Below are 133,932 nucleotides of genomic sequence, written 5' to 3'. Positions count from 1 at the left end.
GGCACACTCCATATGCATAAGCAGAGTCTGTATAAATATTTACAATTCGTCCCTTTGCTAATTCACAAGCTGTGGTTAAGGCTTTCAATTCAGCCAGTTGTGCTGAGCAAGGCTGCTCACAATGTTGAGAATTCACAGGTACAAATCCATCTTTCTTTCACTTAACCACAGAAAAACCAGCATGATTTCCCAGATGGTCTCTGAAACAAGAACCATCCACAAAATAATCAGCTTCAGCATGCAGTATTGGTGTAGACTCTAAGTCTGGTCTGAGACGGGTAAAAGCTAATGATTCAGCAACACAATCATGTGGAGTACCCTCATCGTCCAAAGGTATGCAATTTGCTGGATTTACAGTAGCACAATGTTTTATCGTCACATCTGGATATGTTAAAAGAGTTGAATATGCCAAGCTTCTGGCCTGTGTCAAAACAAATCTGCCTTGTTCCAACATTTCAACCACCTTGTGGTGTGCATATATAGTCACTGAGTATCCCATAGTCAAAGTAGAAGCTTTCTCATAAGCATAATATACAGCAGCAAGTCCTTGATAACAAGGGGGATATCCCTGTGCTACACTATCCAGTTTTGTGCTATAAAAGGCAATAGGCTGTTTTCCTCTTCCCTTACAAGTTTCCTGCATCAACACTGCAGAAGCATATCCTTCTTTTCTATTGGCCACATACAGGTGAAAGGGTTTCGTATAATCGGGGCTCGTCAAAGCTGTAGCACTTTGCAGTTCTCTTTTAATTGACTCAAATGCTATTGTTGCATCACTATTCCATGTAAGTGTGGCTCTCAAATTTTGCTGTCCTGCCTGCTTCATTAGGGCTCTCAACGGGGCAGTTTTTATTGCATAATCCTCTATCCAATCTGAGCTGAACCCAGTCATGCCCAGGAATGTCATGATATGACCAACAGTCTGTGGAAGTGGAACCTTGCTTATTCACTCTAATTGGCTTTGTGATATTGCTTTGGTTTTATAAGCAATTATTCTTCCCAAGTACTCTACTTGGGGAAGGCAATACTGTAACTTTGCCTTCGAGGCTTTGTGTCCTCCTTCAGCTAATTTTGTTAGAACCTTAATAGAATCTCTGTGACATTGTTAAAGGGTAGGGGCACAAAATAACAAGTCATCAACATACTGCAAAAGAGTGCTATCCAATACCAGATCTTCCAAGTCAGCTTTTAACAGCTGATTGAATATATGAGGGCTATGGCGGAACCCTTGAGGGACCCTAGTGTATGATATCTGAGTCCCTTCATAAGTGAAGGCAAACAAGTGCCTGCTGCTCTCAGCCAATGGAATGCTGAAAAAGGCAGAACAAAGATCAATTACTGTAAAATACTTTGCATCAGGTGGCACATTTGTGAGCAGGGTGTGAGGATTTGGAATTTCTACTGGCCAATCTTCTACTATTTCATTAATTGCTCTTAAGTCATGTACCAACCGCCATTTTGCCTTGTCTGCTTTGATAACAGGCAGTATAGGTGTGTTACAAGGACTAGATGTTTTAAATAGCACTCCTGCTGTGATTAGTCCATCTATGGTTTCCCTGATGCCATTTATTGCTTCAGGTTTCAATGGGTATTGGTACTTGTTAGGCAATCTAGTTCCTGGTTTTGCTTTGATATCTATAGGGCTAGCAGATTTTATCAGCCCTACATCTGTGTCATGTTTTGACCATAATTGATCAGGAACCAATTGCTCCATTTCCTTGAGAAGCTCTGTTTGTTTTATCTCTTTTTCTAGGATGGTTTCCAAATTCATTTTTCCTTGGCCATTGACTTCCACCTCTTTAGGAGTTCCCTGCATAATTGTGGCACATGCAATCTTCATAAATTGTTTATCTTCTGATATAAAAAATAAGGGGTTGTCTGTGTTTTTCCATTGCATTCCTTTGGCTTTCTTCATCATTGGGCCTATTTCTTTAGAATCACTATTCTCTTCTAAATATAATGTAATATGGGGAACTGAGTTTGGGATCTGGAACCATTTCTTAATAAAATCATTGTCATCAACTTGCAATGCTGCTCCTTGTGGTCCTATAATTATATGCTGTGAAATGGGGGGAACTTCCTTGCCTTTGGTTTCTTGTAACCATTTTCTTTCTATGTCTACTCTGCGCAATGGGTCATAGATCATAGTACAGTGAAATTCTAATTCGGGTAATTTGGGCTCTTCGATCTGTTCCTTGATATACTTTTCCCATGTTTGTAATGTCTTCCCTACCTCTTCCTCTAAATTTCCTAACCAGTAAGCATTAGCTTGGGGTGTTGTGATTACCATTTGTCTGACTCCCTTGCTCTCAATGTAAATACCTTCCGGGGAACAGAGTATTTGTACCTTTAGCTTGCAGAGGGCATCTCTCCCTAACAGGTTAACGGATGTTTGGTCTGATACTAAAATGGGCAATGTTACTTCTTTGTCTTTGGTCCTTAGACAAACTGGAGCAGTTATTGGAATCAGCTGCGTTTGTCCCGAAAAGCCTACTGTCTTTGTGAACTTTCCAGACATGGGGAGGTGTGAGGCATAGGTTGAATTTATCCATGTGTAGGTTGCTCCAGTGTCTATCATCATTGGTGTGATCTTGCCTTCAATATTAACTTGCAGCATAGGTTCTGTATCAGCATTCTCAGTTATCAATGGATGCTGACCTCTCCCGGTAGGATCCTCTGGGCAGCCCTAGTAGCCGACATCTGGATCTCGCCATGGGTTGACTGGTCCCTGCTGTGGGTTGATTGGTCCCTGTTGCTGTTGATTTTGCCATGGTTGTTGGTGTTGGTCACTGAATTAGGATAATCGGTAATCTCAATAAATGTATATTTGTTTTGTCTCATGAAATACCAATAAAAGTAAATAAAAAGTATGTCACTGAAAGTCAAATAACAGATTTGATTGGCCAGTTGGAATATTGCCATACTTTCACAAGGAGTAAAAACGTTGTGAAGTAGAATGTTTGAACTTAGTTTCAATACTCTCCTAAATGCATAATAAAAACCTAAAAAGCTGCATTCTTTGAATCGACATATGCCAATATATATGCGCAGTGCGGCAAACACCCCAAACTATATCAAATTCAGGATCAGCGCCTGTCACGTGAGAGCTCTGTCATGTTACCTTGACGTCAGCTGACTGTAGGGGGTGATTAACTTAATAGAGAGAGTGTACAAATGTGAAACAAATAGGCTACCTACAAATTTCTCCATTTGATGCGGGTAACATCTGTACCTTTCATTGCACATTATATGACAGTTGAGTTTGCATGAACAGCATTTTGCATGAAATACTTATTTGTAAGACTTGGAAAATATTTTCAATAAATTATATTCGCTTCCACTCTGATGACAGCTTTTAAAATTAATTACATTTAACTCTAATTATGATGTAGAAATGTGTATATAGGCATAAACTCAGTCTAATATATTGTAATCATCTTTGGGTAGGATATTAATTCTCTACATATCTAATCATCGTCATATCTAAGCCCAAAATGTACACTGCTTGGACTATTTCAAGATAATGAAAAATAAAAACATCCAATAATTTCTACATCGTAATAAGTGTTTATTCTTGTAAGAAGATTGTATTGTTTTCATTTGCCTAATTATGAACACAAATTATTAATGACAAACCTTGTATTATACCTCTGATGGAAGCACACACATTTAGGCCTATAAACTTACACACAATTACACACCTAAGTGAGGTGAATATAAACAGCTTTTTAGGATTTTATTATGCATTTAGGAGAGTATTGAAACTAAGTTCAAACATTCTACTTCACAACGTTTTTACTCCTTGTGAAAGTATGGTAATATTCCAACTGGCCAATCAAATCTGTTATTTGACTTTCAGTGACATGCTTTTTATTTATTTTTATTGGTATTTCACGAGACAAAACAAATATACATTTATTGAGATTACCGATTAAACTAATTTCATCTCGCTCACCTGTCCATTCATCTTCCCGCTTGTCTCCCTTAATGTTAAATCTTGTCACCTGTCCTTCACCGTCCCTTTATTATTATCCCTTGTTAGTGGTTCCCCTTAAATAGTCGTGTGCTTTCCCCAGTCTTTGTCAGTTCATTGCTTATGTCATTGTATGTGAATGTGCTTGTGTGATATTGTAGACTCCAGTGAGCTTCCCCGTTCGTATCGTGTGGATTACGTGGTTTCCCTGGACTCCTTTCGTGTTTGGACTTGTGATTTGAATTATTCTTTGTGTTTACTTTATTCCCCGTTCGGGAAGTATTTTAGTTTGAATTCTTGTTTTGTTTCGTACTGTTTTCCCCATCATGGGTTTTTATTTTTTATTAAAGTCTTATTAAAGTCTTCCTTGTTTAACCCGTCAAGCTGCCTGCGTTTGGTTTCTGTCTCCACCATATCGTGACATGATAAAGTATATAATGGTAATGTTAATTATTTACTTCCAACAACTTGCCACAAAAAAAACAACTATTGGATCATTTCAAAGAAACTTTCAAATATCATTTAAAATTTATACTCTACTTACTTGGAAATACTTTTATGTGAAGGTGTTGATTTTAGCCCTATATGTGACCCTGGACAACAAAACCAGTCTTATGGTTAAATTTTTCAAAATTGAAAGTTTACATCACCTGAATGCTGAATAATTAAGCTTTCTATTGATGTATGGGTTGTTAGGATAGGACAATATCAGGTGGAGATATGACAGTTTAAAACTCTGGAATCTGAGGATGCAAAAACAATCAAAAGTGTGCGCTGTGTCAAGATGGGCTGCGCTGCAGCTACACAGCAAAATCGCCAGTGTTATAAAAGGTCAAATTAACACTCACAGTGTATATATAATCCACACTATCGAAGTGTGGATTATGTATATACTGTGAGAGTTCATTTGACCTTTTTTAACACTGGCGATTTTGCTGTGTAGTTCCTCTTGCGATAGTGAAGTTTAGGTGTGTCTGTTTGTTCACGGCATTTCAGTGATGGATGTTATATACACGGTACATATAACGCTGGATTTAGAGATCCTTTGAAACTGATAGATGGCGCGGTCCCAGTGCTAAAACATGCCGGACATGAACTGCACGCGGTAAATAAAACTAAATCTGTGTTTTCTTGGCAATTGGCGTGTACGTGCATAATCACAAAACACGAAGGGATTAATGTGATGATTAGGGCTGCAGTTATCGATTATTTTACTAATCGAGTATTCTACTGAATTTTCCATCAATTAAATGGGTTATTCGGATAATAAGTAACTCAACTCAACTTTATTTATATAGCGCTTTTACAATTTTCATTGTTACAAAGCAGCTGTAAATGAGACATATGGACTATAAGCAAAATAATTAAAGTTGTACCTGCAGAAACAAGAAAAGGTTGAAAACACAGAAGACAGACATACCCACATACAAAACACTCCACACACACAATATGCACACGTACTAACACACATAGACATAGAGACACACACACACACACGGATGCGCACGCACACACACACAACACACACACACANAGGATCTTCTGGGCAGCCCTAGTAGCCGACATCTGGACCTCGCCATGGGTTGACTGGTCCCTGCTGTGGGTTGATTGGTCCCTGTTGCTGGTTGACTGGTCCCTGTTGCTGTTGACTTTGCCATGGTTGTTGTTGTTGGTCTTGCCAACTAGGTCCTTGTTGTCTTTGATCTTGCCATTGGCCTCGCTGTTGGCGGCCTGCTTGCCATCGAGAACCTTGTCGCTGGTCCATGTTCCATGGGTTAATTGGACAGTCCCTTCTGTTATGTCCTAGTTGCCCACATCCCCAGCATGGGTTTCTTCCTTGGTTTTGTCTTCCTTGTTGTGCTTGCATAGGTCCTTGTCCTCCTTGCATAGGCCTTGGCCCAAATCTGTTTTGCTGTTCAGGCTTTACATAAATGACAATAGGCGCTGGTTGTTGTGGTCCACTTCCAGGTGTTGGCTGTACAGTGTTTCCTGTTCCTGGTTGTTGCATCATTGGTGTTGGAGCGTTCACTGGAGCCATCATTGCTGCATGATCTTCTTCTTTGTCTTTGTCTTTGACCACGGCTTGCGTCTTTTTCTTTCTGGCCAGTTCTTCAAGCTGCAGTTGTACCAATTTTCTTTGAAGTTCCTTCTCTTGATTTTTCAGTTTCTGTTCGTTCTTTCTGTATTGTTCTACAGCATGGGTCACATGATCGCAGAATTCTTTATGTGACTTAGAGTTCAGACCCACTACGTCTTCCAGTCGGGCCTTTACCACAGGTGGCATAGAGTCAACAATGGCATTTCTGAACAGCGCTGCCATCACCATGTCTTCCTCGGGATCTCTTTCCAGTTCTTCCTTCCATTTTCTTAGCTGTGATCGCACATAGGTAGCAGGATTCTCTTCCTCTCCCAGATGTTCCCCTTTGAGTGTTCTAGGGTCAATGCGGTTGGGTATTCATTCCTTAGCTCCTGCCACATCCGTGCTCTATCTCCATTAAATGGATTTCCGTCCATGAATGGTGAGTTTATTGCATTTTGGAGGCCTGCTGCTCTTAAAAGTTCATTCATCTTAGAACTTCCCACACATTTGGCTAGGAGTGCTTTTATATCTCCCAGTGCAAGCAGTTTTCCAGTGGTCTCATCCTCCACCATTTTGATCCATTTGCCCGCCCCTTCATGTAGATCCGGCAGGCGTGCAACTAGTCCATCCAAGTCTTGGGAGCCCCATGGCACATATTGGCTTGTCTCCCTTTTATCAGGATAGGGCATTGCCCTGCAGCTCACTTTGTTTCTCTCAGGAAGTGCTTATGTCTCAGTGCTTTCTCAGTCTCCCTCCTTCCTTTCGTGTCCAAACTAATTGGTCTAGTTGGTTTGGTTCAATCTCTGATCTTGGAGATAGATTTTGCCTGCTACGAACTTATATTCTCCTTCCTTGGGATTTCTTGAGGTCTCCCTGATGAGGTCTCTCGGTTAGTTGGAGAACGTCTTGCTTGATGACTGCTTTCACTGCCAGCTTCAGATTGGGCTTCTTCCTCTTCTTCTTCCTCGCTTGCTTCAGAGTTGGCTTTTGAAGTCACTCCTAAACCACGAGCAGAGTCTGTTGTATTTTTCTCAAAAATTCTGTTGTGTCTTTATATGCTCATTCTTTCTTTAATTAATTCTGACAATGCCTCTCCGCTTCTGCATAAGGGCTTCACTATCTTCATCTTGTTCTTCATCATTTCGATTTGATGACAGCCTGAGGCTTTCTTTTTGGCTTTGCTGTTGCTGTCCCTACTCTTTTCTACTCTCTGGGGGATTGGTTCCTTATTACCTTCCTCTGGGTAGGGTGTTATCTCTACCTGCCCTTCTATTGTGACATCTCCTGTCATGGTTACTACTGGCATTTGTCTTATCATTTGGCTTTTGAAGGGTTCATAGGGAGGTGGCTGAGTCATTTTCTCAAGTTTTTCCTCTTCATCATCCTTTTTTATCATTTCTCTAATTATTTTCATATTTTTCAGGAAATTAATTCCTTCATTTTTGAACAGGTTCAATACTTCCTGTTCTACCTTTCTTTTTTCACTACGTTTCTTGTTTTTGTCCTTTGGTTTATAATTCTTTATTAAGCCTTCCATTTCCTCACACACTGTCACATCAAAGGTACCACTTTCTGGCCATATCGTTCTTAAGTTTTTGGTTCTTGCAGCCCACTTTTTGGATATTTTTTCTATTGAGTCTTTACATACTGGGTATTTGGATCCCAACAGATCTACAGGAGTGACTGACATTTTTAAACAATTTCTTGCAATAGTTTTCACACAATAAAACACTTCTTTCTTTTAATTAATTTCTTTTATTAAATCATTATTGGTATTCAAATCAACTTTATTTCTTTAACAAATCATTTTAATCTTTATTTAATTCTTTCATTAAATCATTATTTGATTTTCAAATCAACTTTGTTTCTTTATTTAATCATTTGCTTTACTGGAATTCAAACCAAGATCTGGAGTTTTCTGGGGCAATTTCCATTACCAATTTTCTCAAAGTCACCGCCACAAACTGTTGAGGGATTACTTCTCCCAGATTATTGGTACGCAATTCTCTGTTTGACCAATTTACATATCGGATATCTGCAGAGACTCTCAGCTCAGGATGGGTAATGAGCCGCCCAGTGCGTCCCTTTCCCAATGGATATCCCTCAGCTGTCCTACACCAAAGTACCTGCCTGCCAATAGGTCAATGGGATTCTTTGAATAAGAATGTCTTGCTGATATGCCTAAGGGTTGGTTAGCCTTTTTTCAAATTGGTATTCACAGACTTCGTTCAAAAAAGATCTCAACACTTCAACTGTGCAGCACTCTTGTGCTATCTTTTTCCACTGAATGTAAGGCCACTCCTTTTGGGCAGAATCTAAGTTTCGAATTTCTGTTAGTTGTCTCAAGTACCAATCTTTTCTTTCAGCAGTCAGATTCTGCTCTCTCCCCTCTTCGTCAATGAATGTTGGTTCTTCCCAAAAGTGATTACTAATTCCCTTAGTTTCAACCAGCACTTTTGCTAGGGTCTGTATTCTAGCCTGAAAGGCTTCACATCGTTCATATTTGAGACCCGGCCCCTCTTCAGCCATGCAAATGGTAACTCAGTGAACTGAAACAAAACAAAATAAGGCAAAAATCACTAATGGGGAAATAAATCTCAATCTTGAAATTCAAATATTAATTCATAATCACAAATTGACAATGAGAACAGTTTCAAAATTGTCAATCCCAAATAACCAATCTTCCATCATCAATAGATGAAATGAAATCTCAAAACTTCTAAATAAATAATTAAATGAATTGAAACAAAAAAGGAAAGTAATAAAAATCTCAGATCTTCGAACTTGTAAACAGTTTTTCAATAACTTGAGACAGAGCCAAACAAAAATCAAAACTTCAAAGTTAAAATCAGTAGCTTCAAAAAATTGAAACAATAAGATATTAAAAAAGCTTCAAGGCCAAAAGCCAAAAACCAATAACTCAATAAGTAAAACAATAATTAAATCAAATGAGATTCTTGACTTCAAGCTTGAAAAGTCAATATATCTCAAAAAATAAAAACTCCAAAAGTTCATTATACTGAAATAATAAAACAATAAAATAAAATCTCTAAAACTCCAAAGTTAAAATCAATGATTCAATCTAAAATAGTAAAAGAAAGAAAAATGTCTCAACCTTCAATTGTAAAAATCAACAAACTAAAAATAAACCAAAAGTGAAACAATAAAGTAAAGGTTTACTATTGGGGAAGGGAGGTTTCAAAGCATGGGTCTGAATAGTTTATTTATGTAAATCAGTTGTAAAAAAAAAAGTCTTAAAAACAAAAAACTCAACCAATAAAGAAAAAGTTTCAAAATAAACTCTAAACTAGTCTCATATAAAAATAAAATCTACTAACATATCCTCATAGGCCACATGACACTTATTTTTTGTTATGATCTCAATAAGATCAGTCTTCTGTACTTATTTTCATAATATAATCTTTTATTGAAAGCCAGCTTTCTCAAAAAGTCTTATAACAGTATTTAAACTCATTTTTTAAACTAAAATATTATTTCAGAGAATGAGTAATAGATATTTGTATATTATTCATTTTAGTTTCCTACTGTCTCCCTAGATCTTCAGTTTTTCATGCATGATTTCTCACAGACACACAATTGCTACTTTTTTCTGGGCGTATGGCCAATAAGCCCCCACCTTCTCCTCTCTCAGTTCCTTTTCAGCTTTTCTGATACACAGACACTTCACAGACAATTTAGACAGACAAGACACAGATTTGACTTCTTATGCGCATCTATAGGCCTCACATCTTATAGAATAAATATCTCACTGCACACTGCAGGCAGTCTCTCCGCACACTTGCAGGCGGTCTCCGCACACATGCAGGCGGAATAAATATCATACTACACACATGCAGGTAGTTCACCGCACACATGCAGGCGGTCTCCGCACACATGCAGGCGGAATAAATATCTTACTGCACACATGCAGGCAGTTTCACAGTCCCCTCTTGGGACAAACTAAATCTACAGGCAGTATCTTTACTGCATATCCATACATTCATCCATTCATACCTATTTCGTTGAAACCTGATACCCTCCTGCAATTTCACATTAAATTGTTCTTTTTGACTGGAGAAGCTTTTTATAGACATCAACCACACCCAGAACTCACCTCCAGCAGACCACACAGATGTTAAATTTAAACTATAAGCAAAAGTATGCTCACCTAGAATGCGCGCTTGATCTGTGTAGTCAGCCGGGTGGCGTGCCCTCAGGTGTAGTCAGATGTCTTCAGCCTCTTTCCAGCCCCACATTGGGCGCCAAAATATGATGTGGTAAAAGTCGATCTTGAAGTTCAAAAAATCTCTCAGACAAAGAAGGTTCAGGTGTCAAGGAGTTAACTTTATTTGATCAGGCCAAACAAAGTGAGATGTCCCCAGTCATCTGAAAACCAAGTGTTTTCCAGCCTATAGTTATAGTGAAACTTAGGAAAGGAGGTGCTTTCCTAAACCAATCAGGAAATTCCCTTTACCTTTTATTTTTTATTATCCAATCATTCTCGTCTGCCACTATTATTTTCTAGGCAACAAGGTTTGTATCTAATAGTGGAATGTCGACCTTTACTTGGTTTTTAAAAATAAGTTTTCCAGTTGGTACCAGTTTTCAGGCCACAAAGTGAACAACATGTTCAACCTTCTGAACTTTATCTAGGTCAGGCCTTAAACAGATCTCAAAGACATCACTGAATTTTGTATTGCTGAAATCTGTTCTATACTTGGTTAAAATGATTAAAAATATACTTATAGTTCAAACAACACTCAATCATTGCTTAAGTATGCTGATTATATCATTAAATCATTAAATCATCTTCATATATTCAGTTGTAACACTCAATCATTGGTCTGATTATTAACACATCTATGGTAATATCGTTCCTATGAATACTTCTTATAAGTGGGGTGTACAACAGAGCCCAAAAGTGCTTATATGCACAAAATGATCAGAATTATGCACAATAGTCTTCTGTGCTGCGACTCACAGCCTGTGAGACCGGTAAAGAGAAGCAGCACATTCTGCACGCCCCCGCAGATGACTCGCAAATGAATGTGTACACTGTTTCCAAACATTTGTCACATACTGAATGTTTGGGCATATAAATATGAATTAACACTTGTCATGAAACTGACAGGAAACAGAACCCAAGTGCAGACAGCTCTCAAAAGAAAAAAAGGGTATTTGACATAGACAAAACATAACTCAAACTTGATCAAAACTTAACTTAAAGACAGACCGGGGCAACAGGACAAGACGGGATGAAGACAAACGATCCAGCACAGTACAGCAAACACAAGGGCATTAAATAGGAGAGGAACAAAAGAGGCATAACGAAGGCAACAGGTGAAGGGCGTGAACTGATAACGGGATAATGAATAAGGAAACAAGGGGGCGGGGCTAAGACTCAAGACAGGAGAGCTCATGGCACAAAGATACAAACAATGACCATGTGCTTCCAAACACAGACACAAGACATGGGACTGTCATGATCCCTTCAGCCAGAACAAGATAAACAGCTACTCGGGGGGCAGGATCATGACATGTCTGTAAATGCACGTAGTTCGTTACTTAGACTGAACTTTGCGTTGCATGATACAAAAAATAATAAAGTAATATAATCAAAATCACACCATATAGCAAGCACGGCGCAGACTTTCGCAACTCTGAAAGCCAACCAAATCAATACAATGGTGCAGTGATACTTATGTAATGCTGTTGTTTTTAAACTGTGCCTAGAAGAACAATAAACCCTCTTGCCTGAATGACTACCGTCCAGTTGCCCTCACGTCACAGTCATGAAGGTCTTTTAGAGACTTTTGCTCCTCCATTCCCGATACGTTGGACCCTCTTCAGTTTGCCTATCATCCCAATAGATCTACTGAGGATGCCATCTCTCATGTCCTGCTGATGATACGGTGATTCTCAGCTTTATTAAAGACCAAACTATGCATCAATTGATGAAGTAAATTGAATCAAATTCATGTAAATGCATGAAGTAAATTACTAAGCCTGCCATTCGCTGGCCGACTGTGAACAGCAACAGAATGATCCTTGGGTGCAGCAGTCATAGCTGTGTTTTATAATGAATCAAGGACTGGAACTAATCGTTCTATAATTTGAAGTAACATTGATGACAACAAAGTAGCACGTTTGTTTTTGCCTTGTTTTTTTATTGCTTGGCTTCTTCCTTTAGCTGTTCTTTTCCGCTGAGGTTTTTGATGCTGAGGAGTTGATAAAATCTCATAGCCTTGCTGTTCTGCAATATACAGAAAACAAATAATAATACATTATTTTAGGGAGCTATTCCTTTATTTGACTTCAGTAAAATTATTTTACATGACAATTACTATGGTATCATTAACTGTATGTATTGTAGCTAACCTGTTGGCTGGTAGCGTTTTTAAAGAAGAGTTTTGATTCTGATGTCATTCTCTAGCTTGCTGATCCTCCGCGCTTCACTTACAGTTCAATTCCGTTATGCAGTGTTATCCTCTTTATTTAACAAAGCGATTTCACCTCGTATCAATAGCTACACTTGCAGTGCATACAGCCAGGGCCAGATTAACATAAGGGCTAGGTGGGGCTGAAGCCCCAGGGCCTGCGGAAGGAGGGGGCCGGAGGAAATGGGAGCTGTCCTTACATCATTGATTGACAATTCATATAGGCGGTTGATTATAAAATAACAAGAAACTATTGGAAAATGTTCCTGACTGATATAATTCACCGTCCAATCAAAATCATTTTACAGTTTACACCATTATGTCAGGAAACGCCTCTTTGCGTTATGCTTTGGCATGTCAAGAATATGAAGTATTCGGCTTGGCTCCCTGGTGTTCAAAAAAGTGATAGTGGTGCCCAAAAAGGAGAAATAAAGATGAAAGGGGAAAACGTGAGGCTAATCTTACAGCTAAAACTCCAAAACTAACTAACTACTTGAGTTCCCTTTTGGACAAAACATCCATGCCTGAGGAAATTCCCGGGTCGCATATCAATGTGCTTTACATGTTGAAGGTGAGTTAGCAGCAGCAGTAAGTTATTGCTCTTATAACCAACCAGTTAGAAAGCAAGGGTTTTATGAATGTTTACTTTACCCCTTTAGATGAAAACGACAGTAATAGTCCGGTGAACGGTGAAATATTGGCGACGGCTCTTACATCAGACAGCACATCTGACAGCATGGCTTTTAACGATATCTTTAGGGTTTTTTGCTCAGCTAAAGTTCTAAAGAAGACTTTTTATCATTAAGTAAATAATAGAAAATTTGTCGGGCTGTCAACATTAACGCGTTAACCCATGCAATATTTTTTTTCATAAAAAATATTTGCCGCAATTAAAGCAGCATCCGTTTGTTTTGTCATCCTTTGTCTAGCGTTACATTATATAATCACGCTCTTATTCATGTAGGCTTTTAAACCACTTAAGCGCGATTTGAAACAGTTGCTTTTACACGTTCAGTGTAGATAGACAGCTTCTAGCAGTGGTACGTGGCAAAACGCAACGGGACAGCTCTTAAAGGGGCCACATTCTTAAATCTGCTGCTCTGACTCCTGTCTCTAATGTTAAAGACCCCGTGAATCGGAAGTTGCAATCGTTTTTACTTCCGTATTTTGACGCATTTCCGAGTGAAAGGGAATTTCATGGCTTTCGTCCTTCTCTGCAATTTGATTGGATGTGTAAAAACAGCCTTTGCATTTTTAAATGGAACTGGTAGCCGACTTGACAGTTGAAGGGGAGGAGTTAACAGATGCTCCGCCCAAGCCATTCTAACGTACGTCATTTAAGATGGAAAGCATTATAGGAAGGAAGTGCATTTTCAAATTTTAGCTAAAGATTATGAGGGCACACAAATTTTAAAAAGAGAATGGCCCACATTGATAAACTATTTACAATAAACGCTGCAATATTTCATGAAAAAATAGGCATTGTAATTTTTTATTTCACTGGGATCTTAATGAAAGGACAAAAGAAAAAATGAATTCAATGTGTTTTGTAGCTTTAATGAGAATTCTTCTATATTTAATTTAGAATTTAGCATTAAAGACTGTAAAGTGTTTGAGAACTTCATTCAATTTCTGTATATTCCCTACCTGTTAGACATGATAGCTCTCAGTTATACTGTTGAATGGCTATAATTAATGTAATTAGATCAAATAATTAGAAAAGTAAATATAAGAAATAAATATAAAATGAAATTAAAATAGTAGAAAATTAGATAAAATAATTAGATAATTAAATATGATAATAATAATAGCAATAAAATGTAATAAACACTGTAGGAGACACTGTGGCCTGGCAATAAAATGAAGGGGGCCCTTGGGTTTGCTATAGCCCCAGGGCCCAATGTGTTCTTAATCCGGCCCTGCATACAGCAGTACAGCAACTTCCTGTTGTCATCGGTCTGCCAGCAACACTGCTCCGTACTCCGTCGCATGCTCTCAATTGTCAGTTCCGCTGTTTCACATTGGGTCATTTCTTTGCAGGTTTAGCATATTGCATAAATTACGGTCATTTCAATATCAATGTCAATGACATACATTTTTAAACCAGCACATTAAAATAAAAATAAACATTTTTCCAGAAAGCTTAAAATGGACTTATTTAAGAATAGCTATCTTGAGAAATTAAATCATTTTATTTTAGCTCAAATGTTGCATGCGTTTTCTTCATGCCAGTAGCAGACACAGAAATGACAGGCAAGGTTTTGGAGTTTTTATATAAATGCCGGCAAAACATTATATTTTCAAATTCTTCAAAGTTTATTTAAATTAAAGGGGTCATATGGCGGAAGTACGTGTTTTTCTGTGTTTTTGGTGTGTTATAAGTTGCCCATGCATGTATTAGACACGTAAAATTGCACAAATGAGAGTGTGAGAACAAAAGATGCATTCTATCTAAAAGCGAATGCTCAACCAGACTTGCCTGAAAAGCCTCGTGTAACCACACCCCGGCAAATCTACGTAACTTCGTAACATGATTTGACTGAGACCGCCCAAATCTACACGTAGTTAATGTGGGCGTAATTGTAAATCTCATTGTATCGCCTGTCAGTACAATTGCTTTGGAACCTGATGTTCCAAATATGGTAAGAGGCGTTACATTTCCGTGAAATGCTTGCAGTATTTGACCAATCACTACGCACTGGTGAAATGGCCAATCATAGCATACCTCGCTTTTTTACTCGCATGATTTTTTGTTACCAAAAATCCTAAAATCAATCAAATAAAAATGTATCCTAATCAAAACTAAAAAAAAATGCTAATGCTAACTTTCTCCCATTGTTGTCTAGCATACTGTAGGTCATGCATACCACGTAATATTAAAATAGTTACCCCTTAGTTTTAAAATACTTGCAGTATAAATATATATTTTTTAATTTCTTGACTCTTACCCCTTTTATTACACGCACTTGGGTCTCCCGTGGTTCTGTCATGACACCTTTATTCCCCAAACTTTGCATATTGTTTCACTTTACCTACTGATATGTAGCCGACTGTAGAGGTACATTATTGTTACAATAAGTTAATTATAAGGTACATTGCGGGTTGTTTTTAAATAAAGGTTTCAGAGTCAAGGATATCAGATTGTGTGTATATGTATTGTTCTTACCCTGTAACTTCGTGGAACAGAAACAGTCCTGTGGTATCATTAACTGTATGTATTGTAGCTAACCTGTTGGCTGGTAGTGTTTTAAAGAAGGGTTTTGATTCTGATGTCCTTCTCTAGCTTGCTGATCTTCCGCGCTTCACATACAGTTCGATGGGGCGTGGGGCTCTTGCTGTCCTCTGGGGTGAGCGGAGATTCATTGTTCACCAGCACCCACTCCACTAAAGCAGCAAAATCCTCTCGGGGACCATTCACTGGTAGGCGTGCCTTACACCACTTGCAAAGGCCGTGGTGGTAAAAGACACAGAGCGAGCGATCAGGGAAGTGTGTAAGGCACACCAGATCTAAAAAGTGGTTCTACAGTCTCTCTGCTCCAGGCAGCGCAGCTGGGCTGCTGGTAGTGTCATACCGGGAGAGGGGACTAAAAATCTACAGTATACCAAAAAAAAAGGAATTAACGCTGCAAAACTTCTTGTATGGTCCGGTATTCTGTCACGGGTTACAGAGTAATAATAATCGCACGACGAAAGAGTATCACGAAACAGGCTTTTAAATATAAATCCACACGTAGCTTGAAGAACACAGGAACACACCACGATAACATAAATAATACCGGTGCTTAAATCAGGGGTGCAAACTCGTCAGGGGTGAAAAACGTGACAAACTTAACCCCGCCCCGCTAGTTAAATGCCAACGTAGGTAAAGGCAAGTTAAATCACATAGCACATTTCACACGCAAAGGCAAGTCAAACTAGTTTATAGGGAGAAAATGTAACACATGTTTTGCAAAAAATGCTTTTCTTACATTTTGGTTTTATTTCCAGTCCAAATATTTAATAATTCTTAAATCAAATCTTTTTTTTTTTCAGAAAAAAATAAACCAAACGTCAAAATCTTGTTTAAGATTATTTTGCTTACCCCATTGGCAGATTGTTTTGCTTGTTTTAAGGTAAAACTCACTTAATTGTGACTTTTTTCCTGAAAACAAGACAATAATTTTTACTTGGCTAGAAAATGCTTCTTGATTTAAGAATTTGCAGATATTTGGACTAGAAAACAAGACAAAAACTCTAAGTAGGAAAGCATTGTTTGCAGTGCACCGTTCAAGGATAAACACCTTTATATGATTTAAAAACGTTTGAGCGACAACTACGGTCTAAAATCAACAAGGATTGTTGTTAAGATGTTATATGAACTTAGTCAGGGCAAATAAACCACTGTAAATCTTCATTTCAGCACTCAAATTTTTGAAGCGGCTGATGGGCTAAACGTGAGGTGTTGCTCTGTCATGAAACAGGCTGTTACAGGCTGACACTTGAGCTGAGTGATACTAATATTACTGCACATTACACGATGTGCTTTACTTGTAGGTCGAACAGTTCTCAAATCGACTTAGGGCGTTTTCACACATAAAGGTTTGTTTTGGAACCTGGTGCGTTTTCTCTCTTGGTTCGATTCGTTTAGGCATATGTGAACACGGCAATCGCGCTAGGATCCGCCCCAAAACAATCGCTCCGAGACCGCCTGAACAAGGTGGTCTCGACCCGGTTGCAAACGAACTCTGGAGCGGTTCGGTAGACGAGTGAAAGCCATCCGACCCAACTGACCAACGAACCAGACTGTATCACAATGTATGATGGGTAATTATGTAAAGTTGCGTGACACAAAAGGGATTGTTTTGCTAATGGCTCCCTGTAACAATGTTCAAAGGAAGGAGGCGGGAACCGGCGAACGTTAAACCAAACTTTTAATAAAATAAATAAACAACAAAACGAAAGTAAAGTGCTGACAGCTCCCTCACAGTCGACTGCCGGCCACACAAACACAATAAAACATAACATAAAATCCAGGCCTGGTTCTCTCTCGTCCTTCTCCTCCTTTTATGCTTCCCGAGCTCTGCTGTGAGATACGCGAGACAACGCGCAGCTGACACTCATTATCACTCGCGTTACTGGCCGGAAAATAAACAGATGCACTCTGACCAATCGAATGAGAGTTTACTCGCCCGTGACTTTTATTAACAAAGTTTGGTCCGATTGGAAATATTGCCTTGTGAATGCGAACCGAACTAAAATAAATTTAAATATTGTAGTGATTTAACCCCCCGGTTTCGGAACAAAGCAATCGATACACAGGTGTGAAAACGCCCTTAATGTCAGAGTAATAGCTTACTGATATGTGAGACAAATGTTAAGGTCGAGACTGAGAAGCATTTTTGCAAAGGGTAACGAACTACTGTAGCGATAACGTATTTTACAATCTTCATAGCTATCACAACAGCAGCCTCGCGCCAAAATAAATAAATAAATAAACCCAGCCTCACGCGGTAATCACCATTTAAACTGGAACACCATAATTTACAGCAGACACAAATGCATTCAGTCCAGCTCTCCAGCGAACTTAATTTAGCTGGCTACAAACAGGTTAATCTAACCATCATTTACTTCAAAAATAAGTTGCTTGCCGTTAGCTTGTTCCTTCATGTTTTACGCAGTGTTGCCAACTCTTTTCAATGGAAAGTAGCTAAAGCCTACCCGAAAAGTCGCTAAATGTCGCCAGATGACGTCACGCACTAGTTTGCATATCAGTGACGTCATCACGTAGTATCTGACAAGCTAAGCGCTTCAGGTCTGCTTCATATCTCTATTCTCTGAGCGGTTGTATACAGTATTATATTAAAACAATACACCCAAATGCACAATAAATAGGCTCTTAATGACTTATTTTTCTGTTTCTGTTGGGAGACATCAAAAAACTATGTAATAGTGAGTGAACTCAACCACTAGCAGTCACTTTCGTTGAACAGCTAAAGTCCGTTTGTGTTCATGTGTCCATGCAGTCATCGCGTTTTAAATCATAAATGCTCAAACAAGATCAGTAAGTGATTAGTTCTTTGAAACACTGTTTGTACATGCCTCTCTCATTCACGCCTCAGTGCGGTCTGAACTGAATCTGCTGCTTCTCCCTGCCGCTCACTGAATAGAGGCGGTGCTGCGCTGGGAAGCAAAAACTCGCTCTCGCGGGCAATAGACGTGAAGCAGAATGTTTCGCTAAGTCGCCAAGGCTCATTCAGAAAGTAGCTAGATTTGTCGCTAGTCGCTTTTTAAAAAATAAGTCGCTAAAGGGGTCTGAAAAGTCGCTAAATCTAGTCACAAAGTCGCCAAGTTGGCAACGCTGGTTTTACGTAGCCTCTGGAAATATGGACAGTTGCCTGCAGCGTCTGAAAGTGAGGCTTCAGGAGTGAGATTGGTTGGATGATGAGGGAAAGAAGTACATTAAGGAGAGCCAATCAGAGGCAGAGTAGGACGGGTCCATCACTTTGCCAACAGGGGAAAAAAACGCTACAGGTGACATGAGACAGATGACTCGCAGATACGACGACCCCCCCACGATTTTTTTTTACAGATCTACATGATTCACGTGAATGATTTTCAAGGTGAAAACTGCGAATTTTGCCGAAAGTTGACAAGTTTGCACCCCTGTTAAATAATGGAACTAATGAGGGGCAACAGGTGAAAACAATACATAACCATGACTACCAATGAGTGACTGAACAGGGCGAGATCAGGGCTGCGTTAATTCAGCCCCGACAAAACGTTTTTTAAACGGAAACAGTGGTGCGGTTGAACACCTTGTTGTGATGACGCAAGAGTTTAACTATGGCAGCTGAGAAGGCCATTCTTTGTGTTCTTTTGGAAGAATTTTCGGAGCCTGATGAAATCGGTATAAATACGTGTTGAATACTGCAAAATACATCTCTTCTAATATCTTCAATTGTTGCGTGTACCGAGCTGCAGCGGACACATTTAAACGACTTTACTTGGACCCATTGTGCGAGCTGTCTCTTTAATACGGCGTGGGTTATACACATGTTGCTGCTGATTGGGCTGACATTCTTGACACACCCACCAAACAAGAGAAAACGTATTTCAAACCCTGTTTCACACAGTTGCAACCCGTTTCCAGGAAACGTGTCGTTCAACCCGGAAACCGTAGCAAAACGTTGCGCACAGGTTTGAGCTTGAACATGCCGCAGCTATAATAGCAATTAAAAATTTAGCTGCAATTACTGGGTCGAGCTTCTATGCTGATTTTTACCACTATAACGTTTATTTTACAAATGTGGTTAACCTTTTAACTTTTTGTAATTTGGTGTGGTCAGCTATAATAGCAATTAAAGATGTAGCTGCAATCAGCAATTACGAGGTCGAGCATAATTTTCTGTGGTCATTTCTGATAATGAGTTTTTGAAAAGCAGATCTAAAAACGTGATTAAAAGCACAACATTTATAAAATATATATTTAAACAAAAAAAAAGATTTTTTGATGCATAGATAAAGGTATTGCTAAACAGTTGCTAGGGTACTCTGTTTGGTTGCTAGGGTGTGGCTTGGCAGCTGACAGTGATGATACTCCAAGCCACGAGTAAAATGAGCACACCCATATGTTTCTATGACACTTCTATCCAAAGATATCCCTTTTGAGAGAGTCTATGGAACTTGTTGCTATGATGCTTTAAATGGTTGCTACAGCGTGGATAGACAGTTGCCAATAGTTGTAATATGTAAAGACTTCTTGCCAGTCTGATTCAGTAGAACCAGACTCTTGTCTCTACAATGTTCGGATCCAGTGATATTCCCCTCATACTTTTTCAATGAAAGTATGCACTGGGCAGTTGCTAAAGTGCTCGAGATAGCCTACCCCCATATCTCTTGAATGTTCTGATGCAGAGATAGACAGTTGCAGTCAAAAGTTTACATACCCACTGCAGAATCTGGAAAGTGTTGCAAATGTAAGAACATTTTTGAAAATGAAGGTTTGTTTTTAATTAGATACTGCCCTGAACAAGTTATTTCACACAACAGTGATATTCCCCTCATACTTTTTCAATGAAAGTATGCACTGGGTAGTTTGTCACGGCTTTGAGCCGGTTGTGACACAACCCTGAACACCTTGATTAGATGATCCAGGTTGGAGGTTGGAGCTGAGACCTCCAGGAGCAGGGTTGGTAACCACTGATATAAGCCAACCTCCATGCCCCTATGACATTCTGATGTGAAGATAGCCCTTCTGGTTTGGGGTTGCTACGGTGCTCTAAATGGTTGCGAGGGCGTGGCTTGATAGCTTCATGAAGATCCTGGGAGACTGATTGGTTCCCTGAGTGAAATGAGCCCACCCCCTTGACCCTATGACATGGTGCTGCAAATATATTCATTTGGGCCTTTTATAATGGTACTGTATTGCATCGGTTGCTACGATGCTCTAAATGGCGTGGCCTGATAGTTTCACAATGATCCTGAAAGACTGATTAGTTTCCTTAGTAAAATGAGTCGCCCCCTTGTCTTTATGACACTTTAATGTGTTGTGGAGAATCAGTCTTCTCAGTGCAGGTAGAATCTCGCAGACAAAGGTTCCAGGTGTCAAAAGGTCAATCTTTATTCGCACGAGCAAACAAAGTGATACACCAATGACTATGTTTTATGCATATCACCTTATTTTATTAGCCAATCCTTCTCCAGTGTTGCCAACTTGGCGTCTTTTCAGACCCCTTTAGCGATTTATTTTTCAAAAAGCGACTAGCGACAAATCTAGCTACTTACTGAATAAACCTTGGCGACTTAGGGAAGCATTCTGCTTCACTTCTACTGCCCCGCGAGAGTGAGTTTTTGCTTTCCCAGCACATCACCGCCCCTCTCTGTGTCTACTCTTGTTCAGTGAGCAGCAGGGAGAATCAGAACATTCAGTTCAGAAAGCACTGACGCATGAATGAGATACACATGTACAAACAGTGTTTCGAAGAACTAATCACTTATTGACCTTGTTTGAGAATTTATGATTTAAAACGCAAGACTGTATGGACGCATAAACATGAACACAGACGGAATCTAGCTGTTCAACGAAAGTGACTGCTGGTGTGTAGTTTTAACTGGTCGAGTTCACTCACTATTACATATTTTTCTGCTTCTGTTGGCTGACAACAAAAAACTAAGTAATTAAGAACCTATTTATTGTGCAGTTGGGTGTATTGTTTTAACATAATACTGTATACAACAGCTCAGAGAGTAGAGATATGAAGCAGACCTGAAGCGCTTAGCTTGTCAGATAATACGTGATGATGTCACTGATATGCAAATTAGTGCATGACGTCATCTGGCGACACTTAGCGACTTTTCGGGCAGGCTTTAATGTCAATTTCACTTTTATTTATATAGCACTATTAAACACAACCATGGGTTGACCAATGTGCTGCACAATAAAAACATTTCAATAAAAAAAACAGTACAAAGCAATTACTAAAAGAAACAATACAGTAGAAAGTTCTCATTGACAAAACGCCAAATTAAAAGGGAATGTTTTCATTATTGATTTAAAAACAGATAGTGAAGATGCAGATCTGATACATAGGGACAGAGCATTCCACAATCTAGGGGTGGCAACTGAGAATGTGCGGTCACCCCTGCATTTTACCTTCGACTTTGGGATGCATAATAATCTCTGGTTTGAAGACCGGAGAGACAAGAGGGGCCGATGTTCAGTCAATAAATCTGCTAAATAAACAGATTATACTTTCCGGCTGCACCTGAAAGTTAACATGACTCCATATATCAGCCTTGCAGTTTCTGCGGTTATTGTCAGATCGTTGTTTGCTTATGCCTTGTCCTGGGGCCCGTTCAGCGTACCTCGCTAACTCAGTTAGCTGGTTTGATTGTTGATGATTTCGCATGATCTTGAATTATTCGGTTCTTCGACGCTCATCCTGGACTTGTTGTCTTCACAACAGGTCCGTTAGCTTAAACCTGCTCGGGAGCAAGCTTATTTCATGTAAACAGGACTAGATCGCAGCCATGCAGTCAAATCGGCTTCATTCATACAAACTGTACGGTACAGGATTAATAGAAAGAGCTTTGCGAATTTAACATGTAATTAACTCAACTCAACTCAACTTTATTTATATAGCGCTTTTACAATTTTCATTGTTACAAAGCAGCTGTACAGGAGACACATTGACTACAAGCAAAACAATCAAAGTTGTACCTGCAAAAACAAGAAAAGGTTGAAAACACAGAAGACAGACACACCCACACACAAAACACTCCACACACACAACACGCACCNNGTACAACACGGACAAGTACGCACACACACACACGCTCAGTGAGAGCACACATTTAGGATAAAGGAGAGAGAAGCACAGGTCAAATATAACAGATTATAAATTCCTATATGCAATATTAATTAAGTAAAACTTTAAGATTCTAAAGCAGCCCCCCCGGTCAGGCAGATAGTGCAAAAACAGTATGCAAACGGTGGCGAGGAACCCAAAACTCTAATCGAGAAAAAAAACCTCAGGAGAACCCAGGCCCAACCAGGGGATTCCAGTTCCCCTCTGGCAAAAGCTGCTGCCTCTGCACAAGCTCCAGAGAACTTGCACAACAAGGCTAAATAAAATAAATAAACTTAATAATAAAATAAATCATAGTTTAAGATTATCATTAATAATCTAATAGCATTTGAATAATTAACGCTATGCTTTGCTTTTAGAGCAATATTTATTGTAATATAATATATTTAGAAAAAACAAATTACTGTGAAAAGTCTTCAGTGAGGACTGAAATAAATGAATGAATGAATAACTAAAAATAAATAAAATATTGTTTTTTATCTTGTGAAGGAGATATTTGTTCATATTAATTTGTTGGACCTTCATATTAAATATATATTAAAGCACAGTGCATAAAAATGCATATGTATATATGATGCAGGGAATGTATAAAAATGCAGTCTGTCCTGCTATTTGCTAATTTGTGGTATTTCATTCTCTTAAGACCCCAGCTTAATAAATATTATTTAAGGGAACTAAAGATTCTGCAGTCATGATCATGTCAAGGAGCATTTTATGTGTCTTGATTAATGCCACAGACTGCATCATACGCCTCTGAGGCTTCAGGTTATTTTCTGAAAATAAACTATAATATTTGCAGGTAATATTCATTTTAATATTAGTAATAGTATTAAGCAAAAAGGAACTGAATCAATAAGGAAGCTGACTGATTAAATTTCTAAGATGGTGCGTGACTTAATGTGCACCTACAGTATCAACAGCACTGAATCAAAATGACCTGAATCTGCATCTGTCAAGAATCTTCAGTCACATTTATGATGGGACTGTGGTTGAAGACACCATTCCCTGTCCAAACCTGTTACACTGCAGTTCTAGCCAGGACAGGATCATGAAATGACCTTTGGGCAACTGATAGGAATTAAGGATTTCAGTGAATAAAAGTCTAAGGAATGAACCTGACAAAGCCTGTACTGTTGCATGTGCTACACTACACACATCATCAAAAATGAGAGGAGACCTGTGATGGAGGTGCAGCCTGGTGATGATCTCCAAACCACTACACTTAGACTGAGCGTCATGAGATTTAACTTTTGGAATACCATTTCTTTCATTATTCTTAAATAAAAACAACTAAAACATGCTTTGGCCGCATGCATTTTATTTTTAATCTCCATGGATAATAGGCAGGTATCAGAGTCATAAGGGGCGCATTAAGATGCTCTTTGGGTGAGGTCCCCCTTAGGTGGCTTTCAGGTGCCTTTCACGCTTGCAGTTTAGTTTGGAACGGAGCACGGTTTGCATGAAAAACAGTGGTGTAAAGTATTGGAGTAAATGTAATTAGTTACTGTACTTAAGTATCTTTTTGGCTACTTTGTAGTTGTACTGAGTATTAAAGATATTAGCAACTTTTACTCTCTACTTGACTACATTTTTGAACAAGTATATGTACTCTTTACTCAACTACATTTGTAATGACTAATGCAATTACACATTACATTTTGCATGGCACCTATCTTTTTTTTGCAGCAGTTTATTTTTGCTACAGAAGAATTAATATTGCCATTTAAAGGGCATTGAAGGTACATGTACTTCTTGTGAATTTTGCACTAAAGTGAAAAATCACTAAAATCACTTATTTTTTTAAGAAACCTTTGTTTGTGAAAATGGAATTGTGCCACAAGGATAAGAAAGTTAACTGTAGATTCTAAAGATTTGTTCTGGTTTTCAAAAAAGCAAATAAGATCCTTAATGTGTAAATTACAGTCCATATTAACTTTAGAAAAACAAAAGAAACTCAACTCTTTCCAGAAAAGCGATGAAACATTACATGAGAAAAATAAATGACAAATATCTTCACTTTCCATTTTACAGAAGGTGCATATATCAGCTACATCACGAAATTTCGAAACAACAGCATTGCAAGGGTATATATTATGCAAAATTTTATAATGTACTTCTTTCACTTTATTGCAAATACAGTATTTATATGGTAATAGCCATGTTCCCTTTCTGTCGGTCTCTCGACATTGTGTCGAACCGACAGATGGGGTTCGTCCTTGAGAACCAATCGCTTCCGACTACTTAGAAAAGGCCAATGAAAATTGGCGAATGAAATTTGCATGCCGGACTCCGCCACCTGGATATCCGGGTATAAAAACGGAGACGGCGTGCTTCATTCATTCACCTTTTGTTCTTCGGAGCCTTTGCTTATGAAGTACAAAGACTCGCTACTACTTAGCAACTACAGACTGCCGGTTCTACGACGTGGTGCAGCGGACTGTCCCTTCCTGTGGCGACTTCCCCTGGGTGTCTCGGCGGTTCCAGAGGTGTTCAAGCATTCTAAAAGAGCAAATTTATCCAGCGTGGCATGTCCCGCTGTTCTCGTGGGTGCGGTGTCCTCATCGAGGAGGCGGACGGACACGATGTCTGCCTCAAGTGTTTGGGTCTCCAGCACGCTGAGGCAGCCTTCGTTGACTCATCTTGCCCGCACTGCGGGCGGATGGTCATTGAGACGTTGCGGTCACGGGTGGCTGTCTTCTCTTGAGAACCAGCCACCACCTCGCATGCTTCCCGGGCCGTGACGAGAATGGCTAAGGCCATACCGTCCGCCAAGGCGAGCGGCGAGGGTGATATGGGGGCCACTGCGAGCGTAAATCCGTCAGCCAAGCGCTCGCGTACCGCTCGCACCTCGTCTCGCTCGCCTCACCGTTCCCTAGCAGATGGTACCACACCGTCTGCATCCTCATTCACGCATTCGGACACGATGCGTGAAGAAGATGAGATGTCTGTCGAAGCATTGGAGAGCGATTTGCTGGCATCTGATCGTGACGATTCCTTGCAGCTCTCTCCCATGGGGGGTCGAGCTCAGGAAGAGGTGGATTTCAAGATGTCGGCCATGCTTTCCCGGGCCGCCGTGAGCATTGGGTTAGAGTGCACTCCGGTGCCTCTACCCCAGCGCTTGTGGCTGGATACATGGTTCTTGGGCTCTGAACGCGACTCTAAGCCGCGCCCAACCCAGGTTCTGTTCTTCCCGGAGGTGCATGAGGAACTGACGAAGACGTGGAATGCCCCTTTTTCGGCTCGTACACGTCAAACCAGTTCCGTCGCTCTTTCTTCCTTCGATGGTGGGGCAGCTAGGGGTTACGTCGACGTGCCCCAGGTGGAGCGTGCAGTCTGGGTGCACATGTGCCTGCAGGCGGCGTCCACCTGGAGAGGTCGACCGAAACTACCATCCAAAGCGTGTAGGACTTCGGCATCTCTTGTGTGGAAGGCCTACGCTGCTGCGGGCCAAGCTGCCTCCTCTCTCCACGCCATGGCCATCCTGCAGGTCCACCAGGCCAAGGCGTTGAAGGAGATCCACAAGGGTAAAACTGACCCAGGGTTAACGCAGGAACTCCGCACCGCCACCGACCTCGCCCTACGGGCGACCAAGGTGACCGTGCTGGCCCTGTGTCGAGCGATGTCCACTCTTGTGGTCCAGGAGAGGCATCTCTGGCTTAACCTTGCGCAGATGAGCGATGCCGAGAAAGTCCGCTTTCTCGACGCGCCCATTGCGCAGGGTGGGCTGTTTGGTGACACTGTCGAGGACTTCAACCCCGTCCGTGTTGTGTATATCACGCGCACTGCGCCTTTACTTAGACCGCACACAGAGCTTCAGGAGCTCAGATCAGCTCTTTGTCTCTTTCGGAGGTCAGCAGAAGGGGAGAGCTGTCTCCAAGCAGAGGTTGGCGCACTGGTTGTGGACGCTGTCACGACGGCCTGCCAATCCCAAAATCGCCCGTGCCCACTCGCAGTGAGAGCTCACTCCACCCAGGGTATAGCCTCCTTGTGGGCACTGGCACGCGGCGCCTCTCTCACAGACATAAGCAGAGCTGCGGGTTGGGCTACTCCCAACACCTTCGCGAGGTTCTACAACCTCCACGTAGAACCGGTGTCAGCCCGCGTCCTGCATGGCAACATGTAGGACCGGCAACCGGTAGGGTGTACGCCTATGATGGTACCTTCCCCCCTCTCTCGAGTGGCGTACTAATTCAGCCTCCATTCTTTCCCCACTGGGCGAAGAACAGGCACTCCATCCATCACTAAGCAAGCACCTCCTGCAGGCAGGCTGGGCAGAGCAGCCCTGCCCCTTAGGCCAGGTACCACCTGAGTTATTTGCTACATAGCTATAACCGGACCTAGTGCTACTAGACGTTGCAACCCCCAACAGGGCGGTTCCGTCTGATGTATCCTCATGCTGGTCCCACCTTGGTAACCCATGACCTTCCCTAGGTGGACCTCCACCTCACGGTTAACTCCTTCAGTCCACACATTCTTCCCATGAGCTCTCCCCTAACGGTGAGACCATGTTGGTATCTCCACTAAACTCCTCCCTACGGTAGGAAGTGGTCTCTGTAGCGCATCCCCCGCTTGAGGAAGTAGCGCTTACCCAGTGGCCTTATGGTACCAGGTGGCTTCTCGCTGTTAGAGAAACAAGGCCGCCGCCTGTGAGGCCGAAGGCAGGGTTCGACACAACGTCAAGAGACCGACAGAAAGGGAACATCTTGGTTACGGATGTAACCTCAGTTCCCTGATGGAGGGAACGAGACGTTGTGTCCTTCTTGCCACAAACACATGCTGCCCACTGCAGCAGTCGTGAGAGGTCTCAGGCTCCTCAGAACAAAGGTGAATGAATGAAGCACGCCGTCTCCCTTTTATACCCAGATATCCGGGGGCGGAGTCTGGCATCCAATTTTCATTGGCCTTTTCTAAGTAGTCGGAAGCAATTGGTTCTCAAGGACGAACCCCATCTGTCGGTTCGACACAACGTCTCGTTCCCTCCATCAGGGAACTGAGGTTACATCCGTAACCGAGACGTTTTTCTCCATTGAATGTTATCTATTTTAGAAGCCCCAAAAAAATTCCCTCTTGGAGAAATTGAATTTCGAGATTGAGATAGTTGACGAATAAATGTATTATTACTAGTGCTGTCAATCGATTAAAAAAATTAATCGGATTAATCACACATTTTTTTCTGTGATTAATCACGATTAATCGCACACAACAATTTTATTTTAAAATATACTTTTACATTTTAATAATTTCACATTTAATCTTCAAATTGATGTAGAAACAACATATTTATTTAACAGCATCATTTTATGAAAGCTAACATTTTGATATTAGTATTGTAACTGATGTCTCTATTAAATTGATTATTTTAACATTAATTATAGCCATTCAACAGTATAACTGAGAGCTCATGTAGGAAATTGAAGGACACTTTACAGTTTTAAATGCTAAATTATAAATTAAATGCAGAAGAATTCTCATTAAAATCACATTGATTTCTTCTTTTATTTTGTTCTTTGATTAACATTAGTGACAGGAGTCACAGCAGCACGTTTAAGAACGTGGCCCCTTTAAGAGCTGTCTTAGTACGCAGATCTGACCGTCACCGCACTCCCATTTTCACAACTCTTTGCATTCATTTAAGATTTTATTTTACAACTTGAAGTCTGTGCTTAAGAAAATGCTAGACAAAACGGGCTTTCTGGCATAATCTTGTGTGGTTTTATCCATTCAAGCACGAAAGAGAACTTAACACGGATGCGCTGTCTGACAGAGATTCACCGACGCAGCCGTTACTGTACACACCAGACTGGACCTCGCGTTGCGTTTTGCCGCGTCCCACAGTTTAGAAGCTGTCTATCTTCATTGAACGCCTCAAAGCAACTGTTTCAAATCGCGCTTAAGTGGTTTAAAAGCCTGTACACGAATAAGAGCGTGATTACATAATATAACGCTAGACAAAGGATGTCAAAACAAACGGATGCTGCGTTAATTGCGATAAATATTTTCTCACGCGTTAATTTGAAAAAAATAATCGGATGCGTTAACGCGTTAACGTTGACAGCCCTAATTATTACATTCTTTATTTAAAAGCGAAACACATGTCTCAATTTCTCAAAAAACACTGATCTGTTTCTAATTTTAATATCCAAATTATTCCATAAAATTGATTTGTGGGGGGAAAGTTGTGGTTGTAAACCAGGTTCCAGGCAATAAAGCTTGTTGATGAAATCTTGCCAGTTTAATAGATAATTTACCAGTGGAGTAATTGCATTTCATCAAAAAATAAAGGCCACCTACCCTATTAAATATATTATTAGGAATAAAATATCACAATGAATCTGACCCTATCAAACATCTTTTTAACCAATTAATTTTAAATGTATTGTTAGTATCATCAAAATTCAGGACTTCAAGACCCCCATCACTCCTAAAACATATTTCTTCAATTTGTGAGGTTTATTACTCCAAATATAATCAAGAAAAGTCTTATCTATATTTTTGGAGGTGTAATTATCAACAGCTAAAGACAGGGAAGGGTACACAAATCTGGATAATCCTTCTGCTTTGGATAAAAAAAACTCTGCCTAAAATTGATAAATCTCTTGGAGCCAACTATTAAAGATATATTTTGTTTTCACTAATCGTTGAGAAAAATTCAGATACTGTCTACTTATTACATTTTTTGTTATATGAATCCCCAAATATTTCACTTCATTTTTAATGGGAATATTTTCAATTTCAGTTTCTAGAGTGTCAAATAAGCAAATAATCTCACACTTGGATAAATTAAGTTTGAGCCCAGAAGCATTAGAGAAGGCATTAATTGTAGTTAAGACTGGAGAAACTTACTCTTTATCCTTTAAGAATAAAGTGGTATAATCTGCTAATTGTGAGATTCGAATCTCCCTGTCAAAGACATCAAGGCCAGCAAAGTTATTATTGTGCAAAATATTTATGGATAACTTTCTACAACAAATACAAATAAAAAGGGGCTCAAAGGGCAACCTTGACGTATTCCTCGAAGAATAGGAAACCTTGGAGATGTATGTGAATTTAAAATTATACAACTATCTATTTCTTTGTACAACATTTGAACAATATTTATGAGTTTCGAGGGAAATCCAAAAGCCTCTAAAGAATTTATAAGGAACTGGTGCTTTACAGTGTCGAAGGCCTTATAAAAATCGAGGAATAAAATAATTGCATCAGACTTGATATCATCTCTATAATCAATAAGATCCAGAACAAGAGTAATACAACTAATATGATGACCTTTCATAAATCCGGTCTGTGTTTCGTTGATGATATGATGTAAATGTTGTTTTAATCTCTTGGCGAATATAGAAGCGATTAATTTATAATCAAAATTAAGAAGACTTACAGGGAGCCAATTATCAATTATAGTTACATCTTTGTCTGGTTTGGGAATGAGAGATATTACCCCTTGTTTCATAGTAGGGGTCATTGTTCCAATTTTTATACATTCTTGAAGCATTAAGAAAAAAGGTTGTTCTAAAAACTCTGAAAACTGTATGAAAAATTCTAAAGTAAGGCCATCGGAGCCAGGCGACTTTCCTCTTTTCATTGATTTCATTGCATCTCTAATTTCTTTTAAGGAAACAGGGGCCTCACATGATGACTTAAATTCATCACTTATTTGAGGTATATAGTTCTTAATCTGTTGTAGGTATGACTTACTTTGGTTTGCCTGGAAATCAGGGGAGTACAGGTTCCTATAAAAATTAGTAACAAATTTCTCAATTTCTTCAGGGTGCTTAGAAACGGAATTGTTAATTTGTAATGCAGCGATGCTTTTCCTTTTAAAATTCCTTTTCTCAAGTGAGAAAAAGAAGCTCGTGTTTTTCTCTCCTTCCTCAATCCATCTCGCTCTAGATCTAACAAAGGCACCTTTAACTATTTCTAAATATACAGTATATGGTCTAATTCCAATTGCAAAGTTTTTAACAGACTCATTTCTGTAACAGAGAGACTCTCTTTTTTGATTAAGGAATTTATTTTAATTAGCAAGTCGGCTTCTCTGTCAGCATTAACCACTTTCAAGGCTTTAGATCTCTTTTTCTCGATTTAGAGGACAACAAATTATTACTCCAAGTATATTCCTTTAAAGAAGGATGATAATAGCGCCATGCATCTGCAATATGAAAATAATCACACAAAGTACAGATAATATTGTTTGTGAGGCCCATTTTAGAAGAAAATCTATCCGCTGAATTATCCAACACATCATTAAAATCCCCAGCAATAATAATAAAAGCTTGTTGATATTTAGTTTTCAAAGCTTCAATATTCCTCTGTAGTAAGAGAATAAGAGACTTGTTGGCAGATCTTAAGTGGCCATATATATTACATATTATAAAAGTAGCATTATAAAGTTTAGTGACAAGAATAATCCATCTCCCTTCTGTAGAAATCAACGATTCAACAATATCTCCTTTAAATTTGTTAATCAAAGTGAGAACCCCAGCGGAGTGGTTAGATCCATGACTAAAGTAGACCTTGTCTCCCCACTGTGATTTCCAAAAACGAACATCACTCTCACAGGAGTGAGTTTCTTGTAACAGTATTAAGTCAGCGTTCATTCTTCTATAGTATAAAAATAAAGCTTTTCTTTTAGTGAGATCTCTCAAGCCACGAGTGTTTAACGAGATAATACTCAAGGAGTTAAACTCAAAGTCTTGCATTTGCATAGGAGAGGGAAAAAAATAAATAAATAAAAATAAAATAGGAAAAGTAACTTGGATAAGAACACTAACAAGAACACAGAAGATTTTAAAGCTTACCGCTGTAAAACTGCGTTCACAAACGAGGTAGTTAAAGCTAACATATATAGGGCATAACTTACTTGCGATGAAGGAACCACAACAAAGTATAAACTTTCACGTTACTCCATAGAGCAGTCTGCAATTATAGAGTATGTTTGTCCATGCACATCTCAGAAGGCAAATCCGACTACAGACGCTCCATGACGATAGTCTGCAAATAAAAAATTAGTCTGTCCGATCACAAATGAAACGTTCAAATAGAATGCTCTTGAAGGTTGTTTGTAACAGAAAAAACTGAACAAATGCCACTCATGAAAAGATGAACTCGGTGGCAGTCAGCAAAAAGTGAAAAAACTGTCCACGCGCAATTCTCAAGTTAAATTCAAATTAATTATTTCCATGAAGGTAAATTGCGAATATAAAACAGTACGTTGTACATCTCAAGGGCAAAGTTCAAGTTTTTTTCCCAGCGACAAAAGCATGGGGACCCTTCTATGGGATTCCTTTTGTGCCAATAAAAATGAACGCAAACTTTTAAAAAACGAACAAGTTTCGTTTTTTGCAAATAATAGTTTTGAATTCGCTGCTAGATTTTTCATTTGGCTTTCCGAGTTTTCGTTTACGCTTCTCAATTTTTCGTTCGCCTTTCTGGCACAAATCTCACGTGTGGGCGGGATTTATGGCCACTTTACTCTCATTGGTTAGTGAGATTTGGATTGACAGCTCCCTGACCAGGAAGACGATACTGAAGACAGTGCAGCGGATTAGAGAGCAATCTGTTTGCGGTTTTCTGTATTGTATTGTTTTAGTGTTTGTACTTAAATTACTTTCTTATTTTGTAAGTGTATTAGCAGGGTTGCCAACTTTCACGCACTTAAAAGTGGGACACGCTTCCAGGCTCTATGACGCCGTAACAACAAGTCAACGTCGAGCAAATACAGGATAGATGGCCATATTCACATGCAACTTTACGTGGGTTTAGAGGCCGTCAAGACAGCAGTCTATAATTTATCATTTCAATGATATCAGGAAAACGAGATGCCTAGTGAGTTTTGAGGAGATATACAATAAAGTGTTATGCTTCCAGTTCATATTTCTAATTTATAGATTATAATCGTGGTGGCATTTTATGTATCGTTTCTATCTTTAAATGTTTGTTTATAGTTTAAGAAGTCTCTCTTCTGCTTTTCTTTAACCTGTTTTATGTAGGTGTGTAAATACATAATGAAATTGTTGTTTGCAAGAGGCAGACTAAATTAATAAAACATTCTGAAGGCCTCTAATTGTGTCACCTTATTACCTACTTACCTACTTCAAATACCAATTACTAATATACTAACTAAATAAGAAAGTAGTTTTAAGTACAAACAATAAAGATAACAGCATGCAGATCGTTCTCTAGGATTCATTGCACTGTACTGTCTTCAGTATCGACTTCCTTGTCAGGGAGCTATCAATCAAAAACTCACTAGCCAATCAGCGTAAAGCGGCCATAAGTCCTGCCTACACGTGAGATTTGTGCCAGAAAGGCGAACGAAAAGTTGAGAAGCGTAAACGAAAACTCGGAAAGCGCAAATGGAAACTCTAGCAGCGAATTCAAAACTATTATTTGCAAAAACGAAACTTAGAAAATTGTTAAGAAAAAATAGTACTTTATTTGAAAATCAAGTCACATTCTTGCAATTGAGTTTATTGTTTTCATTATCAAAGTGTTTTTTTTCTTTCTCATTGTATAATTTTGTTCGTTCGTTCATTTTTATTTGCACAAAAGGAATCCCACACCCTTCCATGAAACCTTCCCCTCCTCACGAGCCTTCTTGACCAACAGCCATAATTTGGCTCTGGCCTCAACATCTTGTTTGATCAGCGCCTCCTTGATCCAAAGCTTGTTTTCTTTTAGATAACGAGAGTCTTTCACAGCCCACCAAATCACGTCCCTGTAGGTTCGCATGGTAAAACGCATGATGATGTTACGCGGTGCTCCGTCGGATCTCCTTAGCCCCAGGCGGCGTACAACATCAACTACATCATCCAACTTGTTCTGGATACTAGGCAGGGGCGGAGCCAGGGGGCCCCCACCACCCCGGCAACTTTTTTGCGGAACCATTTTTGTACACAGTTGTTCCCATATGGACGCATTTCAACAGCGCACCTCAAACAAGTACTTCTCCACCCAAAATGAAAGGTGGCTGTAATACACTCAACTTGAATTTCAACCACCAACCAGTGTTGCCAACTTGGCGACTTTGTCGCTAGATTTAGCGACTTATTTTCTAGCTACTAGAAATACAAATCTAGCTACTTTCTGAATAAGCCTTGGCGGCTTAGCGAAACATTCTGCTTAACGTCTATTGCTCCGCGAGAGCGAGCTTTTGCCTTACCAGTGCAGCACCGCCTCTCTGTGTCTACTCTGTTCAGTGCGCGGTAGGAGAAGCAGCACATTCAGTTCAGACCGCACTGACGCGTGAATGAGAGAGGCATGTACAAACAGTGTTTCCAAGAACTAATCACTTTTTGACCTTGTTTGAGCATTTATGATTTAAAACGCGTTGACTGTATAGACGCATAAACAAGAACACAGACGGATTTTAGCTGTTCAACGAAAGTGACTGCTGGTGTGTAGTTTTAATTGGTTGAGTTCACTCACTATTACATGCGTTTTTGTTGTCTGCCAACAGAAACAGAAAAATAAGTCATTAAGAACCTATTTATTGTGCATTTGGGTGTATTGTTGTAATATAATACTGTATACAACCGCTCAGAGAGTAGAGATATGAAGCAGACCTGAAGCACTTAGCTGTCAGATTCTACGTGATGACGTCACTGATATGCGCGTGACGTCGTCTGGCGACATTTAGCGACTTTTCGGGCAGGCTTTAGCTACTTTCCATTGAAAAGAGTTGGCAACACTGCCACCAACACAATTACAGAAGAAGAATAAGTAGTGTTGTTGTTGTTCGCGTGTGCTCCAACGGACTTTGCGCATGCAGTAGGAGGACTGTCTGTTTCCCCGCCGCGAGAGAAGAGGTCACAGGTAAGTTAACAAGAAGAATTAAGTTTATTCACTATGTTTGAAATGTTTCTTGTCCTAATTTATGTATATTATGGCTGGCGTGCTGAAGTTGAAACAGACATGGTAAAGTTTGCTAAATTAATTTAGGCTGTTAATTTAGCAGTATGAAAGTCGCAAGCTATAAACAGTTTCACTGTGTCAGTGTCATTTAAAAGAGCGTTGTAGAAGGCCATTAAAAGTAAAGTCAACTTTCAGTGCTGATTTAGCTTAATGGTGGTGGTCTGTCTGTGTCATATCCTTGAAAGGGAATTAAAATGTTTTGTTGGCAGTTGGCAGCCAAGTGATAATATGCAAAGTATTGCAAAGGAATATTTTTTAAATGCTTTCCCATAATGTTAAGGTTACTATATTTTGGTTTCTCTGTGATATTGTAATATTTGTTTGATAAAAGTGCATTCTGGTATATTCTTATGTCGTGTAAATTGTCATTATTGTGTGAGCTTTATCACCAATTAAAAAGACACCACCTTCTGCAATGCCACACTGTTTCAGATCTTTTTTAAATCAACGGTCGCGGGCCGCGCCCGCCCCCAGTGCCGTGTTTTCTGCAAGTGCATGAGGAACTTAGTAAGACCTGGAACGCCCCCTTTCCGGCACGTGCATGTCAAACAAAGTTCTGTCACCATCTCTTCCCTCGAGGGTGAGACAGCTAGAGGATACGTCGATGTCCCCCAGCTGGAGTGTGCCGCCACGGTGCACTTGTGCCCGCAGGCGGCGGCCACCTGGGGGACTCGACCTAGACTCCCATCCAAAGCATGTGGGGTCTTGGCATCTCTGGTGTCGAGAGCTTACATTGCGGCAGACCAAGCTGCCTCCTCTCTCCACGCTATGGCTACTGCCAGGAGGGTAAGACCGAGGGTAAGACCGACCCAGCGCTTATGCAGGAACTCTGCGCCACCACCGACCTTGCTCTACGGGCGACCAAGGTGACCGCGCGGGCCCTGGGTCGAGTGATGTCCACACTTGTGGTCCATGAGAGACACCTCTGGCCGAACCTTGCACAGATGAGTAACGCCGAGAAGGTCCGCTTTCTCGATGCACCCATCTCGCAAGGGGGCCCTCGGCCGTCGAGTCCCGTGCACCGTCTGCTTCCCAGCAGCCCTGGTCCTCTTCGACGCCCTCCAGCTCTGGCGCCCCCACTCAGGCGGCCCCCCGGAAGAGACATCGAAGAGGAGACCATCGCCGCGGCTGCTGATGGGGAAAGCAGAAGCGGCCCTCATGGGAAGACCCCAGGGAGATCGAGAATACCATCGGGCCCGACCCCAGCCATTCCATCACTGGGTGGTCGATCCGGGACGGTTCCTGCCCCGTCCCAAAAGCCCACTCTCTTAAGAGTTTCCTCTCTCTCTGGGTGTTTATCACAGCCGCTCTCACCCTCTACACGACGGTGTTCGGCAACTCGATGTTGCGTCACAGAGAGACCCAATGTCGAGGATAATCAGCAGCCCTCAGCACTCTCAGTCGACAGTGCGTTGTGCTGCATTATCGCCAGGCAGGTAAGTCAGCAGAGCCAATCTCCTCTCTGGGGGCTTCCCCACGGCAAGGAATCCGCACTGCAAGCCATCGAACCACCCCCTGGGAGGTCGATGAAGCAGATCGTACCCCTAGCCCCGGTCTCGGTCCCTGGGAGCCTGACTAGAGCCCCCAAACCGTCATGGTGGCTACGGGATACGATCCGTCTCGGCTACGCGATCTAACTCGTCAGACGCTCGCTCAAATTCGGGGCATCCTCTCAACCTCAGTCTGAGCCTAGGATGCTCCCGTGCTTTGGGCCAGGGTCGCCACCCCTCTGGCAAGCGATCGTGCTCGTCCCTCTAGCCGAGATGTTCAACGGGTTTTGCAGCCCGTACTTCATCATCCCCCCAAAAAAGGGGGGGGGGGTTGCTAGATCTGCGTACCTTGAACAGGCACCTACTCAAGCTGCCGTTCAGGATGCTCACGCAGAAGCGCATCCTGGCGTCTACCAGATGTCAAGATTGGTTCATGGCAATCGACCTGAAGGACGCTTACTTTTATGTCTCGTTTTCGAGGGCGAGCATATCAGTACAGAGTCCTCCCTTTCGGTCTATCCCTGTCCCCACGAGTCTTCACAAAGATAGTGGAAGCCGCCATCACTCCCCTCGGGGAGAGAGGTGTGCGGGGTACTAACTATCTCGATGACTGGCTCATCTGGGCACACACGCAAGATCTGTTGTGTACACACAGGGACCTAGTGCTCCGGCACCTAGATCAGTTGGGACCACAGGTCAACCGAGAAAAGAGCAAGCTCTCCCCTGTGCAGGGCATCCTCTTTCTCGGTATGGAACTCGACTCTGTCTCCATGACAGCGTGACTGACTCACAGCACGCTCAGTCAGCGGTCCCCCTGAAACTTTCAGAGGCTACTGGGCACATGGCATCCTCGGTGGGGGTGGTCACATGCGACCGCTCCAACACTGGCTACAGAGTCGGGTTCCCTGGAGAGCGTGGCACACCTGCAGCAGGCGTATGGTCATCATGCCTTTCTGCCGACGCACCCTGACCCCCTGGTCTTCAATGACCTTCTTGCGTACAGGGTCCCCTTAGGGCAGGTGTCAAGGCACGTCGTGGTGACGACGGATGTCTCCCTTCAGGGTTGGGGTGCCGTGTGCAACGGGCACGCAGTGTTGGGGCGGTGGACGGGCCCCCGCCTGCGCTGGCATATCAACTGCCTAGAGTTGTTGGCTGTGCTACTTGCACTGAAGAGGTTGCATCCTCTCGTGCAGGGCAAGCACGTGCTGGTCCGGTCAGGACAGCACAGCTGCCGTTGCGTATATCAATCGTCAGGGTGGCATTCGCTCACGGCAGCTAACACTACTCGCCCGATGCCTCCTCCTCTGGAGTCAGCAGGTGATCAGCTCCCTGCGAGCCACACACATCCCAGGCTGCCTGAACCAGACAGCCAATGCGTTCTCTCGTCAGTCGACGCCTCGCGGAGAGTGGCGACTCCATCCCCGCGCAGTCCAGCTCATATGGGAGAAGTTCGGCCAGGCGCAGGTGGACCTGTTTGCCTCCCCGGACTCCTCCCATTGCCCGCTTTGGTACTCCCTGACCGAGGGACCCCTCGGCATGGATACCCTAGCGCACAGCTGGCCGCGGGGTAAGCGGAAGTACGCCTTCCCCCCCAGTGAGCGTCATTGCACAGGTCTTGTGCAAGGCCAGGGAAGAGGAGCATCAAGTGGTACTAGTTGCGCCCTATTGGCCCAACTGGACTTGGTTCACGGAGCTAAGGCTCTTGACAACAACTCCCCCCTGGCCGATCCCCCTGGTGAAGGACCTGCTTTCCCAGGGGAAGGGGCACGTTACGGCATCCCAGGCAGACCCCTGGAACTTCCATGTCTGGACGGGACAAGGAGATCCTGAGTGGCCCACTCCCAGGGGTTGGGACTTCACTCAGGCTAGAGCCTCGGCCACTAGGCGGCTATACGCCCATAAGTGGCGCCTCTTCTCGTCCTGGTGCTCTTCTCGAAGAGAAGACCCGCGGAGTTGCTCGATCGGGAACGTGCTGTCCCTTCCTCAAGAGAGACTGGAGAGTAACCTCTCCCCCCTCCACACTGGGAGTGTATGTAGCCGCTACGGCCGCTCATCACGACCTAGTTGCCGGGAAGCCTCTGGGACAGAACGACCTGGTCGTTAGGTTCCTAAGGGGCGCGAGAAGGCTACCGCCACATCCGCGCTCCGTACCCTCTTGCGACCTAGGTGGCGGGCCTCAAGAGGCCCCCCCCCTTCGAGCCCCTCGGATCTGCCGCTCTTTCTCACCTCACGATAAAGATGGCTCTCCTGATGGCACTCACCTTCAAGAGGGTAGGGGACCTACAAGCACCCTCCATGTCCACGGATTGCCTAGAACTCGGGCCTGGTGATTCTCACGTTATCCTGAGACCCCGGCCCGGCTACGTGCCCAAAGTTCCCACCACTCCCCCTAGAGACCAGGTGGTGAACCTGCAGGCGCTCCCCACCGGGGAGGAAGACCCAACCCCATTCGTGTTGTGTCCAGTAAGCGCGTGCACTGCGCCTCTACTTGGACCGCACGCAGAGCTTCAGAAGCTCTGAGCCGCTTTTTGTCTGTTTTGGAGGTCAGCAGAAGGGGAGGGCTGTCTCCAAACAGAGGCTGGCGCACTGGATGCCATCGCTACGGCATACCGATCTCAAGATCGCCCCTGCCCGTTAGGAGTGATGCACACTCCTCATGGGCACTGGCTCAGGGCGCCTCTCTGGCAGACATCTGCAGAGCTGCGGGTTGGGCTACGCCCAACACCTTCTCGAGGTTCTAATATCTACGCGTGGAACCGGTGTCAGCCCGCGTCCTGCAGGGCAACGTGTAGGACCGGCAGCCGGTAGAGCGTACACCTGCGAAAGCCCTCCCCATTCCTCTAGGGGGATCAGCGGCTATTTACACCTCCCTTCTTTCCCCACTGGGTAAAGAACAGGCATTCCATCCATCACTAAGCACCTTCCTGGGGGCAGGCTGGGCAGAGCAGCCCTGCCCCCTTAGGCCGGGGACCACATAGCCCCCCCCCCCGTGGGCGGTTCCGTCTGATGTATCCTCATGAATGGTTCCCACCTCGGCAACCCATGACCTCCCTAGGTGGACCTCCACCTTGCGGTTAACTGCTTCTATCCGCACGTTTTCCCATGAGTTCTCCCCTGATGGTGAGACCATGTGGTGTCTCCACTAATTCCTCCCTATGGTAGATAGTGGTCTCTGTAGCGTTTTTCCCTCAGGGGGAATAATGCTTACCCAGTGGCCCTTACGGTGCCGGGCGGCTTCTCGCTGTTGGAGAATCAAGGCCTCTGCCCGTGACGGCCGGTGGCAGGGGCTTCCCACCTTTTCTTCAAAAGCATTGGGACCCCCTACCTCTCCACTGGACGGTTACAATTTCGCGCTAGTGCTCACGTCTGACTCGCCCAGGCCAGTCAGCTTCACTCCGCTAGAGATTGTGACGCGGCACAGCACTGTGGCGTTTTCCATAGGAACCCCATCTGTCGGCTCGACACAACGTCGAGAGACCGACAGAAAGGGAACTGAGGTTACAAACGTAACCAAGACGTTTCCTCTACATTCCTGGTTACTTTGCAACGGCAAACACCACGAGAGCGCAAGCTCCAGTTTTATACAAGTATACACGAAATATGAACGACCCCTAAATACGCCTCGATGGATCCTTACTGAGACACAAACCACTGTGCTGTTTACCACATAAACTGTGTATAAAACAAAGCCATAATTAGAAACCAACCTGTATAGTATGCGTGTCATTGTGGAATAACTCCCAGAAAATATTCCCGATGACATGATGAGTTAACTGCTGCAACAGCTAAGGGTCCCGCTGCAGTTGTTTCAGCGCAGCACCGATGTTAGCCATTGCGAGCTGCCAGTCCTCCTGCTGCTATCTTAGTCACGTTGTTCATTTAACCTTTATATTTTCTGTTTTTGTGCTCCACTATTGTACTTTTTTTCGGACATTTTGCCGCTATGCCATCTAGCAATGGCAGTGAGGTAAATGAAAATGATTGACATGATTTCACCTGCAGCTGATTGCAGATGTGACCCAAACGTCACATCTATACAATCACCGGCTTACCTTTTGCCAATGAGGGTCTATTTTTTGTTCCAGCTGAAGTAAATTTAAAATAAAAAATCTTGCCAATCAGAGGCCCCTAAACAGGTAGGCTCGCCTGTGCGTTAATCCGCGCCTGAGTGTCATCTTTTACCTGCAATAAGAGATGTTAGGTCATTAAACAATATTGAAATATTTTCTAAATCTCCAATCTTTTTAAAACTACATCTGCAGTTTTAGGTTTGTGTTCTTTATATTGTCAAGGTCAACCTTTAAAGACTTTTAAAAGTTTATACATGGATGCGTGTTGTGCCTTTTGTGGAGAGAAATCAATAATTCACAATACATTAAAAGCAATAAAATAGCTTAATATAATAATATAATAGTAATATTTTTCTCATCTCTGTACCACGTTTCTTTGCAGACTCAGCAGATGTATGCCTTTCAGATGATGTGGACTCCTGCAACTGCTAATGAGTTTATCCAATTTAAGAAATGTTATTGAAATGGACAGTCCTCCAGACACTTTCCTCAGTATCCTATGCAGTGAACACTACCAAACGTCAAAAGCGCAGCTGTTCAGGGTGTTTTTCTAAATCCCATGCAATTATCATAAAATATAACATACATTGTCAAAAACATATCATGCATATTATAAAATGATAAAAATTCCTACAATAAATGTAGTTATGTTCAAGACAAAATCCCTAGGCATTTTACCATAGTAGAATAAGCAATCCCTGTTTCATTGGCATTCCTATCACCATAGTATCCCTATGGGGGAAACCATGGGCAGCTCTTATGCCCCCAGGGGTACAACTTACACCCAATCTTGAGGTATGTTCCTACAGAGCCTGCCCTTCTCGTCAAATGTGGTAACACACATTTCTACAACATCCTCTCTTGGAGCTACGACCTGTCAAAGTTTGTCGCTATGTTAAGTCTATGGGATTTTTCAGCAAGCACCACTAAGAAGTTTAAATTATAGATCAGTATGTTGGCTTGACAAAGTACGCAAGATAACAATAGTGATGCTTTGCATTCAAAAGTGTCAGTAATTATGTGGTGGACTTTCATTGCAATACATATTTCCATTTCTTAAATAGAAAATACAGCGTATTCTCACAAAAAATCGAAAGTATTTTACAAGGTGGCTAATTCGTATGTTTTTGTACAATCGTAAAAAACACACACCATCAATAGAAAAAGCAATACCTAAGGCCTGTAACTTGTGAAACTTCAACAAGCTTTCTTAGTGAGCACTGCTATAATTTGTAAATGTGTGTATGAAGAGTGGACGGAAATACTGCATACAGTAAATGTGATGAAAGACTATGTGTAGCGTGTCGGAATACATCTGATTTACTTGACAAATTTTTTTCTTAAAGTATTTCTGTTGTTGAGAATTTTCTTTGGAACTGTTTTTTCCCAAAGAACTCTGAACTTTTTCATATTTTGGACTTAATTTCTTTTGTGTTAAAGTTGTACTGAATTGGTTATCAATTTCGAAGTGCAATTATTGTTGGGGATTTTCTCTAGTGTACAGTGTTGTTATCATATCTTTTCTTTTGAAGTGCCAGGAAAGAAAGCATCTAAAATAATTTGCTTCACAATACATTTCCATGGTTAGCATTCATTTTCTGTATTATTATCATATTATCATATAATATTATCCTCCCCGTTCTTGATATTTAAAAATTTCCATTTACCATCTGTGTGGTTGGTCTACGGAAAAATGCAAACATTACACCATTAATCTATTGTCTTTTCTAAGGGTATGGCAACATTGCTCCAAGCACAGAGGGTGGGAAGATTTTCTGTATCCTCTATGCAATATTTGGCATCCCACTCTTTGGTTTTCTTCTGGCTGGTGTCGGTGATCAACTGGGGACAATTTTTGTGAAGAGCATTGCAAAAGTGGAGAAGATGTTTAGGGTAAGTAAACTGTGGAGAACAGTTTTTTGTGTGTGTTACTACCTTAGGGTGCCATTTATGATACAATCTATATAGTAATGTGTACTGTATTAAGGTCTTGTTTTATGTATACTTGACTTTTTTTGTAATTAAAAAAGGTTTCCAAAAAACTGGCTGAATTGGCTTAAAGATCAAAGTATACAAAAGTAAAACCCACTATTTCACAGCATTAGTTTCATTCACCTTCATTTTTAATGAAAATCTTTCTTAGATTACAGTATTTAGCAATTAAATACATAATTTATTAAGTAATAGAACTACTAGAATCACTACAGAACACTACAGTGATGTCTCTAGTAGAAGAAAAGTATTCTAATTGACTAATGACTAATTGAAGAGGTGCTCTAACTAGGAGGCTAAGCGTCTGTCGCTAGAGCACCTTTTCAATTCGGGGAATCAGGTTTATTTACATAGCTCTCTCTCTAGCTGGCCTCCGTTACACTAGCCACACAGAATTTTTATTGTCAACAATTTTGCTTTTGAGAAATTATTTTATTTGACTGATGTTGACAATGGCATGCTGTGAGATCATGCGTCAAAAAACATGCCCAAAATAAAAACGAAAATTTTCCCATATGCAGCTCACTACTATAATTAACTTCCTAAAATGTGTCATTACGTGAAAACGGGTGTGCAAGTGTGTCATTAAGAGTATGCAGCACGGACACTGCATACCCACGCATGCACTAACTCACAACTCTTTCAATCGGTTGACGCCACCAGCCTCGCGCATCAAGTAAAATTAAGCCATCTTTTACACCACAGACAATAAACAACTTTGTAAACTGTATAGACTGAATTATATACGTGTAATGTAGACACTAAGAGATTTAAACTGCTGGTTATTCATTCAGAGCTTCACATTTTATTTTTTAATATGAAAAAATTACAGAGGTCTGGACCTCGGTGCATAGTTGCCAAGTCCGCTTTTAATCCGCGACTTTGGGCTTGTTTTTTTGTCAAGTCGCGTTAAAAAATCATGAGTCGCGTGTTGCGTTTTTTTGGGCTTATTTAAAAATTATTTATTGCTTGTTAGGAAAATCTGACAAGCAACTTCGTTTCTTTACATTTATGGTCACAGTTTTACTCGCATGCATTGATTGACACAGCTAATAGCCAATCAGTGCAGTAATATATATTCTGTAGCGTAATTCGTCAAAACATTGACGAACATCCCCCTCTTCCCTGATTGGAGAAAATTCAACGTGCACTGCAGCCAGGCGCGTGACGTTGTAATCTAAGCGATTACAGTTAGATAGACATAAGACATGTAAATTTTAGCAAACAATGCCACCAACAAAGTGGTCCAAGTAAGGAAAAAAAATACAACAAAGACTGGGAAAAGGATACACAACTTAGAGACTGGATATGTCAAGTGCTCGGTGATCAAAGCAAAGCGATGTGCAGGTACTGTAAAACAGAGATTCGTGCTCACCATGGAGACCTCCTACAACATGCAAAGACAGACAAACATAAGAGGAATGCCAAACCATTTTCCTCAACACGTCTAACAGATATCGGGTTTACAGGGTCAACACCTTCTACTACAAATCAAAAGGCTGAGCTTCAGCTAGCAAGCTATATTGCTTGCCACACAGCAGTCAGTTCAGTTGATCACTTGGGTGAATTAGTAAATTCGGCATTTGAAACGGACTTGAGCATCCATCGTACAAAATGTACAGCACTTATCAACAATGTAATAGCCCCCTAAATGTTCAATGACTTGATGAAAGATATCGGAGAGACTCAGTATTCACTGGTAATCGATGAGAGCACAGATGTCGCTTCGGTAAAGCAGCTGTGTATGGTAGTGCGTTACTTCAGTGTCTCATTGAACAAAATTGTTTCAAAATTTTTGGGCTTAGTGGATATGCAGGGAGAGACGGCAGAAGCAATCGTGATGACACTGACTCAGTTTCTCGACAGTGTCGGTCTTGATTTCAAAAAGTGCGTAGGAATCGGAACTGATGTCATGGTTGGACGGAAAAACTCAGTTTATACTCACCTTCTCAAAAAGAATGAGAAACTACAACTGCTTAAGTGCGTGTGTCATTCGATTCAACTTTGTGCCAGCAAAGCCGTTGAAACACTGCCTCGCAATCTCGAGTTTTTAATTTCACATTCGCACAACTGGTTTTCTCACAGTGCTCTGAGGCGCAGAGAATATTCCAAAATTTACCAATTAATCAACCCCGGTGAAACGCCACTTATGCTAGTGCAGCTTTCAGGCACTAGATGGCTCTCCATATATGATTGCTGTGTTCATGTACTAAAGCAATGGGACGAGCTGAAGTTACATTTCCAGCTGTGCAAAGACGCAAAACGGTGCTATGATGCAGAAGTGCTCTACCAGATGTACTGCGATCCCTTGAACAAACTGTACCTGGAGTTTCTTATGCCTATTTTACACACGTTTTCTAGAGTCAACAAATTGTTCCAACTCGAAAATGGGAATGCATTTAAAATGCTGGACTGCCTACAGTCATTTTTTCGTACACTTATCTCAAGAGTAATTACACCTTGCGCCATGCCTCCTTCTGATTCCAAACTCCTTGATGTCAATTTGAATGACACAGCCAATCATCTGCCCGTGTGTGCAGTTAATTTCGGCGTGCAGTTTACTATTGTTCTTGGAGAAGCAAAGCTCGACAGCACTGCCGAAACAAATATGAAGAACAGATGCCGTGATTTCCTTCTGGAAGCAGCAAAGCAGGTGCAGAATAGGCTGCCAGCAAATATCAATACCTGGAAATCCATGGCATCATTCAGCCCATCCATGATCCTGTCACAGAACAAACCACAGTTAGCCACAGTATCCATGCTGAAGATGTACGCTGGTGATCTCGGGGCCCTGGATGCACAGTATCAGGCAATCAACTTCCAGGAGTGGAAAACAAAAGATGACTGTCAAGCAGAACAGTTCTGGGCTGAAGTTCTGAACTACAAGGACAGCAGTGGAGAGCAGTGTTTTAAAGATATGGCCCTGTTTGCACTGTCACTTCTTGCGATGCCTTTGAGCAATGCCGACGTTGAAAGGGTTTTTTCACAAATGAACCATGTAAAATCTAAACTGAGGAACAGAATGGGCCAGAAGACTCTCAGTAGCATATTGTGCATTCGCTACGGCCTAAGAAGACTCGGGATTTGCTGCAAGGACTTTGTCCCAAGCCAGGAGATGTTGCAGCGCTTCAGTGTTGGGATGTACAGAGATGGAGAGGAGACAGGGGAGAAGATGGATGGTGCAGGGGAGGAGAGGGATGACTTTTTTTATAAGGTAAATTTGTAATTTTTACAATGATTTTGTAATGAATTAATTATCACAGGCTATAATAAAAAAACAAGTAGTCATATAGAATACTAATAATAGTAGATACATTTGGTTCTAATTCATTGTATTAAGCTATAAATATGTGGCTGTGTTGCTCCCCTTAATGCTATCATCTTTTTCTTCTTTTCCATCTCTCCAACCCTATTCTGCTCACAGGTGATCGAAGATGAGTGGATAGTGCGTGCCCTCACGCTTTGTTGCAGTTTGCTGATTTTTGCTAAATAATTTCTGCTCTTCGTTTTAAAATAAAAGAGTGGTTACAGTTTAATATGTTGCAGGCTCATTCATTGTAATAAACAGTTAATGATAAATTAGATTGATGATAAATAAATAATCGAATCATATTGGGCTTGTTTTGGGCTTGTTTTTAAAGCTGAGGTTGCTTATTTGTCTCGCGAGAGTTGGCAACTATGCCTCGGTGACCTCACAGATGACTACGGCCATGCTGTAAAAGGACACTCACTGAAAATGCGTTTTTCCATTTCACTGCGACACTTTCCATCAGGCACGTGCACAACCTGTGCAGAGCACATGCCCTTTTTGCCCTTAGACTCTATAGTGCCTTTTTTGGTGGTGTTTCTTTTTCTGCATTAAATCAATGCTATTGGTCACCCTTTATGTCTGTCTGTTTTACAAATAATTAGCCAATGAAAGCTTAAAAAGAGCTTTAGACTAAATCTTGTTGGATACGCTCAAACTGTCAGTAAAACCTTGTGGCTCCACCCCTTCTATATTGACTGAATGAATTGCAGTTCCACAGCAGCTGAACGTCTTGCAAGGGCCTGTTTCACACATACTCTGTTTGCAGTGCGTATGCAGTGCATTGCGAAAGCAGCATGCGCTTAATGCATAAATTATTGCTGCACTGCACCGCAACTGCAATGAACGGACTGCACCGCATCTGCGTGCTGTGTGAATGATCTAATCTGTTAACATGGGCACGTAAAAAAAATATGCATACGCACTTCAAACGGAATATGTGTGAAACAGGCGTAAGTAAAGATCTTGTTGTTTAAATACATTACAGCGTTTTCTTTACGCAAGAAACACAATGTTGTAACACGTTAATTAAAACAGTGATGCCGCTGTTTTTATGATGACGGACATAATCTACATTTGCACACATTCGCTGGTCAAAAACCCTTAACATTAACTGCATTAGTTTGACACAAAGCGACTGAGTGATCCTTATCACCTAGGTAAAACATAAGACGTTTCTTTTTTGATTTATGATTGATGATACACTTAATTTATTAATCAACCGTATTGTATGATCGCATAGTTAAATCATGTTTACATTGTAACTTTATCTACAGATATGAACGAAGTAAAAACTGATTTGGAAAGGACTTTAAATCAGCTTTCATATGATATCAAAACCTGTAATATGTACAATTTCACCATGTCATGGGTTTTCCCAGATAGCGTCACTTTTCAAAACCTTTTACAAATATTTAACGCAATTTTCTGTCATCCTTTGTCTAGCATTACATTATATAATCACGCTCTTATTCATGTAAAAGCCTTTAAACCATTGCGTGATGCAGCACAACGCAACACTACAGCGGTCCCGTCTGGTGTATACATGGGCTAAAGGCTGCGTCACTAAATTTGTGTCAGAATGTGTCAGACAGCACACCAGTATTAAAGAATGGGTAACACACTCAATTTCTGCCAATCTCATATTAATCTTGAGTGCTTATAGTACAGTGTTTCCCAACCCTGGTCCTCGGGGCACACCTTCCAGAATGTTTTAGAGCTCTCCCTATATGAAACACCTGATTGATGAGTTGAATCAGGTGTTTTATTTCACGAGTTCGCCTATGCAAATAATAATAATGATGGCAGGGATAATGCTGATAGCAGGGGTAGGTAAGATATGCGTATTTGGCGTGCTGTCCAGGGAGCGGGCTGGGTTCGCCGGTTCCTTCCGACCCCGGAACACTCTCCCCCTGATGGACCCCTGAAACGGCCCGAACCCAGAGCTCACCCCAAACATGCAGAATAAACGCTGGACAGCAGCTGGGTAGCGCAAGTTCCCCCCCAAATAGCGAGACTTTGAGGCTTCCTGGGTGATGGCTTGCGTTCGCCGTGGGGCTTGTGGGTCGTGCAGACCCTGATGGTGCGAGTGCTGCTGTGGTCTCTGGATGTGTGGGGCTCCTGTGAGTTGGGAGTCTGCTGCGGTCGTGGGTTGAGGACTGGCTTTTGCATGGCGGCTGATGCTGTTAAGTTGGTGATGTAGGATCTGCTGGAGCGTGGGGATGGAAAATTGCTGCGAGCTCTTGCGGAGTGGATGGCGCTGAGTGGGTGGTGATGTGTATTCCCACTAATCCTGCTAAAAGATGGCGTGGATGGAGTGTAGAGGTGCGTGTCCCCGTAATGGGTGATGTTGCTTTGGTGATCTTGAGTTCTGGAAATTGATTCCGCTGTGGCAGAGCACGAGTTGGAAGCACGGGCCCCTGCGGGGCGGTTGCTGCGGCGATACTGGCTTCTGTAGAATTGGTGTCTGCTATGGCAGAGCATGAGTTGGAAGCACGGCCCCCTGTGGGGGCGGTCACTGCGGCGATACTGGCTTCAGTATAATTGGTGTCTGCTACGGCAGAGCATGAGTTGGAAGCACGGCCCCCTGTGGGGGCGGTTGCTGCGGTGAAACTGAATTCTGGAGAGGTGAGGTCCAGTTAGTTGAGTACGAGATAAGCGCCGGGCTCCTGTGGGTTGAACGGTGCGTCACTACTACTGGTGGTTTGATGGAGAAGTTTGGAAGATGGTTGATGCTAGACGATTCGAGTGATGAGGGTCCGGTGTGCTTCTCTGACGAGGGCACGGTCTGTTCGGATGTAACTTTTGTAAGCTTTAGATGACCTTCGGCCGAGCGCTTGTATCTGGGGCTGTGAGAGGCCCTTTTGGGCCGCCGTGGTTGCTGCGCCGATGCGGAAAGAATGGCAGGAGAAGTGATCTGCTGGGATGCTGGTATGGAGCAGAACGGATTTTAGATGTTTTTGGAACCAGAAGCCAGAAGGATTCGGGCGGCGAGATGATTAAAAAATTGTCTAGTAGATGTATTAGGTAAGGGATGGCATAGTTGTTAGAGAGAATCCAACAGATTGCCTCTGACAACATGTCGAAGATCTTTGGGCTACTTCTGCATCCGAAGGTGAGGCATACGGAAAAATCTAATTTCTCACACCAACGGATGCAGAAAAGGTGCCAAAATTTTGGGTGTATCGGCATGATTTTGAATGGGGAGGTGATATCGACTTTGGCTAGCCAGGCACCGCGTCCGGCCAATTTAATCAAAGTGATGGCTTGCTCAATGTCGTGACAATGTAATGCGAATTCTTCAAGCGGAATTAAGCTATTGATGCTTGGAAAGAGGGAGCCGTGGGGGGACGAGGGATCGAATATGAGGCACTTTTTCCTGTAAACGGTGGGGCGGAAAAAGGGCTGATCATGAATTTATTATCGATCTCTTGATCTCTTTGATTAGAAGATCGACGGTTTGGCGGCATTAGCTGCTCCTCTGGGGCGCAGCTAGACTTGCAGACGGCCTGCTGCGGCGGCATGGTGGTTGGAAGTCTTGCCTTGCTGTGGAGGTGGAAGGGCCTGGCTGCACTCGAGACGATCCGGGATCCTGGTTCGTCTCCTCTGAGGTCGAAGGCGGGGCCTCTGTCTGCAGAGAGACGTATAGGCTGTACAGTTCTGCTTTGCTGTGCCGCCTGCTGGGGATGAAGTCCCGCTTGGCCAATGCTTGACGCAAGCCTGCGACGGTCCACTTTCCGATGGCTGGGATGGCCGTATGTGCTGATGCATACGACGACGCTGGCGAGTGAAGTTGTTTCCCGGTTGGGCGTGGCGAGGCAGTGCAGCGGCGCTTCAAAGCGCGTTGTGTGGAGCGATGAAGCTGGCGGCCTCGTGGTGTAGCCTTGGGCTCCTTAGCTGCATCCGCACCGGGACTGGAACACTGAACAGCGCTCGAATGCGCAGGAGAATCCTGAGCGGTAGGGCTGTTGTTGGCGACTGATGTGTCGGTGTCATGTTGCAATGTTGCATTACTTGTAGAGAAGGAGCAGCTGGTCTTATTTATGCGGAGGCTTGCTTGAACTGATAGGATAGAAATCGTGATTGCTGGTAGCGAACCAGCCAAGTTTGATTATGAGCTCCGGCTTCTCCCGAACTTTGTTAATGAAACCTCATTAGGATAGATGACATGATTGCAGATGGTGAACCAGCCGAGTTTGATTATGTGCTCCGGCTTCTCCCGAACATTGTAAATAAAACATCAGATAGAGAGAGATCTAAAACATTCTGGAAGGTGTGCCCCGAGGACCAGGGTTGGGAAACACTGCACTAGTATTTCATTCGTCGTATATTCGAAGAGTATTTAGTTTGATCAAATTTATAAAAGAGAGATACAGCTGTACGATTATTTCCGGAAAAGCACGAGCTGCTGGAGGCAGGCAGTGGGACGGAACTACAGCATGAGCACACAACACATCATCGCATTAATCCCTTTGTTTTTTTTTAATATTATGCACGTACACGCCGATTGCCAACAAAGAACAAACATATGACTTAGTTTGTCTTCAGCGTGCAGTTCATGTCCGGCATCTTTTAGCACTGGGACTGCGCCATCTATCAGTTTCAAACGATCTCCAAATCCAGCGTTATATCCACCGTTTCTATAACATCCATCACTGAAATGACGTGAACAAACAGACACATCTAAACTTCACTATCGCAATAGTAACGAGCTGCAGCTGCAGGCCCGCAGCACAGACAATCTTGATGGTAAGCGAGTCTCGCTCGTCGGTTGGTGGGCTATTTTTTTCACTTTGCTTTGCTTTTCTGGGAGAATTGCCCAATAAAAGGAATAGGATACCTGTTACGAGAAAGGATCCAGACTTTTATGAAACTTTCCGAAACAAGTTGGAGTGCTGGGGGAGTGTATCAAGCACAGAAATACTACGTCATACGTCCAATTCATTTTTTAAAGGTGCGATGAAGTGGTGTCGTTTATTGTTTTATACTGTTGTACGAGGTCTACTTGTGATGTTCGCATGGTTTTTACATTCAAAATCAATAAGTAATAGGCTATTTTCTACCCAGGTTTTGAGGCCAGCTCTGCAAACGCTCGGTTTTAATGGGCGTGCCGCATTGAAGACACTTGGAAGTAAACGCCCACCGCTTTGATTGGATAGCAGTTTGCGTAGTTGGAGTCTTCTGTGAATTTGGTTCAAGACGTAACGTTAGGTTACACATTAGCACCATTCACAGTTTTCGCAGGGCATTAGTATTATCTGGAGACCTCCTGTGATTTATAAATTACCTCCCCACATCAGTATTTCATATGGCTTTGCGTATAGTTTGTATAGCCTATAGTTGTATTGCGTTTAATGATATATGACCGTACCTGTCAGCATTTGAGACCCGTGATCGTGAACCCGACAAAAGATCACCGCGATCGCGGGTCTCAAATGTTACGAGAGTTTCCATGATAAATAAACAAACGGGAGACTCCCGGTAACTTATGGATATCACCCAGCACCCAAAATAATACCAAAACACTTCAAACAGCCTCCATTATTCGCAAATGGTGGATAAAACCTTGAAAAATGATATATGAGCCCGCCAAATCACAGAGATCCCGATTCGCACGGGCTTAAGATCACAGACAACCTCTGCATAGATCAAGCGATCAATAACAAAGCAATAGTGATGCATAGTACACAAATGTTTTACATAAGATTGCTGCGCCATTCCTATCGGATCCAATATGGACGGCACAGCACTGCTTTTTAATTTTAGTCTCTCTACAAATCCAGTGCCTTGTTCACGAAGGAATCCTCAGAGAAATGAAACTAGCAAATGCTCCATGTTTTTCCCACATGAGCTGGAACGTCTTTAAAAATAAACTTTAACCCCGCATTCCTAATATCGGAATCCGAAGGAAGGTTATGCAGCGACTGTATTCTTCCACAACCTGGGATGGCACAATATTTAGCTATCTTTAATGACATGTTTGTTTATTGCTTGCTCGCTCTATCTGGTTCCGCGCCACTGGTTCTGTCATGCGCGAACCAGTGGGTGGGGCTGGAGAAGTAGTCGTTGATATTCTTTCTGTGGAGGCGGTGTTCATAGATAGGTGCATTCCAGAACCTGCCGTTCGCTGGGCCTGGTGTCAATAACAGATGTAATCTCAGTAACAATGGCGTTTTCAGTTCTGACACTTACATGATGTTCGCGTGAATACGATTCCCTCTTTTATAACAAAAGCTTGGGTTAAAATTGTATTTTAATTCATCGCCTCTTTAACAAGTTGACCATGTTAAGCATGAGAAGCCAGCACATTCAGCAGTGTAAAGAAGTCAGAATGCATGACATAGAATGTTATCCCAACTTTAAGTTTAGTTTAGTATTTAGAAATAGTTTAGTATTTTGTTTAGTATTTTCATAAGCACTTGTGAAAAATGGGGAGAACGTTAGCTCTTAACCCTTGTATGGTGTTCCGGTCTGTGGGACCCGGTATGTTTCACTTTCTATGGCAGCTCTATAGAATCAGACCATACCAACTTCAGATACTCCAATTTTTTTTATTGTCTTAAAAAATATAGTCTCTGGTGAGATTTCTTAATAATGCCTTTCAAGTTGTCTTGCCACTTCAACAATGCAGACATTGTGGTTCCCAGAAACTTAAACCTCTCAACATTCTCTGTTGCCTGGCCATTAATAGTTAATGGCATACTAGCATTTTTACCCCGAACATAATTTCTTTTGTCTTAAGAACGTTCTATTTCAAATTGTGGATTTGGCTCCATGCAACCAATGTAGATACCTCTTAACATATTTTAACTGATTTGCTATGTGAAACACAATCGTTATTGTACATAGAAAATAACACAGGAAACAATACACAGCCTTGCTGGGCTCCCACACTTGGGACCAATCCCATTTCTACCCCTAACACCTATACTCCTCTGTTTAGCGTGTTCACATGAAGGGGTAGGGATGTCTCGATTATCTTTTGGTAGGAGGGGTAGGGGTAAGGGCCATATAGCCCTTCAAACGAAGATTTTTAGGGACCACACTTCAAACGAAGGGGTATGAAATTTTCCAACATGGCTGCTCACGCGAGTATAATGTAAGTAGGGCTGGGCGATATTCCCAAAAAAGCTTATCACGATCTTCATAACAAAGAATCTCGATCCACAATCTGAATTGAAAATACTGAAAAACATTTATTAGTTGTCAATAAATGGCACAATTGCAAAATAACTTTTCAAGTTGAACTCTTTCCAAGTAGAAAAATTCTCAGTACTTTAATAAATAACATGAGTTTTATTTTTTTTCCAAGTAATCCAATAGAAAAATCTTAGAAAAACTCTCGGTTTCATAGTTGTCTATAAATAACAGAAAATCTTTTCAGTAGAAGTTTCAGTAGTAAACAAAAATCTACAATAAATCTTTTTCAGTAGAAATCGCAATAACACACAACCATTAAATAAAAACGGCTCAAGTAGAAATCTACAAAAAAAAAATTCAGTAGAAATTGCAGTAGTAAACAATGTAAACAACACAAAAATGCACTTTACTAAAATATGTATAGTTTTAGTAGCACAAAGTTCCAACAAACCACTGAGGAATTCAACACAAAATATAATACTGAAACACAACAAAACAAACTTATTGGAATTATGAGTTAGAAAGTTATGTAGGATAAAATGTCAAATACAGCAACACTGTCAGACAGAATTAGATATTGTTTTGCAAGAAAAATCAACTGATCCCCTGGTAGCCCTCTGGCATGTGACAATGTTGCCACCTGTGCTGAACAATCTTTCAGATGCTACACTGGTTGCTGGAATGCAAAGGTACTTTTTTGCCAGTCGTGCAACCCGTGGAAAGTTTCCCTTGTGCACTTTCCACCATTCGAAGGGATCCAACTCACTGTCAGCGTCAGGTATTGAGAGGTAGGATGTCAGTTCTGCCCCAATTAATTCTTTCAGAGGTGCAGAACCTGGACCTGCGGCTGCTGAGGTACTTGATATTTTAAAGAGGCTATCCAGAGTTTTGGTCTTTTTTTTGACTGGCCCCTCAGGTTCTGTGCTTTGAGCAGCAGCAGATGTTGTTGGTTGAGGTGATGCTGTGGGTGCTAACAAAAGATCTTCCAGCTCATAAATAGCTCGAGAGTTAATGCTCTCTTTTTTGTCTTCATCAACGTACTGCAGTTTAAACCTTGGTCACTGTATTTTTCACTGAGGTACTGGGCGATTGTTACCTTTACAGTGTTTGTAAGGTTGGTGTCCTCAGCATCCACACTCAAGATGTTCATTTTCAGTAGATGCAACATTGGCTTTAGGTAAGATATACTTACATAGTTCTCACCTGAGAGTGCATCAGTGAAATCTCTGAGAGGACCGAGGGCCTTCTTTACAGACTCCAAAACATCAATGTCTTGCCATGTTGGCACAAGGTGTCTTGCTTTCTTGTCACTTTTTTTAAAAACTTTAAAAAGTTGAAATGGCAGCTTCCTGTTCAAGGACTCTTTCAATCATCTTAAGTCTGGACCACCATCGCGTTGGAGACTATGTTATTAGCTTCCGCTCTGGCAGGTTGTGTTCGACTTGGGCCTTCTTTAACGCTTTCTTTTTTTCTAGCTGAAGGAAAAAGCGCTCACAACTTTCTTGCACAGTGCTGTTGCACGCTCAATCCAGGCATCCTTTGCACTTCTTTCTATGAAAAGGGAAAAACATGCACAAATAATTAAACATTGAGCAATTTAACTTAATTAATCATTAAATAAAAAAATCAGTCCAGCATAACTTATAAACAAAAGCTAAACAGAATTGTATTCTCTTTTGAGCAATTTAAAGAGCAGGTTTCAAGGTTTTTGTAAGTGTCCTAATGTTGTATTAGAGTCCCCAACAACATTTTCAAATGCATCAAAGGTAAAAAAACTGTGCTATTTTCTTAAAATAAGCATTTAGTATCTAGCCATTTCTCAAAGATCCCTAAACGATTCCTCCGAAGCTGTTCAAATGTTCCGCTTCTCTAAGCTCCTCCCTACCAGGACCAATCGGTCCAGTGTGCTCCGACTGGCCAACTGGCCCAATCAGTTGTGATTGGTCTTTCTTCATACACTGCGTGTCAGAAACGAAACGCCCATTACCACAGTTCTTATCTCAGGAAGATTTTTGTAAACAAAGACGCTGTGTGTAAAAATGGCATCAGTATTACCATATCACAATTTTTATCTTCATAAACTTATCTTCATAAACCATTCAGACTATTGTTTTCTGTTGATCTTTTTTCATCATAGTTGTGGGAGAACAACAACGGCTCTATCCAAAAGTTGATCATTACTTTGATTATACAGAGAGGAGTAACTGAGCAAGTTAGCGAGAGCTTCCAAACGTAATGCACACACCTTTACATAATAAAATGATATAGCGCTGCAGTCCGTTTTTAAAATAATGACAAGAAACTTTGTTTGAAGGGGATCGTGACCACAGCTAAACTTGGCACACTTGACAAAACCATAATGTGAGACACGTTAGCAAAGTGCTACCATGACTAAACGATAAAGGGATACAGTTTGTACAATACTATGACATGTAGAATGACAACAGTCTACAATAACCGCCACATTATTAGGTAAGAGTTGGATTATTAAAACTGTAACACTGTTAATTTATACGTTGTTTACCTGGAAACCTACAGCTGTACTAAATATACAACACGGATTAGCACAATTACTTTAACGTATATTGTAAACACTCAATCTAACATGTACACATAACGTATTTATCATACTTACAGCTTGTGGTTCTGAGACGCTTGTTAGTCCAAATAAAGTTTGTATTGACTTATCTTTCAGGGTCAAGCGGCTGGCAAATCCCGCGTTGAACTCGCCAAAATTTGAGAAGCAGTTGTCGGTAAAATGACGAGCACATTACACAAGGTTGGAATTGTACTGCAGTGGTATTGTGGGAAAAAAATGTAACCACTGATCCTTCACATCGTCATCCTTTGGCAGCGAAAACAAAGTACATTTGCATTCACAGCACAAAACACAGCATCCCCTCGACATGTTGTATACACAACACTACCTGAAGTGCTAGTGGGCAGGTCAGAGTGTTCCTGTTTCGCGGGAAGGCGGGGATTGTGCTGATGCATTACACTGTGACGTATCGATGTTACACTCAAAAGATTCGAAAGCCTAATGATTTGTTTGGGTGGTTCGGAGTCGACTCCTTACTTTGGAAGCCAATATCTTAATTTATCATGGACTTTTTGAAATAACAACTTTGCAGATCGTCAAAATTGAAGGAAAGCTACGTTACACACTGAAATGCCGGTAATTTTATGAGATTCATGAAACCTGCTCTTTAATAAATATTCCGTTATGCTATGTTTTATAAAAATAACTTTTTTGTTACGAAGTAGAAAAATGTGTTCTCATTTCATTACTATTTTAACATAGCTATATGAATATTTTGCATTACTCACCTACGGCTAGATGCAGTCTATGACCAAAGCATGGCAGGCGAATCCAGTTGTTGAGCTGTAAGGCCCTCACCATATTTTCACCACTATCTGTTGTCATGCAGACCATTTGTTTTTCACTTAGCCCCCAAGAGTCTAGTGCTTCTTTTAGGTCGTGGGCAATTAGGTCTCCGGTGTGATCTTCATGGCAGTAGTGTGTTTGAAGACATGCACTCTTAAGCTTCCAGTCATCTATAAAATGAATGGTTAAACTGAGGTAAGGCTCAGATATACGACTGGACCATAAATCACTCGTCGTGGCAAAAAACTCACAGTGCTGTATTTCTGCAGCAATCCTGTTTGGCATTCACTGTACATAATTGGAATAGCTGTATTAGAAAAGTATTTGCAACTTGGCAAATCATATCGTGGATCTACAGTGTGCATCAGTCGTTTAAACCCCATATCCTCCACAGTTTTAAACGGGACCATATCTTTAGCTAAATAAAATGCGATTGCATCTGTTACTTCCTTCCATCGTTTGCTGGATCTGTCGTATTTGTTTGACTGTTCAAATGATTCAATCAATGACAGCCGTTCACGTTTTGGCTCATCGTGAGATGCAGATGTGCGAGGTTGTTGTACCGAGCAGTCGTGGCCTAATGGTTAGAGAGTGGGACTCGTGACTAGAAGGTTGCCGGTTCGATTCCCAGGGCCGGCGGGTAACGACTGAGGTGCCCTTGAGCAAGGCATCTTACCCCTACTTGCTCCCCGGGCGCTGCAGTGATGGCTGCCCACTGCTCCGGGTGTACGTGTGTTCACCACTTGCTGTGCGTGTGTTCACTACTCTCTGGATGGGTTAAATGCAGAGGTCACATTTCGGGTATGGGTCACCATATCTGACTAATAGGTCACTTTCACACTTCACTTTCACTTTAAGGTGGTTAAAAAGATTTATCGTATTTATCGTATACCCCCTGACGTTCCAACCAGTGTGCGGCAGTTTACATATAACGTTATACCGACATGTATAAACGACATATCTGACTTTGCAAAGCCAAACCACTGCCACACTATTGATGTGGAGCCCTTTTTTGGCACCAACTCCTCGTCTGCCATCATGCCGCCGACTTGATCACACATGGAAACATGCGAGGCAGACACGTGATGAATTTCGGCCAATCAGCACAGCCATCTAGCAGAAAATCATTAAGCTGTTCAACTTCACACGGCACTGTGCACCACCGAATGACGTCGAACACACCACTTGTTTTAGACGACAGAAAAGATAACGATCCTCGCGATTCCATTAAAAAGTGGATCGAGGGCGCTTTCAAGATCGTCAGATCGCCCACCCCTAAATGTAATGCATTACTGTTTCCACGATAGAACCACAACATATACAACTGTAAAAAAGTAATTGTAACAACGGGCTGTATCTGGAATGCAATCACGAACCGGGGGAAGCAGAACGTGCTCCGAGCCTCCGACCAATGCGGCCAACAGAACGTGTTGTCTGTTCGCGATCGCCCTCCGATTCCCTGCCGAGACAGAGGGAGAGATCTACGGAATGCGATCACAAACACCGGGTTAATCAAAACCCACTCCGCCTTCCCGGCCCACTTGCGACAGCACTCCGGAGATGGCAAACGGTGGTGTGGTGAGCTTTTTGTAATCCATGAAACTGATATGACTACAGCTGACAGCAGCATCTTGGAAGTTTGTGATAAACATTGCCGCATCTCCATAGGGTCAGTGATGTATTAAAATGATGTATGACAGTGTAGTAGTGGTGTCGAATTGATGAGAATCCAAACTAACAGTTGTAATACAATTTTTGAGAACCAATCGTTCAAAGATTTTCATTATGACCGATATCAGGGCCACTAGTCTGTAATCATCTAAGCAGCTAATATTCGGCTTTTTGGAACGGGAATAATTATAGCTGCCTTTAAACATGTCGGAACTCTGCATACTTTCTACGACCAATTAAATATTCTAGTAAGGAAAGGGGCAAGAGTGTAGGCCCCCTACTTAAAAGTTGCAGGAGAAATAGAGTCAGGACCTGCTTGCTGCCTTTCTACAATTCTACTCCACAATTCCACAGCAGGTTCCTAACTTCATGTTCATCTATTTTAAAGGATGGAGCCATCATGCTGGGCCAACAAGTCAGCCTTAACTGGTCAACTTGTGCTGTCGAACTAAAACAACTATAGAACTCATTAAGATTATCAGGCAATGTAATATCATCATCAATGACTGTGGTTTTACACTGTAATCTGCTCCAGGCTTCTCCAAACCCCACGAGGGTCTTTGGCCCTCAATTATGTTCCAAGTTACGTTTATAGATAACATTTGCCTTTTTAACTGCTTTTTCATAGTCGCCTTTAATAGTTTTATAATGATCAAAGTCCCCACTTTTAAAAGCCTTATGCTTCTCCCTCCATAAGGCTTTAATAACTTACCCTCAAGTAACTTACCCTTACTCTTGAACCGTGGCTTATTGTTATTATAAATGACAACAGACTTAGGAGGTACACACACCATCTCACAGAATTTAATGTATTATGCAACCACCTCTGTATACTCGTCCAGGTCAGTACATGATTCCTCAAACACAGACCAATCAGTGATCTCTAGACAATCCATTAGTCTCTATTTCAGCTTCAGACCATTTTCTAATATTCCTCCTTAAAGGTCCAATACATTTAGATTTGCAACAAAACACGTGAATAAGGAAAATCATGTTGTGGTCTGATTGACACAACGGGGCCCAAGACACAGAGTGAAAAGTGTTTGGAAACACGTTGTAACATTGATCTAATGTCTTGTCTGCCCTAGTCGAGATTGAAATCTGCTGTTTATATCTGGGCATGATCTTCAAATCCACATGGTTGAAATCCCCAAGAATCAATAATGTCAAGTCTGGATAAGAGTCTTCTAGCTGCAACATGTGAGCAGCCAGCTGCTAAGCCGCATCAGCAGCTGCTGCATGAGGTGGAATATACACAGCAACCAAAATAACAGAAGTCTCTAGGCAGGAAAAACGGTCTGCATTTGATAGTAAGAAATTCCAAGTTGACTGAACATGCTGTGGAGATTACCTGGTTGTTGTCTTCTCTGCTCCTTAAATACATAAAACATTAGTCTTTATATAAAGTGCTTGTTGAGTAAAGAGTACGCTGTACATTTTCAAAGAAACAGCTCTTTATTTACCTTTGCATCGAATATAAGCAGAACTCACGGTTACAGCAGAGACACTCTAAATGCACGCGGACCTTTGTTCACAACAGAGACTGGGTGGATTTAGGATGTTTAACTGACAGCTTGATGATCCAATGAAGTTTCCAGGTTAAGTCGCAAGCTCTTTTAAACACTTTTCATTGGTTAAACATTCGCAAAACCCACAGACAGACATAAAGTCTGAATAATAGTTATGATTTATGAAAAAATATATAAAATATGTGGTACATTTTCGCCCGACAGATGATTTGCATAATATTTGCGTATATTATAATAATTATGATATAATTATAATTGGGCTGGTATTGAGAGGATGGTGGTTTTACAAAGAGGATGCGTTTTGTAATTTTCTTCAACAAGGGGCATGCCATCCCCTCTCATCCCCCTTCAATTCAAGCCCTGGTTTTTAATAGTGAATTAATCTAAAGCTTTTGAGACTATTATTTTGATTGCTTTAATTTGTCATTAAGATGTGACCAATAGTAGGAGCCTGTGACTGTGTGGACAGTGCTCCAGACATGAGGCACAACTGAACCCTGGGAAAACTGAGTTCGAGTCCTGGCTCGGCGTCCTTTCTTGATCCTGCCCCCCCTCTCCTCCTAATAACGTCCTGTCTCTCTATACTGTATATAAACTTAAAAATATATAATTTAGAAAAGATGTGACCAATAAGGGGGGGGTTGCCCTTTTTTTCAGTTTCAGCACATGCCCCTCAAAAGGTCTGTGCATGGCCCTGCTTTCTATTGGTTTTTAATGTAAACATGTACCTATTTACAGTAGCAAGTTCTTTCTCTTACTCTCTCTGTTTATATGGCAGGTCACAACCAACTTGTTCAGGTGCATACCACCACCTACTGTAACAGCTGTGAATTGCTCATAGAGACACAGCCAATAGTGTATGTTTTACTTAGTTTCATAAATCCAGCTTAGTTTAGTGGAGTGATACAAACAGTGAAGCGGTTTCCGTAGTGATACTGATGCTATATTGCATGGCTCTTAGCCAATCAGGTTCGACAACCAGGAAGAAATTTTGTATAATATTTCTTAATCAAAACAACCCAGTTGAAGTTTGATTGATACTAATTGAAAAGCATATTAAAAAACATGATTTTTTTAAGGAGTTCTCTGTTTTTTGCAAATTAACTCTTAAATTGTGTACACTGACAGTATGTGCATGTCCTGTCGACATTGTTTTAGCATCCATTTTACAAATAAATAAATAAGTAAATAATAGCACACACACAGGGTGTTTACAGAAATAAGCAAGTTAAATGTAAGACTTTTTAAGACCATTTTAATGCCACTTTATATGAAATTTAAGACCAAACCTGCGATGGATATACACATTCTAATACATATATATATACAGATATCATATACAGTTTTTCTGCATACTGTTTTTTTCTGTGAACTACTGACAGAATTAAAATAAAGTTATGAAAGTTAAAAGGGAAAACTGGTTTTCAGAATACTCAAATATTTTTAGATGTATTAAGATGTTTGTAAAAATAAATATATTTGACCCAGTCTGAGAAAACCAGGCTAAAGTCTTGTGAATCTAATTATGATATAACGAACATCAAATTTGATTCCAAGCATTAATTTCACTATTTCAATCTTTGACATGGCCTTACTCAGTCAATATTAAAGATATTAAGGGGGGGGGGGGGGCGCTGTTGAGCAATGGAGGAGTGAGACGTGTTTACATAGCTCTGGTAACTTTTCTTTTATTAATACACTAAACACCTGCATATCCGCCTAAAAGTGCTTTGGAGTGACATAAGAAGACACAAGAAAGTGGGAAATTAAACCTAAAAGGAAAGAACGATGTCAAAAAAGGGAAAAACCAAAAAGAACGACCAACAAGAATCAGGCCTTGATCAACCCTCGGACTCAACTGCGGTGGTGGAGCCCGACTACCTGAGTGAGGAGGCGGACCCACCAAACCGTGCTGTACTGGCCGCTATTGCTGCGTTACGAAATGAAATTACCCAGATTAAAGATGACATATGCGCCACTGTCGATACCGTGCTGAGAGGCGAATTGGCTACAACTAAAGAAGAACTGCAGACTTCCATTACGGCCCTGGAGAAAACCACAACCTTGCATGCTAACACCATTGGAGAGATAGAGAAGTCCGCCTCACACCAGTCGGTCGATGTCACTGCACTTCAACGTCAAGTCACCCGCCTGAACTCTGAAGTAGAAAAACTAACTGAGAAATGCGAAGACCTAGAAGGACGCTCGAGGAGACACAACATCCGGGTCATCGGAGTCTCCGAGGGCACCGAGGGACCCAGGCCGAGAGACTTTATCGCCGGGTTGCTGCAGGATGGGCTGTCCCTGGATGAGAAGCCTCTCATTGATAGAGCGCACCTGACCCTCCGAAGGCGACCCGAACCTCATGAGCCACCTAGACCCCTTCTACTGAGGCTACAGTACTTTCACACGCTTTAGGACATCCTACGCAAGGCTGCAGCGGCGAAACAGCTCTACCACAGTGGTAAAAGGATCCAAATCTTTCCGGACTACCCGCCTGCTGTGGCTAAAAAGAGGGCATTATTCAACCCAATCAGACTCCTGATAACCCACAACGGCACGCAGATCTCGTTCATAGATGCCAAAAAAGCGGAGGAATATGCGGAACGCCTCTCGGCATCGGGCTCGACTGAAACGGGACAGGAGGACGCTTAAACTAATGCAATCACTGCTGATGTGGAGGATCAAGATATTCAGAGAGGTGGTTATGTACTGGTGCTTACTAGTTAGCTCTTATGGCTATCGCCAGCACAACACTAGCTGTCACCTATCCACGTGAGTTACACACTCAAACACACACACAGCTGGTGCTTCATCATCTGACTGTGAAAACGCCATTCTCATTAGAAGAATAATTGGAATATGTTATGTCCTGCCTCATACAGCTCGAAGTTTGCACTGTTACTGTTTTTTTTCTGATATCTTATTTAGAGCCTTAACAATTGTTCAGCTAGTTTCTTTAAAGTGTGGAAATGGCTCACTGCTGTTGAAAGATATCCAATGTGTTATTGCCTCCTTTAATTTGCAATGATTATTGTTACAGATGTTTATGTCACTTCGCAGGCTGGAGTTGCAACTCAGTTAAGCTTTTGGTCATATATATTTAAACTATTTTTCTTTTCTTTTTTTTGATATACAGATAATGCGAATCCCCACCCTGGGGAAAATCTGATTACAGATTTCCTTCTTAGATATAGATATGGATATATGGATATATGGGTATTTGGGTATACGTATATGTATGGGTGGGTGGGCCTGCATATATGTTTATATTTAACTAATCATATTTTCTTCTCTTCACTAAACTACTTAAAGTTTTGTGTAAATTATCAAGCTATGGGATCACAGATAGGAGTTAGCATCAGGCCACCAGAAGGTGTGGGGAAGTAACTTAAGTTACTGGTTTATCTGTACTTACTTCCTTAAGAAGGCTCGCGCCACATTCACTTCGAATTGGCTAGAGTAGTTTTGTTTTCATTTGTTACTATGTAGACTGGGCTGACCTTGATAACGGTTGTGGGGCAGACTGGGGTAGAGGGCAGGGGAGGGATAGGAAGACCATTCACTCAAATCCTATACATTGACAACTGCACTGTTACAGATACTGTACTAATCACAGATCCCTGATGTATGATAGTTTAAACAATGACAGCAGAGGGATGAAGGGTCTCACATTTTCCAGCTGGGATGTACGTGGAGTAAACAACCCAGTCAAGAGAGGTAAAGTTCTGACCCACCTAAAGTCATTGACCTCAGGCATTATGTTCTTACAGGAAACTCACCTGAAGAGTGGCTCGCATGGCAGGTTAAAAGCAAATTGGATAGGGGAAGTTTACCACTCAAACGTTTAATCCAAAGCAAGAGGTGCAGCCATTCTACTGAGAAAAGGTGTGCCCTTTTTACAGAAAAAAACAATCACTGACAAAGAGGGCCACTACATTATAATTGGTGAAATCCACAACATTTCCCTCACTCTAGTAAATATATATGCGCCCAACATAGATAACCCCATATTCTTTCAGAAGGTTTTTTCACTGATACCAGACATCTCACAAACACACTTGATAATAGTCGGCGACTTTAATACTGTCCTCGACACATATCTTGATAGGTCCTCCATGAAGAGACTCCCAAGAAATGCCTCTAGTGAATTTTTAAATACGTTAATTAATAACACAAATGTACTGGATATATGGAGAGCGATGAACCCTTCAGGTAGGGACTATTCATTTTATTCACCTGTACACAACTCCTACAGTAGGATAGACTACTTCCTGGTGGACGCCAGACTCATACCGTCCACATTGAATGCTAAATATCACAGCATTGTGATTTCAGACCACAGCCCACTCAGCTTTTCGTTGTGTCCACATAGGTCATGTAGATAAACCGCACGCCTCTTGGAAACTGAACTCGCACTTACTCACTGAAAATAAATTTTGCGAATACTTAAAAGACCAGATCTCTTTATACTTTGAAATAAATGACAACCCTGATACCTCTCCCTCCATCCTCTGGGAAGCATTCAAAGCTTACATAAGAGGCATTATCATCTCGTTTGAAGCTTCTAGGCGAAAAGAAAATAAGACGAAATTAAAAGAATTAGTAGATCAAATTAAATTACTTGACATAGAAAATGCACACTACCCCTCTATTATATTGCACAGAAAAATAGCAACACTTAAATATGAATATAACAAAATGATCTCTGCAAAACTAAGTAAAGCATTCCTCTATACCAGGCAAAAATATTTTGAATTTGGTGACAAACCACACAATCTTCTAGCTAGACAACTCATAAAAATGGAAAATGACAAAACGATCCACAAGATAAAAGCTCACAATAATACAATACTTTCAAAGCCTAAAGATATCAATGACAGGTTTCTTGAATTTTATACTGATTTGTATACCTCAAAGACCACTTCAGACTCTGTAACTATTAATGCATTTTTAGACAAATGTGAGCTTCCCAGACTGAGCGAGGAAGATTGTGATTCTTTGAATTCTGACCTCACAATTGCAGAGGTTCGGAGCGCCATTGCCTCCCTAAAGAGTAATAAGACACCTGGTCCTGATGGACTTCCAGGGGAATTATACAAAATATTTAGTGAAAACCTATCCCCTTACCTATTGAAATTGTATGAACATGCCCAGATACAGGGTAATTTACCCCCCACCTTAACTGAGGCAATGATCACATTAATTCACAAAAAAAGGGAAGGACTTAAGGAAGTAGGTGCTTATCATCCTATCTCCCTCCTTAACATCGATGGGAAATTATTTGCCAAGATACTGGCCAACAGGCTGAATCCTCTATTGGGAAAGCTAGTTCATATGGACCAGACAGGTTTCATACCAAATAGGAGTGCTACTTTCAATCTTAGACGTCTTTTCAATATTATGTATACAAAGAGAGGTCCACCTACTGATCTTGTCATACTTGCTCTTGATGCCGAGAAGGCATTTGACCAGATTGAGTGGTGTTACTTATTTGAAGTTCTTAATAGGTTCAATTTTGGAAATAAGTTCCTGTCACTAATTAAACTAATTTACAAGAATCCCACGGCTCAAATCCTAACAAACGGGACAATATCCTTCCCGTTTAGCTTACATAGAGGGACAAGGCAGGGGTGTCCACTATCCCCTTTAATTTTTGCGCTGGCTATCAAGCCTGTAGCCCAATGTATCAGAAGTGAACCCCAGATTTATGGATACTACACCAAAGACACAAATAATAAGATATCATTATACGCAGATGGCATCCTTTTATATAAAGCAGCCTCAAATTACTATCCCAAATCTTCTGGACAAAATCAACTTGTTTGGGACCTTTTCTGGTTATCGGATCAATTGGACTAAAAGCGTTTTAATGCCGGTCCATATGAGTGACTTAACACACCTGGATCACTTTCCATTTAAAGTTTCTCCAGAAAAATTTACCTATTTGGGGATAGAAGTGACAAAGCAGTATTCATCTCTATTCCAGGCAAACTTCCCCCCTCTAATAGAGTGATTACAGACTAAAATATCATTCTGGGATTTATTTTCCCAATTTCCTTAATTGGAAGAATTAATGCTACAAAGATGATTTTTCTCCCGCAATTGCTATATCTATTTCAAAACATCCCAATTATTCTAAAAAAAATCCTTCTTTAAACACCTAGACTCTCTAATAGTTCCTTTTCTGTGGGGAAATAAGGTTCACAGAATCATCAAAAAACATCTCTGTAGGCCAAAGCCAGAGGGGGATTAGCGCTCCCAAACTTTTTGTTATATTACTGGGCCTCAGTGATTAAGATGTTTACCTTTTGGTTAGACACATCAATACCAATGTCTGAAAGGCTAATGCTGGAGCGGGAAGACTGTCACCCGTATTCTATGGCCGCGGTCCTACTAGCTCCGGCTGCGGTTAATAAATCCCTGTATAATAATAATCCCATCATACATAGCATGATCCGTACCTGGAAACAAATCGAGACCACCTTTAATCTTAAACCAATCTCTCTTCTGCTACCTATCGCTAGAAACCCCACATTTGCCCCCTCCAGTTTGGATGGAGCCTTTTCTACTTGGACTGAGAGGGGTGTCCAATGTATTGGTCGGAGGCGTCTTTGCCTCATTCACACAACTACAGAGGAAGTATGAGCTAGGGAATAATAACTTCTTTCGTTACCTACAAGTTAGGGACTACATTCGGAAATACTTAAGAGTTTTTGAGACTGAACCACAATCTAAAATAGATGACTGTCTGAAACTGTCTCCTAACGAAAGTAAATTGATATCCTGCATCTATAATAATCTCTTATTAATAAGCTCCCCATCGACTGAAAATTCTAGGTGGGAAGAGGAACTTGGTGAATCCATTCCAGATGATTTATGGAAAGAGAGTCTTGAAAACATACATAATTGTTCAGATAACGCAAGACATTGTCTTGTCCAATTTAAAATTATACATAGGCTTCATTACTCAAAGGAGAAACTACATAACATATACCCAGAGGTGTCACCTATGTGATAAATGTCACTCCTCCGTAGCAACACTTCTCCATAGTTTTGCTCTATGCCCAAGGGTCCAATTGTTCTGGATCGATATGTGTAACGTTATGTCTGAGGTCATAAATACTTCAATCAAACCTGAGCCTCTGTTCATCATTCTTGGAATATCGGAGACCTTCAGGAAACTGAGTGTGGCACAGCAGCGTTTCTCACTTATTGTTTTATAATAGCAAAGAGATTAATCCTCATTTTATGGAAGAGCACAACTGTACCTACCTCTAAGATGTGGTTAGAGGATTTAACTAACACACTTCATTTAGAAAGGATAAGGTATACGCTGAAAGACAGGCTCAAACTATTCAATAAAACATGGAAACCCCTCATATCATACCTCAAAACTGTAAATCCAGTACAACAGTTCGCATCCTAACACACGATATATGACAATTGTTATGGTCTTAGAGTGAAGGTCTCTGCAAGGGAGGGTGGATGGGGTGGCGATACATGGTGAGGGGTTAGTCGGATGGATAGGGGGTTGGGATAATGTGAGGGATTATGGTCAGCCTGGTGGTGTTCTTGCCATCGTTTTTGTATCGTTGTTACTTGTCTTGTTTTGCTTTGCCTTTTTTAATATTGTACCACTTTAAGTTTACTGTTTATTTTTTTATTAGTTTAAAAAAAATTCTCAGAATGTACTAGTGAAATGTATGTTAAATCGTATGCTTTAATAAAAAGACGTTTGAATAAAGATATTAAGGTTATATTTTTACAGAATGTTATTCTGCAAGATATAAAATACTTTTGATGGGTTTTCACAGACTGGGTCACATATGATGGAATAAGCCTAATTTTTAATCACAGCTTTCATTCATTATACATTTAACTGTTCAAGATACACTGGACTGGAATGCTTGCAATACATGTAGAAATGCTAATTAAAGGCAAAACTGGAGTGATCTCTTCATTTCTTCCGTGGCTATAAATTACAATACACATGTGTAAGTGTTCTTTATAAACTAACACAGGGTCATACGGGTGCTGCGAGTCATCTTGACAGGTTTAGTTTAATAGTCACCAATAAAAACAAATATAAATGCCTAATTAATAACATATGAGATTATATTTACTAATGATTTAAAGAGTACACTCTAAAAAGTTATGGTTCTTAAAAGGTTCTTTAATGATGGTAAAGGTTCTATTTAGAACCATGTCTTCTGAAGAACCCCTTTTCAGCTGAAATGGTTCTTTGTATTGGGGAAAAGGTTCTTTATTCCCGCCTTTTTTGGTTTAAGGTAAATCATTTATTTAGAAGCTGCCTTCTGATTGGTTGTTTGTCCTGAATCAACGTCCTGATTTAACAGGTGCCTGCAGACTGATACACCCCACAGGTAAGCTTCAGACTGTTTTTAATCATATATTTTATGTTTTTGTATCATTTAAGGTATTCTATGGTTATATAATTTATGGGAATCTGGTTTACCAATTATTTAGGATAGTTAAAATGTATATACTCTACTTAATATTTAAAACAAATATTATATGAACAATATTATCCTAGCATCAATCATTATTCTACTGGTTTAACTTCCATAAACCATTTTTCTAAAATAATTTCATGCACATTATCTTGCTGTTTCTTCAACAGTATGTTGTACAACTTGTATTTAGGTTTATTTATTGATATTTCAGAGTTTCGTTATGACCTTGTGCTGGGAGTGAACTTGGAAGAGACGGCTATTTCTCGCGTTGCTAACCAAGTATCAGTTCAACTCAGAAGTCTTGACAACTGTGTCATACTTAATGTTTTAAAGGTGATACATTCATGTTTCTTTTAAAGTTGATATCCTTTCCACATTAAAATGATAGCAATTTACAGTTAAAATAATTTTGGAAATTAAGTTTTGTGTAATAGTACTTCTATGTACATGTCTCTGTTTCAGGTGAATCATAAGCCAAGCTCTAAACCACTGATGGTCTGACTTTGACAGTTGAAGTAATCAAAATTTACGAATGAATCTTTAGCCAAACATTATCTTTATTACCAAAAACATGTTTATACTGCAGGAGTCATCTCAACAGCTCAACATTTTACATATGAGAGTGACCTCTACACTAACATCAGCTTGTTTTGTCTCCATGTCTCATCTTCAGGCTCCTGAAAACACCTGAGACTGATAGAGACAGCTCTGGTTCGGCCTGATGCTCAATGATGATGACCACAGCCATAGATGGAAAGTGGTGGGAATCTGCGATGATCATGGCCTGCAAATTTGAGCCCCATGCCAGACCCTACTTTTGTTTGGCCAGAAACTCAAAAAAAAAAAAAGAATGGATGTAGTTATCTGCCACTAAACACAGAAAACATTAAAGATTAAATAATTGTATTGCCAGTCTGACTTCTTGGCTGCACTGCTTGCTGTATAATCTTGCTGACCAGTTAACTTTAAATAGTAATCATGTATTTTTATAATTTTCCTGGTTATATATACAGTATATATACACTTTTATTTCGATAAATTTTTGTTTTCACATTTCTACTGCTTTTGTGCTAAAATGGACTAAAACTTATTTCTTTACATTTTCTTATGTCTCTGTTTAGGGCTAATCGTTTTTTTTTTCCGTAAAGCGGCTTTGCAACAATGCAAAATTGTGAAAGGTATTAATATGTACAAATATATTGAATGTTGCGTTACATTTAATGGTGTGACTAGTAGGAAATAAAAGTATTAATTGATTTACATATCTTGCTTATTGTTTTTAGAAGGTAAAATGGAAATATAAAATCTATTAAAAAAATAATTAATTAATAAAATACCTAAATTAAAACCCCTCCTGTTTTCTGATAAAGATAGGGTTCTTTATTGCACCACTGAGGTTCTATATAGCACTTTTCAAGGCAGGGTTCTTTATGGAACCTCATAAAAAGGGTTCTATATAGCACCAAAAAGGTTCTGCTATTGTTACAAGCCGAAGAACCCTTTTTTTGGTACTATTTAGAACCATTTTTTTAAAGAGTGTACATATTACGAGATCATGTAAATTACATTTCAAGCAGTGTGTATTGTTTGCTGTGTGTGAATGTTAGCAGTCTGCCAAGTTGTAAAGCCGAAGGTGAATGAATAACAAAGTTATTGGATTGGAAAAAAGGGAGTCGACTCTGAATCATGCAAACGAGTTGTGCCTTAGTCTGATTCGCGAACCTCCATGGATTTACATCTCTACATATAGTCCCCGCCTACGTTTTGCTAGGACTGCCCGCGAAAACTTCACTCTTCTCCCCCAAACACTAGCTCATGAGCCTCATGAGCGGTAGACCAATCACAACATAGTAGGCCATCTGACCAATTGGATTAGAGTAGGCTGGCAAAAAGGAGAGGATTGGGCAGATCAAATAATTTGAAAGTCAGTCAAGAAGTAAGGTAAGAAAAACGACCTATTATAACAAAATAATAGTGTTTTTACACCTCGTATGTACAGTACGTAAACTTGTTGTTGGACACTACATAAACCAATATAGGACCTTAAAAATCTAGGAATAGTTACTCTTTAACCAAATTGCATGTTCGTCTTGTTTGAACATCGCATTGGATTAAAGCAGTTAGGAAATGCATTTACTCGCATAGGCATAGGCATAATATTTGAAATATCTTTTTTGCATTCAATAATTTGCTTTGCATGTGGTAAGTAACATTAGCCGTTTAATATGTGGGATATGTACATCCAGCCGATTGTAACGTTAACCCCACTTCGCGTCAGGCTCCTGTCCAGCCCGTTCTCACTCCCAACTCGTCAGCGCCCCTCTGCGTCACTTTTGAACATTTCACGAGTTCACCTGCGCAGATAACAGCGATGTTGCAGGGATAATAATGATAGAGCATGGGTATGAAGGTTTATGCGTATTTGGCGTGCTGTCCAGGGAGAGGGCTCCGAGCCTGCTGGATCTATCCGAACTCGAAGCACTCTACCCTGGCCAGGGCAAGTGCGCCGAGCTCGGAACCGGCTCGAGCCCAGAGCACACCACCCAAAGGCATGATAAAGTGGGACAGCAGCCGGAGTACGCATAACCCCCCAAGACGCGATGCTAGGCGCTGCGGAGGTGGTGACCTGCGTTCGGGAAGAGATGATAGGATGAGGGCTCCTTAGGAGATGAGGTTGAGATGAGACAAGAATGGGGTAGGGGTTCCTCGGAGGATGGTTGAGACTGATATGCAGTGAGAGTGCCTGCTGGAGTGATGAGAAGTTGGAATCCGTGAGCGGCTGGGAGTCGTGCACGTAGAGGTTGTAAATATGGGGATTTCAGAACCATAAATGAGCATGGCTTCATGGGTGTCCCTGGGGTTAAGCCTGATACTGGAAGGAGGCGACTGAAGGAGGGAGCCAGCTGTAATAGTGGAGGCTCCTGCTGGGGTGAACGCTGCTGTGATGCTTGCTTCCGTAGAAGTTGTAGGCGGCAGAATGCGAGACGGAAGCACTGGCCTCTGCGGAGGCGATCGCTGCTGCGACGCTGGCTTCGACGCCTTAGATGGAAGCACTGGCCTCTGCGGAGGCGATCGCTGCTGCGACGCTGGCTTCGACGCCTTAGATGGAAGCACTGGCCTCTGCGGAGGCGATCGCTGCTGCGACGCTGGCTTCGACGCCTTAGATGGAAGCACTGGCCTCTGCGGAGGCGATCGCTGCTGCGACGCTGGCTTCGACGCCTTAGATGGAAGCACTGGCCTCTGCGGAGGCGATCGCTGCTGCGACGCTGGCTTCGACGCCTTAGATGGAAGCACTGGCCTCTGCGGAGGCGATCGCTGCTGCGACGCTGGCTTCGACGCCTTAGATGGAAGCACTGGCCTCTGCGGAGGCGATCGCTGCTGCGACGCTGGCCTCGACGCCTTAGATGGAAGCACTGGCCTCTGTGGAGGCGATCGCTGTGGCGACGCTGGCTTCTGCGCTTGTGATGGAAGCACTGGCCTCTGCGGAGGCGGTCACTATGGTGATGTTGGCTTCTGCGCTTTCGATGGAAGCACAGGCCTCTGTGGAGGCGATCGCTGCGGCGATGCTGGCTTCTGCGCTTAGATGGAAGCTCGGGCTTCTTGGATGCTTTTGTCACGGCGCTTGCTTCCATGCTTGAAATGGAAAAGCTGGCCTCGGCTGAGGCTGTGGCAATGTTGGCTTCTATGCTTGAAATGGAAGTGCTGGTCTCTGCCCAGGTAGTCGCTGCGGCGATGCTGGCTTTCCACGCTTGGGATGGAAGTGCTGACCTCTGCTGAGGCGGTCGCTGCGGCTATACTAGCTTCCATGTTTGAGATGGAAGTGCTGGCCTCTGCTGAGACAGTTGCTTGCCGTGATGCTGGTGTCTACGCTTGAGATGGAAATGCTGGCCTCTGCTGAGTCGATCGCTGCGGCGACTCTGGTTCCGACGCTTGAGATGGGAGCACTGGCCTCTACAGAGGCGGTCGCTGCTGCGATGCTGGATTCTGCGCTTGAGATGGAAGCACGGGCTTCTGCGGAGGCGGTCGCTGCGGCGATGCTGGCTTCTGTGCTTGAGATGGAAGCACGGGCCTTTGCGCAGGCTGTCGCTGCGGTGATGCTGGCTTCTACGCTTGAGATGGAAGCAAGGGCCTCTTGCGGAGGTGGTGTTATGGTGATGCTGGCTTCTATGCTTGAGATGGAAGCACAGGCCTCTGATGAGGTGTTCGCTGTGGCGGTGCTGGCTTCAGCTGTAATGTCTGATGCGGAATAGCACGAGATGCTATCGCTGGCCTCTGCGGAAGCGTTCGCTGTGGCGATGCTGGCTTCTGCGCTTGGGATGTAAGCATGAGCCTTTGCGGAAGCGGTCGCTGCGGCGATACTGGCTTCTGTATTCGAGATGGAAAGCCGGGCCTCTGTGGCGATACTGGCTTCTGTATTCGAGATGGAAAGCCGGGCCTCTGCGACGATACTGGCTTCTGTATTCGAGATGGAAAGCCGGGCCTCTGTGGCGATACTGGCTTCGCCTTCGCCACTTGAGAGGGAAGCACAGGCCCCTGCGGAGGCGGTCGTTGCGGCGATGCTGGCACCTATGCTTGAGATGGAACTTCTACGCTTGAGGTGAAAGCGCGGGCCTCTTTCGAGGCGGTCGCTGCTGCGGTGCTGGCTTCTACATTTGGGATGAAAGCACGGGCCTCTATCGAGGCGGTCGCTGCCGTGATGCTGGTTTCTACATTGAGAAGAAGTGCTGGCCTCTGCTGATGTGGCTTTGAAGATGCTGATTGCTATTGTTGCGATGGAAGCGCAGGCCTCTGCCGAGGCGGTCGCTGCTGCGCTGTTGGTTTCTGCTGTAGAGTCTGCTGCGGCAGAGCCCGAGACGTGGGCGCTGGCCCCTGCGGGCGCGGTCTGAAGCAACGTGTCTTGAATGAAATCCCTGGTGATTGCTGAGGTGGTTGCTGTGGTGGTGAGGTCTCCCGCTAGGGAGATGAAGGCCGAAGTGGTGGAGGTTCGAGCCCGTGCAGGTGAAGGATGGATTCGGGAAATGAGGGTTCGATGGACTTCCCTGATGATGGAGCGATCTGACCTGATGTAGCTCTTGAAAGCTTCCGATGTCCAGCGCCCTAGTGCTTGAATTTGAGACTGCGAGAGGCCTTTTTGGGCGGCTGTGGTTGCTGCGCCTATGCGGAAGGAGTGGCCGGAAAAGTGGACTGCGGGGATGCCGGAGAGGAGCAGGACAGCTTTGAGGTGCTTTTGAAACCAGAAGCGTGTAGCTGGGCGGTTGGATTCGTCGACGAAGAGAGGATCCAATGTGGTTTTGGTTTGGGATTTCCTGAAGTGAAGGTAGGCTAGGAGGGTCTGATAAGGTTGAATCGGTGACTGAAGGTTGAAAATATAGACGAAATGGCCTCTCCTGGTTTGGTCAGTCTTGCTTTGCTTGATGGAGTATGACATTGTCTCTGGATCGAGTGGAGATTTCCGAGGATCTTAGAAAACCGAAGAATGCCTGGATTAACATGGCGTCGAGTGTGCGGGCGACGTACCTGGAGTGGTATCCTTTGCGGAGGGTAGAGGTGTATTTGGTTAGTATTTCCGAGGTTATGGGTTGCCTGGCATCTGGACGGGTGGGCTGGGTTCTCTGGATGCTCTTGATGATCATAGATGTTTGTGAGCTTGCTATGGCTGGTGATTGAGAGTTGAATATGAGTTTATGGAAGAATGGACTCCGCTCAGGTATCCTTAATTGAGCTGGCCTGAAGGTTTATTGAAATGTTGAGGAAGGAGATGAATGAGGTGATGGTGATGAGAGAAATCGGGAAAGGGGATGTTGCACCCCTGGTGAAAAGACCTGAAACATTTACATGCGGTGAGATATGCTTGGAGGGTCCTAGAGGAGATGGCCTGAATGATGGAGCTGAGAGAGGCATCGAGGATGGTTTTCAGGGGGAGGTTTTTTGGAAGATCAGCTCTGATAGAGAGGTACCAATTCGGGCGCCAGCAGCTTGAACTTCTGCCAGAATCTGTGATCTGATGGTTCCTGAGACGGGAGGCGGTTCCATGCCAGTGCGTTGGCTGGCATGGGCATCGCTGATGCTGTGGCCAAAGAGAATTGCAGACGGGCCTGTGGAAAAGAGAGAAGGGAGGGAATGGCAGCTGCTTGAGCGGCTAGCGGAGGCATGCTCTCGCTAGCAGCGGCTTCTTAAGTGGCTTTGTAAGGTCCGGGGACCGGCGCCTGAGTTGCTAGCGGAGGCAGCCTGACGCTAGTGGTCAAGAGTCTGGGGCGGGGAAGGGGTATGAGTGAGCCAGGGCTCCGGGTGGTAGCAAGCTAGCGTAGCTTGGGTGGCTAGCAGTGACAGCTACTGATGGGGCGTTGGCTGGAGCCGTGCGCTGCAATGCGGCTGGAGGGATGAGCTGCTGGAATCTCTCGACTGGGTGGTCCATGGCGTCCTAGGAATCCGTGGTGCTACCCATGCTGGCTGGTGGCTTGCTTGCGCTGCTGAGGTCGGCTGCTGCTGCGACCTGACGATCGTAGGCTCTTTCTTGTGAGCAGGGGTTGAACTGGACATGTTGTGGTCGAATGTCGTCTTGTGTAGCCGGAATATGATACTGAAAAGTCTGGGGATTGTTCGCTTTTGGCTGGGGACTGCCCGAGAGCCCATATGACCTGCAGGTATGCGATGATGTTTAGTTTCGTATGGCGAGTTTGTGAGCGTATAAATGTCTCTGACACCTCAGTGAACGCACAAGGTCTGTTTGCAAAGGTTAAAACAATAGTTGCAAGTTTACATCGATAGTGATAAAGTCCTGTGTAGGTGATACCTGTGCTTGAAGGAGTTATTCCAGTGTGTGCATGATGCTTAGCTTTATGTGCGAGCAGGGAGACGCTGAGAGTGAGCAAGTTACCGTATGATACGGAAAAAAATTTTAGTTAACCAACAATCCCTTTCGGAAGTGCCGATTATGTTACTAATCTCTGGAATTTTACGTTGTTTGACTGTCGTTCGTTGAATGGCACGGGCGCCGAGGAGGTGCACCCGTGCTGGCCATCGATATACCATTCTTGAGTGCAGCAGTGGCAACGGCATGACAGTGGATAAAGCAAAATGTAATTTCAAGTAAAAAGATTGTACTCACCCAGCTTCTTGCGCAACAGCGAGTTCGGCGGTTCAAACACTAGTAAACTCAGTTTTTACATCGTACATTGTGAGGTAACTGAAATGAGTCATAGAATTTGGGGTTGATTAGAGTGACTGCATGGAACGACAGAATGAATTGTTTCACCCAAGATGATTGTTTCTCTTTGCAGAAGATGGGTGTACAGCCATTGAAACGTTAACATGTTGGCATTAGCGTATCGTTATTGGATTGGGTCGAAATACGGTGATCTTGCGAGCCTGACTAGCATATGTTTACTGGTGCCGGCGTCTGAACACTCGTGTCCCATTAGCAGTGAGCTAGCAGCGAGCCGGCGTTAGCAGCGAGCCGGCGTTTAGCAACGAGCTAGCATACTGGCAGCAATAGCATCTGGGAACGAACGAGGTGACGTGCGCGACGTAAACCAGCGGGGATACGGAATCACTTCCCGAAACTGCGAGGAAGATGTAAGTGGAAATGTTGCTTTACGGATCGGGCCTGCTGCTCGGCTGCAGCGCTTTTAAAATCCGTAGGATCCCTTGAATACCTTACGTCCTTCCTGAGTTAATGAAATCCTTTTAGAGCTTGGTTTTTGTTTGGGAATATTTATCGAAAAGCAAAAAGAACCGTGTATTGCAAACAAGCTGCTGTTTTGCGTGTGCGTCTATGAGCAACGCTGTTGTGAAACGTCCGAGACATGATTACTACTTGTAAAGATCCTAGGACATAGCATCGAACGAAACTTATCGATGCTGATCTGAAGAGATGAAGCAGGTAAGATGGTTTTCCTATTTATAAGAGTGCTTGCTTGAGCTGATAGGGTAGACGCGGTGATTGCTGATGGTAGACCAGCCGGGCTGATTAAATGCTGGGTAGATGCGGTGATTACTGATGGTGGACCAGCCTTGCTGATTATATGCTCCGTCTCCTCCCGAACTTTGTTAATTAAACATCATGAAGGGTACCCCGTTTTTTGACGAACAGGGAACTGCGTTGCTGTTAGCTAAATGCTCCAGTCTGAGATGCGTGCAATTCTTAGCATTTCATATTTATTTATGTTTTTAAAAATTTGTAGCACCTAACTCCAACTCCACCCTCACCCTAACCACTTCTCAACCATATAAAACACAACATGCGAATAAAAGTATTCACAGGTTTTATTGCACAAACTGACCTAAAGCATTACGAAGTATTACAAACAACTTGTTTTGCAGACCTTTTTGCACCGAAGCCGTATGATAACTTTACATGAAGATGCCATGAATGTCCGTGAATGCATGAGGTCGGCACCGATTCAAAATATAAACCGGAACATACCGTTTCACGTTCAAAGCCAACGAAATGACGTGAATGGTCACAAGTCACGGGAGAGCCAATGGCATCGAAGCTGACGTAACTTCCTCTGGCGGCAATTTTTGAATGTCGTTATTTATTCACCGGATCTGAGATTTACGGCAGACGGTGATCGATTTCGCATCTGTTCCTCATAAAAATCGACCGTTTCGAATGGGACCCTTCGAATATCTGTTTTTTTAACAACATTGTGACTGCTTGTAGCTTGTGTTTTATATTACGATAAATAAACTGTTTAAATTACTTGCTCAAACTGCCTGAATAGCATCATGGAAACATAATTATCCTGGCCATTAAACTTAAATTAATCCCCGAAACATCATTGCAAATTATATCTAATATGCATTTTCACAATGATGGTAAAATTTGCGTTTCTTTCACGTCGAAAAACGACGCCAAAGGCGTACCCTGCGCATTCAAAAGTGACGCCGAAGGGCGCTGACTGAGCGTAAATACTGTATGTGACGAGTCGGGAGTAAGGATGTGTAGTCCTGTCAGGTTTTACTCTGCAATATGAAGCGGCTGTACATTATCCATAACTCACAATATAAAAACAGTGAAAAAGTAATCTGCTGGAGGCTCATTGCTTCTCTCTGTGCCTGTGTGATTCCACCACCCCGATGCTCATACAGTCGTGGCCTAATGGTTAGAGACTGAGACTTGTAACCCAAACATTGCCAGTTCGAGCCTCAGTACCAGCAGGGATTGTAGGTGGGGGGAGTGAATGATTAGCGCTCTCCTCCTCCTTCAATACCACGGCTGTGGTGAGCCCTTGAGCAAGGCACCGATCCCCCAACTGCTCCAATGACTGCTCACTGCTCTGGGTGTGTGTTCACGGTGTGTGTGTGTGTGTTAATCACTGCTGTGTGTATGCACTTGGATGGGTTAAATTCACAGCACAAATTCCGAGTATGGAACACCATACTTGGCATCACATCACTTTCACTTTCATACAGAGTTTAAAACATGTCCGACAAACGGCACAGTTTGTCTAGTATACATTTCCAGGCACCGGCTTTAACCACCACGAGAACTCATTGTTCTAGCCATTTTTATTAAACTTGCATTTAAACTAGCTAGGATGCTGTAAACTAACTGTACTTCAACCTGTATTCTGCGACCTTAGTTCTCACTGATGACACAGTAACTATTGCGGGGAGAAAAATCTTAGGTCTGTTCAATGATTTTAAACCGTCATTTGGTCCATCAGATGGAAAGATTTTTTGCGTAAATGACCTGTAGAATCTGAAATGTAAGACTTTTTAAGGACCCGCGGCCACCCTGACACAATTAAGTTTAAACCCAGTTTGCACAGCCCACTTCCCATTTTGCATGCCAATTTTGAGTTATGGGTTGCAGAGGATGCAGCCAAACCTCTGTGATCTGACATGCTTTACTGGGACTGTACAGCATCACCCCATCACCTTGCTGATTTAGGCTCCTTGCTGATGCTAAACATTTGAGTATTAAAATGGTTACTATAGCATATTAAAGTTACAGTAGAATGTCAAATAAGATCATAGAAGAGTATGCAATATCATTTCTTTTCATCTTTATCTGGGAAGCTATATTGGATCATTATCTTGTGATAGGTTGGTTCGACCCTACCTGGCTAGTAAATTAATAGAAAACTGTGGCTTTTGATACCAGAAGGATCCAACATGCTGAGATAGTGGTTTCTAAATGTAGCTACTCAAAACACCCCACAAAGTGTCTTGTCATGCCACATGTGGTTGCTGCTAGTAGCGAGGTCATGCAGTGGGCGTGACTTAGAATGGCCCTTATACTATATTGCTTCATTTATCATGTTGATATTGCTTTGTTTCTATTTCATCCCTGCAGCGCAAACACAATCAGATAAGCCAGACAAAGATTCGAGTAGCCTCTACATTGCTGTTCATCTTGGCTGGCTGCATTCTCTTCGTCACAATACCAGCTATCATCTTCAAACACATTGAAAGATGGACTGGCTTAGAGTCCATCTATTTTGTGGTTATCACCCTGACTACTGTTGGCATTGGGGATTATGTTGCAGGTACGTACAAAATAAATATTACTTGATACAGTATGTATAGTAGTGGCCCAAAGTGATGTCCAATTCTGGAAAAATCACATCTGTGCTTTATTTAAATATATGAAATATGCATTTAAAAACTGTGTTAGTTGTGCTTCCAGTGTAACCGAAGGACAGGGGCACGTTCTTCGTACATTGCTTACTACATCTACATTTACATTTATTCATTTGGCAGATGCTTTTATCCAAAGGGACTTACAAGTAGGGGAGCATATAAACATTTTGTCAACACGCTAAACAGTACCGTTAGTTTACAAGGTCATGCTATTAGGATTAAACCTGGAGTACGCAAAGGAGAGAATTGAGCTGTTTTTGGAAAGTTGTGAAGGATTATGTAGTTCGGGTGGAGGCTGGCAGTTCATTCCACCACAGGGGAACCGAATGAGTAAAGGTTTTTGCAAGCAATTTGGTGCATCGCTGTGATGAAACAACCAGGTGTCGCTCATTATCAGACCGAAGATGAAAGGTTGGATGTAGACCTGGAGCAGGGAGTTAAGGTAAAGGGGCGAATTTGCCGTTATCGTTGTGAAGGCCAGTGTCAGCAATTTAAACTTAATGCGGGCGGCAACTGGCAGCCAGTGAAGTAAAATCAGGAGGGGTGTTACATCGGTTCTTTTAGGCTAATTGAAAACTAGACGTGCAGCTGCATTCTGGACCATTTGCAAGGGCTTGACTGCATTGGTTGGAAGGCCGGCCAGTAGAGAATAGTAGAGAATTGCAGTAGTCCAGTCTTGATATGACCAGAGCTTGGACTAGCAGCTGAGAGGCATGCTCCGACAGGAACGGCCTGATTTTCTTGATGATGTAGAGCACATACCTGCAGGTTCGAGTGGTTGCTGCGATGTGAGAGGTGAAATTCAGCTGGTCGTCGAACATCACCCCAGGTTCCTTGCAGACTTGGTGGATATTATAGTTGAGGATCCGAGCTGATTGGTAATTGATGGGTGGGCCGGTATAACCAGGAGTTCTGTCTTGGAGAGGTTGAGTTTTAGGTGATGCTCTTTAATCCAAGAAGAGATGTCCAGAAGGCAGGCAGAGACACGGGCAGAGAAGGTGGTGTCATCTGGCTGAAAAGAGAAATAAAGCTGCGTATCATCTGCATAAAAATGGTTTGATAACCCATGTGCCTTAATAATTGGACCCAGGGAGGTGGTATGTATAGAAAATAGAAGAGGAGCAAGAACTGATCCACGAGGAACTCCAGTTGTCAGCTGGTGAGATCTGGATGACTCGCCTCTCAAAGATACCTTAAAGCAGGGGTGTCCAATGTCGGTCCAGGAGGGCCACTGTCCTGCAGAGTTTAGCTCCAACTTGGCTCAACACACCTGTTTGGAAGTTTCTAGTCTGCTTTGTGAGACCTTGATTAGCTGTTCAGGTGTGTTTGATTAGGGTTGAAGCTAAACTTTGCAGGACACCGGCCCTCCAGGACTGACTTTGGACACCCCTGCCTTAAAGGATCTGCCTGTGAGATAAGAGTCAAACCAGTTGAGTGCAGTTCCAGAGATGCCCAGTTTGGAGAGAGTGGACAGCAGGATCTGGTGGTTCACACTGTCAAATGCAACAGAGAGAACAAGCAGAATAAGGACACATGACAAGGATTTAGCCCTTGCCTGCAGTGGGTTTTCGATGACAGACAGGAGAGCGGTCTCCGTAGAATGTCCTTTCTTGAAGATGGATTGTTGACTGTCCAGAAGGTCGTGCTGTGAGAGATAGGCAGAGATTTGGTTAAAAACTACCCTTTTGAGGGCCTTGGAAAGGAAAGACAGGAGTGAGATTAATCTGTAGTTGATGACCACTGAGGGGTTACCAGGGCTTGTTTAAGTGAGGTGGGGACAGTACCAGTGGTGATGGAGGGGCTTATAATGTGCTCGAGTTGAGGCAGTAGAGATGGAGAGATAGCCTGTAGGAGGTGGGAAGTGATCGGGTCAAGGGGACAGGTAGTAGGGCAGGTGGAAAGCAGAATTTTGGAGACATCAATCTCCAAAAGGGGCGAGAGAGAATTGAGTTGAGGATAGCAAGGGGTAAGAGAGAGATCAGGGATGTGTTGAGCAGAGAATTGCGTGCTGATGGTCTCCACTTTATCAGTGAAGAAGTTGGCAAAGTAATCAGCAGTCAGCAAGGTATTGGCGGGAGGTGGATGGGGACAGAGATGAGAGGAGAAGGTTGAGAAAAGTTGATGCGTGCAGTTTGGATTTTGTTTTGAAAGTACTCGTTTTTGCTGTAGATATATCAGTAGCAAAGGAGTTAAGAAGATATTGATACTTGGAGAGATCAGCAGGGTCTCTAGACTTGCATCACTTCCTCTCCGCAGCCCTTAGCTTGGTCCGATGGTCACGAAGAGTCTCAGAAAGCCAGGGGCAAGAGGGTGTAGCACGTGCAGGCCTAGAGGTAAGAGGGCAGACACTGTCCAGACAGGATGTTAAGGTTATACGGAGACTATCAGTAGCTTCCTCAACATTGAGAGATGAGTAAATGGTTGTGGTGGGTAGGGAGGAAGATGAAAAGCAAGTGGGAGAGAGGGAACGAAGATTATGACGGAAAGAAACAGGGTTGGGGGGAGGTGAGATTACAGGGAGTGTAAAAGTGAACTTTATAAAGAAATGGTCAGACACATGCAAGGGAGTAACTAGAATATTTTTAGCAGTGCAGTTACGAGTCAGAACAAGATCTTGCTGTTGTCCTCCTCTATGGGTGGGAGGGGTGTTGGGAGGGGTGTTGGCCCTGTGAAGGTAAAACGAGGAGGGGAGCAGTGGCGGTTCTAGACTGCTGTAACAGGGGGGGCCAGGCAGGGGCCACTGTTGCTTTTGAGGGGAACACTAACATGTGTCATAATTAATTTTCAGTCATTTTTCACTGTCATGTATTACCGTTTTCTAGAAGTAAACTAATAAGCTAATAAAACAAGTTCAGCTCAAATTAATGTTCCATGGTCATTTATAGTCAAAATAACAATGACAACAATAATAACATTTAGGCACTTTTCTGCATCTTAAATGTACATACATGATTGAAAAACTACCCACAAACAAGATATCCAAAAATCAACTTAAGCAGTCATCTAAACATGAGTCACATTATCAGGTATTTCCTGAAAAAAACATGAATTTCACATTTTTCACATGTGATATATGTGGTTTTGGCACACTTTCATGTGAATGCCATGTTAAGTAAATACTCATGTAAAAACTCATGTTTTTCAAATAGAATTTCAGGGTTACAAAAGTTGTCTCTCTGCACAACTAAATCACCTTACTGGTGGGTCCTCTGTTCTTCTGGACTTTCTTCATTCTCTAAGCTTTTGTGCATTTCTGACTAAGAAGCATCTTCTTTCTCCAGCCTTGACTGACTATTATCTTTAGTTTTCTTATTAAAAAAGGACATTATGTCCTTAGGATTTTTTCTCTTCATTTTAACTGCAAATGGGAAAATTATGAAAATGTGTAAATGAAAAGAGGACTCTCAAATACACCACAAGTAATATACAGGACAGTATAGAAAAAGCTGTATTGATTACTTGAACTCTGCTAATTCCTTGGGAATGACAGACCATTTATTTTAATTATAAGGCAAACGTGCATTTTATCAAACATTCACCCCAATAAATGTAAGTTACACTTTATCTCATTTCATTAACAAATAATTGTTTTTAGTGTATTACACGTTCTCTGGCAGCAGCTGATTCTTTGTATAGGCACGAGTCACGACTGCTTTATATGTAGATTTAACATGCGCAACAAAGGAAAATATAGGTCAGTATTTTAATATCATGTGTAATGATATGCATTTTCATTATAATTTTACAAAATATTTCCATTACCTGTATGATGTAGACGTAATCTTGCTGAAGGCGCACAGACTCAACATTGTTTGTGTCTTGCTTGCGTAATCTTCCTTTTGGCACACAAGCATCATTACTGCCACTCGCAGGACAAACTGTGCATTGCACCCGAAATTGCTCGAAACGATTCCAGATTTAGGGGAGCCAGTGGGGTGACCAAGTGTGCTGACATAGAGGCACTGGCCCCCTCTGCCCCACCTAGAACCGCCCCTGGAGGGGAGAGCTAAGAAGTCAGCTGCTTGTGGTTTGTCTAGGTGGATGTCTTACCAGTTGAGTGCCGTCCTCGAGGATAGAGGACAGCAGCGTGTCAAGCTCTTCTAAGAAGTTTTCCAGTTGACCTGGAGGGCGGTAGATGACAACACAATGTATTTTTGATGGATAAGGGATGGTGGTTGCATGGTATTCGAATGAGGAGCTGCTGCAAGTAAAAGACAGAGGAGTAAAAGCACACAATACATCATGGGCCCGTTATTCATACGTCGCTTTCTACATCCAAGATCAAATGAAACATCCAAAATGATCTAATCCTGCTAATCATGATCTGTATAATTTGGTTCTTCGAACCTGTTGTTGATGATTAGTATATATGGATTAAATTGTCTGGGATCATTGTACGCTCACACACTGTTTGGGAAGGCAGCATCGACTCTACCTGCGCGATTCCACCGAGCAAGGACACCGACAAGGCACTTGAGTATTGCACTTCAGTAGTAACTTTTTGCACTTCTATTTATTCTCTTCTTGTTATTTGTCTTGTATATTCCTTAATCTCCGCTTTTGACTATGTGTTTTCAAATCCCTACTGTCACTGCAATTTGTAATCTCCTGTATCACATAGACGGCAACGCAATGCTAATAATCTGCGCACTCTTTCAGTATCCAAAACTCGACTACACTTCTCATTGGTTTATGGAACTGCCAATCTGCTGTAAACAAAGCAGATTTCATCACAGCTATTGCTAAACATTCTGGTCTTTATCTTTTAGCACTTACTGAAACCTGGATCAAAACAGAGGACACTGCCACACCGGCTGCCCTCTCAAATAACTACACTGTCTCCCACAGCCCACGCATATCAGGAAGGGGTGGAGGAACCGGTCTTCTTATCCCTAACAACAGGAAATTCAAACAGCTGGCACCCTCATGTGACAACAGCTCCTTCGAGTCACATGCTGTTACTGTATCAATAGAAAACATTCAAGAGTGTAAAAACACAATAACAATCACAATCTCTATAACCAGAATCAAGATATTCTCTCTTTTCCACCCTGTTAAAACTCATGTTGTTGTTATCTGTCGTCCCTCAGGTCAGCTTGGACAATTTTTGGAGGAGTTGGATACGCTTCTGTCATCCTTCCCCGAGGATGGTACTCCTCTGGTGGTACTTGGAGACTTCCACCTTGAAAAACCACAGGCTGCCGACTTCAACAACCTGACTGCGTCGTTTGACCTCAAGCGAGTTCCCACTTCAGCAACACATATGTCTGGTAATCAACTAGATCTTATCTACACACGCTACTGCTCCACTCATCACTCCCAGGTCACCCCGCTGCACACATGGGATCATTTCCTTATCACTCTTGATCTCGACCTAACTTCTCCAGACACTACACATGCTTCCATACTGGTCACATTCCGGCGCAACCTACGAACACTCTCTCCCTCCAGCTTATCCTCTGCGGTCTCCGCCACACTCCCTCCCTCTGAACAGCTCTCTCTCTTGGATAGTAACAGCGCCACCGACACTCTTTGCTCCACACTTACCTCCTGCTTAGACAGCTTATGCCCTCTTACATCTAGGCCATCTCGTGCATCCCCTTCTTCCCCCTGGTTATCTGATGTTCTCCGTGAGCATCGCGCTACGCTCAGGTCTGATGAGAGAAAGTGGGGCAAATCTAAAGATCAAAAACTCGCCTGACTCTCGAACTCTCTTTAAAACCTTCTCTGCTCTTCTTTGTCTGTCTGCCCCCTCACCTTCATCGGACTTAATAGCTGATGATTTTGCGTCTATCTTCGTTAATAAAACGACCACCATCAGCAGTCAGTTCTCTGCACTGCCGCCTCTTAAACACGCCCAAACCCCTGACACATGCTCGCTCCCCTCTTTCTCTCTTATGTGAAGATGACGTTTCCAAGGTCATGTCTTCTAACCACCCAACGACCTGCCCGCTAGATCCCATCCCCACTCATCTCCTCCAGGCCATCTCTCTATCGGTTGTTCCCGCTCTGACCCACATTATCAACTCCTCTTTCACCACTGGTACATTTCCCGCAGTCTTCCAAGAGGCCCGTATTACTCCACTACTGAAGAAACCCACTCTTAATCCTGCACTATTCGATAACTACAGACAGGTATCTCTCCTCCTCTTCGTTGCTAAAACTCTTGAGCGTGTTGTATGTAACCAGCTCTCCTCCTTTCTCATGCAGAACAACCTCCTGGACAGCAACCAGTCTGGTTTCAAGAGTGGTCATTCCACTGAGACTGCGCTGCTCTCAGTCATTGAAGCCCTGAGACTGGCAAGAGCCACCTCTAACTCATCTGTACTCATCCTACTGGATCTATCTGATGCCTTTGACACCGTTAACCACCACATTCTCCTGTCGACCATCAAGGCTATTGGTGTCTCTGGAATGGTGCTACAATGGTTCAGGTCTTACCTTTCAGGTAAGTCATTTAGAGTATCTTGGAGAGGTGAGGTCTCTGAATCCCAACATCTCGATACAGGGGTGCCTCAGGGCTCAGTGCTTGGACCGTTGCTCTTTTCTTTATACATGACATCCCTAGGCTCTGTCATTCGGCACATGGCTTTTCCTACCACTGCTATGCGGATGAAACACAACTCCACTTGTCATTTCAGCCTGACGATCCAACTGTTTCTGCATGCATTTCAGCATGCCTGAGCGACATTTCGCACTGGATGAAGGACTGAAATTGACCTGCAGCTAAACCTTGCTAAAACAGAACTGTTTGTAATCCCGGCCGACACAAAGATTCATCAAAACCTCTCCATTCAACTGGGCTCATCAACCATCACATCTTCCAGAACGGCCAAAAACCTGGGAGTAGTGATCGATGATCAGCTAAACTTCACTGATCAGGTTGCCATTACCACTCGGTGCTGTAGGTTCATCCTCAACAATATTAGGAAAATTAGACCTTTCCTATCCGAGCATGCTAGTGCTAGTCCAGGCTCTTGTTCTGACCAGACTGGACTATTGCAATGCGCTACTAGCTGGACTTCCTTCTTGCACAACAAAACCTCTACAGATGATCCAGAATGCAGCGGCCAGAGTGGTCTTCAATGAACCGAAGAGAGCACACGTCTCTCCTCTCTTCATTAAGTTACATTGGCTCCCTATAGTCGCTCGCATCAAATTCAAGACTCTGCTCCTGACCTACAAGACCATCACTCATCACCGATCTCACGGGGAGAGTCGCGAGAGTTACCGTAGCACACCCCCTGCGGGGGGGAGCTGGTAATTCCGCTGGAACAACCCCGAAGGGAGAATCTGATTAATCCGCTTGAACAACCCCGGAGGGAGAATCTGGTAAATCCGCTTGAACAACCCCGGAGGGAGAATCTGGTAAATCCGCTTGAACAACCCCAGAGGGAGAAACTGGTAAATCCGCTTGAACAACCCCAGAGGGAGAAACTGGTAAATCTGCTTGAACAACCCCCAGAGGGAGAATCTGGCAAATCCGCTTGAACAACCCCGTAGGGAGAATCTGGTAAATCCGCTTGAACAACCCCGGAGGGAGAAACTGGTAAATCCGCTTGAACAACCCCGGAGGGAGAATCTGGTAAATCCGCTTGAACAACCCCGGAGGGAGAATCTGGTAAATCCGCTTGAACAACCCCAGAGGGAGAAACTGGTAAATCCGCTTGAACAACCCCAGAGGGAGAAACTGGTAAATCTGCTTGAACAACCCCCAGAGGGAGAATCTGGCAAATCCGCTTGAACAACCCCGTAGGGAGAATCTGGTAAATCCGCTTGAACAACCCCGGAGGGAGAAACTGGTAAATCCGCTTGAACAACCCCGGAGGGAGAATCTGGCAAATCCGCTTGAACAACCCCGTAGGGAGAATCTTGTAAATCCGCTTGAACAACCCCGGATGGAGAATCTGGTAAATCCGCTTGAACCACCCTGGAGGGAGAGGTAAGATTCCAAACGAACGACCTCACCGGAAGAAATGGAGCCACCAGGGAGAACTCCTTCGGCCATCAAACAGCAAAGGAACCAAGGTCTCCGGCGCAATGATCTGCGTGAGAGAGGGACACCAAGCAGGGTGCAAGAGAGAACTGGAGCCTAGACGAACAATACTAATTAGCCAAGAATATAACCGGACAGAACAAGACAAGACAAGACTAGAATATTTTTCAAAACTGAAAGTCAGGAGGGCTAGAAGTCTAATGCACTGACGAGGAACATAGGAATTCTGGAAGTATAAGAAGGGAGAGAAGAGATAGCGAGAGTGGAAACCGGTGTGGTGTGATTAGCGGGAGTAGAAAACAGAGGTGGGGTGAAGAGTGGATAACAAGGGGGGCGGAGCACCCAAAAGTAAAAACCGAGCACATGTAGAACTGTCAAAAGGTCTCCCCCATGTGCTCGGCGAGAAGGAACATAAACAAGACACATAAAACAAGCAGGTGCTCAGACCCGGGTCCTGACATGATGCAGTCTATGACATCAATCAAGACACATATAATGCTCATTGACATGATGATGACTGCAGGATCTTTAGTTCCCTTATATAATATTTATTGGTGGAAAAAACAGTGTTACAAGCTGGGGTCTCAAGCTGGTTTTGACTTACCACATGCGGTTCATGTCCAGAATCGTTTAGCGCTGGGACTGCGCAATCTATCAGTTTTAAACGATCTCCAAATGGCTGGTCAGGCGGCCAGGGAGGCTGCGCTGGGCTGGAAGACTCAGAGGCAGCCATCTTGGATGAGGCATGGGACTCAGAGCGGCCATATTGGATGAGGCAGGGGACTCAGAGCGGCCATATTGGATGAGGCAGGGGACTCAGAGGCGGCCATCTTGGACGAGGCATGGGACTCAGAGGCGGCCATATTGGACGAGGCAGGGGACTCAGAGACGGCCATATTGGATGAGGCAGGGGACTCAGAAACAGCCTCTGGTGCGGAAGAACAGCAGGGCAGCAGCCAAAACTGTCAGAGCAGATTCCAAGGGCATAACCTCAGGAACTGACGCCTCCAGGACCACCAGACTAAGCGCCACCGGTGTGGCGGCCACGATGACTGGAGGCTCTGGGCTGGTGGCCATCTTGCGAGTGGGCTCTGGGCTGGCGGCCATCTTGCGAGCGGGCTCTGAGCTGGCGGCCATCTTGCAAAAGGGCTATGGGCTGGCGAAAATCTTGCGAAAGGGCTCTGGGCTGGCGGTCATCTTGCGTACGGGCTCGGGGCTGGTGGCCATCTTGGCTACGGGCTCGGGGCTGGCGGCCATCTTGGCAACAGGCTCGGGGCTGGCGGCCATCTTGCCAATGGGCTCAGGTAAGATGGCCATCTTGTGACCGGACCCAGGTAAGGCGGCCATAATGACCAGGGTGGCCACCCTCAACGTGGGCTGAGCCGGCTTACTGTTTGAGCCGTAGGACAAAAATTTGATATTTGACACGTTTAAAAGGAAACTAAATGCTGAGGAGTTTAGAATACGCCATTTATCTGTTGATTACTTGAGACAGCGCTGAATCATTTCGAATCTATTCACAACAAGAATGAACGGCAGGCGAATGCTCTTGTTAAGTTAATGTGAAGTTATCTTTACATTGTATTGTGAACATGATGAAAAATGTCCTTAATACAAAATAAAATCACCATAAAAACGTATTAAGACGAGCCTTTTCATTTTGCTTTAACACTATAAACAATAAAATATATACTTTTTCATACAAAATGACATGCACATTTTCTGTTAGTTCAAATTAATTCAGAGTACTAATTTGGTCTGGTGTATTCAGAGTTTAAACTGTCTCTTTACTTAGCACTTAAAGATTCTCTGTAGGCTCAAGCCTCTTTTTAAATGATGAGTAGAATCAAACCACCTTAAATGCATAGACAGTTAGTATTTTAAAACTATAAACTATTTTAACGCATATTTACATTTCTGTACAAATGTTAACGCATTTAAAACTGTTCCACAGAATTCTGCAGATTTTTCGAAAATTTTAGCAAAGAATTAAAAAAAAAGACTACAGAGTTAGTTTGTCCCTACTATTGAGTAATGTCATATGAAAATAATTGTTCATTGTAATTTCTGCGAGATGAGTATTTATTATCAAAGTATTGGTGAGTAATACAGATATTTTGGGGAAAAATCTCAATAATTGCATAGCAGGCTGATTTAAGGTGTGCCACTAGCTTGCGCTCCTAACAATTTCAGTCAGGGGCTACAGTGCTACTAGTAAAAACAGTTAGTCTGGAGCCCTGTACCTCACCCACGGTGAAGGACCCAGAGGACAACAGGGCATAGTCCATAAACTGCACCAAGGACCCTCAAGGACCATAACGGGATATAATGTTTTTGTATTGATCATGAAGATAATTAACACACAGTCCGGATATATGGAGAAACACCCAATGTCCAAGAAACTTTGCACATGGTCGAGGGAATTATTACCTTGGCTGAGACGGGCCAAATGAACTGCTGGATCTGTTATATCCACCGTTTATATAACATTCATCACCGAAATGCAGCGAACAAACAAACACATCTGAACTACCCAAACAAAGCACATTGATGGTGTGCTCTTCCTCACTCTTGCTGGTTGACGTGTGTATGTGCTCTTTCTCTCACTCTCACTGGTTGACGTGTTGGTGTGCTTTTTAGGGAGGATTGTCCAATAAGGGACTAAGAAAAGTTGTTACTTAAAGGAACAATACAGCATTTTTAGGAGGATCTATTGACAGAAATACAATATAATATACAAAACTATTTCTTCAGAGGTGTATAAAGACCTTACGTAATGAACCATTAAGTTTGTAATACCTTAGAATAAGCTATTTAGTATATCTACATACAGAGTGGCCCTACATACATTGAATTCGCCGCCATGTTTTGTACAGCAGCCCTAAACGGACAAACAACTCTATAAAGCGCGTTTTCTCTTCCTCTCCGCTGCGGTATCATGGTGAAATGGATCGTGCTCTCTGGTGCGGAACGCATGTGATCCGCGGATTAACTGAAAGTTTATTCATCATTGAGTAAAAGAATAAAACGCACTCTCGCTCGCTCTCCAGTTTCAGCTCCAACGCGCTCTCGCTCTCTCAAGTATCTGGACGAGTACAATATTAAAGGGGTTCCAGATAAACAATGACACTCAAAACTGCTCCGTCACACAGCTAATATTATAACAACAACATATCTTGGTATGTTAGTATGTTACTCACAGGAAAATAAACCAGGAACTAAGAGTAGATCAAAAAGGCAAACAAACACTTCCCGCAAAGGGGAAAACAAGAACAAAACAGGGTATTAAACACGCTTACAAGATCGAGGCAGGAACATGGCAAACATGAAACAGGGAATAAGTCAAAACGAACCAGCACAGGACAGAGGGAACTGGGGCTTAATAAAAGGGAACACTAACGAGGGATGATTACAAAGGGAGGGTGACGGGTAGGTGGCGGGAATTAAACACTGATGGGGAGATTACCGGGAAAGAGAGGGAGGGGCCAAAGCACGAGACAGGAGGACACGTGGCGCAATGTCATAACAAACAGCCACGTGTCTCCACACAAGACGCAACACACACACAAGACATGGTACTGTCATGACCCTGTCCACAAAACGTCTTGGTTACGGATGTAACCTCGGTTCCCTGATGGAGGGAACAAGACGTTGTGTCGAACCGACAGAATGGGGTTTGTCTTGAGAACCTATCATCTTCTGAGTATTTAGAAAAGGCCAATGAAAATTGGCGAATGAAATTTGCATGCCGGGCTCCTCCCCGGATGTCCGGGTATAAGAGGGAAGCCGGCGTGCTCATTCATTCACCTTTGGTCTGAGGAGCCTAAAGCATCCTCCCCCGACCGCTGGGGTGGGCGGCCAGTGTTGTGGCATGAGGGACACAACGTCTCGTTCCCTCCATCAGGGAACCGAGGTTACATCCGTAACCAAGACGTTCCCTTTCTGTTGGTCTCTCGACGTTGTGTCGAACCGACAGAATGGGGTTCCTATGGAAAACGCCACAGCACTGAGCCACGTCACAATCTCTGTGGAGCGACGTTGACTGGCCTGGGCGAGTCAGACGAACACGCTAACGCGAAATTATAGCGTTAAGGTCTCAAGATAACGTGAGAATCCCTGCCCCGAGTTCTAGGCAATCTGTGGACACGGAGGGTGCTTGCAGATCCCCTACCCTCTTGGAGGTGAGCGCCATGTGGAAAGCCGTCTTTATCAAGACTGAGAAAGAGCGGCAACCCGGAGAGGCTTGAAGGGGGCGGGGCCTCTTGAGGCCCGCCACCTAGGTCGCAAGAGGGTACGGAGTGCGGATAAGGTGGTCACCCTCTCGCGCCCCTTAGGAACCCAATGACCAGGTTGTGCTGTCCCAGAGGCTACCCAGCACTTGGGTCATGATGAGCGGCCGTAGCGGCTACATACATTCCCAGTGTGGAGGGGGAGAGGTTACTCCCCAGTCTCTCTTGAGGAAGGGACAGCTCGTACCCGACCGAGCAACTCCACGAGTCTTCTCGCCGAGAAGAGCCCCAGGACGAGAAGAGCCCCAGGATGAGAAGAGGCGCCACCTATGGGTGTATAGCCACCCAGTGGCCGAAGCCCTAGCCTGACTGACGTCCCAACCAGACCGGGGGTGGGTCACTCAGGATCTCCTCGTCCCGTCCAGACATGGAGACCAGGTTTTGCCTGGGATGCCGTAACGTGCCTCTTCCCCTGGGGAAGCAGTTTGCCAGGGGGAGCGACCAGGGGGAGTTGTTGTCAGAGCCTCAGCTCCGAGAACCAAGTCCTGGTTAGGCCAAAGGGGCGTAACTAGTACCACTTGATGCTCCTTTTCCCTGGCCTTGCACAGGACCTGTGCAATGAGGCTCACTGGGGGAAGCGTACTTCCGCTTGTCCCGCGGCCAGCTGTGCACAAAGGCATCTGTGCTAAGGGTTGCCTCAGACAGGGAGTACTAAAGCGGACAATGGGTGGAGTCCGGGGAGGCAACAGGACCACCTGTGCCTGGCCGAACTGCCCCAAATGAGCCGGCTGCGCGGGGATGGAGTTGCCACTCTCCGCGAGGCGTCGACTGACGAGAGAGCGCATCGGCTGTCTGGTTCAGGATGCCTGGGATGTGTGTGGCTCGCAGGGAACTGATCACCTGCTGACTCCAGAGGAGGAGGCGCCGGGCGAGTCATGTTAGCTGCCGTGAGCAAAAGATATACGCCACAGCAGCTGTGCTGTCCAACCGGACCAGAACGTGCTTGCCCTGCACTAGAGGTAGTAGCCTCCTCAATGCAAGTAGCACAACCAACAACTCTAGGCAGTTGAAATGTCAGAACGGCCAATGTCGAGGGAGGATCGAGACATGAAGTACGCGTCCTTCAGGTGATTGCCATGAACCAGTCCTGACACCTGACGGACGTCAGGATGCGCTTCTGCGTGATCAACCTGAAAGGCAGCTATTGTGTGAACACACAGACCCAAGATAGAGCGCAACAATGAAGTACAGGCTGTCAAACCTGTTGAACATCTTGGCTGGTGAGACGGGCTCGATCACTCCCTTGACCAGAAGGGTGGCAACCTCGGCCCGAAGTACGGGAACATCCTAGCCTCTGACTGAGGTATATCGGATGCCCTGAACTTGGCAGGCATGAGGCGACTGGATCGTCTGACAGCCTGGGAAGCCAGACAGGCTCCCAAAAATGAGATAGGGACTAAAGGTACAATCTTTTTCATCGTCCCGCCGGGGGGTGGTTCAATGGCTAGCAGTACGGATTCCTTGCCGGTGGAGGTCCCCCGGGGAGGAGATCAGCTCTGCTGTTTTTCCTGCCTGGCGACTGCGCAGCTCAACGCACTGTCTGACTGAGAGTGCTGAGGGCTGGTGTTTATACTCGACATTGCGCTTTGCCATGACGCAACGTCGAGTTTGCCGTTCACCGTCGTGCAGAGGGTGAGAGCGGCTGTCGTAACCCAGAGAGAGAGGAAACTCTCCTTTTTGAGAGTAAGTGGGCGCTAGCCACCCGGAGGGAGGCCCACCAGCAGATGAAGAGACGGGGCAGGATCCGTCCCTATCCGACTTCCCAGCGATGTGGCTGGGGTCGGGCCCAATGGTAGCCTCGATCCCCCTGAGGTCTTCCCATGAGGGCCGCTTCGCCGCGGCTGCTGATGGGGCGATGGTCTCCTCTTCGCTGTCTCCTCCAGGGGGGCCGCCTGAGTGGGGGGCGCCAGAGCTGGAGGGCGTCGAAGAGGACCAGGGCTGCTGGGAAGCAGACAGTGCACGGGCCTCGACGGCCAAGGCGGCCGAGTCGCGGCACGGAGGACTGCTTCTTTACTGTCGAGAATCCTCCGGGGGAGGCCGCGTGCGGTTCTCGCGCCCCCCCGACGGGCAGGGGGGTGAGCGGGGCCGCTGCGGCTCGACAGTAACACCAACCAGCCCCCCCCTTGCGAGACGGGTGCGTCGAGAAAGCGAACCTTCTCAGCGTTACTCATCTGCGCAAGGATCGGCCAGAGGAGTTTCTCATGGACCACAAGTGTGGACATCGTCCGACCCAGGGCCCGCGTGGTCACCTTGGTCGCTCGTAGAGCGAGGTCGGTGGCGGCGCAGAGTTCCTGCATACGCGCTGGGTCGGTCTTACCCTCATGGAGCTCCTCTCAACGCCCTGGCCTGGCAGGAGCCATAGCGTGGAGAGAGGAGGCAGCTTGGTCCGCCGCAATGTAAGCTCTCGACACCAGAGATGCCGAGACCCCACATGCTTTGGACGGGAGTCTAGGTCGAGCCCCCCCCCCAGGTGGCTGCCTCCTACAGGCACCGCGGAGGCATACTCCACCTAGGGGACAACGACGTATCCTCCAGCTGTCTCAACCTCGAGGGAAGAGAGGGTGACGGAACTTTGTTTGACGTGAAACGTGCCGGAAAGGGGCATTCCAGGTCTTACTAAGTTCCTCATGCACTTCCGGTAAACACGGCACTGGGGGCGGGCGCCAAACCCGAGGCGCCATGTAGCTAGCCGCGAGCGCCGGGAAAGGCAGTGCGGGCACTGCAACCCAACACTCACGGCGGCCCGGGAAAGCATGGCTGACATTTCGACGTCCGCTTCTTCCTGGGATCGACCCCCCGAGGGTGGGAGCCCGAGGAATCGTTGGAGTCGGATGGCAGTACGTCACCCCCCGATGCTGCAAGAGACATCTCCGAATACGTGATTGAGGAATAAGACGGCGGACCGTCTCCTGGGGAACTGTCAGACGAGCGAGACGAGGTGTGAACGGTCCGTGAGCCAGTGGCTGGCGGATTATCGCTCACAGTAATCCTCATATCACCCTCGCTGATTGCCGTAGCGGACGGCAGGGCCGTAGTCCTGCCGCCACGGAACGGGGAGCAAACGAGGTGGTGGCTGAGTCCCGTGGGAACACAGCCACCCGTGACACAACGTCTGAATCATCACCGCAGTGTGGGCAGGACGTATCCACAATGCCTGCCCCAGCGTACTGGAAGCAGGCATCGTGTCCGTTCCATTACAGATTTATAGCTTGAATAAAACAAGGTTTTATATGGTTTAAATTGTTTTTTTCTTTGTATTTTAGACAGAAGGAATTGTAAGGAAATCTGGGCCCATATTCGTGAAAAATCTTAGCGCAAAGTGTTGCTCCTAGTGACAAAATTCTAAGAAAATTCGTAGAAATGTGGGCGTTTCCCCTTAGAATTACAGAAAAGATCCTAGTAAAGAAGAAAGTAATTCATAAAGTATCTTAACCATTAAAAGAGTAGTGAGGAGGACTTTTAAGAGACTTAAGAGTTTCTTTAGCAGCAGAGAAAATGGACGAAACACGAAAAATGAGAAGAAATGTGTTGCAATGCATGACAATTTCTATATTACTTTTAAGGTTTAAGAGATTTTTTATTTTGATAGTTTTTTGTGTGTGTATTCAACTTTTGATTATCTTGGTTTTGGTATTCTTGTATAGCTGCTTTGATGCAATGCAAATTGTAAAAGCGCTATAAAATAAAATGACATTGAATTGAATAACAGTGAGTTAATAAGACACAACACATTAGATGTTTGTGACTGATCCTATTAGAGACACACTAACATCTCCAAAACAGCGCAGAAATGCCATAGCACCAGAAATAGAAGAAATCACTACAATTTAGCAACTGGAGAAATGCAGCTATGCAGCAGAGATGATTTGGTTCCGTCACAACCTTCTATAGTGATCACACAAACAATTACAGCACTTACAGAAACTTATTGTGCCACTGTTCATTTTCTACCAAATACGTTCACATTAACAGCATGGTAATAAAAAAATTAAGAAAGAATATATATATATATATATATATATATATAGTGCGTGTGTGTCTGCGCGTGAGTACGGTAAAACAGAAAAAAAGACATGTGCAATTTCAAACTAATCACCCTATACTTAAAAGCGCTCTTTTTTCCTTCATGGTCAATCAACCAATCACAGTCTATAAAAGACTGTGTCATACGTAGCAACGGGGTCAGCCCCGCCTCCTCACTTAGATAAAAGTTTTTGTCTTTTCCTTGCTCAGAGTTTCTCTCAGATTGATCCTGAATCGTTTTTAAGCTAAGTTTTAAGTCCTAAGTAGAAGTTTTTAAGCTAAATTAAGAGCTTTCTTAGAGGATTCTTAGAAGCTTTAAGAATACAGGCCCTGAACTTCTACATATTGCTCTTTAACGAAAAACAGTTTTGGAGAGATTTGACATATATGCCTAATTGTAAAAGACAATTAAAACTTTAAAATAAGTGTTATTCTCTTTTCCAGGAGGAAACAGAAGAATAGAGTACCGTAAATGGTACAGACCTCTGGTGTGGTTCTGGATCCTGGTTGGATTGGCTTATTTTGCTGCAGTTTTAAGCATGATTGGAGACTGGCTGAGGGTACTTTCTAAAAAAACAAAAGAGGAGGTGAGGATCTTTTAGTTTGTATTTTGAGTATTCAGGATAAGGGTTTTCTCCTGCCACATAAGATGTAACGTCAAGCAATTTTTGCATGGACAGCTAAAGACACCCAGATTTATTATGTTTTCCTTCTGCTTAAGGTTGGTGAAATTAAAGCTCATGCAGCTGAGTGGAAAGCCAATGTTCAAGCAGAGCTCCGTGAAACCAGGCGCCGCCTAAGCGTAGAAGTTCACGACAAACTGCAGAGAGCTGCTACTATTCGCAGTATGGAGCGCAGGCAGCTAGGTTTTGACCAGCGCGCCCATTCGCTTGACATGCTGTCCCCTGAACGTCGAGCTGCTTTCAACAGCTTGGATGGCTCAAATTTTAAGACATCATCCCAGGAGAGCATTGATACCAAGCTCAATATTCTACGTTTACGAGTTGAGCAGAGTGAACATGGACAAAGCGACCCGAGCCAGGCACATTCAGAAGATAACATCTTCAATCGTCTCAGTTCTGTCACAAAACTAACCAAGAGGAACAAGAACCGAGAGCTGAGGAAAACTATCCCAGATGATGGTCGAAAAGCTTTAGACTCCTTCAGTTGTAACAACCCCACAATGGATGAAGAGAAGAAAGAGGTAGATGATGGTGAACTTGATAAAGAGGTGAACACCAGTCTGACCAACTTAGCTCTCTTTGTAGAAAGCCCCAATAAACAAAATGGATTTATTCCTCTACCACCGAAAACCAAAGATGAAGAAAATGAGAACAGACTTGAAGATAAGAATTTCAGTTTGCAGATGGAGCCCTAGACTAAACATAAAAAATAGTGTATACCAAAAGTGCCTTGTGTCACCCTTACCATGTTCAGCTGTTGATTTAACTGTTCACTGTGCATTGAAAACTTGATAACAGTAATTTGGCAACAGTAGCACATAGAAATAAACAGGGCCCTTATTTACAAAACTTTTTATCTCATCACTAAGAGCTCTCCTAAACAGCAGTAAAAGTTTTTTCCCTCTTAAAACCTATTCACAACGCTGCTGAGAGCAACTTTTAATGAGCAGAACGAAATCTTAAGACAAGAGAAATGGCGGGGTTGACCCCGTTTCTATGGATGATGTCAGCAAGCTTACTGACAATGCCCAAAGTGCTTGGCTGTTAGAAGATGTGTCTCTGTCAGTAATTTAATCATATAAATATTATAGAATGATCATGCTGATACATTCAAATAAAATGTTTTAAAATATAATCGTTGCCATATTCAGATTAAGATGATAAAATATACGCTAAATTACTAATTAAACAAGTGAAGGGTCCATTTTCAAAAACAAATAACTTGTTGTATGGTGCATTCCAATTAATATAATCTGATCTAAACTGAAGCTGGGTTTTTATTAAGTAATATTAACTCAAAAACTAGCTAACAAACACAATAAACACATGATAAAAAACATGATTGTTAAAATATTTTAAAAAATGCAGTTTTTGCAAATAAACTATTATGTTCATATAAAGAATATGTTCAGCTAATTGTAAGCATTTTGCCTGTCTGCATCTCAATTAGCAGATATTAGCAGTCTTTGTGTTTAAAGCTGCAGTCCTTAACTTTGGCCTCTTTGTCGCCATCTCAGTATGAAACATAAAATGTCAGTTATATGCGGAGTTGTTTTCTTTATGTGGGTTGTGCTTTTGCACTGCTGCTCTGTGCGGATGAATCGAGATTGACTGCTAAATGACTGACTGCTCACACTGCATCGGAGCACATCTGTACATCAACGACAGTAACATGGAACTGTGTCTATAACGGATACAACGCGAACCGTTTAAAAACATCACTATAGATATAGATTAAATTGTAGCGTTTGATATCGCGTCCCACCTGATGTAGACAAAAACTCTAAATAACATGAAAACATGTCATCAGAACACATACAATTATACACCGCTTTTGTTCTGACTACATGAAACAAAGACTTTTAAAAAATAAATCACGATATTGACGTCTTACCTGTTAATGCAATCCTTTCAGATGTCGGAGCCAACTCTCAAAATCCCTGTCGATATTACCTTTTGCTTTAGCACGAAGCTGTCACTTTAGCTCTCTGGAATGCAAGGTTACTTTGTTATTAACAACAGATGATCATCCAGATATAATCAGCTCCAGAACTTAATAAATTAAGATGTTTACATGACATTCCCCAGATGTTCGATTTAAACACAGCCATATAGATGATGATATAAATTCCTAGCGACCGTTATACATTTCTATGAATTTTCTTAGAGTTCTGTCACTAGGAGCAACCTTTTGCGATAAGATTTTTCATGAATACGGCCCAGTGCCTGTATGTATAAAACTTCTCAAAAATGCTTTTTAAGAGTAGTCTTAAACTTTGACTTAAGTGTCAAAAAATTCTTAGTAAGAAGTAGGACTTTTTTAATAGAATGAGACTTTTATATAGAAGCTAAAAGCAACTTTCAGTGAAGTTTAAGACTGATTCTTAAATTCTGACTTAAGTGTTGTAAATTAAGGACTACAACGATTTACACACAAAATGGCCGCCCTTGGTCTCTGAATCAGCCAATAGGGAGCCTGAAAGGGTGAAGTCACAGCAGCATGGCACCATTTATTCATGACTGAATTAAGACAATACTTAATTCAGACATTACATTACTATTTTATAGTTTAATTTTTTTATTAATTTATATATACAGCTGCAAACCTTAACTTATTTGGGTAAAATAAACCAACATTTAGTTGACAGTTCTTATGGTCAGTCAGTGTAGAAAATTGTCTGCCTACCTTCCCCTGATTTAAAACGGTAAGCTTATAATAGTGATTGATATATTGAGCTGTAAGATTTTGTGGGAAATGTAACATCGGTTGACTTCGATCATATGAAGATAATTACATAAAGCTACCTGCAATTTCATTTTTCAAACAGAGATGGCAACAGAGATGCAAAAGTAAAAAATTGCAGTTTCAAAAACGTATTTTTCATTATGCGCAAAAATATTACAAATACAGTATGTGTCCATTTTGGCTTGGTTTCATACACTTTTAATTGAGTTTTAACAGATAATTTAAATAATTAAGCTGCTGAATCACATCCTATTACACAAAGCTGTATAGGCTATATAAAGAAAAGACCAAAGCTGCAAATCCTTAAAAAAATTATATTTTTTACATTATCATATTATTTCATTAACTCCCTGTCATCATATCATTCCAACACATTGTTTCTTTGTTGTAAAGTCCATGGTCTCTGCCTCTGTACTGCCATCTTGTTACTCTTAACTAGGTTAGGAGACCTCTTCAGCTCTCTTAGATAATTTAAAAGCTGAGACCTAATCTTAACACCTATGAACTTTTATGAATCACTCTTATTTTTCAGTGTAAGAATTTTGACTCTGAATGGCTTTGTACATACGGCCCTGGTCTTTTTTCAGTCCATTCAATTATAATGGTTGTATTCAGTTGAGTAGGAAAATATATTGAAGAGTAACTTGAAAACCATAGCAAGCTATGTGGAAATTTAGTTGCAAATGACTGACAAGGCTACAGTTTGGTAAAACCAGGCTCAGCTCTGTACTTCTAGGTCATTTGGTAGAAAACTGAACTTCTTAAAAAAACTGTTTTGAGGCCCACTCATTCTACAAGAAGAAACTTGCAGTTCCTGGAGACTCATACACCCTATGACTAAAGATGATAAATATGGACACTGTATATGCATGAAGCAATAATGTCCTATAAGTAAAGTGCATTGATATGTGATAGATTTATGAAGTTAACCCATGAAATCTCAAGGCTTGTAGTCTTGCTGTAGAAATTAAATTGTTTGTTATGTCTGACATACAAATGCTGCTCTCTCTCGCTCTCGTTTTGAAGTTCTTGTTGGTTTAATTGAATGCTACTAGACATTCTATGATTATGTGGATGAAGTAAAACCTTATATTAAGACTTATATGAAGCAGACATGTGTAAAATACTTACATTTCAGCCTAATAATTTGAACAGAATTGAGATACCGTTCCATTTTGGATTCACAGAATGTTATTTATGTGTGGTCAGAAACCCATGGTTTATATAAAATGCCTGTGCAGTAAAAATATCATGACAATATCACAAGTTTGTTTCTGCTACGATTATTTTCCTTTTACTTTCATACATATAGCATTACTGATGCTCCGATAAGTGATGAAATTGCTTTGCTTCTGACCCAGGAGCATCTAACATGTTTGTGATGAAAAAAAATGTCTCTTTGTCTGATGTGTTAGCTGTCGTGATGACAGTATAAAAACTTCCAGGCAGAACACCCTACTAGTACCTCATTCCCACCAACCCATAACTGCACAAACAAACGTATATAGCTGCAGCAAAGCGCTTGTTGTAAAGCTAATAGTCTATTATCTTTTCTTATTTGCAACAGTCAGAAAAACAGATATTTGTTTGAAAAAACAGATATTTGAGGTAAAAAGGTAAAAAAAGTAACCTTTTTTAAAGCATTAAAACAAGATCCTTATAAGCATGATATTGTTGTGATGTTATCATGCTATGGTATTAACTGTGCTACAAACATGCTTTCTGAGATTTTTATTTGTCCAAGTTTGAGCTCTACATTGGCTCTACATCTACATGTTAGTAAATTGCTATGTGCAGTATGCATATGTGTGTATATATATATATATATATAGAGAGAGAGAGAGAGAGAGAGAGAGAGAGAGAGAGAGAGAGAGAGAGATTTTGATTCCAAAATTAGTTAACTTTGTTTTTGAATTTTTTCAAAAATCATGCTTTTTATTATGTTATCATGTTTTTATTGTGTTTTATTGTGTTAGTTAGCTGGTTTTTTTGTGTTATTATGGCTTAAATCAATCAGTTTGATTGATATTAATTGGAATGCACAATAAAAAAAAAATGATTTTTGAAAAGTTATCTCATTTTGGAACCAAACTCTTCATATATATATCGTATATACATATATATATATATATATATATATATATATATTGTCCAGCCATTACATTCAATGTAGTGAGTGCCTTTTGGAAATAAACAACAATAAAGAAAATGTGGTTTTCTCATTTCATGATGTCTTGACCTTTAAAGTGCTGGCATTTCCTAACTCAAAAGGTGAACCTGAAAAGTAAGAATTAAAAAAAAATACATTTACTGACGTGACAGACACATTTATTAAAAGTGACTTTTAATCAGTGTTAGGAGTAACGCATTACAAAAGTAACGATATTACAGTAATATAATCGTTTTTGCTGTAATGCAGTAATATAATGCATTACTAATAAAGAATCTGATGGTTGAGATGACTGCAACATATTCTACAAAAGAATAGAAACAAAATGAAAGTAAGTAAAGGGGTTTTGCGTTTTACTGTGTAATTAGGATATCATTATAGCGGGCTCTACCTCTACCATAATTCACCATTTGTCTACTTTTGCGATTTTGACAGCGATTGTTACTTATACTGTGCCACGAGCCTTCTCTGTGCCTCTTATATTTTTCAATCAAGTATTTAAACGTGTCTGAAAAGCCGACTGTGGTTACTTGACAACGCATTGAGGCACATTGTTTGCTTTATACAGAATGCCTGCCAAAGTATTGTCAAACTAGTATTAGTTTCGAAGAAATTTTGTTTAATTTACATGTTTATATTGTGGTAGTCCAGGAATATTATCTGATACAGATATTGACACTTGAATCCCAAAATATAAATTCCTGCATTGGTTTTAAGCATTGTAGACAGACATACAGTGGAACAGGTGTGTGCTGATTGGTTGATGCGGTATTTGTCCCGTCCCTCCTGCGCTGGGTTACACTGATGAGCACTCAACTCAACTTTATTTATATAGCGCTTTTTACAATTTATCATTGTTACAAAGCAGCTGTACATGAGACATATTGACTATAAGCAAAACAATTAAAGTTGTACCTGTAAAAATAAGAAAAAGGTGAAAACACAGTAGACAGACATACCCACACACAAAACACTTCACACACACAATATGCACACGTACTAACACACATAGACATAGACACACACACACACACGTACACAGACAAGTACGCACGCACGCACACACACACAGACTTGCACGCACGCACAGTGAGAGCACACATTTAAGATAAAGGAGAGAGAAGCACGGGTCAAATATAACAGACTATAAATTCCTATATGCAATATTAAGTCAAACTTAAAAATTCTAAAGCAGCCCCCCCGGCCAGGCAATTAGTGCAAAAAACAGTATGCAAACGGTGGCGAGGAACCCAAAACTCTAATCGAGAAAAAAACCTCAGGAGAACCGAGGCCCAACCAAGGGATTCCAGTTCCCCTCTGGAAAAAGCTGTTGCCTATGCACAAACTCGACAGAGCTTGCACAACAAGGCTAAATAAAAATAAATAAACTTACTAATAAGGTAAATTATAGTTTTAAGATTATGATTAATAATCTAACAGCATTTGAAATTTTGTGGTGAAGACGTGTCAAGTGACCGCGTCCTTCTTTATCCAGCTCTATCATCTCAGCTCTTGTCAGGTCGCCGCGTTCCATTCTCTGCTCTACCATCAGGTCTGGGCATGAACTGCATCCTGCTCGCTATGGTAACCTTAGAACAATGAGACAAGACTGGCTGAGAGTAGAGTACTGTTCTGCACTCTTTGATGCAACAAGTACATCAGCTGTGTTTTTGGTTGCGGTTGATCTAACTAATGCAGCCTAAATCCTCAGAGGATTTATATTATGGAAGTGTAGTGTATGCAAGATTAAAAAGATGCGTCTTTAGTCTAGATTTAAACTGACAGAGTGTGTCTGCCTCCCGGACAGTGCAGGGAATAATATGACCAGCCTGGATGCCAGCTGGAACGCCGAACTGGACGCCAGCTGCGCCGGACTGGACGCCGGCTGCTGGGCCGGACTGGATGCTGGCTGGAACACTGGCTGGGGTGCCGCCTGGATAACCAGCTGGTTCGCCGGCTGGAACGCTTGCTGGAGTGCCGGCGGAAAAGGCAGCAACCCCCTTCTCCTCTTCTTTTTCCGGGGCCGGACCACTGGGCACGTGGCTGGCTGCGGAGATGCAGATGGGAGTGTAGCCATCTCCGCACCGGAGGAGTCAGATGGGGAGTCCCATTACTCCCTTCTCCCATGCCTTCCACGGAGGCTGGGAGGGCCCGGACCTGAGGATGCTGGGATGGACGGGACTGAGAGCCCCATGGCCCCGGTGACCAGGACGTGGTCCTCTGGGACAGTACCCAGGCTGAAACGGGAGGAGTCCTGGGGACAGCTGGAAGCAACGCCATCTAGCCGCTTCTCTCAAAAGTGCAGCTGATCCACCAACCGAGAAAACGGCAGATAAATCAGCTCCTCCCTTTCAGCTAGGGGTGGAGGATTATCCATCCCGGCCACCAGATAGGCACTCACCAGCACCTCAGGGAAGGTACCCCTCCTCGCCTCTAGCTCCCGGGCGTAGTCCTGCAGGGGACGATGGCCTTGAGCTGGGAATGGCCCATCGCCGGCGTGGGATTGGAAGGCAATGGAACTCCACCACTCCCGGTTAGAAGCACACGGCCACTGCATTGCGTTGTGCTCTCGTCCGCTGGGTTCCTTGTTGGCTGGTTTGTTCTGTCACGGAACAGAATGACAGAACCCAATCGCAGACGGGAGGACAACAGAAATGTTTTATTTCTTAAAACACAAACACATAAAACAAAATCCCACGAGGGGGAAAGCAGGCAAGGTTTCAAAAATACAAAATAAACACTTCCCACGTGGGGGAATAAACTTAGCAAACAATAAACTAGAGCAAACAGTAAAGTAAAGGATCATGCAAAGCGGGAACAAAGACATGTTGACTACATGAACGAACGACATGAATTCACAACAAACCGGCAACAGACAGAGAACAAAGGGGCATTATATGAGGGAAAACTAACAAAGGATAATTACATACGGGAGGTGAAGGGCAGGTGACTGGGATTAACACTCAAGGTAAAATACGGGAGACAGGAGGCGGGGCTGAGAGACAAGACAGGATGTGTCATGAACGGTGGGTGGTGAGAGACACGAAGACAAGGACAGAGGACCCAAGTGCAGACAGCGGGTAAGGGGTTTACACAAATCTGAATAAATAATAAGCAACAAAACAACGACCCACGTGGGGGTAAAGTAACAAACATGGAAACAGGAACAAGACTAACTAAACTAACAGGACTAGACTAAAACACATCACAACTACAAAATAAACTAAACTAACTCAAAGACAGGAACTCACCACATTAAACAAACACGACACAGTACAATGAACCAGCACGAGACAGAAGACACAAGGGCATTATAAAGGGGATAAATCAAGAGGGGACAGGTGCAGGACATGAACTAATTAACAAACAATAACGAGACGAAAGGGCAGGACCAGAGACGCCACACCGGAGAGTGGAAGACCATCAGGGACAAAACGTCACTCTCCACATAAAACAAGAGGTTCTATCATGGTTCTGCCACTAGGTCAAGAGAAGCAAGACAAGGTGGGGCAGAACCATGACAGGATGACACGTGGCGAAAGTGACAACAAAGCCACGTGTCTCCACACAAAGCGCAACATAAACCCGCAAGACGTGGTTCTGTCACGACTCCGTCCAATGAGCATGAGAACTCGTAACAGGAAGGACAGAGTCCTGACAGGGCTTTATAGGTAATAAGCAAGATTTTAAAGTTAAAGCGATGCTTTATAGGTAACCAGTGCAAGGTTGACACAACCGGGCTAATATGTTCATACGTTTTTGTACGTGTAAGAACTCGAGCTGCCACATTTTGGACCAGTTGGGATTTTTGTAATAAGCCTGCAGGGCAACCACCTAACAGTGCATTACAGTAGTCTAGTCTTGATGTCATGAATGCATGAATTAACTTCTCTGCATCTGACATTGACAGCATATGACGTAGTTTAGATATATTCTTAAAATGGAAAAACACAATTTTAAAGGTGTTGGCGACGTCGAATAGAACGCAAAGATTCTTTGCTGACGACGAGGGTTTTATGAAACATCCGTCAATAGTTAAGCAGTATTCTTGGTTGTTACGTATAGCAGTTTTCGGTCCAATAAGTAACACTTCAGTTTTGTCCGAGTTCAGTAATAACAAGTTGTTATTCATCCAGTTTTTTATATCGACTATGCATTCCATTATTCGGTGGAACTGCTGTGTTTCATGAGGCTTCAACGAAATATAAAGATGAGTATCATCAGCATAACAGTGAAAGCTAACTCCGTGTCGCTTTATTATATCTCCTAGAGGTAGCATGTATAATGCGAAGAACAGAGGCCCTAAGACTGAGCCCTGTGGTACACTGTACTGGACTTACGATTTGCGTGACACCTCATTGTTTATTGCTACAAATTGAAAACGGTTGGATAAATAAGATTTAAACCATTTCAAAGCTACTCCTTTAATGCCGACGTAATTTTCGAGTCTATGTAGGAATGTGCTGTGGTCAATGGTGTCGATTGCAGCACTAAGGTCTAGCAGCACCAAAAACGAGATACAACCTCGGTCAGACGCCAATAGCAAATCATTTGTAACTCTGATCAAAGCAGCCTCTGTACTGTGACATGCTCTAAATCCAGACTGGAATTCTTCATTGATGTCATTCCTTTGGAGGAAGGAGCATAATTGAGTTGAAACTACTTTTTACAGAACTTTAGATATGAAAGGTAGATTCGATATAGGCCTGTAGTTCCCTAGTTCTCTAGGGTCGAGTTGGGGTTTTTTGACAAGGGGCCTTATAACAGCCACCTTATATGCTTTAGGCACATGTCCTAATGTCAGAGATGAGTTAATAATATTAAGAAGAGGATCTATAATTTCTGGGAGCATCTCTTTCAGTAGATTTGTAGGTATAGGGTCTAGCATGCATGTTGTTGATTCTGATGATCAATCATTATGCTATAATACGGGTGTGCAAATTCGGTCCTGGAGGTCCTGTTTCCTGCAAAGTTTAGCTTCAACCCTAATCAGAAACACCTGAACAGCTAATCCAGACGCTTGTTCGACTTCATGCGGCGCCGCAAGCATCTGCATCCGCCTGACAACAGCAATGCAATCTGGTTAGAAAATGAGAATGTTAGAAACCGTGAGAGCAAAACGAGACCAGCCGCCTAGGTCAGGCACTGCAGTTGCTTAAAATCGGTTGCAAAAGCCTTGGTGATGACACACTTTATTCTCATCGGCCAGAATGTTCACATGTATATATGACATGTGTTGCGTTTATTCTGACACACTTGGTTACGATTATACTCACACAAATTTGATTTTATATCACAATTTATGTTTATTGTACTGATCGTAATGAAAAAAACATAGGTATTCCTGTCATATTCACTTCATCAGTGATAAAGAAAATAATATCTTGTGGTTTGCTGTAGGTTCAGCTCCCTATGAGAAGCACGAAGTGTCTGACCTGACGGACATTTTTTACTCCTCCCCCGCCTGCAACCGGCAGATCTCGCCAGTCAGTGGCAGGCTATTATGGGTCAACTCGAACAAGCCTAAAGTCTCACAAAGCAGAGTAGAAACTTCCAAACAGGTGTGTTGAGGCAAGTTGGAGCTAAACTCTGCAGGACACTGGCCCTCCAGGACCGACTTTGGACACCCCTGCTACAACACATCACCCTCCACTGGATGTGTAATGAGCAGTGTTTTATGCTAAGAAAATACCTTCTGCCTATTTTTTATTTATTCTCAGGGTAGACAAAGTTTATTCAAATCTGTCCTAGATTATAAGAATTTATTAAATAATACTTTGACCCAGTAACAGAAGACTCTTTCTACCGGCTACGTCTGGGAAGGCTAACCAATGGTTCCCTTTCTGTCGGTCTCTCGACGTTGTGTCGAACCGACAGATAGGGTTCGTCCATGAGAACCAATCGTTTCCGACTGCTTAGAAAAGGCCAATGAAAATAGGCAAATGAAATTTGCATGCCGGACTCCGCCCCGGACATCCGGGTATAAAAGGGAGACGGCGTGCATCATTCATTCACCTTTTTGTTCTTCGGAGCCTTCGGTTATGAAGATCTTCTCTTGCTGCTTAGCAAATTCTCTACATTGCCGGTTCTACGACGTGGTGCAGCGGACTGTCCCTTCCTGCAGCGACTTCCCCTGGGCATCTCGGCGGTTCCAGAGGTGTTCGAGCCTGCAGACGGTGACTCACCGTCTGCGTTCTAAAAGAGCTAATTTCTCCAGCGTGGCATGTCCCGCTGTTCTCTCGGCCGCCCGTAGGCCTTCGACTTCCCGTGCGGCCTCTGCTTCCCTGCAGCCCCGGCCCCCTTCGAAACCAGCTCTGGCTCCAGCGCTCCCTACCCAGGCGGCACCCCAGAAAAGGGCGTCGAAGGGGAGACCACCACCCCGTCAACAACCTTCGAGGAAGAAGCGTTCCTGATGGGAAGACCCCAGGGAGGTTAACACCATCGGGCCCATATCCAGCCATGACATCGCTGGACGGTCGATCCGGGACGGTTCCTGCCCCATTCCAACATCAGCTAGGGGGCCTAGCGCCCACTTTTTCAAAAAAAGAGTTTCCTATCTCCCTGGGTGTTCTTCACAGCCGCTCTCACCCTCTGTCAGACGGTGTTCGGCCACTCGACGTTGCGTCTTGGTGAGGCGCAACATCGAATGTATTTTGCAGCCCTCAGCACTCTCAAATCGACGGTGCGGGGGCCTGCATCGCCAGGCAGGCAAACCAGCAGAGCCAGTCTTCTTCCCAGGGGCTCCCCGGCGAGAGACCCGCACTGCCAGCCATCGAACCACCCCCCGGGGGGTCGATGAAGCAGATCGTTCCCTTAGTCCCCCTGTCACGGTCCCTGGGAGCTTGGCTCGAGCTTCCCACACCGTCACGGTGGCTGAGAAGAACGATCCGTCTCGGCTACGCGATCCAGTTCGCCAGAAACCCGCCCAAGTTTCGGGGCATCCTCGTCACCTCGGTAAGAGGCCGGGATGCTCCCGTACTACGGAGCGAGGTCGCCACCCTTCTGGCGAAGGGTGCGATCGAGTCCGTCCCCTTAGCTGAGATGTCCAAGGGGTTTTACAGCCCTTACTTCATCGTCCCCAAAAAAGGCAGGGGGGGTGAACCCCATCCTAGATCTGCGTACCCTGAACAGACACCTGCACAAGCTGCTGTTCAGGATGCTCACGCAGAAGCGCATCCTGGCATCCGTCAGATGTCAGGATTGGTTCATGGCAATCGACCTGAAGGACGCTTACTTTCATGTCTCGATTCTCCCTCGTCATCGCCCGTTCCTACGGTTCGCTTTCGAGGGTCGGGCATATCAGTACAGAGTCCTCCCCTTTGGTCTGTCACTGTCTCCACGAGTCTTTACGAAGATCGTGGAGGCCGCCCTCTCTCAGGGAGAGAGGTGTGCGGGTACTCAACTATCTCAACGACTGGCTTATCTTGGCTCACTCGTGAAATCTGTTGTGTGCACACAGGGACCTGGTGCTCCGGCACCTAGATCGATTGGGACTACAGGTCAACCGAGAGAAGAGCATGCTCTCCCCTGTGCAGAGCATCCTCTATCTTGGTATGGAACTCAACTCTGTCACCATGACAGCGCGACTGTCCGCAGTACGCGCCCAGTCGGTGTTGAACTGCCTGGATCATTTCACGCAGTCTGCGGTTCCCCTGAAACTATTTCAGAGGCTCCTGGGACACATGGCATCCTCGGCGGCGGTGATACCCCTCGGGTTGGTGCACACGTGGCCGCTTCAACACTGGCTCCTGAGTCGAGTTCCTTGGAGACCGTGGCACACCAGCAGCAGGCAGATGGTGATTACGCCTCGCTGCTGACGCACACTAACCCCTAACCCCCTGGTCTTCCATGGCCTTCCTTCGGGCAGGGGTACCCCTAGGGCAGGTTACGAGGTATGTCGTGGTGACAACAGACGCCTCCCTGCAGGGTTGGGGTGCAGTGTGCAACGGGCACGCAGTGTCGGGGCTTTGGACGGGCCCCCGCCTGCGCTGGCATATCAATTGCCTAGAGTTGTGGGCTGTGCTACTTGCATTGAAGAGGCTGCAGCCTCTCGTGCAGGGCAAGCACGTGCTGGTCCGGTCGGACAGCACTACTGCAGTAGCGTATATCAATCGTCAGGGTGGCGTTCGCTCCCTGCAGTTAACACGACTTGCCTGACGCCTCCTCCGGTGGAGTCAGCAGGTGACCCGCTCCCTGCGTGCCACGTATATCCCAGGCAACCTGAACCAGACAGCCGATGCCCTCTCTCGTCAGTCTACGCCTCGCGGAGAGTGGCGACTCCACCCCCGCGCAGTCCAGCTCATGTGCAGTTCGGGCAGGCCCAGGTGGACCTGTTTGCCTCCCTCGAAACCACCCATTGCCCGCTTTGGTACTCTCTGACCGAGGGACCCCTTGGCACGGATGCCCTAGCGCACAGCTGGCCGCGGGACAAGCGGAAGTACGCCTTCCCCCCAGTGAGCCTCATTGCACAGACCCTGTGCAAGGTCAGGGAAGAGGAGCATCAAGTGTTACTCGTTGCGCCACACTGGCCCAACCGGACTTGGTTCTCGGAGCTAATGCTCTTGACGACAGCTTCCCCCTGGCCGATTCCCCTGACGAAGGACCTGCTTTCCCAGGGGAAGGGCACGTTATGGCATCCCAGGCCAGACCTCTGGAACCTCCATGTCTGGCCCCTGGACGGGACGAGGAGATCCTGAGTGGTCTGCCCACGGCGGTGGTAGCTACCATTTCTCAGGCTAGGGCACCTGCCACTAGGCGACTGTACGCCTACAAGTGGCGCCTCTTCTCGACCTGGTGTGTTTCTCGAGGAGAAGACCCACGGAGTTGTGCGATCGGGTCCGTGCTGTCCTTCCTACAAGAGAGACTCGAGACTAACCTCTCCCCCTCCACACTGAAAGTGTATGTAGCCGCCATTGCTGCTCATCACAACTCAGTTGCTGGAAAGTCTCTAGGGCAGCACGACCAGGTCATTAGATTCCTAAGGGGTGCGAGGAGGCATAACCCGCCTCTTCCGCACTCCATACCCTCTTGGGACCTGGATGTAGCCCTGTCAGGTCTCGCCAGGCCCCCCTTCGAGCCCCTAGGGGATGCCTCTCTTCCTCATCTTACGATGAAGACGGTTCTCCTTTTGGCGCTCGCCTCCATCAAGAGGGTAGGGTATCTACAGGCTTTCTCCGTGTCCCCTGACTGCCTAGAATTCGGACCCAGGGATTCTCACGTTATCCTGAGACCTCGGCCCGGCTACGTGCCCAAGGTTCCCACCGCTCCCTTTCGGGACCAAGTGGTGAACTTTCAGGCGCTCCCCACTGGGGAGGAAGACCCAACCCCGTCCGTGTTGTGTCCAGTACGCGCGCTGCGCCTCTACTTAGACCGCACACAAAGTTTCAGGAGCTCGGATCAGCTCTTTGTCTGTTTCGGAGGTCAGCAACAGTGGAGAGCTGTCTCCAAGCAGAGGTTGGCCCACTGGATTGTGGACGCTGTCAAGGCAGTTTACCAATCCCTAAATCGCCCGTGCCCCCTAGGAGTGAGGGCCCACTCCACCCGGGGTGTTGCCTCCTCTTGGGCCTTGGCACGGGGGGCCTCTCTAGCAGAGAGCTGCAGGTTGGGCTACACCCAACACCTTCGCGAGGTTTTACAACCTCCGCATAGAGCCGGTGTCAGCCCGCGTCCTGCATTGCCACATGTAGGACCGGCAACTGGTAGGGTGTACGCCTGTTCGGTTTTTTCCCCCTCTCTCGAGTGGGTCAGTATACCGATTTAGCCTCCATTCTTTCCCCACTGGGCGAAGAACAGGCACTCCATCCATCACTAAGCAAGCACCCCCTGGGGCGGGCTGGGCAGAGCAGCCCTGCCCCTTAGGCCGGGGTTCACCTGAGTTATTCGCAGCATAGCTCAAACCGGACATAGTGCTACCAGATGTTGCAACTCCCCAGTAGGGCGGTTCCGTCTGATGTATCCTCATGTTGGTTCCCACCTTGGTAACCCATGACCTCCCCGGGTGGACCTCCACCTCGCGGTTTTCTCTTCAGCCGCACTTTCTTCCCATGAGTTCTTCCCCATCGGTGAGACCATGTTGGTATCTCCACTATTCTCCTCCCTGCGGTAGGAAGTGGTCTCTGTAGCACATCCCCCACTTAAGGAAGTAGCGCTTACCCAGTGCCTTACGGTTCCGCGCGGCTTCTCGCTGTTAGAGAAACAAGGCCGCCGCCTGTGAGGCCGAAGGTAGGGGCCTTCCCACCTTTCAAGAAAGCTCTGGGACCCCCTACCTACCCACTGGTAGGTTACAATTTCGCGATAGCGTTCACGGCTGACACGCCCAGGCCAGTCACCGTCGCTTCGTTGAGATTGTGACAGGGCACAGTGTTATGGCGTTTTCCATCGGAATCCCATCTGTCGGTTCGACACAACGTCGAGAGACCGACAGAAAGGGGACGTCTCGGTTACGTTTGTAACCTCGGTTCCCTGATGGAGGGAACGAGACGTTGTGTCCTCTTGCCACAACACGTGTTGTCCTCTGCAGCAGTCGTGAGAGGTCTCAGGCTCCTCAGAACTAAGGTGAATGAATGATGCACGCCGTCTCCCTTTCATACCCGGATGTCCGGGGCGGAGTCCGGCATGCAAATTTCATTTGCCAATTTTCATTGGCCTTTTCTAAGCAGTCGGAAACGATTGGTTCTCAGGGACGAACCCCATCTGTCGGTTCGACACAACGTCTCGTTCCCTCCATCAGGGAACCGAGGTTACAAACGTAACCGAGACGTTTTCTGTAGCCTATTTTCTACTTCGTAATCATTATCACATACCAATATTCTTTACATTTACATCCAACCCAAAACATTTCTCTAGTCGTGCATGATCGATCTCTGACAAACGGCAAATATGCCTTACTTTAGCACATTACTCGTCCTCATCAATGCAGTCTTCCTAAGTTGTAGTTGTTGTTATACTAGTTTGATTAAATTTAGCTTTATTTCCAGTGTATTTATTAAGGTGGGAAGGAAGGAAGGTTGCAATGAGGCGCAAAGAGGCTCTTCAAGCTGTCAGACCAACTTACAAACCAAACAAGTAAAAAACACAGGTTAAACTTTTATGATATTTATTGTTTGAATGAGTCGCGTTGAAATGAGTAATGAGTTGACAAGATGTAGGATTTATTGACAAGGTAGATAAAGGAAAAATGGGGACTATGAGCTTCAGGGTGACGCCCGGCCCAAAATAACAAGCAAAACAATTCTATAAATAAAAACAAGAATGACTAACCTGTTAGAAGAAACCCAAAAGAAAATACAAAAACCTCTTAACAAACGTAACGAAAATTAATACAAGTAATTAAACTGTTGGTCTGACAGCTGCCGGAGCCCAGACCTCCATGACTGGCCCAAAGTCATGGTAGCTGCCATTCCCCGGCAATCAGAGCTTTTAAAGATAAACATGTTTGGCCAGAACCAATCGTCGTCATGAGGTGGAGCCACACATCAGCGGCTGGGTGGTAACTCTCCGTAACTGTGGGAGACAGAACAAGGGAGAGAGAGAGAGAAAGAGAAACAAAGAAATTTGCAAGCAGTATCGTAAAACCATGTAGTGTATCTCGGGGAAACTATGAGTTTAACCACAGTAACATACGTATAATTAATTGTGATTAACCATTAATTATTTTATACACTTTAACCTGATGCAGCAGAGCTAATAACAGCGACAAACGGAAATGTACTCATCCAGCGAGTGATCAGCAGGTCGTATATTAACTCTAAGAAATATTACTCCCCTGGCCTGGAAAAACAATATTCTTACTGTAGTACAGTACCACTTCAGAAATCTTTCAAGAAAGTTTGGAGCAGGAATAGACTTTGAATAGAATAAAATGAGTATGGTATAAAATACATTACTGTGCTATACACCATATTCTAATACATGAAAAGGGAAACACGTAGATATGAAACATGAAGGGGTTACAATTACATTGACCTGTAGTTTGGACAAGAAAGTAAATATACACAGAATACCACTAAGCACATATGCCTTTGAGGTTATAGGTGAAGAAGAATAACATAGAGGCAAGCATACAATGTGGAGATACATGTGTATACACTTTAAACCAGTCTTTTGTGGCTAAGGAAAGAGAAAGAGACATTCTTTTGGAAGAATTTGAGGCTCTCAGTCCCTGGGGGCCACATGGCTTTTCTCACTTTGGTGAACAGTCCTGTCCTCCCCCAAGAACCTCCTTTGAAGTCTAGGGGAGAGTATCCGAATCTGTCCTGGTTTAGATGAAGGTGTTGAGAATAGGACATTTGGCCAGACTTGTTGGTGCCTGGTCGTAGTCCTGCTGAGAGGTTGCTGTGTTTTACAATCACAGATGGTAAACTTTGATCCGCCCATACCCTACAACCCACACCACCAAAAATCAACATATTGTTGGTGTTATTATGTATGTAATGGGAAAACAAACTAACAAAAATTACACAGAACGGGATAAAGCATCAGCAATAATATTATCCGTACCCTTCTTATACTTGATTTTCAAATTAAATTCCTGAATTATCAAAGCCCACCGCATGATGCGTTGATTGGAATTAGGTATTTTAGCCAGGAATACCAATGGATTATAGTCATTGTAGATGATAACCGGAACAGAGCTTGAGCCAACGTACACCCAAAGTGTTGCAGAGATAACAATAGCGCTAACGCTTCTTTCTCGGTCGTGCTATAATTAAGCTGATGTTTCAAAAAGGTTAAGAGTGCGAATAGCGTTTTTTTAAAGACTCAAAACAGTATATTGTGTTCTCAAATGTTTAGACCAACTCAAAGAATACACCACAATGTCATCGAGATAAGCCTTGCTAGCACTTCCCAGCCCATCAGGCTGGTTAGCGAGGGCGATCCATCTCGGCTATGCGATCCTGTTCACCAGACGCCCGCCCAAGTTTCAGGGCATTCTGTTCACCTCAGTTCGAGAAGAGAATGCCTCTGTGCTTCGGGCCGAGGTTGCCACCCTTCTGGCGAAGGATGCGAACCCTTCCCTACAGCCGAGATGTCTTCCGGGTTTTACAACCCGTACTTTATAGTCCCCAAGAAAGGTGGGGGGCTGCGCCCGATTCAGATTTGCGCTCCTTGAACAAGCACCTTCACAGGATGCCAATAAGGATGCTGACGCAGAAGCGCATCCTGGCATCCATCGAACATCAGGATTGGTTTGTGGCAATCGGCCTGAAGGACCTGTACTTTCATGTCTCGATTCTCCCTCGAAATCGGCCGTTCCTGCGGTTTGCACCCTACTGGCCCAACCAGACTTGGTTCTCAGAGCTGATGCTTCCTACGACAACCCCCCTTGGGCGATTCCCCTGACAAAGGACCTTCTTTTGCAGGGAAAAGGTATGGTGTGGCACACAAGGCCAGACCTGTGGACCCTCCACGTCTGGCTCCTGGACGGGATGAGGAGATCCTGAGTGGCCTGCTGACGCTGAGACCATCACTCAGGCTAGGGCCCCTGCCACTAGGCGCCGGTGCACCTTTAAGTGGCGCCTCTTCTCGTCATGGTCAATGAACTTGGCGAATGGCATGTGCATGCAAACCTTGCCTCGACAGAGGGTATATGGGAATAAAGGAAGATGGGTTTGCCCATTTATTCAGCTTTTGGTCCTTCGGAACCTTTGAGGCATTGTTAATGAAGCGCTATCTTCTCTCTGAGAGATTACTCTACATACCTGCTGGATTTACGACGAGTGCAGCTGAGCCGTCCCTTCTACATCAATGTAGTTCCCCTGGGCATTTTGGCAGTGAGTCACAAGCGTCTAAAGGGCAAATTTTGATTTTCTCCCACAACACGCTTTGTCTTCGGACATGTCTCAGCATTGCGTCCTTGGATGCGGCACTGTCATCCCTAAGTCCAACGGGCACGACATCTGCATCATTTGTCGAGCCAACGTGTTTCATCTGCGAGAACTTGTTGGTTAAGATGTTGCGGTCACGGCTGGCTACATTTCTTCTGAGCGCAGCCACAACTCCATCTGCTTCCCGTGCAAGTTTGATTGTCACTTCGACGAGGTCAACCGCTTCAGCGAGCAGCGGGGGTGATATGGGGGTTCCCATGGATGTCGCTCCGCCAGCTCAGACTTCGCATGCCCATGCCCCGAGGTGCTCATCTACCTGATTGGCGGCGATCGACCATCCCATAGTGGCCAGACTCGCCAGAGGGATGACAATGAAATTTCTGTCATGGCATCGGACAGCTACCTTCTGGCATCAGATGCGGAGGACCCTCTCGAGCTCCCGCCCGCGGTCGAGCCCAAGAGGAAGCTGACACAGAGATGTCAGCCATGCGTGCCCGGGCTGGAATCTTGGTTTCTGGAGTCAGAGCACAGTGCCAAACCACTTTGGTATTCCAGGAGAGACATCTGTGGCTCAACTTTGCACAGATAAGTGATGCTCAGAAGGTTTGCTTTCTTGATGTGCCCATCTTGCAAGTTGGGTTGTTTGGTGACAGCATGGAGGATAGTTCTCTGCGGTGAAGAAGCAGACAGAGGCCATTAAACATATCCTGCCCCCCGCGACCCAGCTGCCTTCCAGCCATCGAGGTCCCGAGCGCAGTCTGCTCCCCAGCAGCCCCGCTCATCCGGCGCTGGCACCCTCTCATCAGACGGCCTCTACTTGGACCGCATGCATAGCTTCAGGGGCTCTGAGCAGCTCTTTGTCTGTTTTGAATGTCAGCAGAAGGGGAGTGCTGTCTCCAAACACAGACTGGCGCACTGGATCGTGGACGCCATCACTACGGTGAACTGGTCCCAAGATCTCCTGTGCCCAGTGTGTGCACTGGCTCAGGGTGCCTCTTTGGCTGACATCTGCAGAGCTGTGGGTTGGGCTACGCCAAATACCATGGCAAGATTCTACAATCTGTGTGTGGAGCCAGTGTCAGCTCATGTCTTGCACAGTACCAACAGGTGAGACCAGCAGCCGGTTGGGCGTACGCCTGCGTAAGCACCTTCTCCCTCCTTAGGTAAGTCAGTGCTCTATTCTAGCCTCCCTACTTTCCCCAATGGTGAAGTACAGGCATTCCATCCATCACTAATCTGATAACAGACCGGGCGGAGTGGTCTGTTTTCCAAGCTCGGTATTGGTCCAGTCATCCCTGACTTAGGTGAAGCCCTATACTTGGGCAAGTGCTCCTTACGTAGTGACTCCCCCCTCTTGGGTCGTCCTGTGTGTTGTATTCCTCACTCTACGGTTCCGCTGTTGGTGAACCTGTGACCTCCCCCAACTGGACTATTCACCTCTATCGTGCTCCCCCTCAGTGGGGCCCGCATGTCTATGTCCCATGTAGTTCTCCCTGACTGGTGAGACCATGCAGGTATCTCCACATGGTTAACCCTGGCAAGATGTGGTCTCCGTAGTGCAGAGGCAGTAGCGCTTCTCGGTGTCCCCTTACGGTGCCGGGTGGCTATCTTGCTGTTAGAAAAAGAAAGCCAAAGAAAGCCAATTGCGCATTGCCGCAAAAGTCTCAGTGAGCTCTGTCTGATGTACCCGGTTTTGAGTTAAAATGTCAACGTATACGAATCCACAATTTTTTTGTGAATGGAATCGACGGCAGGTGTCACGGGCGCGTCTCAGCTCTGAAAGCAGCTAGATATCGAGAAAGCACGTTACCGTGCAGGTCTTGACACGTTCTTCCCTAGTTGTGAGTTTGAAGAGGATTCGGCGAGGTTGATGTTTTTTTCAGCTAAAATTTTCATCCTCATAGGATCTTCGCCAAACCACATATTTTGAAAGAGGATGAGAAGACATGCTTAGGAACGCACATTTCGGAGGTCAGTGTCATTCCAGGGTGGAGATACGTGCACTGAATTAACTTTTAATTTTTATGTTTAAAGTACCTTTCTTTACCCGTGTAGGTAAAATGTGTGTAAACATTAATTTGTGACATTTTAAAACAACAACTTTTTAGATGTAAATAGACATAATAAATATGTAAATATAGAACTTTTAAAAAGGTAATAAAAACTTTAAATACTGTACATATACACCTTTTAAAAAATTTAATAGAAGATTTAAAAAAATATTTAAGCTACATTCACCATTTACATTTTGTCATTTAGCAGACGTTTTTATCCAAAGTGACTTACAAATGAGGCATAAGCCAGACCATCTCCATATTAGGACGTCTGTCACCACTTAAGTCAAAGAAACTCCATGGAACCCTAAGTGTCTACAAACGCGCCAGATCTTTGAGTAATTCCAAGTGTGCAGTCCTCAAAATCAATTCATACACAACAAACCACCTTCTATGCAGACACACAGTTTACAGAGCTCTCACTTTAGCTGGCTGTACAAGCGCTGTTATTCAGAGAAACCTCGCAGATCGAGCTATTGTCTACATTTATATTTAGAAGACTTATCCAAAGCGACTTACAGATTCAAGTTTTTCAAGATTTTATTTGTCACACGTAGATATATATAGGCATACAACCAGTAGTGAAATGAAATCTGGCAAACTCTGCAGACTGTAGTAATAAAATAATTTATCTAAGCTGTAAGGAAAGTGTTCACAAAAAAACGAAAACTATATATATATATATATCTAAACAAAAATTACAATATATATCTAAAGATAAAAATATAAGTAAATAAGTTAGATTTCAATAAACAGGAGTTTGACCAAAAGTTGAGGTGTATACTTAACTTGATAAAGGGATATGTACATAAAGTGCAATATGCATTGTGCAGCAGGTTAAGTGTGTGGCATCATATCAGTCTATAGTTCAGAGGAGATAAAGGAAACAATAAAGCGATTCATCAATAGGAGATAATGCAATAAGTCCTTATACCAAGATACAAATTTTTACAAAGCTGGAACAACACCTATTGTGTTAGTGTGTGTCTGGGTTGTTTAGGCCTTATGACTGATATTGACTGATATCGATTGCTGTGGCTGTTGTAAAGGCTTTAAAAAGTTATTATATGAGCGTTGTGGACATCACTGTGAGTTTTACGTTGTCGGTGTGTCAGCCAGGTAGGCAAATTGATTTTAAAACTAGATAACCTGGAATGCTTTCTTTCCCAGATTATTTTGAGTTTTCTTTATTTAGTAGTATCTGTATTAAATTGATTCTTTTCTAATTGTTTTTTTTTTCTTTCTTGTTTTTAGGAGCTGGGTGCTTCGTGTAGCAGGTTGGTTCTCTTTTGTACCACGTGGTATTGCATCCCCAAGGGTTGTCACTATTGCTGTGTCATTGATTACTGTGTATTTTGCGACTTTGATTGTGTGGTTTGGATGTGCATAATGTGTGCTGCTATACCAGCCCGCTCAGAGGTGGGTAGTAACGCATTACATTTACTTCGTTACATTTACTTGAGTAACATTTTGGAAAATATGTACTTTTAAGTAAAATTAAAAGTGTGTACTTTTACTCTTACTTGAGTAAATTTCTCATAGAAAATCTGTACTTTTACTTCGTTACATAACTTACATTGCGTGACGTTCCTTCATTCCTTCATTTTAAAATATGCATTATAAAATGCGTTGTTTATTTCAAGGTTGTCGTCTCTTTTTACGGGCATTCCCGAGTGATCGATTCTTTTGAGTCGATTCTTTTGAAAGCATTAATTGAACAATGGGCAAAACCATTTGAATAGGCTAATGAATCAGTTCAAATGATTTGTTCAGTTCGCAGCACGATCTGAATCATCTGAAGCAGGATTACTCACTCCTCGTAGCGCGAAACTTAAGAACACGCAGAACACAAAGAGCGTTGGATGAAGTGGATATTAATCTATATCTATACAATCAAAACTGAAAATGTGTAATATTGTTTGCCAGCAATGATAAATGCCCGCCATAAGCGCGCACCCGCGCGACCTGTTCGTCAGACACAGCAACATGCGCGTTACCTGTCAGACACAGAGACGTGGGCTTGCAGAAATATACATTTGAAGAACAGAAGGAAGACAACTTGTTGATGGGTTCACTGTTTACAAGTAAGAGCGTTTCACAACACACACGTGACACAACACGAGAAAACATGAGCTTTGTTCAAAAATGTGTATTTCATTTAAGAGAGCACTGCAGATGTTCTAGATGATCTGAGTTTAGTTCATGCTTTAGTTTGACACGGTCTATTATTCTAAATAAGTTGTATAAACTACATTGACATCAGGACTAGATGAAATGTGCAGAAATGCTTGTCTCTTCTGTGTTTGTCTATTCTTTAGTCTCTCTAGTATATTGCAAAGATATCTGCTTAAAATAATTAAAAATATTGATTAAAAAGTAATATTAAAATATTGGCGTTAATATTAATTTTATGTAGTAGGCCTATATAATCAGATACAAAGTAACTATGTAACTAGCTACTTGAGTAGTTTTTCATTGCATACTTTTTTACTTTTACTCAAGTAATTTTTAAAATAGTGACTTTTACTTTTACTTGAGCAACAATTTCTCTAGTTACTTGTACTTTTACTTGAGTAAAGATTTTGGCTACTCTACCCACCTCTGAGCCCGCTCCTTTATGTTTATCTTCACCATAACGAATACCAGGCTCTCATGGCCACCTGCTTGTGTCTAGAATGCTCAGATCTTAAAAAGGAATTTAAAAAGGAAGACGGTTCTGAAGACTTTGAAATTAGGCTTTGCAGGAATTCCTCAGTGTTAATAGACTTGAATGTGCCATTTTTTTTTTTTTTGCTTTCAGGGCATTAGAAAGCTTCTCACCTGGTTGAGTTTTAATAATGTTAAAACTGTGATTGCTCTTTTAACAAGAAGCTCTGCTCTGAGTAGAGTCATTGTTAAAGCTTGCAGTTCCTCAGAGACAATGGACAGTTTGCCAAATTAATAAATGTAAATGTAAGGTATCATACATCAAGCCAAGGTTAGAGATAAATTCTGGACTTTGCAGCCTGTCACGTAAACTTCTGTATGTCTGTCTCTCTGTGCAATTAATTTGGTCATCATTGGAAGCTTTTTCAAAGTGCTTGACAAGGGCAGTGTAGGATGTCCAGATAACTCGAACAGTCTAAAAACTGCTTGGAACCCATTTCACATCTAAGATTCTGCCAACCTTGAGAACCTGGGTTCCAACCTCAGCTTTTGACACAAATAGCTCTCTCTAGTTTTTATTTGACTTGCTATAAACGTTGTCCAATTTTTCAACAAATGCTCTGAAGCGATTGATAGCAGTAATCTATAGCATCAGAAACTTCCCGTTCTAACCTATGATTCATGCAGTGCCAAGTGAGCAGTTTTGGAAATATCGTTTTTAATTTAGTTGATACACCAGAATGTCTACAAAGGACACCTAGTTTTGCTTCAGCCACTCCTCTGTGAATCCTGATTTTGAGGCAACTCATTAAAGCATTGACTATTCCCTCAGATATCTGGTCCTGATGTTCTACTAGATCTAAAAATATGAACTCTTGTCGACTCACCCAGTACAAAGACTTTTACGTTAACTATCAAAGTGTTTTTCAAGGTAGATTCCCCGTCAATTAGGACAGCCAGTTTACTTCAAGAGCTTGGAGAATGAAGGGACAATTATTTTTGGCCAGGTGTGATGGTCATGGAATGACCACACAGTTCATTTTGTTCTTACTTTGGACTTTTGTATACACACACACATTTACACACATGCATGCATTCATACATATACACAATGTCACAAGTCTACGTTATGTGTTTATTGTTCTTAATGAAACTGGAATTGTCAAATACCTGTTACGGCACTGTTTGTAAAACAAGGGAAAACAGTGGATGTAGTTTTTCCATTGGTAATTGAGAATGGGTATTCATGGACAATGCGGCCGAGTTGCTCCTGTTACAATCCCTTTTCATTCCTTTTGAATTTGTATATCTCTCTCCCTCTGCATAAGATAATGGAGTATTGCTTGTTTATGAAATGTTTACTTAGAATTTGATACTAATAGGAAAGTTTGTTAAATGTTGCATAGGTGTATGTCCCTCCCCACAGGGAAATGGCGCTGGCCGCTAGTACAAGTGTGTCTTTGTTAAGAGGGAAGTTGTCGATTGTTTGCTGTTGGGTAGAGGTGGCCCTAGGCTACAGGTATTTTTCTAGTTTTTCTTTCTTTGGGATTTTTTGCCATGTTTCTAACAAGGAAGTTGTTTTTGTAAAGTTTATGTTTTGCCTTTCTTGTGTGGCAGTGTTGGTGATGTGGTCCCTGTGCATTGGCATTTTGGGTGTGGCTGCCATGAGTGATAGCCTATCAGCATTTGTCCTTTGACTATTTAATGGTGGAGTTATTCCTGGGGTGCGTCATTGCTGGAACAGCCCTCGTAGAGCACACGTGCACTGACTGGTCTGTTTGGCAGGTAGCTGTTGGGCTAGCTGATTCAAAGCTTTGGCTGGGTGCAGGGTGTCTACTATATGCAGGTAGGTTTGCCTCACGCTGTACTTGTGATCGTTTGCATCAGGGCTACGCTAACATGTGCTTTATACATCATAGTTGTCATATTTCCATTCCTGTACTATTCTCTCGTCTGTCATGATCTGTGCTGTGAGCAACTGTATGGTTTAGGTGGTGTGATGACCATTTCCTTGCATGTATATGTATATCGATCTCTTCTCGTATTAATAAGAGATGGGTTTTAACTTTCATTAATAGGTATAATTCTTTTATAGTAAGCTGATGCTTTTCTGATAGAGTGTCTGTCTTTCTGGAGCCCTTCGCTGGGAGCGAGAGGGCATGCCAGTGAGCTCAAGGGGTTATAGTGATTCACTCCCCTGTGCTTATGGCATACAGTATGGTGTGCAGGGTGGGTCTCGGGTGGATACAGTTAGGTCTCCTCGTGAATCTGAATTAGGGGAGTTGAGGGAGATGCTGAAAGTACAGCAGGATCAGTTGAATAAGTTAACTCCAAGCTTTCCCACTTACAGGGCCCCCAATTACGTAGTTGATCCCCTCGAAGTAGTCAGATTATATGTAGGAGATCCAAAAACTGGGTCACTTTGCTAGAGAATGTGATGTGGAGCATGCTACCGCTCGCATTCATCTCCCTTCTGTTGTTTCTTTAACTGAGGGTGGACAGCCTGGCCCATCTGCCTCGGCGGGAAACTAGCCCCCACCGTGTTGCAGAGCCAAAGTGCGGATGGCGAGGCGACCGGCTCGAGTTAAAGTACTGTATATCGCATTTAATGTTCATGTCCACACCTCGTCGTGCAAATCAGCCGCATTGGAGTGCCCTGTTTGGTAGATACTGGTTCTATGGTATCTACCATTACAGAGAGCTGTTTTCAGAAGTATTTCGAACCGTGGGGTCATGACAGTCTTAAATCATGTCAGTGGCTACAGCTTTGTGCTGCAAATGGTCTTTCGATCCCTTATATTGGCTACATAGAATTAGATGTTGAACTGTGCGGTCGAATAGTTCCAAAATGCGGAGTGCTTGTCGTTAAGGGATCCTCCTGGTGGTATTTGTTCTCAAGTTCCTGGAATTCCGGGATGAATATCCTAAATCGGTGCTACCAGGAGCTCTTTAGACGGTGGGGGGCCCAAATTTTGTTATTCGAGCGCTGCAACATTGCCATCATATGCAAGATCAGTCTTCAGTAGAACGTGTGGGTAAGGTTAAATTGCGAGGCCGTAAACCATGTCTCATCCCAGGTGGCATGAAGTTTGTGCCTGCAACTTGTTCTGAGCAATATGCAAGGGGTACTGTTTTATTTGAGCCTCCAATGTCTGGGTTAACAGCTGGATTGTTGGCTTCCTCGTCTTTAGTCAGTGACCCGAGGTACAGTTTATCTATCTGTGATGAATGTAGGTACTGTTGATGTAATCCTGTATACTAACACTGTCTTGGGAACTCTCAATAGTGTTTGCATGGTGAGTTTGCCTGCTGGGGTACCTGAAGTTAAGTCTGTGACAGCTATAGTATGTTCTCAATTTGGAGAGGTGGCTTCCCCAGTGCGAGGGTAAATCGATGCAGTCGATTTCGGATGAACAACGAAGTGAGATTAAGGCACTGCTTCATAGGTTTCAATCAATATTTTCATCTCATGATGGTGATTTAGGGTGGACAGATTTGATTTCCCATGACATTCCGCCGTTGGATTCTGTTCCTATTTGGCAATGACACATCGGAGTATGAGGTCGTAAAGTCTCATATCAATTATCAAGTTATTGGAGACCAGTGTTATAATGGAGAGCTGTAGCCCTTATGCTTCCCCTATTGTTCTTGTCAAAAAGAAGAACTGTAGTTTACGCATGTGTGTTGACTACAGTCAACTAAATGCATAGACGAGAAGAGATGCCTTTCCCTTAACGTGCTTTGAGGAGTCATTAGATTTCCTGACAGGGTCCTGTTGGTTTTCCACTATGGACTTGGCTAGTGGATATAACCAGGTCCCTGTCACTGAGAGCGACAGACCTAAGACTGCCTTCTGCACTCCTTTTGGCTTATTTGAATGGAACAGAATGCCATTTGGGCTCTGCAATGCCACAGGCACCTTCCAGCGCTTGATGGAACGGTTGTTTGGGGATCAGCACGGCCAGTTGTTATTGCTTTATCTTGATTATATTGTAGTGTTCTCTTCCTCAGTGTCCCAGCATATAGAGCATTTGCAGGTTGTGTTGAGTCGTTTGGAGCATGGTCCAAAGGCTAAACTGGATAAATGGGCATTTTTTAAATGGGCATTTATTTAAAATGGGAAGTAAAATATTTGGGACATGTCATTTCTGCACAAGGGGTTTCCACAGACCCCAGTAAAATCGAGGCTGTTTCTTAGTGCCAGCACCCTACTAGTGTGTCTGAGTTGCGCTCCTTCCTGGGGTTTGCTAGCTACTAATGTTGTTTTGTGCAGGGGTTTGCAAAATTGGCTGCTCTTTTGCACAGGGTGGTAGCTGCGTGTACTGCTGTCAGGCCCCGGCAACAAGCGAGTCTGGGTTTTTCTAGTGCCTGGTCTAGTGCCAAGTTTTGATGCAGGTTAACCACAGCTCCAGTGCTTGCCTGATTTCTTGTTGCCCTTTATCTTGGAGGTGGACTCTAACAATGGTGGTTCAGGAGCAATCCTTTCCCAAGAGCAAGGAGGCAGGGTGCGGCCTATCGCATATGCTAGCCACAGGCTTAGGCCCACTGAGCGCAACATGACCAACTACAGCTCCATGAAGTGGGCCATGACTGACAAGTTTCGAGAGTATTTGCTGGGGCAACAGTGCATTGTCTATACGGACAATAACCCTCTCAGCCACCTAAATACTGCAAAGCTTGGGGCCACTGAGCAACGTTGGGCTGCCCAGCTCGCTGCTTTTAATTTTGTTATTCGATACGGTTTCGGTAAAAGTAATAAATGCAGATGCACTTTCAAGGCAGGACCCATCTGGTCTGTTTGAGGTGAGTGCACTTTTGCCTGGGACTGAGATACCAGTTACTGTCCATCAAGGATGTGGGATGAATATAGTCCCACAGGCAGTACAAGCTGTAGTTCTGGCATTGCCTGGTTTTGGGGGTGATATGAGAGCACTGCAGGAGGCAGACCCTATCATTAGTAAAGTTTTGATATTTTGGAAGCAGGGAACCCCTCCCAACCCTGAGGCGTGTAGACAGTTGCCCAAGGCTGTCTTGGTTGTACTTCGTCAGTGGGACCGGTTGGTAGATAGGGAATGTGTTTTATATCATAGGGTGTTTCGCCCAGATGGTGGTGAAGAGATCTTTCAGTTGGTCCTTCCGTCGGCCCTAGGGCATTGATCGTACCACTGAGTTGGTGCGACAATGTTGTTATTGGCTTGGTTTAATGTCAGATGTAGGTAAGTGGTGTTGTGATTGTGTGAGGTGCCAGACTGCGAAGGAAACACAACCAGTTTTATGGGCCACTTGTTGGCATCCAGGCCTAATGAGATCTTGGCCATGGACTTTACCTTGCTTGAATTCTCTCTTTCAGGATTAGAGAACGTTTTGGTGATGACTGATGTCTTAACCAAATATACATTGGCAGTGCCTACCCAAGACCAGCAGGCTGAAATGTTTGCACAAGTTTTGGTAACTGAATGGTTCTATAAGTTTGGCGTTCCTGCCTGTATTCATTCCGACCAAGGGCGTAGTTTTGAGTCCGCCCTTATTCAGCAACTTTGCAGTTTATATCAGGTGGAGAAGTCCCATACTCCCTCGTATCATCCTACAGGTAACGGGCAATGTGAACGCTTTAATAGAACCTTGCACAATCTTTTGTGCACTGTCAAATTCCTGAAAGTCTGATTGGGCCTCTGCACTCCCTTGTTGCTTTTGTTACAATAGAGATGGACCCTGGAGATGCTGGGGCGTGTGCGCTCAGCGTTATAGGAGGACGACGCTGCCGTTTATCTTGCTGCTGCTTTGCTACTTTGTGCTCGTCTCGGGATTAGATCACCTGCTAACATTACCTCAAAGGCTTTTCCCTTCTTGGCCGTCGGGGTGGTTGTCCCGCAACGTTGCCACTTACCAATAGTTATATTTGTATAATGGCTTTCCTGGGTTCGAATTGGAAAGCTTTAGTGCTATTTATTTCTTCTTTTTGTTTGGGTTTCTTTTCTGTTCAGTTTTCTACGTTGGTCTTTGATTTAATTTTGATTTGTTTAAATTCCTTTTTGTATTTTATTACTCATTATTTTCAGTTGTTTCGTATTATTATGATGATGATGATGATAAATCTTGATTTTCTGTTCATATTTATAAATTAAGGGGTCTGATTCCTTATGTTTTCTTTTTGTTGCAGGCATTGGGAGGCTATCCGGTTTTGACTACTGGTGGCGGTGTACCCATACAGAGTGATGTGCTGCTTGTAACCACTTTTCACTCAGTGTGAGTGTATACACGTGTAGCTTTAGGATTCTCACTTCAGCTAGCCCACATTCCTGTTGGTAAGCCTTGGCCTGTTGTGTTTGTTTATTTGATCTTTTGTTTCAGTGCAGAGAGTGAATTTAGCTCAGTGGAGCAACATCTTGATTGCTACATTTCATTGATATTCTCATTCATGTCTACTCATCGTGGGGCTTGAATAAAACTTAACACACAGCCATTAATGTCTAAAACGTTGGCAACAAAAGTGAAATTGGGCCCAATTAGCCATTTTCCCTCTCCGGTGTCATGCGATACGTTAGTGTTACAAGGTCTCAGGTGTGAATGGGGAGCAGGTGTGTTAAATTTGGTGTTATCGCTCTCACTCTCTCATACTGGTCACTGGAAGTTCAACATGGCACCTCATGGCAAAGAACTCAAAGAAAAAAAAAATTGTTGCTATACATAAAGATGGCTTAGGCTATAAGAAGATTGCCAAGACCCTGAAACTGAGCTGCAGCATGGTGGCCACGGCCATACAGCTGTTTAACAGGACAGATTCCACTCAGAACAGGCCTCGCCATGGTCGACCAAAGTTGAGTACACGTGCTCAGCGTCATATCCAGTGGTTGTCTTTGGGAAACAGATGTATGAGTGCTGCCAGCATTGCTGCAGAGGTTGAAGGGGTGGGAGTCAGCCTGTCAGTGCTCAGACCATACGCCGCACACTGCAACAAATTGGTCTGCATGGCTGTCATCACAGAAGGAAGCCTGCAAACAGCCTTCTAAAGATGATGTACAAGAAAGCCTGCAAACAGTTTGCTGAAGACATGCAGACTAAGGACATGGATTACTGGAACCATGTCCTGTGATCTGATGAGACAAAGATAAACTTATTTTGTTCAAATGGTGTCAAGCGTGTGGCGGCAACCAGGTGAGGAGTACAAAGACAAGTGAGTCTTGCCTACAGTCAAGCAGCGTGGTTGGAATGTCATGGTCTGGAGCTGCATGAGTGCTGCCGGCACTGGGGAGCTACAGTTCATTGAGGGAACCATGAATGCCAACATGTACTGTGACATACTGAAGCAGAGCATGATCCCCTCCCTTCGCAGACTGCACCGCAGGGCAGTATTCCAACATGATAACGACCTCAAAAGAAGCTGAGGGTAAAGGTGATGGACTGGCCAAGCATGTCTCCAGACCTAAACCCTATTTTGCATCTGTGGGGCATCCTCAAATGGATGGAAGGTGGAGGAGTGCAAGGTCTCTAACATCCACCAGCTCCGTGATGTCGTCATGGAGGAGGACTCCAGTGGCAACCTGTGAAGCTCTGGTGAACTCCATGCCCAAGAGGGTTAAGGCAGTGCTGGATAATAATGGTGGCCACACAAAATATTGACAATTTGGGCCCAATATGGACATTTTCACTTGTCTTGAAATGAATGGGGCTATCAAATGTGTGTAAATCAATTATTTGGTCATAATAGGCAGAAGGGGAAATATTATTATTCTAAAACTGGAAAGTGTCTGGGTTTAATTGGGCAGAAGGCAGTGAATGTGCTTGTGTAACTTGGCAGAGGACTGTGATTTTGCTTGGAAAATTTGCAAGGAAAATGATGAAGAGGATATACTTTTTATAAGGAATCTATTCAAGAATATTATTTTCTCAACAGTTTTAGGGCTAAGGTAAAAAAATTTTTGACAACTTCTCCTGCCTTTGAAATAAATACTTGACAGCAAGCCTGCAGATGCGGATGTATAATCTTTTGTCTTTCCCAGTACTGAAGTGGGTCCTCCAATCGCCCAATATTTGGTATCACAACCACACATTTTGAGGGGATCCCATGGGTTTACATAGCTGTCAAAATGTTTCGGCAAGATTCGAACCGCTTACTGAACCACTTGGGCGGAATTAAGCGAGGCTTCAGATGTCATCTAAGATGTCATTTGTCTAAAGGGATACAAGCCTCGATACGCGCTTCACTGAAAGCTTTCAGGATTTCTCGACACACGCTACAAAGCCTCTGCACAGAACGTAACATCGCTACTGGCACTAAAGTACCTGGAATCTCTAGTGAGCCGATACTCCTCTTCTAGGTATCTAAGATCTTCCGATCAATTGTTTTAACAGTTCCTAGACTCAGATTTAAGCTACTCATGCATTTTCAGTTGTTGTTCCTAAACTTTGGAACACACTGCCTATACATTTAAATTTAGTCATTTTTATCCAAAGCGACTTACAAATGAGGTAAACAACGGAAGCAGTTGGAACAACATAAGGACAACAAAAGCATAAGTGCAATAAAACTGGTGTCATATAGCCAGTATACAAAGCTAAGTGGGGTTTTTTTTAATAAAAAGAGTAAAAAAAGAGATAGAAGTCAGAACTGATCAGTCAGCTATACACATAAAATCTGCTCAGACCATCTCAACCTTTAAATTCCTGTTGAATGCCCACTTGCTATCTACTGCTTTTAATCAGCTAGAGTACAAATTTTGATCTTGCATCTTGTCTTTCTCTTTATCTATTGTTATGTTTATAATGTGCTTTATGATTGATTGTTATTGATATTATTGCTGCTATTACTCTATTTATTCTGCTTGTACAGCACTTTGGTTAACCCTGGTTGTATAAAAATGTGCTTTAAAAAGAAACAAACAGTGTCTGCCTTAGTACAACAAGACAGCTTGCCTCTCTCTGCCAAGACAGTAAGCACCTTGACAAAGACTGGTACATAGGCACAAAAAACAGTCTTGTAAATAAAGAGCTGCTTGCTATTTTACTACCAGTAGAGATCACAAGGGCACCAAGATCAAGAGATGACCAGAAGTTCTGGAAAGCTGCTGATTAGAGATCATTTTTGCTGTTTCATGCACTTCCAGTTTGAATGGAATTTTGAAGAGGAAGTATTGTAACAATGTTTTTTTTATTAGTTTTTGCCATGCACATTATTCTTCAGGATGTTGTAAATGTTTGCTATATTGATATCAGAGCAGACACTTCACAAGATTTCTCAGATGGAGGAACCTCTCCAAAAAAGGTGAGAAGATCATGGTCAGAGCAAGTGAGAATGTGAGGAAACTTTTTGACAAAGTAGCTCTAGACTTACAAATAAGTCTGAGGAGTTTCAAAAACATGGACAGGGTTTTGGCTGCCCTATAAAAAAGAGAATATCTGTGTTACAAAAAATGGCTAATCAATGTTTCCTTGGTATAACAGTTCAATCAGGGTTATTTTTCAAACAGTTAATTTCTAAAGGTGTTGTTTACCATTCTTACAAGAACAGCACACTTACAAAAAGTGTAAAGTAAAGGAGCTTGCAAGAATTGAAAATGACCTTTGAAAAGATGTTCAACTTATGTGTATATGTATTGTGTTATGGTCTCTGTGTACTGTTGTTGCTGTTTCTGTGTTCTGGATGCTCCTGTGACCAAAACAAATTCCTTGTATGTGCAAACATACTTGGCAATAAATCTCTTTCTGATTCTGATTAATATATCCTCTACATTTGTGAAAGTAACCTATTTGTCAGTTATGTGACCCATACCCAAAAGGTGACCTCTTCATTTAACCCATCCAGTAAGTAGTGAACACACGCACTGCAAGCCGTGAACACACCTAGCCATTCCTGCAGGACCCGGGGACAAAAAGGGGTACCTGGCTCAAAGGCACGCGAGTCGTTACCTGTTGGCACTAAGAATCAAATCGGTGAACTTCTGGTTATGAGTCTGATGCTCTAACCACTAGCCCACAACTGCACCATGAATTTTTCATTTGGGTTTGTAAATTACCAAATCCAAACTCATATTATCCAACCCAGTATCACACCTAAGCGTGTAATAGACACGCCGGTCCACTCGAGGAAGCTGTCAGTGTCACGAATTGCCTCCTCTAGACATAACTAGGGAGATAACTTCCTCAATGCCAACAACCGTAACATTAACAATACCATGTATTCTATTATATTGGGGTGTAATGTTTTTTTTATCTAATCCGACATTGTATTTTGTTTCCATTTATTATTTTGTATGCACAAAAGCATTTAAGCCTAAACCTAAAAGTTTGTAACTTATATTATAATATACACACATAACAGGCACAGATTAGTTAGTTTATTCAAAAAGTGAAGTTTTGAGGCTGAAGAAAAGACCCAAAAGTCACCCCCTTCTCCGTCCAACATAAAACTCCGAACTGGACCGGCTGCGCATGGTGACAGAATTCAAAAATTGCCACTGGTGTCACAACGTCGACACTGAAAAACCGGGTTGTATTATCTTAATAATCTTGTTGCCTAAAACAGACACTCCTAGCAACTGTTAACTAGGTTTCGAAACACTTGTAACTTCTGTTGAGTTATATGATAAATTTGTGTATACGAAACCTTTCTGTAAAATAACAATCTCTATAATTTGTATTATAACAAATCTTTCCCTAAAGACACCAAATTTGTATATAGTTTCAAATAAGTTGTAGCTATGAAACAAGAACCTAATCAGTATACTTTCTTAAAGCACACTGTAATTCAATCAACACTGTTCAATTCAAATTGAGTAATATCACAGGCTTCATTTATCCCGTGTGAATGCGCCACAGGAAATACAGATGTGGTGGGGAGGTAATTTATAAATCACACGAGGTCCCCTGATAATACTAATCCCGTGCGAATAGGGTGAATGTGTAACCTAACGTTACGTCTCTAACCAAATTCACAGAAGGCTCCAACTAAGTTTACTAAGCAAACTGCTATCCAATCATAGCAGTGGGCATTTCTTCCAAGTCTTCAATGCGGCACGCCCATTAAAACCGAACGTTTGTCGAGTCGGCCTCAAAACCCGGGTAGAAAATAGCCTATTACTTATTGATTTTGATGTTTTTGAATATAAAAACAACGCGAACGTCATAAGTAGACTTCATACAACGGTATAAAAAAATAAACAAGCCCAGTTCATGACACCTTTAAGACCTATTGTGTCACAGCAGCACGACTGAAGGCTGGTAAGGCTGTCCAGATTCAAAGGTTACTTCAAAAGCAGCCCCAAAATGGGACCTTATATCCGCAGGGTTTTAAGGATAGAACAAATGTATCCTTCACAGCTTTGGCTATCCCAAGATTAATTTAATATGGTTGGTTAATTTAATATACTGTTGGGCTGTTTTAATCTACATAAACATGTCATATTCTCTAAAATAAAATGTAATTTTTCTTGCTCCGTATTTGTTTAAAAGTCAGAAATGTCACTGCTGTGTCCTGCTGCTATCGCCACGCAACAGGAGCGGCAGATGACACAATTAGGAAATCCTCCGCGAGGCTAGCCCATCTCATTTCAATTCGGTTCTTGGACTTTTGAGGCTGTGTGCTTTGAAGACAAAGTCCTCGTTTTTAAGTCTGCGACCTAAGGAGGTTGCAGCCCCCAAATTGGGACACAGTTTGTGTGTGCTGCTGCTGCTACGACTCCGGATCCCGCCCCCTGGGTCCTATGACTAGCTATTAGCTGCCTCAATTGTGCCTGTAGTAGCGATAACCATAGTGATCAAATGCCATCGTCTATGAGTGAGCTGGTGATTTTGATGAGTTGGTAAACTGAAATAAATGGATTGCATAACTGCCACCAGAGCATTTGAGCGGAGCGGAGCGGGAAGCGAGCGGGGAGTGGACCGTGTAAAATATAGTCAGAGCGCGGAGCGGGTTTTTATCCAAAGGCCGGAGTGATCGCTCTGTCTCGCTCTGGTTCCGCTTCGATACCGCTCACACCACGAGTCAAGGGCATGCACAAATCCACCCAGAATTCTCATGTACCTTCAACAATTAACAAAACTGTCAGCCTACACTTCAAAAATCATTCGTTGTGAAGGAGAGATGTCTGGTGTAAACACAAGCATAGCAGTGGTGATCCGTGACTCCTCTTCAGGGGAAGCAGTGATGCGAAGCTCGGCAAAACATGTATTTAGCCCTGACGTGTGTGGCGCATCATATCAAAATACGTGCCTGCTGCAGATACGTCAAAAGGGTTTTTAATAAAAGAGACGCTTGCATTTGCTAGATACTATGGTGGTTTTTCTATTACAGTATTAAGTTTTTCTATTGTTTTTCTATTATTGATTGAGTTTTTATATGAGACAATGCATTTAAACTAGTTATAGGTCTCACACACTTCTCTAACACAGAAAAGACTATGAGGCTCATGGCAAAAAGACCATGATCTCATGGGTCAAAGGTTACAGGCCAAGTTGAACATCAAACAGCACCATAAGACATCCTTTGCACGCAAACGCTTTGAGCACACACACAATATGTACTCTTCACACGAGATCAGGTCTAAAATGCATGGTAGTTTTTGAAGTACATGTAAGCTAGGGGTAGTAAATGACAATATGACATACATTCGCATTTCAGAGATGGATGTGTTTGTCTGTCATACAGTAGCAACTGACAAAATGACATACATCTACATTTTAAAGATGGATGTATGTACATATATTTTTTAATCCTTTAAAAGGTTTCGCCACAGTTAAAAGTTAACATAAAAAGTTTGATAAATAACTGTGGAAAGTCAAAAGAGGATGGGCAAACAAAAATAAGTGATGTCATGTAGAAACTGATTGGGAGAAGATGATGTCAGGTAAATATGATTGGTTTAAACTGTGATAACGACTTGAGAACAGTGTATAAAAGATGGAGTCAGAAGTGTAATTGTTAGGCATCTTCAGATTAACTCTGTATGGCTCACTTTGCTTGCTCGAGCAAATAAAGATTGAAACCTCTTGAAACCTGGCTCTCTGGTTTTCGTGAATTCTTTCAACATTGGCAGATTGACTTTTCGCCACGACAATACTCGCTTAGTCGCATGTGTAATCAGAGTTAAGTGTTAACGCAGTGTCTTCTGAACGCAAGCATCTCTTTTATCATAAACTCTTTCGACGCGTCTGCAGCACGCACGTATTTTGACATGATGCGTGATGCACATAGGTTCACGTGAAGCGCTGAACACGTATTTTGAATTCCAGCTTCCCCTGAAGAGGAGGCACCGATCGCAGCTGAAGCATAGACTAGAATGACCGCGATCAGTTCCGGTAGCCGCGTCGGAGCCGTAACGTGCCGCAGAAACTTTGGAATAGTCTTCCCTGCACTGTCCGGGAGGCAGACACACTCTGTCAGTTTAAATCTAGATTAAAGATGCATCTTTTTAATCTTGCATACACTACTCTTCCATAATATAAATCTTCAGAGGGTTTAGGCTGCATTAGTTAGATCAACCGGAACCAAAAACACAACTGATGTACTTGTTGCATCAAAGAGTACAGAACAGTACTCTACTCTCAGCCAGTCTTGTCTCATTGTTCCAAGGTTACCACAGCGAGCAGGATGCAGTTCATGGCCTGACCTGATGGTAGAGTGGAGAATGGGAAGTGGGGACCTGACAAGAGCTGAGATGATAGAGCTGGATAAAGAAGGACGCGGTCTCTTGACATGTCTTCACCACAAAACTTCAAATGCTATTAGATTATTAATGATAATCTTAAACTATAATTTATTTTATTATTAAGTTTATTTATTTTATTTAGCCTTGTTGTGCAAGTTCTCTGGAGCTTGTGCAGAGGCAGCAGCTTTTGCCAGAGGGGAACTGGAATCCCCTGGTTGGGCCTGGGTTCTCCTGAGGTTTTTTTTCTCGATTAGAGTTTTGGGTTCCTCGCCACCGTTTGCATACTGTTTTTGCACTATCTGCCTGACCGGGGGGGCTGCTTTAGAATTTTAAAGTTTTACTTAATTAATATTGCATATAGGAATTTATAGTCTGTTATATTTGACCTGTGCTTCTCTCTCCTTTATCCTAAATGTGTGCTCTCACTGAGCGTGTGTGTGTGTGTGTGTGTGCGTACTTGTCTGTGTACGTACGTGTGTGTGTGTGTGTGTGTGTGTGGTGTGTGTGTGTGTGTGTGTGTGCATGTGTGTGTGTGTCTCTATGTCTATGTGTGTTAGTACGTGTGCATATTGTGTGTGTGGAGTGTTTTGTATGTGGGTATGTCTGTCTTCTGTGTTTTCAACCTTTTCTTGTTTTTGCAGGTACAACTTTAATTATTTTGCTTATAGTCAATATGTCTCATGTACAGCTGCTTTGTAACAATGAAAATTGTAAAAGCACTATATAAATAAAGTTGAGTTGAGCAGATGCATACGGTGTAAACGAGGGGTAAGGCTTCGGTTGAAAACGGCAGGTGTTAGGCATGCAGAGGAATTTTAAATTTGAGTGAGCGTGGAGTGATTTCACCGGAGCAGGATGAAATTGTAGGTGAGCGCGGAGCGGTCTTGTGCGATTTTGAGCGGTGGAGCGAACACCCACGTGGTTCTCACTGCTCAGCTCCGCTCACATGCTCTGACTGCCACACAAGTCAATAAAGAGACAAAAAACAATCACCTCGTTTTTTCAAAAAACAAAAAATTTAAGTATCCAATGCCTGTTGACTTTTCCCAGATGTGGCAGATCAGTTTTGTTATTTATTTGTATAGCTATTCTTGCACTTTAGCAAACACAGCAAAATGTGGAGAGCATGACTATTAGGTGAGTGGACAGAGGCAAATAGCGAATTAACACATGTACTCTGCACATTATAATATTGTAAAAACAATCAAAAACAGCGTCTTGTGGCAGAATCATGATAGACCCATGCGTTTAGTGTGAGAGAGACGTAGTATTGCTTGCTATGGTGTACCACGTGCTCTCTCGGGTCTCAGCTATGTCCCCGCCCTCTCGTTTCCTTATTATTGATTGTTAATTAGTTTATGCCTCCCACCTGTTCCTTCCTGATTGACTCCCTATTTAATGCCCTTGTGTTTTCTGTCCTGTGCTGGTTCGTTTTGTGTATTCAGTCTCTGTCAAAGAG

General features: G+C 43.2%; 1 protein-coding gene and 1 long non-coding RNA gene across 4 annotated transcripts; both read left to right on the top strand.

The window, feature by feature from the left end:
• The first annotated feature begins 33,206 nt into the window (after positions 1–33,206).
• Positions 33,207–100,194, top strand: LOC130565915 (potassium channel subfamily K member 10-like). Of its 3 annotated transcripts, XM_057353064.1 has the most exons (5): positions 78,121–78,303; positions 83,246–83,385; positions 83,488–83,667; positions 95,150–95,292; positions 95,427–100,194. In XM_057353064.1, exons 1-5 carry the CDS (start codon positions 78,230–78,232, stop codon positions 96,081–96,083), a joined length of 1,194 nt encoding a protein of 397 aa, XP_057209047.1. In that variant the 5' UTR covers positions 78,121–78,229; the 3' UTR covers positions 96,084–100,194. The 3 variants fall into 3 exon arrangements, with proteins under 3 accessions (XP_057209048.1, XP_057209047.1, XP_057209046.1); XM_057353065.1 differs by lacking the exons at positions 83,246–83,385; positions 83,488–83,667 and adding an exon at positions 33,207–42,199 and having other exon boundaries at positions 78,111–78,303; positions 95,427–100,193; XM_057353063.1 differs by having other exon boundaries at positions 83,246–83,667.
• Positions 67,694–69,047, top strand: LOC130565926 (uncharacterized). Its single transcript, XR_008964416.1, has 3 exons — positions 67,694–68,140; positions 68,270–68,322; positions 68,481–69,047. It is a non-coding gene; the product is annotated as an uncharacterized LOC130565926 (long non-coding RNA).
• Positions 100,195–133,932: the final 33,738 nt, after the last annotated feature.

The sequence above is a fragment of the Triplophysa rosa genome, linkage group LG15 (genome assembly GCF_024868665.1).
Source record: "Triplophysa rosa linkage group LG15, Trosa_1v2, whole genome shotgun sequence".
In the NCBI taxonomy this organism is placed as follows: Eukaryota; Metazoa; Chordata; class Actinopteri; order Cypriniformes; family Nemacheilidae; genus Triplophysa; species Triplophysa rosa.
This window is presented reverse-complemented; position numbering and strand designations above follow the sequence as displayed.

Excerpts from the sequence above, each read along its gene's own strand:
- LOC130565915 (XM_057353063.1), top strand. The coding sequence starts at position 78,230 with ATGGACTGGCTTAGAGTCCATCTATTTTGTGGTTATCACCCTGACTAC. Across the intron at positions 78,304-83,245 it reads CATTGGGGATTATGTTGCAG|CCCACGCATATCAGGAAGGG; the intron begins GTACGTACAAAA and ends TGTCTCCCACAG. Across the intron at positions 83,668-95,149 it reads TTCAGCAACACATATGTCTG|GAGGAAACAGAAGAATAGAG; the intron begins GTAATCAACTAG and ends TCTCTTTTCCAG.